This window comes from Choloepus didactylus, chromosome 3 (assembly GCF_015220235.1).
Source record: "Choloepus didactylus isolate mChoDid1 chromosome 3, mChoDid1.pri, whole genome shotgun sequence".
NCBI lineage: Eukaryota > Metazoa > Chordata > Mammalia > Pilosa > Megalonychidae > Choloepus > Choloepus didactylus.
This window is the reverse complement of record NC_051309.1, coordinates 83,975,025-84,119,203: the sequence shown is the minus strand read 5'-3', so window position 1 is coordinate 84,119,203 and position 144,179 is coordinate 83,975,025. Positions and strand designations below refer to the sequence as shown.

At 38.3% G+C, this 144,179-nt stretch overlaps 1 protein-coding gene and 1 pseudogene across 2 annotated transcripts; both read right to left on the bottom strand.

Annotated features, from left to right (window-relative positions):
- Positions 1-51,113: 51,113 nt before the first annotated feature.
- Positions 51,114-63,638, bottom strand: LOC119529559 (annotated as a pseudogene).
- A 2,764-nt stretch (positions 63,639-66,402) lies between these two features.
- On the bottom strand, positions 66,403-139,606 carry ANXA3 (annexin A3). Of its 2 annotated transcripts, XM_037830068.1 has the most exons (14): positions 139,451-139,606; positions 138,633-138,737; positions 135,987-136,039; positions 101,491-101,578; positions 93,659-93,753; positions 90,124-90,237; positions 86,872-86,962; positions 82,976-83,055; positions 81,086-81,142; positions 80,619-80,712; positions 77,929-78,024; positions 74,251-74,309; positions 72,101-72,223; positions 66,403-66,778 (listed from the first exon to the last, which is right to left on the bottom strand). In XM_037830068.1, the coding sequence occupies exons 3-14, from the start codon at positions 135,999-136,001 to the stop codon at positions 66,719-66,721; spliced, it is 972 nt and encodes a 323-aa protein (XP_037685996.1). In that variant the 5' UTR covers positions 136,002-136,039; positions 138,633-138,737; positions 139,451-139,606; the 3' UTR covers positions 66,403-66,718. The 2 variants fall into 2 exon arrangements, with proteins under 2 accessions (XP_037685996.1, XP_037685997.1); XM_037830069.1 differs by lacking the exon at positions 138,633-138,737 and having other exon boundaries at positions 139,451-139,599.
- Positions 139,607-144,179: the final 4,573 nt, after the last annotated feature.

The window sequence follows — 144,179 nt, the reverse complement described above, 5'->3', positions numbered from 1 at the left end:
AGGGAACTCAACACCATCATTGGAAATATTCAAATTCATCAGGGCTCAAAATTCATGATTGACTTCTTAGGCAAGAGAGTTTCCTACTTGTAAAATTCATAATAATGATACTTTGCATTTATATAGTACTTTGCAGTTGTGTAGGGCTTTTCTAGATATCATGTGATCCTCAAACATTCTATGGACTATGTATGTGTGGTCTTTGGCCTCTGTATGGTACAAGCTGTAGAGTGGTTGCAGCTGATAATGACTAGTTATCAACAGAAAAGCCAACACATTTTGGCCACAATCCAAAACTATGAAAACGGTGCTTACAGTTAATCTGTCATGAAAATTCCGAGCTCTTAAAGAAGTAACAAATCCCTCAAATAAATGACTAGGCAGATGCATTTAATGGGCCCTGAAAAGTTAAATGCAGTAATACAATCAATAAGTTGGTTCCAAAGCACCAAGAGCTTTTGAAGAAAACATCTTTGTACCCCACCCCTTTCTTCCTTTCAGAAATAAGTCTGATGGTGTTTCTTAATTACATTTATCATTTCAGAAAACACATTCGTCATTTCAGAAAATCTCCTAAAATTAAGGGAACACATGAGGTGTCAGTATTCACACACCAAATCTCACTCACTCCTGGTTAATATAGAAAAAAATACATACATATACTCATAGACAGTGAGTTTTCAGTTTGTGTTGGCTGCCATTTTATACAGGTTTAAGTAAAACCTTAACTACCTTAGAGATGTCCTTGCAAGCTTATCACATTGCTGATCAGTCTTAATATCAGAGTTTCTCCGTGTGTTAGGGCAGTGTTTTTGGTGGAAAAAACACATCCATGGAATCAATTTAGTGAGTGGAGACAAACAGTTTTAAAAATGAAGTAGAATAGAATAAAAAATTTCAGAATGCATCACAGGTAGTAGGGGTAAGGAAGTTTCATGAAACTTCTGTTTCAGTGTTTTAAGTGCATATTATGTGTATACTGGTATTGATACTTAATGTGAGTTGTACCAAAAAAAAGATGAGAAAGCCACTAGGTAAATGCATTATCTACAAAAGACATTTTCATGAAAATGTTTAGTGAAAACATAGTCTTGGGGTATAATGTCTCAGAACACACAAGACTCTTACATGTGGTGGTGCAGAGGAGGTAATCGATGGGAGGTGATGGGTGTTAATATCCAAAGGAAAGGAGCTCAAGGGAGCAAAACTCCATTTAATCCCTAGTGGTGATCATACACTTTGATCTTGGAGGTGACTAATGATACTAAGATAGATCTAAGGGAATCAATGATAGGAAGGGCAAAGGGAAGATGTTTAGTTTCTTAGGCTGCTCAAACAAATATTATGAAATGGCTCAGCTTAAATATAAATAATGGCAACTTATTTGCTCATGGTTTTGAGGCCAGGAAAATGTGCAAATCAAGGCATCATCAACGCAAAGCTTTTTCCCCAAAGACTGTGGTGTTCTGGGGATGGCTGCCAGTGAACCTTGGTTCCTCTGTCACATGACAAGACACATGGTGGCATCTCTTGGTCTCTTCCTTCTCTTCAGAATTCTGTTTCTGCTTCTTGCTTCCTGTGGCTTTCTCTCTGTGTGTCTGAATTTTATTCTCCTATAAAAGACTCCAGTAATAGAATTAAGACCTATCCTGACAAAGGTTAGGACACACCTTAACTGAAGTAACCTCATCAAAAGGTCCTACTTACAGTGGGTTCACACATACAGGAATGGAATAAATTTAAGAACATGTTTTTTGGGGGTACATACAGCTTCAAACCACCACAAGAGAGTAACACAAAGAAGACAGGGGTAAGGAGAGAAAGAAAGGAAGTGTAAGAATGTGGACAGTGTAACTCAGAGCAAAGATTGTGGTTCATAAGTGAAAGGAGAGGAAAATAGGGGAGAAAGCAAAAAAAAAAAAAAAAAAAGACAAATAGGATAAAGATTGATAGATAGACTTATCCTATGTTAAAAATATACTAGTCAACCAAGATGGCAGTGTAAGATGCTCCAGGGTGCCATCCTCCCACAGAATCTCTGAACAACCAGCAAAGACTGACAAAGCCATCTTCCAAAAAACTCCAGAAAAAAGTTAAAGAGTTGCAGTTACTGGGTGAGTGCCTAATCAAGAAAATGTAGCTTTAAAATGGTAGGAGAAGCTCGTGGAGCCTTGCTGGCTCCTCCAACATACCCTCTCCAGTGTGGTGTGGAACCAGCTTGTGCTCCATTGTGGGTCCCTGGCCTTGTTCTGGAAGGAACAGAGTGGCCCTATGCACATACTACGTGCCTGTTATGTTGGTGCCAATCTATTGGGTAGCAGCCCGAAAGACTATACACATACTTATCTCTAGCTTGCCCTCCCAGAACTTGCCTGCAGACAGAAGCAGCTTGCAGACAGCTAAAGCAGTGTAAGAAACAATTAAGTCAAAGCAGATTGGGACAAAGGATTACCTGATTTAAGTCATAAAATAGAGCACCCAGAAGGGGAAGAAAGTCTATTTCATAGGGGTAGACAGAGTATTAGGATTCCTGTAAATGGGGGAATTTCTAAGGTCATGAGCAAGAAGAAACCCAGGACAAGACACTTCCGGCTGAACTTCTTGATAGGAGGACTAACCTCTGAAGGACAGCACTAGCCAATGCAAAGCCATTTTGCAAGAATTGTGAAAGGTGTGTTTTGTTCTCTTTTGCATTGTGTTGTTTGTTTTTGTTAGATCCTGGCACTTGAGGAAATCTCTATCATATCACTAGATGGATACAAACTTAAGGAACAGACAACTCAAGGACTAAATCCCAGAGTTAACATTTAAAAACATTAAAATGTACAGTGTGCATCAAAAGATTACAAGACAAACAAGAAATAGGAAATGTTTGTCCATTCAAAGGAAAAAGATAAAAATCCAGAAACCATCAACAAAGAAAATAAAGGTTTGGACAATCAGACAAAGTCTTAAAAAAAAAAATACTCAAAAACTTAAGGAGATATAGAAAAGCACAGAGAAAGAAATAAAAGATTTAGGATAATAATGTATGAACAATATGAAAATCTCAATAAGCATATACAAACTTTAAAAAGTAACCAATAAAAAATACTAGAGTTGAAGACCATAATAACTGAAATAATAAATTCCCTAGAGAGTTTCAATAGCAGATTGGAGCTGGCAGAAGAAAGAATCAGTAAACGCAAAGAAAAACCATTGAAATGATTCAGGCTGAGGAGCAGAAAGAAAAAAGAATGGAAAAAAAGTGAAAGAACCTAAAACATACCAATTATGTATTATTGGTGTCTCAAAAGAAGAAAGGGAAGGGGGCAGATGGAATATTCAAAGAAATAATGAGAGAAAACTTCTCAAATTTAATTAAAGATGTGAATATGTACATTCAAGAAGTTCAATGAACCCCAAACAGGATAAACTCAAAGAGAACATGTCCAGACGCATAGTAATCAAACTGCCAAATGCCAAGGACAAGGAGAGAGTTCTGAAACCTAGAAAAGAAAAGCAACATGTTATGTACAAGGGAATCCCAGTAAGATTAAGTCCAGATTTCTCATCAGAAACCATGAAGCCAAGAAAGCAGCGGAACAAATTATTTAAATGCTAAAAGAAAAGAATTGTCAGCCAAGAATTTTATATCCAGGGTGACTGTATTTAAAAAATGAGGGACAGATTAAGACATGCCAGATAAATAAAAGCTGGGGGAGTTAATCACCACTAGACTTACCTACAAGCAATGCTAAAAGGAGTTCCTTAGACTGAAAAGAAAGGACACTAGACAGTGGATTGAAGTGGCATAAAGAAATAAAGACTGTGTGTAAATGTAATCATACAGGTAATTATACATGACAGTACAATTGTATTGCTTTTTTTTCAGGTATGTAACTCCACTTTTTATTTCTTACAGGTTTTAAAAGCAGATGCTTAAAAAATAATGATAAATTGATGGTTTTAGATATACAATGCATAAAGATATAATTGTTTAACTGTGAGGTTTTTTGACTCGGAAGAGAAGAGACCAAAACTTGACTGGAGGAAGTTTTATTTATGCACAGGTGGGCTGAAGCCAAAAAATGGTGACAGCCCTGAAAAAAGTGGGGGGGGGGGGGGGGGAGGAGTATAATTTTATAGCTTTTGGGAGGGGGGTTGGGGTCAGATAGAGAAGTACGGGGTTAACGTCAGGGGATTGGTTTGCTCAGGGTAAGATAAAGAGTTGATGTCAGGGCAAGATAAGGAGCTGATGTCAGGGAGGTTATTATGTCATGGAAAATTTTTGTTTTTGTTCCTGCTCAGACTGCTACATTAGCTAAGAGTAGGTTTTACATAAAAAGTCATGTCCATTGTGGGAGAGCTTCCCAGAAAATTTGCCAAGGGTGGTTTGTGGGTGTGTTGGGGGTAGGGAGTTTCACTTAACAAAAATTATGATAAAAATAATGATATTTTTATTTTATGACTTTTTATTTCTTTCAGGTTTTAAAGTCAGGTGCATAAAAATAATAAGTTGATGGTTTTAGATATACAATACATAAAAATATAATTTTAACAAGTGCAACAAAAAAGGTAGGGGCATAGAGCTATATGAACAATGTTTGTGTATGCTACTGAAGTTAAGTTGGTATCAAATCAAATATGATTGTTACTGATTTAGGAACTTAAATTTAAACCCCATGGTAACCCCATGGAACTTAAATTTAACCCCCATGAGAAACCACAAAGAAATGAGAATGGACTCCAAATGGTACCATACATAAAAGCAAATAAATATGAAAGTAGGCATTAACAAGAAGAAGTAAGGGACAAAAAAAAAAAAGGTATAAAACTTACAAGGGCCAAATATCAAAATGGCAGAAAAAATCCTGCATTAATAGTAATTACGTGAAATATAAATGGATTAAACTCTCCACTCAAAAGGCAAAGATTGGCAGAATGGATAAAAACGCGTGACCCAGCTATATGCTGTGGGTAAGAGGCTTAGCTTAAATTTAAAGACACAAGTAGGTTGAAAGTGAAAAGATAGAAAAAATACACCATGTAAATAGTAGGCAAAAGAGAGCTGGACTATATATATTAACATCAGATAAAGTAGACTTTAAGTCAAAAACTGTTATGAGACACAAAGAAGGTCACTAGGTACTGCTATAGGGATCAATTCAACAAGAAGTCATAACAAGCATGGTACAGGCCTGAGGAAGATATAAACCAATGGACTTGAACTGAAAGTTCAGAAATAAACCCTCACATCTTGTTTCAGCTTCCTTGGCTGCTCAAGAAAATACCATGCAATAGGTTGGTGTAAACAATAGGAATTTACTAGCCCATGGTTTTGAGGCTATGAGAAATCCAAATCAAAGCATCATCAAGGTAATGCTTTCTGTTCAGAGAGTGGCATTCTGGGGCTGGCTGCCAGTGATCCTTGGTCCTTGGCTCCTCTATCACATAGCAATGCACATGGCAGCTTCTCCTGGCCTTTCCTGTCTCTTTGTCTGAATTCCATTCTGCTTATAAAGGACTGCAGTGATAGGATTAAGACCCATCCTGATTGAGTTGGACCACACCTCAATGGAAGAAACCTCATCAAAAGTTCCTACGTGTGATGGGTTAATGCAAAGAGGAACACATTAAGCTTAAGAATGTGTTGTTCTGGGATACATTGCTCCAATCAACCACATATCTATAGCCAAGTGATTTTTGACAAGTGTGCAAACTCCACTCAATGGGGAAGGAATAGTCTCTTCAACAAATAGTGTTAGGAAAACTGGATATCTATATGCAAAAGAATGAAGGGGGGTCCACATACAAAAATTAACTCAAAATGGATCAGAGACCTAACAAAAGAAGCAAAACCATAAAACTCCTGGAAGAAAACACAGGGAAGCATCTTCCGGACCTTTCATTAGGCAATGGTTTCTTAGATGTTACATCCAGAAGCACAAGCAATGAAAGAAAAATTAGATAAATGGTACTTTGTCAAAATTAAAAACTTTTGTTCATCAAAGGACTTTATTCTCAAAGTAAAAAGGTAACTTACACATTGGGAGATAATATTTGGAGACCACATATCCAATAAGAACATCCAGAATATATTTTTTAAAAAACCTGCAGTCCAACAAGACAAACACCCCAATTAAGAAACAGACAAAAGACTTGAATAGACTTTTCTCCAAGGAAGACATATGCATGACCAAAAAGCACATGAAAAGATGCTGAACATCATTACCCGTTAAGTAAATACAAATCAAAACCATGAGATACCATTTAATGCACATTAGAATGGCTACTATTAAGTAAATGGAAAATAACAACTGTTGGAGAGGATGTGGAGAAATAAGAACACTCATTCATTGTTGGTGGGTGCAGCTCCTTTGGAAAACAGTTTGACAGTTTCCCAAATAATTATGTATAGAATTACCATATGACCTAGCAATCCCACTTCCAGGTATATGAACCACCCCCCCTCAAAAAAAAAATTGAAAGCAGGGACATGAATAGATACTTGTACACCGATGTTCATAGAGGTCTTATTCACAATTGTCAAAAGATGGAAGCAATCCAAGTGTCCATCAGGTGATGAATGGATTAAAAAAAATTGGGTTTGTACATACAATGGAGTATTATTTGTCTGTAAAAAGGAATAAAATTTTAATACATGTGACAACATATATGAACTTCGAGGACATCATGTTGTATGCAATAAGCCAGACCCAAAAGGAAAAATATTTCAGTGACATGATATATTTAGAATATCCAAATTCATGGAGTCAGAAACTAGAATACAAGTTACCAGGGTTTGGGGTAGGGGTAAGAAATGAGGATTAATTCTTAATTAACTCTTCTCAGTAATGAAAAGTTACGGTAAGTGATGGTGGTTAATTACATTGTGAACGTAATTAATAGCACTGAATTATAAATTTGGATGTGATTATAAGGGGATATTTTAGGTTGTATATATGTTACTATTAAAAAAAAATTAAAAACCACCATAGGGCTGTACAACACAGTGAACCCTAAAGTATACTGTGGACTATACTATAGTCAATAGTATAATTATAATAATATTGTTTCATCAATTGTAACAAAGACCTGACACTAATGCACAGTGATAATAACAGGGAAAAATGTGCATGAAGTACATGGGAACTCTGTGTTTCCTGTATGATTTTTCTGTAGACCTACAATTTCTCTAATAAAAAAAAAAAAATGATGGCTTCAGCTGCCAGTAGCGTAAGTTTGAATTAAATGGCTTAAATAACAAAGAAATGCATTTACTGATCCATGGGCCCAGTGATGTCACAAGGAGCATCCACAGCATTGGGGTCAATTTCGTTCCTCTTGTGGTTAAAGGATGACTACAAGAACAAGTAGGACCATGTACTTCCTTATTCCCATATAAGGAGAGAAAGGCTGGATTCCTGGGTTCTCTGAATGGCAAGGACTAACTTCCCAGAATCCTCCAGCAAACTCCTGCTTACACCTTTTTTAACTGAATTGAATCACATGATCATTCCTGAACTATGACTGGTAGGTCATGGGATGTGATGGGATTGCCCAGACCAATCAGACTCATCTCTGGAGATGAGATTAACCTCTCCTGGGCACATGGCTACATAGGATGAGGGCAAAATTCAGGTTCCATTAGGAAGAAGGGGGAGATATTTGCTGGATATGCAATTGTTTTGCTTTGCTAAAGCTGACAAAATGCAATATACCAGAAATGGATTGGCTTTTACATGGGGGGTTTATTAACTTACAATTTACAGTTCTTAGGCTGTAAAAATGTCCAACACAGGGCATCAACAGGATGATACCCAAACTCTGAAGACAGGCTGTCAGCATTCAGGACACCTCTGTCACATGGGAAGGCACATGGCCAGCGTACGCTGGTCTTTCATTCCTGGGTTTTTTAACACCTTGGTAACATATCCTAGTAGTTCTAGTGACTCAATATTGACCATTTCTATCATTGAAATGGCTTCATCTTGAGAGATTATTACATTATTTTCCTTCTTATAGAAGAATGTCTTTGGAGACGTTTAAATAAAAGCAAAGAAATCAAGTACAGACAGCTTCTATTTTCTGTATACTTCGCCACCAAAAAGAAATCTCAAATTTTGCCCAAAAAATAATATGCTGTATTCACTCCTGCAGAGACAATGCACAATGATTGACCTCTGTTGAAACAAGCATTATTAGAGAGAACCATTACCCATTGTACCGAGCCTTTCTTCTCCCTCTGATTCCCGCCCCCTCCCAGAAGTTTTACTTCGGCACTATCCTCATGTGTACTTGCCAGTTCTCTGCATCATGACACAAAGACATTGCTAGTTAGGATCATTTTAGCCTGAAGAAAGGCAAGGGTAAAGCCAGCCAGGCTGAGATGAAATGCATTCTGTTTGCTGAATGGCCAGTGTGTTTTGAGGGTTCCCTTTATGAAAAGCCAGCAAAAAGTCAACAGCCCACAGTTGCTGAAATCTGTGCTTTGGTTTTATTGCCACCACACACCACTTCCCCACCCAGGAGAATTACAGCTAAGTGGTGTTTTAACTATGTCCCAGGGGAGGGTTGAGGAAGAAGGAAAGCATGCTAGATCACCAATAAATCATTTCTTGAAAAAGGGACATTTCAGGAAAATTAAACAAAGTGTAGAAAAACCTTAGCTTGCAATCTGTTGTTGCAGAGTTTGAATGATGGCTTTCCTCCCTGCTTAGACAAACACCAAGCAGGAAGCTCTGAACAGGAAAAAAAAAAAATCTTTCCAGGGACATAGAAAAGAATAGCTAACAATGACTGTTACTTCATTGCCCATTTGAGCAAAATTAAGGCAGCTATTTCATTAACCCTTCCACTGATTATTTTCAGAAGTTCTACAGTGGGGAGCTGACAACTTTAGAAATCCTGCAAGCCTGGAACATGGCTTTTCAGTTATTTCAAAACTCAACTAAATTCCAAAATAATTCAACTAGTCTCCCCTTGTGTCCTCCTAAATGTGCAAGCAAATTGCTCTCCTTGCGATGTCTACCTATTGGTGGTAGTGCATATAGGAAAGCAAAGTTCATATCTTGTTTACTGGTGATTGTAAATACCCTCTAAAGTTTGACAAACATATCTTTGACTTCGTGATTTTCTATTTGGCAAACTTTGTTACTGTTCTTCTGCCTTAATTTTCTTATGCTGTACAAATCCAGCACACAGTTGTCTATTGACTGCCACTGTATTATTCTCCCACCTCAATGTCAGCCCAAATTTATTAGCTGATCTTGCTATTGGCTGCCTCCAAAGCAACCAACTGAAAACATGTAGTGCTTTCTTCATGTGTCTATACTGAACAAAGGCACATCACCACTTGTTTCTGTTTTAACATTTTTCTCCCTCTAGAGGAGCTGGACATAATTCAGAAAATATTTTTCAGCTGGAAACAGAATTAATCAACAAAAATAATCACCCATCAGAATACAGATGGGAGGCCTTATTTCTTTAGATGCCCTACTGATTGTCATCTCACTCTGACGAATGATTCATGCCATTCACCTTGAAGAAGTCATTTATGTTATCTGAACTTCTATTCTGTACTTCCTAAAATTAACAATGCTAGGATGCATAAATTCTTATAATAGGCTGGGATTCAGGGAACATTGTTATATTTGACTAAGTAATTTCCTTTATGTCTTTAGAAAATAATATTTTAAAATTTCAAAAGCTCTTGAGGATAATAGCGTTTTGAAGAAAGCCCAGGATACTGATTTTCATTCTCCTCTAAGAGTCCTCCCAACTTTAAAATGCTATGAAATTATGAATATATGCTATTGTAGTTTCAGTCTATAATTTGCATGGTTTTAGGAGATTCTAGATTACTGTTTATTATTAAGGTCGAAGGGGTTAGTTAGGCATTGACTAGGCAAAGCAAGCTATGTATAAACAACAAATAACATTATTCTATCATTTTATAATATGTGGCATACAATAGGTACTCAATAACTATTTCTTGATTCTATACAACTTTGCATTTTCCAAGTACCCATTAGGTAATTATACAAACTATATGTAGTGGGATTTTCAAATAGATGGGTTGTTTTACAGAAACACCTTTTATAGCTTATAAAACTGTAACATGTTTAGAAGGGAATTTATTACCTCTGTGCTTTGGTAGGATGGGGTCTCTCATTTCTGTCATCCTACACAGGGATTCTCCTTGTTAAATTACATATGTGTATGACCTTATAGAGAGTTATTTTTAGAGTGCAATTTTTTCCTCCATTACAAGAAGTCAGATATTAGAAAAATTAAGACTATAAAATTACACTCCAGAAATATTCCAAACCAGACAAACAGCAAACAAAAATGCTTGGCCCCATCTGACTTTAACCATAACTAGTTGGGTTCAACACCTTCTCTGCTGAAGTCCAGACCAGTTACCTGCTGGACCCTGACCAGGTGATGTCCTCTTAAATGCAACAGGAGACAAAAGGGCTCTCTTGCTCCTCCTGGTTTTACAGGCATTATCCCATATCCGTCTTAATAACCCCTGCCAACGTGCCCTGTCAGTTTGCAAACTTCATTCTGAGGTTGATGTCTGGTTCATGTGTCTGAGTCTTGACTTCCAGTAACCTTCTGAGTCACCCCAGGTGAATTCAGCCTGGTCTCTCCCTGGACACCCATCATCATCATCTCATTAATAGCACCCACATTATTACTATGTGCCAGCAACATGCTTCATGTGAGTTATCTCATTTAAGTCTCATCAGCACTATGAGGAAAGTTAGTGCTCTAGGTTGTAAAGAAAACACATAGCAACTAAGTGATAGAGACAACATTTGAACTCAGGGAGTCTCTTCACTGGTACTCTCCATGTCCTCCTCACTCCTGGGTTAATGGAGGATTGCATCCAAGTCACTTGGAGAAGTGCCAGGCTCCCTAACCATATGCTGTTGCTTCCAATCTGGGAAAGGGCTTAGGTCCAACTGCATGGAATGATTCTGCCTTCCAATAGTCTTCCCTTAATTCCCTTAGTGGCAAGAGGCTTTATTCATTTCCTTTGTGTTCAAAATTAGCCCTTTGCTTTTTATCCCCATAAAATACCACAGACAGCCCAGATTGCATTCATTGTGGGCTATCATGTCCCTTGTCCCTTGTTTACGACAAGGACTCTGGTTTGGCCTTGGCTACTTTTAGGTGAAGTCATGATAGAAACAGTCAAGAGCTTCAGAAACAGAGTTTAAAAAATGACAAACATTGCAAGCATTCATTTTATGCCTCCACAATCTGTATTTTCCAATTTCTGTTTGTTGAAAACAAAAACAGTAAGAGAGCTCAGAAAATAGTGGATCTTTTGAAATACTCACAACTACTTATAAAAGAACCTTGAACATACTCATTCCTACACACTTACAAACAAGATAATATTAAAAGACTTGGAAAGTGTTTTATATTTGTATATATACTACAAAAATCTAATCACATACAATTGAGTGGAAGAAGTAAATAGCAAATACTTGGCTTCTGTTTTTTCTTTACCATATAATCAATGACATATAACTCGAAAGGATAAAGGGACCAAAGAGGGGATCCCATTAAGCACTTAGTGGTGGCTTTTAAGAGATGGCATTTTCCAGTAAAGATCTTGGGGCATCTAAACAGTAAGATTACAGAGCAAGGGAAGGCCCTCAGAGAACTATCTTCCTTCCCATAGAAGATCAAGGCAAGATAAGAGACAGAAGTATACTTGGAGTTCCCAGGGCACAGGGTAGAAATATTCTTAAGTCAGAGGAATGACCCTCTTACTTGATCACAGTAATAAGAAGCAAAGAAAAATCTTAGCTTGGTAGGAAATGAAATATCTAGCTCCTGAACTGTTGCTGTGAGTTCTGAGTGACAGAAACAGGAAGGAAGGGTGAGAAATACCCACTCTGTGTTGCATGTGGTCTGTTAGGAAACCATGCAATGGGGCATATGATAAACTCAGTTTGTGCCCCTGCCTCAATGTTTTCCTCCTGGAATCTTGAACAACATTGTTTTTTCTTTGTTTGTTTTGTTTTTTTTTCAAATGAGAAGACTATCTGATATTGAAGGATGATCACTCATTAAAATGTAAAGTTCTGGATGGCCAGGATCTGGTCTATTTCATTCACAGCTCTATTGTTAGTGCCTGAAGCTTAGTAGATATTCAGTAAGTATTTGCTGAATGAATGAATGTACACCTCAGGGTCCAATAATTTGAGAGCAGCCTGAGAAATATTTTTGGCTCTTTTTCTCTTTATCTAAACAACAGTGGCAAAAAAATTTTTTTTTTTAATTTAAAAAAGCAAAAGAGGTCATTTGGTATGGCAACTGAGTTATTTTGTTCATATTTAATTTTTATTCCTGACTTCCATGCAGAAAAGATGCCAGAAGATTGCAACAGAATAATCATGTGTTTGTGGGTATGTGTATGCACATGTATATATGTGTGTGTGACTGTTCTTATTGATATGTGTATCCAATGACGTAGGTATATCCATGTCTGTGGTTGACATTAACTAACCCTTAATCGACTCTGGTGAAACGATAGACTTTCTTAATTCTCCTGATTCAGCAGTAATTATTTAGAATTATAAAAAATAAGCTTGGCTTATAAACAACATAGCCCACGCCTGCTCTGCTAATAACAGATTTCAGTGGTAACAGAGAAAGGTAATCTGGGAGGGTCACTTCTCCACCTCAGAAATCTTACGAAGTCTAAAGCAGGAGCGGTTGGCCATGTAAACAAATTCAAACTGCCTTCCAGCAAAACCTCAAACTACTTGTTTGAGACGGTTTCAGCCAGAAGACATGGATGCAGATCAAACTCAAAAGCCACAGGAATACCAAAATAGCTGAAACAGAGACATAGTCATTACAGGAAGCCTGTGAAGGTTCAAAGGGGGTTAAAAAAAGAAAAAGAAAAAAGAGGAAAAGCTGCAGCAAGAGAAGCTGGTGACATTGCCCATCCCTACTGGAAATGATGATGATATCCTCTGAAGAGGAAGAGGAAGGAGCTAGAGATGCAAAACAAGCAGCCTACACAGGGAGAAAACAGGAAACAGGAGTGCTGATGAAACTGAACTGTAAATTGGGAAGACAGCAGAGCCTCAAAGCCACAGAGCTATTAAAGACACTCCAAGAAGACAAAATGAAGTACTGAGGGACTCACCTTTAATTTAGAGTGAACTAAAAATTAAATAAGCATTTGAAGATAGATAATGCAATTTCAATTTTCCTACTGAAAGGGCTTAGAAACAGGTTAAATCCTATGATCATTTCAAAACTCTTGTATTAGAATTGCATTGAATCCAATTTTGATTGAAATAAATGGACCTTAAAATTGGGGGAAATTCTGTCATTGTTAATATACAGAGAAATCTCTTAAAATGATATCGGCTGCTAGTAATAGATAGCATGTTTTCTACCCACCAAGCACTATACTACGTGTTTTCTACCCACCAAGCACTATACTTCATGGGTAATATTTAACTCTCACAAGTCCTCCAAGATATGTGCTATTACAAACCCCAGTTCTAGATGAAGTCTCTGAGACTTAAAGAGGTCATATCATTTGCTGAGGATCAAATGGTCAGTACAGAATAGTCTTAGGACCTGACTCAGTCACTCTTTGACTCCAGAACTTATGTTCTAACCACCATTCCATCTTTCCTCCCAAGTTATAGAACCATTTACCAATACATGATATTCTACTGAACATGTCTCTAGTTCATTTCTATTTACTTTTGCGTTATTTACCAGATTGCTGATATTTTCCTTCACCAAACCTTTAAAGGAAGGACAATAGGCAGCAAAATGCCCAGAAATAAGCAGCAATCCAAGGAAGAAAATGGGAATTCAGCTATAATAAGGCCTAGAATGGTAGAACATAATTGCCTCATGAGAGTGAGTAAACTGCTGAACCAAGTCAGTGATAAAGTCCTTTGACAGATGTGGGATGATCCGCTATTTTTCTTACATTTGTATAATAGTATAGCAGTACTTTTTTGTGACTGCTGAGTTAATAATCTAATATAACATTATTATTTATAAAATAACAACAGCCTAGTGTGGTTAAATGATTTGTCCAAGGTCACATGACATATTTGCATTTTCAAATTACTCCAAGTTACTCCAAACCTTATTTCATCCAGGAATTATACTTTCTGCCAATTGAACCCAAGATGTATTGAAGTTAAGCTTTTGACACTTAGATGTAGTTGTTTTTAAAGAAATAAAAACTTTGCTTTGGAGTTTAGAGCCTAAGTTTCTCATTTGATTGCCATCCCATATTGCGGCTTGCAGAGGATAGTCTAACCATGCCACCCGATCCCCACCAAACAATCAGGCATTTTGGGGAGATCCATTGCTCTTTCATGACTCGGTTGGTTTGCCATGCTCTCAGGATTAGGAAATGAGCCCCTCAGATACTGTTGTTCAGAATTGTGTAAGGTCCTTAGAAGACAAATTCTAAATGAACAGAGAGGACTGCAATTACACACATGGATAAAGTGCACTACTATTCAGCCATAAAAAGAAATAAGTTCTGATACATGCTATAACATGGATGAACCTTGAAAACATTATGCTCAGTGAAATGTCAGTCACAAAAGAACTGATATCATATGATTCCACTTATATGAAATAACGATAATAAGCAAATTCATACAGACAGAAAGTAGATGAAAAGGTACCAGGGTTTGGGAGGCAAGCGGAATTGGGAGTTACTGCTTAATGGGTACAGAGTTTCTATTTGGGGTGACGAAAAAGTTTTTTGTAATGGATAGTGGTAATGATTGTACAATATTGTAAATGTAATTAATCTACTAAATTGTACAACTAAAGTGATTAAAATGCAAGTTTTATCTTACATATATGTTACTACAATAAAAAGGGGGGGTGGATTTCAGTCTGAGCACGGTCCTATTGCTCGGATTGAGGACAGATGTAGAAAGTGTGAGGACTTTCTTCTTTGTTGAGAAAAATTCAGGGATGCCTTGTTTTATGCTGATGTTCAAATCAATTCGCTTTCTATTAAGCACTTCTGGACTAAGGCTGTTGGAGGACCAAGAAGGTGGTAGTTCAGTTCCATATCGAGTGTGTTTCTAGACTAGACTTCTGTGATTTTATTTGGTTTGGATTAATAGGGCTCAAATGTAATGCAACACCTGAAAATCATGCTGCTCTTTGTAGAATAAAATGAAACACAAATATTTGCATTCTAAAAACAAGTGTATAAGTGTGTGTTGAAATCAGATACTAATGTATGCTATTGTAAGAGAACAGCAATCTTCTTAAAACCAAAGGAATATGAAGTATATATGGAGAAAAACCTAAAATAGGGAAAATTCTATCCATTAATTTATCTTTTTTTCTGAATATTATGTGTGGAAGTGAATGCTAGTTGCCTATCCTCACATCCATTCTCCCTCCCTCTTTAGCAGAGCCCCAATTTTTAGCTGGGCACAGCATTTCCCAGGATAAAAATTATGTTTCCCAACCTCTGTCTTAGATAAATGTGGCCACAAGATTAGTTTCTCTCAAAGAGATGAAAGCATAATTCCTAGATGGAATATACAGGAAGGCGGCTTAAAGGGATTCTGTTCAACTGGGAGGGGTCTTTTCTTCTTTTGGCCTGCAATGCAGATGTGATAACTGGAGTAGCCCTAAAATGGCCTTAATAATAAAACCCGCATGTTAAGATAATGGAGAAAAAAGATAGCCCAGGCCCAGGTAACATCATGGAATAGCCATAGCTAGATTTTATCTCTCTAGACTTCTTTTATTTGAGGAGGGAAAGAAAAAACAAACAAATTAAAAACAAAAAACAAAACAAAACAAAACCTTAGAGCTTGCTTTAGACACTGGCATTATAGCTTTTTCTTTTATGTGCAACTAAACCTAATCCTAATTGATTTAGAGCCTGAACATCTAAAACTGCTAATAATAAGTATAATATGAGAGTATAGTTTGAGAACCACAGGTTTGGCTTTTATCTGTGGATTTTCTTTGAAGATAGAAAAAAAAAAGATAGTCATTTAAACTAACCTCTCTTTTTAGTTTTGGAAGTCTTGCTTTTGAAACAAAATGAGAAAAGAAAAATTGTTCTATGGTTCTAAATCTCATTGGTTTCTGGGTATTCTTTCTCTCTCAATCTTTCTCCAAGTTATACCCTACAACAGTGTAAGTTTCAGTTGACTTTAAATAGTTACAGTAGCAATTTTTCTACATATTTATATAATGCTTTAAATTCATAAAGCATAACCACATAATTATCTCAACTGGCTCTTATAATAGACTCATGAAGTAAGCAAGACAAGCATAATTATTTCCACTTTATTCATATAAAAACTGGGTTTTTATCCTCTGTTACATCACTTTGAGGTAAATGAGACTATTATTATTTCTAATACACACAAAGCAGAATCATGAAATGCCCACATCATCTAACCTAAAGCCTCAAAAGTAAGTCAATATTCAATAAATACTTGCTGGATGTCTGAATGGATGCATAAAAAATTGCCAGGGTGAGTACATGGGTGAGCAAGAGAATAAGGAAAGCAACTTCCATGGAGGCTAAAGGAGGTAGCAGTCTCACAACATTGGAATTAAAATTAGGGTTCCTCACTCCCACTCTCATTCTTTTTCCATTACACCATGTTGCCTCACCCTAGAAATCCATTCTCCAATTTGCTGAGTTGTCAAGGGGGTGTACTGTTGGTGAAAGGCAGTTGTCAGATGGTCATCGACAGTGAACTTCAGCTGATGCCCAGCACAACATTGCACACACCAGAAAAGGGTTTGCTTTCATTGGCAGCTCTCCCAATCCTCACGTATTAACACTGTGCCAACAACCATTGTTCTTGACAAGTGACTGTGCTGACTGCATAGGAGCCCCTAAAACAAAGTCCTTCACATGGATAGCCAGCAAGGGATTCCATTTCTAGCTTTGCCTGACCCCCACACAATGCTAGGATATTTGTTTTACTTGGGAAAATGTTCCATGAGGCTTTGTGTTACTGTTATTGCTGTGAGTTAACCTGAGGATTTAAAGATCTGAACTAGAAAACATAAACACTTATGATGGACTTGAACATTTAGGACATTTCTTGCTAAATGAGCTGAGAATTGAACCTGAAATGAAACCCCAAATCATCTGCCTGATTCACTCTAAGGTATGTATCTGAAGTAAATGTACAGTTTTTGTGTGTGTGCAGACAACTGTGACACAGAAAAATTAAATGATTTCTTTTAAGTCATCTAATTATTCATGATATTAACTGTAAATGCTTAGTCCTATATTAGTAAACAATGAGAAGAAATGCTAAGCCTGTCACTTCCTATCTGTGTAAATTTGGAGAAATTACTTTTTCTCTTGGAAACTCAATTTTAATATGTTGATAATTAGAATAAAACTTGATGGTTGACTCTCAGAGTTGTTGAAGGTTTAAATGAGATACTGTAAGGTGCCTAATAATTTAGAAGCCATTCAATTCCATGTTACTTCTTTCCTTCTTCTTTTGATACCTATTTCCTTTATAGAACCCTTTGCCACATTTTGTGACCAAGTAGTAGCACTGAGAACACCAACATAATGTTTATCAAATTTTAGCATACAGAAATTTTAAAATTCTCATAATGTATAAAATTTACAAAAATACCTAAAAGGGTCTAGAAGACACATTTCACTTGACCGGCAATAGTTTTGGCTCTTTTTTGTACTTTTGGCCCAGATTCTGTAATAGGAATCAGAATAGTGAGTGGAAACATTTTGGTACTTATCACTTTCTCATGACCTTGACCCAAAGTCCTTACCTACACTTTCTCATAGCTCACCCATTCAGCAAGTACTTTTAAAGCACCAATTGGGACCTAGGTCCTGTAGATACAGCAATGAACAAAACAGATGAAAGTCCTTTCTGTTAGTGGTGGGAGAGAGATAGTAAACTAAACTAATATGGTCTTTTAGTGAATGATAAGCCTCATAGAGAAAAACAGGGTAGAAAGGGAGTTATAGAGTGTTGGGGGTAAGGGTTTACAATTAAATATGGTTGTCAGGAACAGTCTCATAAGAAGATGAAGCAGTAAAGACCTGAAGGAGTTAAGAGAGTGAGGAAGACAGAAATCTGCAGAAGAGCAGCAGGCACAGGAACCACATAAACCCTGAGGCAGGAAACTGTCTGGCATGTTTATACAATAGCAAGAAGGCCAGTGTGGCTAGAGCAGAGACAACAAAGGAGAAAATAATAGGACATAACATGAAATGGGCAAAGGGGCAGGGAGGAAGCAGATTGTGTACGGCCATTATAAGGGCTTTGTCTTTTGCTCTTAATGAAATGGAATTCTTTTTTTTAATTTATATTTATGTATTTATTAATTTATTTTTATTGAGATTGTTCACAAACCATACAATTACCCACAGATTCAAAGTTGACAAATCAATTGCCCATGGTACCATCATACAGCTGTACATCCATCACCGCAAATAATTTTTTTTCAATTTTTAGAACATTTTCATTACTCCAGAAAAGAAATAAAGACAAAAAAAGGAAACTCAAATCCTCCCATACCCCTAACCACTCCTTCTCCATTATTGATTGATAGTTTTGGTATAGTACATTTGTTACTGTTGATGAAAGAATGTTAAAATACTAACTGTAGTATATAGTTTGCAATAGGAGTATATCTTTTCCTATATGCCCCTCTATTATTAACTTCTAGTTATAGTGTCATATATTTGTTCTAGTTCATGAAAGAGATTTCTAATATTTGTACAGTTAGTCATGGACATTGTCCGCCACAAGGTTCACTGTTTTATCCATTCCCATCTTTTAACGTCCAACTTTCCTTCTGGTGACATATGTGACTCCGAGCTTACCCTCTCCACCACCTTCACACACCATTCAGCACTGTTAGTTATTCTCACAACATGCTACCATCATCTCTGTCCATTTCCAAATACTTAAGTTCACCCTAGTTGAACATTCTGCTCATAATAAGCAAACGCTTCCCATTCTTTAGCCTTGTTCTATATCCTGGTAACTTATATTTCATGTCTATGAGTGTTTTAGTTTGCTAATGCTGCGGAATGCAAAACACCAGAGATGGATTGGCTTTTATAAAAACGGGGTTTATTTGGCTACACAGTTACAGTCTTAAGGCCATAAAGTGTCCAAGGTAACACATCAGTAATCGGGTACCTTCATTGGAGGATGGCCAATGGTGTCCAGAAAACCTCTGTTAGCTGGGAAGGCATGTGGCTGGCATCTGCTCCAAAGTTCTGGTTTCAAAATGGGTTTCTCCCAGGATGTTCCTCTCTAGCAAGCTTGCTCCTCTTCAAAACGTCACTCACAGTTGCACTGAGTTCCTTCTCTTCGAGTCAGCTTATTTATATGGCTCCACTGATCAAGGCCCACCCTGAATGAGTGGGGCCATGCCTCCATGGGAATATCTCATCAGAGTCATCACCCACAGCTGGGTGGGGCACATTCCAAGCAAATCTAATCAGCACCAAAATGTCTGCCCCACAAGACTACATCAAAGATAATGGCGTTTGGGGGACACAATACATTCAAACTGGCACAATGAGTTTGCATATCATAATTAGTTCATATCAGTGAGACCCTGCAACATTTACCTTTATGTGTCTGTATTATTTCACTCAATATAGTGCCCTCAAGGTTTCTTTATCAACTCATTTCTTTTTTTAAGATGGTTTTGTTCACACACTATACATCCCATCCTAAGTAAACAATCATTGGTTACCTGTATAGTCACATATTTATGTATTCAGCACCATTGCCACTATCTATATAAGGACACCTCCATTTCTTCCACAAAGAAGGAGGAAGAGTCAAAGAAGGTAGAGGGACAAAAGTAAAAGAAAGAAGAAAGAGAGAGAAAAAAAGCCAAACAACATGACAGCTAGAAAGCAACAAAAGGAAACATAATATTAAACTAAAGTAGAATAAAGAGTCAAAAAACATCACCAATGCCAGGAGTCCCATACCCTTCCCCATTCCCCCTCCCCCACCATATGTATTTAGCTTTGGTATATTGCCTTTGTTATATTAAAGGAAGCATAGTGCAATGTTTCTGTTAATTATAGTCTCTAGTTTGCATTGATTGTATTTTCCCCCCAATCCCACCCTATTTTTAACACCTTGCAGTGTTGACATTCATTTGTTCTACCTTACGTAAAAACATATTTGTACCTTTTATTACAATCGTTGAGCACCCTAGGTTTCACTGAGTTATACAGTCCAAGCCTTTATCTTTTGTCTTTCATTCTGGTGTCCCACATGGTCCTAACCTTCCTCTTTCAACCATGCTCACAGTCATCTTTGCTCAGTGTACTTACATTGCTGTGCTACTATCTCCCAAAATTGTTTTCCAAACCTCTCACGCCTGTCTTTTCCTTTCTGTCTGCAGTGCTCCCTTTAGTGTTTCCTGTAGAGCAGGTATCTTGTTCACAAGCTCTGTCATTGTGTATTTGTCAGAGAATATTTTACGCTCTCCCTCATATTCGAAGGACAGTTTTGCTGGACATAGGATTCTTTGTTGGTCGTTTTTCTCTTTCAGTATCTTAAATATATCACCCCACTTCCTTCTTGCCTTCATGGTTTCTATTGAGAAATCCATACATAGTCTTATCAAGCTTCCTTTGTATGTGATGGATTGATTTTCTCTTGCTGCTTTCAGGATTCTCCTTATCTTTGATGTCTGATAATCTGATTATTAAGTGTCTTAGTGTAGGCCTATTCAGATCTATTCTGTTTGGGGTATGCTGTGCTTCTTGGACCCATAATTTTATGTCTTTGATAAGTGATGGGAAATTTTCGTTGATTATTTCCTCTATTATTGCTTCTGCCCCTTTTCCCTTCTCTTCTCCTTCTGGGACACCTTGACACATACATTCATGTGCTTCATTTTGTCATTCAATTCCCTGAGACATTGCTCATATCTTTCCATTCTTTTCTCTATCTGTTCTTTTGTGTGTAGGCTTTCAGGTTTCTTGTTCTCCAGTTCCTGAGTGTTTTCTTCTGCCTCTTGAGATCTGTGCTGTATGTCTCCATCGTGTCTTTCATCTCTGGTGTTGTGCCTTTCATTTCCATAGATTCTGCCAGTTGTTTTTTCGAACTTTCAATTTCTAACTTATGTACGCCCAGTGTTTTCATTATACATTTCATTTCTTTTGCCATATCTTCCCTAAACTTTTTGAATTGATTTAGCATTAGTTATTTAAATTTCTTTATCTCAGTTGAAGTGTAAGTTTGTCCCTTTGACTGGGCCATAACTTCATTTTTCTTTGTGTAGGTTGTAGTTTTCTGTTGTCTAGGCACCTGGTTCCCTTGGTTACCCCAGTCAGGTTTTCCCAGACCAGAATGGGCTGAGGTCTTGGAAGGAGGTAATAGCATCTGGTTTCCCTGAGGGTGTGTCTTAGAATATTGATACACCCTGTGAGGCCCCAAGTTACTGTGCTTTTCTGCCCAGCAGGTGGAACCTGTCAGCCTGTAGCTCCAGACTGGTGTAAGGAGAGGTGGGCCCCTTAGTCCTTAGTTTCTGTTTTGGCTGTTTTCTCCCAGGCTCTGGGGTCTGGTTCTGAATGGAAGGTGGGTAGTAGAGCTGGGCCCCACCTTTTTCCTCTCAGGGAAGATATCCCCCTAGGGAGAGGTCATTACCATTTGAATAGTTTCTCTGCCTGTGCTATCTCCACCCTTGTCTGGGTCAGAGCACTGGGAACTGAAAATGGCTGAGGCTTTCCTCACTGAGCCAAAAAAACAGACAGAAAGCCCCCTTCAGGGCCAGTCCATGGCCACTCTCCAGCTCTCCAAGTTCAGTCATCACCAAAAGCCTCTGTCTCTTTGTTGGGGATTCATAGCTTGTACTGGGCAGTCCATGTTTGTTAATTAAAACCCCAGTTGGCGCTCAGCTGAGCGAGAGTGCTGCTCTCTAGCGCCACGAGGCTTTGCAGTTTGGGCTGTGGGGGGAGGGGGCTCCCAGCTTGGATCTGCAGTTTTTACTTACAGATTTTATGCTGCGATATCAGGCATTCCTACCAATTCAGGCTGGTGTATGATGAGTGGACAGTCATGTTTGTCCCCCTGCAGTTATTTCAGATTATTTACTAGTTATTCCTGGTTTTTTATTAGTTGTTCCAGCTTCCACTGAGCTTCCACTCCTCTCTATGTTGCCATCTTCTTCTGTCCTGGAAGCCTTTTTGAACAGAGGAGTGAGATGGCCTGACTTATGCTTTAATGAGACCAATTTGACTACTGTGTTGGGAAATAGGCAGAACAAAAGGGACACCAGTAAGGAGACTATTGCAGTAATCTGGTGAGAAATGATGCAAATATTTGCTGATGGATTTGATTAGGGATGTGAGAATCAGAGAGGAGACAAAAATGACTTCAAGTTTTCTGACATGAGAAATTGGGAGGATGGTATTACCATTAATTTATGCTACAGGAAGAGCAGGAAAAAGATCAGGAGTTTGGTGTTTTGCATACTAAGTCCGAGATGCTTATCAGATATCTAAATAAAGATGTCACATAGGCAACTGGACACAAGTCAGAGTAAGAGGAGAAATCTAGGTTGGAGTGATATAAAGAGAAGAGAGCTATATATGTGCATATAGGCAAACAGGTGCATAAGATGTGATGGGGGCGGGGCTTGTGGAAGGTCTCTTCTGAGGGTTTCCAGCTTCCTAGTGAAACGGAAAAGTTATCAGGTGAGAGTTTCTATTTAAGGGTTGGAAGGAATGGCAAATGCCCAGTTGCAGAGAGTAAGGGTAATTTCAAATAGCAGTTATTACAGGCCTAGTCTCTATCTACTCCAAGATCCCCAGACTTTGAAAATCTATAGTCCAGTAGCTACTGCCCTCTCTTTACATTTGGGCTACCACCCAGGGTCTCATTTTTCCCACTTCCACCTTTGTGGTATGGTGTCCATACCATGTGGCTCTACCTAAACAGAGAATTGAGTCTCATGGCTCTGAGAACCTGTTCCTTCAAATCATTCAGATATAGAGGGCCAGGAAAGAGTAAGAAGGAACCATTGAGTTCAACAACTTCAAGACCTTCAGGTAGAAAAGAAGGTCAGCTATGCGAGAACACTGGCTGAATTAGGGCCTGTGGGTGAACGCAGGGAAGCACAGGGGACCACAGGGGAAATATACTAGGCAAGGCTACTGACTCACACCCACAAAGTGAGTCAAAGAGTTTTGCTGGATATTCAGTCTTCATAATTTGTAGCTCATATGGCATGATTTATCTGCTCAAAACTTTATACAATTTACAGAGTACTCTTTGACTCAGTAATTTCACTTCCTGACATGAATACTAAGGAAATAAATTTAGTTGTGTAAAATATTTATACTTAAGGATATTCACCACAGTGTTATTTATAATAATAATAAAAAAACTGAAATCAATCTACATGCCTCAAAAAGGGAATGGTTAAATAAATTATGCATATGTGTAGGATGAACTATTATATAGCTATTAAAAGCAATTTTTATAATAACATAGGAAATGACCATAGGTTAATGTCAAATAAAAATTAATATAAAACTTTATATATAATATGATCCCAATGCTATACATCTGTATGTTCAGAGAACAAAGAATGAACATAAAGATACCTAATAATTATCTCTCAGTGGTGGACTTGCATTTTTTCTGTTATATATTTCTGTATTGTCCAAAATTTCCAGCATGAGCATGTATTATTCTCATAATCACATTTTTAAAATTTCACAGAGACTGATAAATGAAGGAATTCCTGGGTAGACTCAGTCCTCTTTGGGTTGCTTTGTCTGGTTGCTGATACCTCTGCTCATTGCAATTATAGGCTTTACGAGATTACCCAAATATTAGTTACCTTGTTCCTAGAGCAAGCAGTCAAACATGAGTAATGGGGCAAAAGGCCTCAGGACGTTGACTAAGAGTTGAGCTGCTGCAAAACCAGTGACACAGGCCAGACTGGGATTTCACTGCTTTGAACTGGCAAGGGGCCTTGTTGTTCCCAGGACATCTAGAACCCATCATTTGTGCCTGGATTGTTTATTCATTTATGCTCCTAAGTTATTTACAACAGCATCATTTCCTGCTTCCTTTTCAACTTTCCCTCTTTGGCCAGGAGTGACGGAGAATTAGCTCTGTTTTACGGTGCATGAAAAAGCCTTCACAAACATTAGCCATAGTGTCATGTTATTCTGTTGTGCAAAAAGGCAAAATAATTGAGATCTACAGTTAGTTATTCTAATTTGGGCATAACTGATAGCCATGGCAGGCTGTGTACCTACCTGCATTGGATCCGAATGTAGTTTTATCTGTACTGATAAGTTGTCCAGACATTTCTTGTGGAGGATGGCTTTAATATCCTCTGCCTCTTAAAAATTGGCAAGCCACCCAGGCCTTCTAGCTCTTGCCAAGTAATAGCTTGACTTCATATTGTTACTCAGCATTTTGTTTCCTATTGAAATGCCTGACTCTGCACAACCGGTTTGTAAAGTTTGACGATCCCCTAGGCGTGCACAAAAGCATAGCAACCTCAGGAAGAGAGGACCAAAAAGGACACAAAGTGAGAACAGGAGAAGGGTTTCATAGCTCTGAAAAGCTTGAGTCAAACCTACGTCAACAGCCCAGACTCTTGCTGTTTCCTGGAGCTCTTCCTCCCAATGCCACCTACTCTTCAAGGACCAACTCAAATGCTAGCTTTTCCAGCCTAATTTAATCTGTTCCTCCTCTGTGTTTCTTTTAACACATTTATTTATTTTGTCATACTTCTATGTGCTCCTTGAATTATGGTTATTTCTGTATGTCTCGCTCCACTGCTAGGTTGTGAGTGACCTCAATTATTAGAGTGATGCAGTTTAGTTTGCATTTCTCCCTTAGTACAATGCCTTGCACTGATTAAGTAAATAATGTATGAATTGAATGGAATTGAATTCCAATACAAGAAAGTGATTTGATTTAGAGTAGATCTCAGAGTACTGAGTCATGCACAACTTCTGCCTTCCTTGGATGGCCCTGAAATAATCCTTGGATGGCTCCTCCTCAGTTACTCCTGGGTTTGTGAAAGCTGTAGCAAAGGTAGTATTATCTCCCAGAGTTGCTATGGCTTGTGGGAGTCTCAGTCTTTGGTGTTAGTGCCTGTCTTTAAGTACTGAGATACACTAGTATTCTCAGTTCCTTTGCAATTTAGTATTGTATGTCAGTATATGAACGAACATTGGAAAGGTGCTGAGAATACTAGTGTGGCCACTGCTTAATGAAGAAACGCAGAGTCTTAAGATGCTAATCATTTTTTTTAAACAAACTAAATATCCATGCATAGGGGATTTGTTAAACCGTTATGGTAGACCAATAAAGTAGAATTTGATTAACTAAAATAATAATGTAGATCTGTATTTATTATTGGTTGAGTTTCACAAGACCTTGTTGGCTGAACAAAAACAGCTTTCAATTTATTAATCCCATTTTTGGTAAAACAAAACAAAACAAAAATAGCCTCTTCGTAAAATATATGTGTACATGTACATAGAGAAAACATTTGGCAAAGTATGCAGGTATTTCTCCTATAGCTAAAAGGTCCATGAGAAGAATTGGATATAACACAATTATCTAATGAGGGAACATAATTTTTATGAACCAGTCTTAACAATAACTGGAACTAATTAGGAATCAGCATCACTGGAATAGAAAAAAAAAAAGCTATTGTTTACCCTGGTTGTTAGAGTCTGAGCTGCAAACAGAACTGCAAAGCCAAACTTAAAGGTGATAGGGGAGCCTCAGGGCACTGAATCGTGGATTAAAGGGCAAAGAAGGAAAAGTTTGCATTTGTCTTGTAGGTTTTGATGCAAAATTTTTAAAAAAGCTGACAATAACCAAATACACTTATGGATATGAAAACACATCTATTAATGAAGTTAAAATAGAAAAAAATCTACTCTCTTGTGAGTCTTGAAAGACTTTTTGTTATCTTGGCTTTAAATTTAAACTTGATTTATTTCTTAATTGGAGAAACATTCATATAGGATAAAATTTGAAACGTACGTAATAGTATTTATACACTGAAAATTTTCCCCCCACCCTCTGTTCTCTAGCTACCTCTCCACAGCTTCAACAAGTTTCTTTATATTTTTCTATATAAATCTTTTTCTTTAAAAAATATTTTCTGATATTTTGAGATTTCTTAGGACCAAGTATATTGTGCTAAAATAAAATAGACTACACATTAAAAGATTAACTGTAGTTATTTTCAAATGATGGCATTACAGGAAATATTTATCTCTTCATAGCTTTTCTATACTAATTTAAGTAATTAAGTAATTTAAGTAAGTAAAAGCATTAAAGATAATTTCCCAGACCATTTTGCTGGACTCTGTGTGACAGCATGCCTAAATCTTGCATTGTCATCACTTTAAAAAATATAAATTACATATATATTTTTGAGAAGTTGTACATTTACAGAAAAATCATGCAGAAAATACAAAGTTCCCATATATCCCTCTTATTAACAATTTGCATTAGTGTGGTACCTTTGTTACAATTAATGAAAGAATATTATAATTGTACTATTAACTATAGTCCACAGTTTACATTAGAGTGTGTTTTCTCCCTATAAATCACCCTATTATTAACACCTTGCATTAGTGTGAAACATTCGTTATAACATTTTCATACTTGTACTATTAACTATAGTCATTGTTTACAAAAGGGTACACTGTATTGTGCAGTCCTATGTGTTATTGACTAATTTTTATTCTAGTAACCTATGTACGACAAAACTTCCCCTTTTAACCACATTCACATACATAATTCAGTGTTGTCAATTACACTCACAATGTTGTGCTACCATCACCATCCTCCATTTCCAAAACTTTACAATCAATCCAAATAGAAATTCTGTAAAATTTAAGCATTAACTCCTGTTTCCCTACCCCTAACCCTGATAATCTATACTTCAGATTCTGACTCTGTAAGTTTGCCCATTCTAATTATTTCATATCAGTGAGATCATACAATATCTGTCCTTTCGTGCTTATATCACTCACCATGAAGTCTTCAAGATTCATGCATGCTGTCTTATGAATCAGAACTTCATTCCTTTTTAATGCTGGATAATTTTCCATGGTATGTATATACCACGTTTTGTTTAACCATTAATTGGTTGATAGGCACGTGGGTTGTTTTCACCTTTTGGCAATTGTGTCATCGCTTGTTAATTGCTCTATTTCTCTGCTTTTGGTTTAAGAACTTTAGTCTTAGTCAACAGTCCAGCTAATGCAAAGAAATTTCCTCTTAACATGTTTCTCTTCCCTATCCTCCCTCAGTCCACACCTCATTAAAAAATATACAACTAAGTCTTATATTGAAAAAAATTTTCTTACTAAAATTTAAACTGGGGTTCCTGAGTATAATTTGACCTGTACTGATTAAATCAAAGCTTACTAATATATAATGTGCTTGATTCATTTAAGATATTTAAAGTAAAAACAACACAACCATAACAAATTCTTAGGGGAGCTTTATCTTGCTTGAATGGGTAGGAAAAGATATTTATTTTTCAAATGAGGTACAAAAAAGGAAACCTGAAAATTGGAAACAGGTAAGTGGTAAACAGCTGCATTTAAATTTTAGAAATAGGCATTCTGAGCTACTTTCAATATTCCTGAAGTCAAGTATTTTTCCAGGCCTCTACCAGGGATGAGAATTTGGGCACTGGTACCATTTATCCATGAGCACAATTTATCTATCTTGGAGCAGACCACTCAGACCCAGGAAAACATCAGCCTTGCTTTTGCTGTTATACCACCCACACATTCAAACCCAAGTTTTACTCAATTATCATGCTTTTTCTTCATCCTTTCCCCTTTCCATTGTTGTTTTTCATCTAACATAAGTTTTCTTTCTTCAGGCGGCTAATGTACCCATACGGTGGTAGAGTTGGATGAGCACTGACAAAGGACTAAAGGAGGCAGGATTCTAGTCTTGTTTCTACTAACCAGGTATCTTGGGCAAGCCACTTCAGTATTCTGGTACTCCATTCATGTTATGGGTTGAATTGTTTCCAACACCCAAAAGACATGTTCAAACCCTAACCTTCTGTTCTAATATGGTCTTATTTGGAGATAGGATCTTGGAAGATGTTATTAGGTAAGATGAGGTCAAACTGCATTAGGGTGGGCTTTAATCCAATATGAGTGGTGTCCTTATAAGAAGGGGAGAATTGGACAGAGCCAGACACAGAAGAGAGTACCATGTGACTACTAAGGCAGAGAACACCATGGATTGCTGGCAAGCCACTGCCAGAAGCCAGGAGAGACATAAGAACAGATTCTTCCCTACAGACCTCAGAGGAGGCACGATCTTGCTGACACTTTGATTTCAGCCTTCTTACCTCCAGCGGAAGGAGGTAATAAAATTTCTCTTGCTGTAAGCCACCCAGCTTCTCTGTTATAGCAGCCCTAAGAAACGAAGACAAGTCATTAATTCCTTCATTCAACAAATATTTGCTGAGTTCCTACTGTGTGCTAGGGACTGTTCTAGGTGTTAAGCTACAAAGATGAGTAAGACACGACCTCTGCACTTTGGGACTGGGCCACCTGGCCTCTCCGGCTGTCTCTGAGGATGACGGATGCCAAGACGGCAGCTGAAGCCGTGCATGGGAGCAAGCCTGTGACGCTCCCCACCTGCATTCTGGCCAGTGAGGCATTGTGCCAAGAGTGGGTGGTGCTGGGGGTGTTCTATTGCTTAATTTTCGTGGTGACTGCATGCATATGTTCAATTTGTAAAAATTCATCAAAGTGTACACTTACGATGTGAATTTTTATTCATGTGCTTAATTCTTCAATAAAAAGTTAAAAACTTTTGCCCATATGACAAATCAACAAAATTTTGAAAACCCTTTTGTTTACTTACAGAAGGCATAGTTGAAAAGAGGTGTCATGGCACAGCAGACTGAAGACAGGAACTACAGTTCTGCTTATTGTCAGCTTTATGTTAGTGCAGATGATTTAAAATCACAGTTTCCATATTTAAAAAGTTTGGCTAAAAAGTGCTGCTTGATAGTCGATAATATAGGTAAAAGAACTTTGAAAATGGGGAAATACTATACAAGTTATTAGGGAAAGAAGGCTTCATCCCCACTCCTGATGTTTCGTTTTTATTAGCACAGCAGCCCTGGCCTCCCCCTACCTACTGCTGACTCCATCCCCTTGGGGGTGAAACACTGATTGAGGAGTTGGGCAGGTACAGTGCATCCCTCTTCTCTCTTTCCCTCTTGGAAGACAGTCTGCCCAGTACAAAATGTTATTTAACCTTAGGGAGGTTGAGACTATTCCCCAAATTTAGACAGATAATAAGTGACAGAGAGAGAATTTGAACTCAGGTCTCTCTGATTACAAAGACCAGGCTTTTAACAATTCTACTGTAGTATCTCCCTAATAAGTTATAATTATTATATGATGCAATATATATAATACTATATTATATAATTATGATGTGTGTGTGTATATATATATATATATATATATATATATATACTGTCTTATACAATACACCTGATATACAATATAATTATTGTATATTTATGATAGGATACATTATGATATATATAAAATAAAAGACTGAATTGTATGGTACAGATAAGACTGCAACAGGAATTCAGGAAAGGGAGTGATCCATACTAGGCTTGGTACATCCATACAGGATGACCACACAGAAGACTTTTGTGTCCCCACACCAATAGGGTCAACTATTAGCTGCTAAGTTCAGGGTAAACTCTAGGAGCCAGCATGGCTAGAATTAACACTTACTTCCTTCTAGGCCACACTAAAGGGGTTTCTGTTGTTGGTGAAAACATGTCTAACAGTTTGACCCTAGTGCCACTTGGCTGGACCCCAATACTTAGCCAGTTTCTCCCTTCATTTGGCTCCAGTTTGTCATTAACCTCCATTGGTATTTGCCATTGAAGGCTTCTGGGTTTTGCTGCATAAGCCACTCTAAAATATGAGATGGAGATAAAGCAAGTTTTCAAGCACATGAAGTGTGAGAGTATGTAAGGAATATATTTACAGAATTTCATGAAAAAAGATGATTTTTATTGAGGTATTATTTACATTCAATAAAAAGCATCAATCCTGGGTATTCGGTTGGAAGAGTTTTGAGAACATTATACAACCACCACCCAAAACAAGATATAGAAAATTTTCATCACCCTAAAATCATCCTGTATGATTTTGTGTGTGTGAATCTGACTTTTTTCACTCAACATATTTTTGAGGTTTATCCATGTTTTTGTATTTATCAGTAATCCATTTCTTTTTACTGCCAAGTAGTATTCCATTGTATGAATATGCCATGATTTGTTTATCCATTCTCTGGTTAGTAGACATTAAGGTTGCTTCTGTTTGGGGGGTATTATGAATAAGGATGCTCTGAACATTCTTGTAAAAGTCTTTGTGTTTTCACACACATATTTTCATTGTTCTTGGGCAAATACCTAGGAGAGGAACTGTTGGGTCATACAGTAGATACATGGTTATTGTTATGAGAAATGCCAAACCATTCTCCAAAGGGGTTGAACCATTTTACATTCCAATATCAATGCTGTTCTCTGTCATTAAAAGAAGTTTATTTTACAACAAAACCAAACTATGGGTTGACGAGCATTGAGACCAAGAACTAAAGCTGGGAGACTGAAGAAATGCAAACCACAAGGCACTACTCATTCTTCTGGCTCTGATTTACTCAGGCCTGTGTCTGCCTTGTTCCTGAATAGACTAGAGATCCCAGCTTTCAGCAGCTCCCAGCTCCAGGTGGCCAGATCAGAGTTCCAGACCAGTATCGTCTCCTGGAGTACTGACATGGAGGCCAAGTTTATTGGTGCCGAGGCTGCCATGGTCAGTGTGGCTGGTTCAGGGGCCAGCATTGGGCCAGCATCACCAATTATGCCAGGAACCAGTCTCTCTGTTAAGCAACATCTCTTCTCTGATGCTATTCTAGGCTTTGCCCTTTCTGAGACCATCGGGAACTTCTGTTTGATGGTCACCTTCCTCATCACTTCTGCCATTTGGGGCTCCATGGGGGTCACCTATCCATCTCTTTTGCTTCAACTTCACCGTGTCCTATGTTGGAGTATATTAAGCCTCACCATTTGTTTTAGTTTCCTAGGCTGCTTAAAGCAAATACCATGAAATGGTTCAACTTGAACAATAGATATTTATTAACTTACAGTTTTAAGGCCAAGAAAATGTCTAAATCAAGACATCATCAAGGCACTGATTTCTTCTCAAAGACCAGCTGCCTGCTATCCTTGGTTCCTCTGTCACATGACAAGGCACATGGCAGTGTTTGCTGGTCTCTCCATTTTCTTCCAGGTTTTCATGCTTTCAGTTTCTTGCTTCCATGGCTTTCTTCTCTCTGTGTCTGAATTTCATTCCCTCATAAAGGACTCCAATAACAGGATTAAGACCCATTCTGATTGAGGTGAGTCACACCTTAACTGAAATAGCCTCATCAAAAGGTCCTACTGACAATGGGTCCACACCCACAGGAATGGATTCAATTTAAGAACTTGTTTTTCTGGAGTACATACAGCTTCAAACCACTACACCATTAAACACAGTGTTTCTCTAAACAAACAAACAGAAAACCAAAACAATAAGAACAACAACAACAAAAAACTATGATGAAATCTTAGCAAAGAATACTTATCCTAGGTACCTAGGGTGGGAAGGACTTCTGTGGGAATCATTTAAGAGAGGATAAAACAGCAAACAGAAGTGGAGCAGATTGGCACCCATCAAATAGTGTTCACGGAAGCCAGCCCAAGGGGACCACGTGGGCAGCAGGCGCCACAGCTGTCAATCAAAGCTCTGTTCTCAGCTGATGAAATTCACTCTTCATGCCGGACTCCTCCGTCCTGCTCCAAGGAATCTGGGTAACTTATTGTTTTTGCTCAAGTTGTACTTCATTGAAATTCTTTTTGGAGTGTCCCTTTTGATCACAAGTTCTCTTTCTTGTCTGAGAGCCAAGACAAGGAAACTTGGGACAGAAAGGCTTTTTAAATTTGTGCTGCTGACTTCTCCTCCAGTTGCAGTATCAAAACTCATTAACCCGACCCAACTTGTGATTGGCTTCTACAAGATTGGGAGCAAGTTATTTATCTTTTGGCTACCTCCCCAGGTTACTTTTAGCAAAGGTTTTCAGTTTGTTTTTATGCTATTATTTTCAAGAGAGGGCTAGGCCTTTGGCACTGCTTTACGATGATTTCATTTTAAGATGAAACGTCAGTCTATCTGAGTTTTTCTTTCAGATTAACAAGACAGAAGCCAGAAATAATATGAAGTAGCACCCAAAGGAATTAATCTTAATTTTCCTCAAGCATGGTTGATCCCGGCTATATCTTTCTATTGCTTCTATCCTTTTAATAAAAATTCTTGCCGAAGTGGGTGACCAAGTAGTCCTTATTTCTCAGCCAAATTCTGAGTTGTGACCAGGTTTCAATTTTAATTATCCTTCTTCTCTTCCTCTAATTGGCACTCCTGTAAGTGCTTGTTGATAAAAATACAAGTCCCCATTTTCTTTTTCTTTCTTCCCTTACATTGGAGGATTTGTCCCTCTTCCTATCAAAGGTGAAGTCTTCCACATAGGCTCTGGACCTCTTTCAGTCCTGCCTTCTCAGAGAATGTGTTCAATTTGTTATTAACTGTAGCAGATACAATTGTCCTAAATTCAGGCTTCTCCTTCCATACTGAGTAAGTTGTTGCTGGGAAGTAGCTGCCCAGCAAGACACTACATTTCACAATCTCCCTTGCATTTAGTTGGAGCCATGTGACTAGTTCTTGCCAGTATAATGCAATTGGCAGTGATATGGGTTACTTCTTGACCAACTAGCTTAAAAAGGAGGTGTGCCTCTTCTCCCTTCTGCTTAGTTGATGGAGAGCAGCAAAAACTTGGAAATCGGGTATTAAAGATGGTAGATCCACAAGATAGACTGAGTCTTGGTTTCTGAATCATCACTTGAAGGTGATCTATCTGTTAGTAAGAACATCTCTTTTGAAATTTATGAGTGAGAAATAAACTTCTATTGTGTTTGGCCTATTATATATTTTCGGGTCCTTTTGTTATAGCAGTTATCATTATCCTCACTAGTACATTATTTTTCTTTTCTCTGTATCTTCCTCATTTCTCTCTACTGGAATCTATCTGTCTGAGTTTAGACATGGTCAAGTGTCTCCCATCTTAAAAGCCCTTCCCTGACTCCACCTTCCTGCCCAATTGAAAAAAAAAAAAAAATCTCTTTACTTCTTTTGATGTCTTATTAATAAAGTTGCTTATGTATCCTTTCTTAATTACCTTATCTCCCATTCACTCTTTTTGGCTTCTTTGCCACCACTTTATTAAAATTGCTCTTGCTGAAGTACTTAATAACTACTACATTTCCAAATCCAGCAGGCACTTTTCAGTTCTCATCATAACTCTCAGAAGAATTTGATACAGTCAGCCACCCTCTCCTTTGTGATATACCTTCTTCCCTTGGTTCCTTGAAATCAATCTCTTACTTGAATGACTCCCGGCCATTTCAAATTTATCGTATCCAAAACTGATCTCTTGGCCTTTTCCAACCACTAACTCCTCTATTTTTCCATCTCAGTAAATGCTACTTCCATCCACCCATGCTTTATCCCAGAAATCTGAGGATAATTTTTGGCAACTCCTTCTTCCGTAGCTGTACATAGCCAATTAATCATCATGTCCTTTCAATTTCATTTTCTAATTTTTCTCCAGTGTGGATACTCTTTTCCATGTCCTCTTTTCCTTACCCTCTTCATTTTCTACATATCTGATTAAAAATATAAATCAGATAATTTCACTTCCATCTTCAGATCCTTCAGAAGATTCCTGCTGCACTTAGGGTAAATTCCTAAATCCTTAATATAGTATTTGATCCCTGTATGATCTTGCCTGTGCCAATGTCTAGCCTTATCTAGTACCCACTCCCCACTTGCTCACTTTATTCTACCAAATTTCTTTCAAATTTTTGAAATCAACAAGCTCTTTCCTTTCAAGGACAAAAACAAACTCAAACAAACTTAAGGAAAACAGAGACTATATCAGCTCATGTAAATGAGAAGCCTACTATGCAACTGACCTCAGTCATGGCTGGTTCCACAAACTCAACTTATGGCCCTACTGCTACATTGCTTCATTTATTGGCTCTGCTTCTCTTTGATTTGATTTCCTTTTAACACTGACTGTCATCATAGAGGCAAAATATCTACTGGCAGAGATGTTTATTACACATTCTTAGCTTAATGACTGCTGCTAAATGATTCATTTTTTCCTGATACTCTAACAGCAAGTTTCCAGGGAATACCTTTGCTGGCTAGACCGAAACAAGTGCCCATCCCTGAACTGATCACCATAGCCTGAGGGAAAGAGTGCTCTGGTCAGGTCTAGGTCAGATATCCACCTAAACTACAGGAAATGAGTTTCCTACAGGAACAGGAAAGATGGCTTAGATAACCAAAAAAAAAAGGGGGGTGGTGGTCAGGGATGCTGATGTACAAAAATGGCAGACATCTAATATGGGACATTTGTAACAGCAGTTCCTTCTGTCTGGCACATCCTTGCTTCCTATTCCTCACCACCCCACCCCACCCCCATCACCACAATTTTTTAATGATTATCTCTACTTATCATTTGGGTTTTAAGTTAAATGTTACTTCATGAGACAGGGTTCTCTGACCCTCAATCTAAATTCATGCCCTCATTAGATTCTCTGATAGCTCCTATCATTTTGTGATTATATATTCATTTGTGTGATTTTTTAGTTTAATATCTTAATTCTTCCTTGACCTGAAGCACTATGAATTCAGGGACCCTGTCCATACTGTTCATCGCATAGAAGATAGTAAACAATATTTGTTGAAAGAATGAGTAAGAATGAAAGAAAATCTGTCAATGGATTGCCTTCATTTCAGGTCTTACATTAGCTCCTAAATGTTTTCAGTAAAAGTTCAATAAATGGATATCTGGTTAAACTTTGGACTCAGTTGTTGGACCCAATAAAATAAATTTGTCATCAGTCAGAAATGTGAGAGGTGCATAACCCTTAGAGATGAAAATTCTTGGGTGCATTAGCCTCATCATCCCAGTAAATTGTGTACTTTAAAGAAGTAAAATGTATGGTATCTGTATGGAAATATCTCTAATGATAAACTAGCAAAAACTATGTGCCTCACTTTGCATAGTGCTTTTATCTGATTTCAGGCACATGGTAACCCTGTGAGGTAAGATAGGCAATTCCGTTTAACAGATGGGGAAAAAAAAATGCCTGAGAACCAGAAAGCTAAAATGCATTACACAGAATCACGTGGGAAAGGAGGCAGTCATAGCAAGATTCTTATTCAGCTCTCCTGAGCCCTAGTTCTATACAACCTAGTATTGTCTGTCCTTAGTGTCAAAATACACACTATATCCTTTAGTGGTGGGATGTGTCAAAAGTCACACAATATTCAAAATAGTAAATTTGAAGATGAACAGACTTCAGATCGTCACTGTTGTGCAGATATTTCTTGTTATTTGGATTTTCAGCATTCCTTGTAACACTTCCTCATGTTTATCTGGGGATTTACTCCATCCCCATTCTTTATCCCAGTGGTGATGGTGGTTTCTCCATCTCCAATCCAGAAGTTCTCTGGTCACTCAGATCCTGGCATTCTCCAGGCTGAAGCATTTAATTTAGGGATGACACATGACCCATAAGGGTCATTAAGATGCAATAAAATCTTTAAGTCTTCTGGAACAGAGGCAGGCACTCAGCCTCCGACCCCCACCCCCATGGACTTAAACTTGAGACCATATAAAGCAAAATTTCTGTTGGCTCTCATGCGGAACCTGAGGCTGGACCCAATCATTGGAAGGCAGAGTTGCGAGATGAAGAGACACCATATCCCAACAACACAATTTGAACCCTTAATTCAGTTGTGCTTAAAGTCCATACTACCCTGGGATTTTTTATTTCACAATCCAATAAATTCCCTCTATTGAGCAAGTCAGTTTGAGTTGGATTTTGTGTGTCTAACATCCAGAAGGATTCTAATTGAAACATCTAATAATGTCACTGTCATTCACTTGCATTCCCATATATTTTCTTGGGAGGGAGAGAAAGGAGTGGATTTATAGCTAGTTCCTGGAGAATTGGATTGCATATGACAATGGACTTGGCTATACTCACCCCCCCTCCCCACACACAAAGACAAGAATGAAAACTGAGATTCTCTTCACTAGAATTTAGTTGCCATTCTTTTTGTCTGAAATGCTTTATTTGGCACCATTCTCTTTCAGATTACTGAAGGACTTAATCTCTCTTTAATCCCTATTCTTATCTCTTACCTCGCTAGCTGGTAGGCCTTCCAGAATTTCCCTCAATGAAGTTTGATGCTCTAGATGGCCCTAATACAGATGAAATACCCTCTAGCTATCTAGGCTCGCCTCCTCCTCCTTTCTATCAAGCGTCCCTGCAAATCCATCCCAGGAAAAACATGTTGCAAGTTTTTCAGATCTCAGAATAGAACAAGTAGCATCCATTTACAGATACTTGTAAATTACCTGTCCAAAAATTGAACTTAACTAATGAATCACTTTTCTGATTAGCAGTCACATAAAAACAAGAACAAGGGGGATTGCTATAGGAACTTCTTTTAAGGTCAGAAGAATCTAGTATTCAGAACCATTTACTTGGCATTAATGGTTTTAAGCACAAGATGTTTTCATCAAAAAAGTTAAAGCATTTGATATATCTCAGGGCAAGATGAATTTATTCTGGGTCCTGGTTAGTGAATTCAGCAATTATCTTTCATTTGCCAAAGTGATGAATGTTTCAGTCCTTCAGGAACTAATGTTGCTTAATTGGATGTCATACTCTCAATGGATGATAGCAACATGGTGAATGATAATTTGTAAAACTTTTTTTGTAGCCAGTACATATAAGAATTTAATTAACAAGTTGCTAGGGTCTAGTACTAAGTTGTTAGGTACAAGTACTCAGCCCATCTGTGACCCAAGATGGAGATCATGTCATTTCTAAGCTCAACAGAAATTAAAGGGAGGAATGTGTATGCTTGTCAATTGCCATATGGTTTTTCTCAAATATTCCTGGAATATACATGAAAATAAGAATACCAAAAGAATAGAAGTTATTATAGTATTTAGTGGAAGGTATTTTGGGCTTGAATCTAGGAGACCTAAACATTGGTGCTGTGTGGCCTTAAACCAGTCACTTCTCTTTGGATCTGTTTCCTCACATATGAAATGAGCTACTGAATACATTCTAAGGACAACTAAAACAGAGCACTTGCTGATGTAATTCTTCTTGGTTACATGACCGAAACACAAAAAGTGTATCTCAAAGAGCTTTGAAGGTGATCATAGCAGCTAAAATGAATTAAGCTTGGGGAAAGGAGAGCCACAGTGATACCATTCATCATGCATTCATTCATTTACAAGTAATTTTGAGCACTTAATAAGCATCAGGTACTACCCTAGGTACTGAGGATACAGCAATGAACAAATCAGACAAAAGTGCTTGTCTTCAGGCTAAACCTGCTTACAATTGTGCCTAAGAGCCTTCCCCTGAGTGCCTCTTTGTTGCTCAGATGTGGCCCTCTCTCTCTCTCTCTAACTAAGCCACCTTGGCAGGTCAACTCACTGCCCTCCTCCCTATGTAGGACCTGACTCCCAGGGGTGTAAATCTCCCTGGCAACGCAGGATGTGACTCCCGGGGATGAATCTGGACCCAGCATCGTGGGATTGAGAACATCTTCTTGACCAAAAGGGGATTGCGAAATGAAACAAAATAAAGTTTCAGTAGCTGAGAGATTTCAAATGGAATCAAGAGGTCACTCTGGTGGACATTCTTACACACTATATAGATAACACTTTTTAGGTTTTAATGTATTGGAATAACTAGAACTAAATACCTGAAACTACCAAACTCCAAACCAATAGCCTTGATTCTTGAAGATGACTGTATAACAATGTAGCTTACAAGGGGTGACAGTGTGATTGTGAAAACCTTGTGGATCACACTCCCTTTATCTAGCGTATGGATGAATGAGTAAAAAAATGGGGACAAAAACTAAATGAAAAATAGGGTGGGATGGGGGGATAATTTTTACTTTTATTTTTTATTCTTATCCTGATTCTTTCTGGTATAAGGAAAATGTTCAAAAATAGATTGGGATAATGAATGCACAACTATATGATGGTACTGTGAACGGTTGATTGTACCCCATGGATGATTACATGGTATGTGAATATAGCTCAATAAAACTGAATTTAATTTTTTAAAAAGTGCTTGTCTTCATAGAACTTTTATTTTAAAGGGGGGAGATACATCATAATCAAATAAAACTGTAAAACATAGAATGAATCAGAAGTGATAAGTGCTATATAAAAAAGTAGAACAGAGAAAGGGAGCAGAGAGTGCTTGAGGTTGCTGTGTAATATAGGATGACAATGGATAGGGTGGCAGTTGAAGAGAGACCTCTAGAGAAGAGAGAGTAAGTCAGTTTATTCCCCACTTGGGAATAGCAAGAGCAAAGGCCCTGAGAGGGGAGTGTGCTTGAAATGTTTTAGGAGTGGCAACGAGCACAGTGAGCAAAGGGAAGAGTGGTAGAAGATGAGATCAGAGGAAAGGAAAAATTCCAAAAGAAGCTAGAAGCTGCTGTTTACTTGACTACGAATGTTCTAGATTCCTGGGCTGCTCAAGAAAATACCATGAAATGGTTCAGCTTAAACAATGGCAATTTATTTGCTCATGGTTTTGAAGCAGGGAAAATATCCAAATCAAGGCATCACCAAGTCAATGTTTTCTCCACAAACACTGTGGGGTTCTGGGGCTGGCTGCTGGCAATCTTTGGTTCCTCTGTCACATGACAAGGCACATGGTGGCATCTCCTGGTCTCTTTCTTCTCTTCAGGGTTCCGTTTCAGCTTTATGCTTCCTGTGGCTTTCTCTCTGTGTCTCTGAATTTCATCCTCTTATAAAGGTCTCTAGTAATAGAATTAAGACCCATCCTGTTTGAAGTGATCACACCTTAACTGAAGTAGCCTTATCAGATGGTCCCACTTAAAATGGGTTCACATCCACAGGAATGGATTAACTTTAAGAAAATGTTTTTCTGGGGTACATACAGCTCCAAACCACCACAATGAATTTTGCCCCAACCTCTTATTTGTGGGTCTTTTGCTACTAAAATTGGGTAGGGAAAATACACTGGCTCACCAGTCTGATTGCGATGTCTGTTGTGAGGCTGGGCAGATCAAGACCTGAGATTTGCCATCACTAGTGGCCAGGAACACAAGTTGCTCCTTGGAGAGTAAAGCACCATTTCTTTCATTTTCAGCAAAGTTGAACTTATTTTACGTTAAGGCCCTCTCTCCCATGTTTCTTCCTGCTAACTAACATTAGTATGGTGGGTGTGATGGGACTGGCACTCAGCAACCATTCCAGCCTCCCTCACCTGTGTCTTCCAGTACTGCAGAGGCTGCAAACCTGAAAACCATGTTTTCCAGACTCCTCTGCAGCCAGAAATTCAGGATATGAAACCAATTCAACCAGTTGGGTGCACTCACATGGTTAGGAAAGCAGAAGTGAGGCAGAGGCCAATTTTCTGCTTCTTTCACTGTCTCTGTGGTCCCACATACTTTTTCTGTAGCACATTGCAGTCAAGTCAATAATTTCATGGACATCAAAAAGCAGAGCCAAAGAGGGGCAGCAGCAATGGTTTTCTGGCTGCTTCATGACTCTCATGGGCCCTAGGCACTCTTGGGATGGGCCCCTTCCTCCCTCCATTAAAATCATACACACACATACACACACACAAACACATGCACATATATAACTGTCATTATAATATAACATAGCAAAACATTTTCTTCGACCTAAAAGTTCATTTTTTTCCTGATTTTAATAGAAAGTAAAATATTATTGTGGTCCCCTGAAAGTATTGTGGGCCAAAAAAAGAAAAAGAAAAAAAAGTATTGTGGGCCTTAGGCACTGTGCCACTTGTGCCTGATGGATGTTGGCCCTAATAGCATAAATTCCCTGGATTAACGCTAAAGCAATGTATTCTTGGAGTCAAAATTTCCAACTGCACTCCTGGCTTCCTGTCTGTTGCAAGGGGATCAGCTCACCTGGAAGACCTCATTGCTGTGTAAGAATCATTTCCGGAAACAGACTAGCACCCACACTTTCAGCCCTTCCTAAAGTGCTGTAAGCACCCAATTCCCTATGTGAAATCCTAAACATGTTAAAATACCTAGCATGATTTCTGCTTTATGCAATTAAACCTAATTGATGGAAGAAGAGTTTATTCCATTATTCTCATGAGTCCTTCAAATCTGGTCCTTATCCTCAGATTCCCAAATTCAGTCAGTCTTGACCTGCTCACCCCATCCCTGTTCTCCCTCACTGCTTCACCATTTTACTTGTCCCTACAATCTTTTGAACCTCCACTCCATTATGGGGAAAGTCCCTGTTATGGGTTGAATCATGTCCCCCCAAAAGATGTGTTCAAGCTCTAAACTCTGGTACCTGTGAATGGTAAACCTCAGTATCTGTGAATGTGACCTTATTTGGAAACAGGGTGATGGTAGATGGAATTAGTTAATTTAAAATGAGGTCATACTGGAATAGGGTGGCCCTTAACACAATACGACTTGTGTCTTTATAAGAAGGGAAGAAGAGACACAGACAAAGAGAGAAGATGGTCATGTGATGAGGGAGGTGCAGATGGAAGTGCTGCGACTGCAAGCTAAGGAACGCTGAGGTTGGCAGGCAAACCAGCACAAGCCAAGGGCAAAGAAGGATTCTCCCCTACGGTTTTCAGAGGAGACATTATCTACCAACACCTTCATTTTAGACACCTAGGCTCCAGAACTGTGAGAAAATAAATTTCTGTGTTTTTTAAAATAATATTTTGTTAAATTAGAAAAGTTGTAGGTTTATAGAAATATCCTGCAGAAAATACAGCATTCCCCTATACACCCCCTATTATTTCCACTTTACATTAGTGTGGTACCTTTGTTACAATTGATAAAAGAATTATATATTATAATTGTTCGATTAACTATAATCCATAGTTTACATTAGAGTTCACTATTTCTGTCACACAGTACTATGTTGTTTTTTAAAAAAAGTTATTCTAGTAACATATGTACAATCTAAAATTTCCCCTTTTAACCACATAATTCATTGGTGTTAATTACATTTAAAATGTTCTATACTGTCACCACCATCCATTACCAAAACTTTTCCATCACTGTAAACAGAAACTCTGCACCAAGTATTCCTTAAATTCTCACTCCCAACCTCCCACCCTGGCCCCTGCTAACCTATACTCTAGTTCCTGACTTTATGAATTTGGCTATTCAAATTATTTCATGTCTGTGAGATCATACAATTTTTGTCCTTTTGCATCTGGCTTGTTTCACTCAAAATGCTATCTTCAAGCTTCATGCATTTTGTCACATGTATCAAGAACTTCATTCCTTGTTATGGCTAAATAACATTCCATTGTATGTATATATCAATTTTGTTTATCCATTCATCTGTTGAGGGATACTTGTCTTGCTACCATCTTTTGGCAATTGTCAATAATACTGCTACGAACATCGGAGGTCAAATAGCTGTTTGTGTCCCTGCTTTCAATTCTTTGGGGTATAGATTTAGAAGTGGGATTCCAGGGTCATATGGGTAATTTTATACTTAACTTCCTGAGGACTCACCAAACTATTTTCCATAGTAGCTGCCCATTTTATATTGCCACTAAAAATGAATGTATTCCAATTTCTCTGCATCCTCTCCAATTTTTGTTTTTTTTTTCTTTTTTTTTTTCAATAGTAGCCATTCTGTTGGGTGTGAAATGGTATCTCTTTGTGGTTCTGCTTTGCAATTTCCTAAGGGATCCACATTCAATGTAGGTCTAACCTCCTGCTGTGGTTGCTGACCACAGAGCCATCCACTGTAGCAGCTTAGGGTCCCACACATACTCAGGCACAGTGAACCAAGGCCACATAGACCCACGGTGAGGCCCTAGTGGTCAGCATCCACGTACCTTCAAAGTGGCCCTCCTACAAACCAGAGCAGCCCATGGTGGAACTTTTGGCAAGCCATGCACACTCCCAGCCTGGGCCTAATTGCTGATGTACCTAAATGAAAAAATTGGTTGTCTTTGAATATGGACATGGTCAGGCTCCCCCAGTGTAGTAATTACCAGAGCAGAAAAGCTGCATGGAAAGGGGAAACTGAGCTGCTGTGTGGACAGCTGCTATTGTAGACATTGGTGTGTCTACAGGAGTGTCGACTCAGGGTGGAAAGCTGGTGTGAATGGAGAGCCAAGTGTGGGAGAGGAATTGAGTAAATGATAGCTACTGGGGATGAAAATTTGAATAAAAACAAGGATCACAGCCCAGGTCTCCCAGAGGAAGAACAGAGGAAAGGAAATCCTCTCCCAGAAGGGAAACAGTTGCATATACTAGGGTAATCATGAACATTACAGCAGGCGCAGAAAGACCTGAGAAAAACCAAAGCACCAGTCATGGGTTACTCTAAAGATCCAATATAAACTAGATCAAGTGCTGAAGAAGAGCCTTAACACATAGCCAATCTACACTAAAACCTTAGGTAAGAGGGAGAAAGTGACTTCCAGAGTAAGCACCTCAAAATAATCAAATGCTTAGACATTAATAAAAGATCGTAAGTCATACAAAGAAACAGGAAGAAATGGCTCATGCAAAGGAACAAATTAAAACAACAGAGGAAGCATAGACAATGGAACAACTAATCAAAAGATGTTCTGTCAAATCTCCTAAATCAGTTCAATGTGCTAAAGCAAAAAAAAAAAAAAAATTGGATACAGAGGGTATCAAGGAAACTATTCTTGAACAAAAAGAAATTTAATGGAACATAACAGAACTTATGAGGATGAAAAGTACCATAATGGAGATTAAAAATACACTAGAGATATTCAACAGCAGACTTGAATAGGCAGAAGAAAGAATCATAGAGCTACACAAAGGACAATTAAAATCATACAGTCTGAAGAGTAATAAAGAAAAGAATGAGGAAAAAATGAGCAAAGCCTAAGGAGCCTGTGGAACAGCATAAAATATACCAACATACACACCATGGGAGTCCAGAGGGAGAAAAGAAGAATAGAGGAGCAGAAAGAATATTTGAGAAAATAATTGCTGGAAATTTCCCATATCTGACAAAGACATGAATATATAGGTCCAAGAAACACAACAGACTCCAAACAGGATAAACCCTAATAGGCCTACTCTAAGGCACATACTAATCAAAATGTTGAATGCCAAAGATAAAGAGAGAATTCTGAAAGCAGCAAGAGAAAAACAATCTGTCACATATAAGGGATCCTCAATAAGACTAAATGAAGAGTCTTATCAGAAATCATGGAGGCAAGAAGCCAGTGGTATGACATATTTAAGGTACTGAAAGAGAAAAACTGTCAGCCAAGGATTCTATATAAATAAAACAAAACTGTCCTTCAAAAATGAGGGAGAGTTGGAAACATTCACAGATAAAAAAATACTGAGACAGTTTGTCCCCAAGAGACCTGGTCTACAAGAAATGCTGAAGGGAGTTCTTCAGGTTAAAAGGAAATAACAGGAGACAGTAGCTTGGAGCAATATGAAGAAATGAAGATCTCTAGTAAAGGTAATTACGTGGGTAAATGCAAAACCCAGTATTAGGTCTCCTCAGCATGTAACTCTACTCTTTCTCTCTCCTTTTTATTTTTTTTTATTTCAAGTTCATTGAGATATATTTACATGCCATACAATCATTCAAAGTGTACAACTGTTCGCAGTACCATTATATAGTTGTGCATTCATAATCACAATTTTGTACATTTTCATTACCACAACAAAAAAATAAGAATACAAATAAATAAAAGCAAAAAAGAAAACCCAAAACATACCATCTCCCATCCCTCCCTATTATTCATTTAATTTTTGTCCCCATTTTTTTACTCATCTCTCCATACACTGAATAAAAGGAGTGTGAGCCACAAGGTTTTCACAATTACATGGTCACACAGTGTAAGCTATATAGTTATACAATCATCATCACGAATCAAGGCTACTGGGTTGCAGTTCAACAGTTTCAAGTATTTCCTTCTAGCTATTCCAATACACTAAAAACTAAAAAGGGATATCTATATAACACATAAGAATAACTTGCAGAATGACCTCTCAACTCCATTTGAAATGTCTCAGCCACTGAAACTTTTATTCCCCTTTTGGTCAAGAAAGCTTTCTCAATCTCTTGATGCTGGGTCCAAGTTCATCCCTGGAGTCCTGTTCCATGTTGTCAGGAGAATTTACATCCCTGGGAGTCATGTCCTACACAATGGGGAGGGCGGGTAGAGGGAGGGAGGGCAGTGAGTTTACCTGCAGAGTTGACTTAGAGAAAGAGGCAACATCTGAGCAACAGAAGATCTCTGGGGGTTACTCTTAGGCAAAATTATAAGTAAGCTTAGCCTCTCCTTTGCAGGAACAAACTTCATAAGGGTAAGCCCCAAGATTGGGGGCTCAGCCTTCTAAATTTGTGGTCCTCAATGCTTGTGAGAATATCAGTAATTCCCCAGGGGTGGGGAATGTTTAATATTTCCACATTTCCCCCCAGTCCCTCAAGGGGGCTATGCAAGTACATTTTTATTCTCTGCTCAAATTACTCTGGGATGTATCAGGGCCTCACACTAACCTATACAAACCAAGCAGCTCTCACTCCCTATTCAAAGTTTCATGTAATTATGGTGTTTGAATAAACTGACCATACAAGTTCAATTATATAGTGTGCTACAAAGAATATAGAGTTTTCATCAGATAAACATCTCTTCCTTTGGTCTCACACAGAATTTGAAGTTTTAAAACACCATTCCCAGTATAATCACACAGTTATGCATTCACCACCACAATCTATATGAGGACATTACCATTTCTTCTGCAAAGAAAGAGGAAGAGGGGAAAAAAGAAAAAAGAAAATGATGACTAAAAAAAAAAAAAAAGAAAAGAAAAAGAAAAGAAAAAATAAAATAAAATGAAAATAAAATAAAATACAATAAAAACTTCAGACAACAACATCAATGCCAAGAGTCCCATACTTCTCCCTTATATCTCCCTCTTACGAACACTTAGCTTTGTTATATGGCATTTGTTACAATTAATGGAAGCATATTACAATGTTACTGTTAACTATAGACTCTGTTCTGCATTGTTAGTTGATACCATCCCATTTTCAACACCTTGCAAACTTGACATTCATTTGTTCTCCCTCATGTAAAAACATCCTTGTATTTCTACATTTAATCACAATCATTGACCACTCTAGATTTCACTAACTTATCGAGTTCCAGTCTCTATCTTCTGTCTTTCCTTCTGGTGTCATACCTACCCCAACCTTCCTTTTTCAACCATATTTGCAGTCATCTTTGTTCAGTGTACTTACAATATTGTGCTACCATCACACAGTATTGTGCTATCCATTTCTGGATCTATATAATCAGTCCTCTTGAACATTCTATACTCCTTCAGCATGAAATGCCCAATCTCTACCCTCTTTCTATCTCCTGACATCTTCATTTCTACACTCTTCTCCAAACCTCTCTCTCCCGTCTTTTCCTATTTGTCTGTAGCACTCCTTTTAATATTTCTTGTAGAGGAGGTCTCCTGTCCATGAACTCTTTCAGTGTCTGTTTATTTGTGAATATTTTAAACTCTCCCTCATTTTTAAAGAACAGTTTTGCCAGATATACGATTCTTCTTTGGCAGTTTTTCTCTTTCAGTATCTTGAATATATCATACCACTGTCTTTTTGCCTCCGTGGTTTCTGCTGAGAGATCTACACTTAGTCTTATTGAGCTTCCCTTATATGTGATGGATTGCTTTTCTCTTGCTGCTTTCAGAATTCTTTGCCTTTAACATTTGAAAATCTGATTAGTAAGTGTCTTGGAGGCAGTCTATTTGGATCAATTCTGTTTGGGGTAGGCTGTTCTTCTTGGACCTGTAATTTTATATCTTTCATAAGAGTTGGGAAATTTTCATTGATTATTTCCTCTACTATTCTTTCTGCCCCCTTTCCATTCTCTTCTCCTTCTGGGACACCTATAACACATATATTCATTCACTTCTTATTGTCATTTAGTCCCCTAAGATCCTGCCCATTTTTTTCCCTATCTGTTCTTTTGTGTGTAGGATTTCAGATGTTCTGTCTTCTAGTTCACCAATCCTTTCTTCTGCCTCTCTAAGTCTGCTGTTGTATGTCTCCTTTGTGTTTTTCATCTCTTCTATTGTGCCTTTCATTCCCATAAGTTCTGCCATTTATTTTTTCAAGCTTATGAATTCTTTCTTATGGTCACCCAGTGTCTTCTTCATACACTTCATCTCTTTTTTTCACATTTTCTTTCAACACATTGATTTGACTTAGATTTGTTTGAACCTGTTTAATTAGTTGTTTCAACTCTTGAATCTCAGTTGAGGTATTAGTTTGTTCCTTTGACTGAGCCATATCTTTGTGTTTCCTGGTATGGCTCATGATTTTTGGATGTCTAGGCATGTGATTTTCTTGATTAGTTTATTCTGGAGGTTGTTTTCTCTCTTTTTAAAGGGTTTTCTTGTTAGTTGTCTTTGTTCACCATCTTTTCTTTGTTGCTCTTGCTGGCCAGTTGTCAGATTGGCTCTGCCCCTCAGTATTCCCCCCAAAATCATGTGCCCACAATGGCCTGCCACAGGGAAGGGAGGGAGGCACTGGGCACCCTAGAAAGGTCACTGTGCATCATAATACAAATCTGTTGGCTTCCAGTGGTGCTCTGTTTTCTGCTGGCCAGCAAGACCTGGGTTTGTTTTAGACCCCTAGTTTAACAGTTGGGTCTTTTGTATTTCTCAGCCAAAACAGGGCCAGCTTTCTGTACAGGACATGTACACCCCAGCTCCCGTTATCTTAAGAAAGGGTCATGAGCATCTTTTTGAAAGTTTTTCAATTTCCTTCCACCTTCCAGACTGTCCAGCAGATAGTGGTGTTCAGTAACTTAACTGACCTCAGAAGCTGCTTTGCTTCTGAGCACAGGCTGCATCTACACAGGTGAGCTGAAACTGTGGGATTCCTATGCTCTCACTTTGCCAACCAAAATTTGGCTTGATGTGGGACTCCACCTGTGGCAAATTACTCCCTCGGCCGTCCCAGTACTGCAGCCACCCCCAGGCAAGAAAACAGCTGCTGGCTGCTGCTTCCCTCAAGGGTGGAAGAAGGGCTTTCAGACCTCGGGCTGGAAAAACAGTGTCTGTCGATGTTTCCCCAGTCTCTTTGTTCCACACTGACCTGATCCTTGAAATACCTCTATGTCCCCCAGTTCTTCAGACAGTGGGGGTATGTCTCACTGCTGCGAGAGATTTTGTAGTCTGTGTCTGTGGTGGGAGGGGTCCCATGTGCTGATTCTGTGCCTTTCCCAAGTGAAACTGAGTCAGGGGGAGGGGAGAGGACCTGCTGGTCCAGGACAGAAGATTCCTATCTGATATTCACTTTCTCCAATTTGGCATTTGCAGGGTCCTTCTCCAGTCTATATCCTCTTCCAGAATTTAAAACAATTCAGAATTGTCCTTTTATGCATTGAATTTCTGGAGAAAACTTTTCAGTAGCTGTTTATGTTGCCATGTTGGTGACATCACCACTTCTACTCTTTATTTCTGATGAGATTTAGAATACAACTGAATAAGAAATAATTGTTGTGGTGGGTTGAATTGCATAACCTCATCTGGACATGTTTTTGGTCTTGGTCTGCATTGTGGTGAGTGTGGGCCCATTGTAAATAAGATCTCTTCAAGATGTTACTTCAGTTAAGGTGTGGCCCCACTGAATCAGATTGGGCTTCAGTCTAATTCCTTTATAGGCAGAGTGAAAGTCAGATGAAGAAAGAAGCCAGGAGAGGCCACCAGGTGCATTGTCATGTGACAAGCCAAGGACCAAGGATCTGGCAGCCAGCCCCAGGATGCCACAGTCTTCAGGAAGAAAGTATTGCCTTGCTGATGCCTCAATTCTTCTCCTAGCCTCAAAACTGTGAGCCAATAAATTCCCATTGGTTAAGTCAACCTATTGTGTGGTATTTGTTTTAGCATCTGGGAAAGTAAAGCATTTTTGGTACTGGAGAGTGGGGTACTGCTATGACAAATACATAAAAATGCGGAAATAGCTTTGGAATTGGGTAATGAGTTGAGGCTGGAAAAAATGTGATGTACTTCATAGAAAAGGCCTAGATTGCTTTGAAGAGACTGTTGGTGGAGATATGGATGTTAACAGTACTTCTGATGAGGTCTTTTAAGGAAATGAATGTGCTGTTGGAAACTGGAAGAAAGGCAATCTTTGTTATAAAGTGGCAGAGAACTTGGCAAAATTATGTTCTGGTATTGGATTCAAAGTGAAACTTGCAAGCAATGAACTTGGATTTTGAGATTTCCAAGCTATGCATGGAAAGTGCAGCCTGGCTTCTCCATGCAATTTTTAGTAAAATACAAGAGGAAAGGGATAAGCTGAGAACTGAACTCTTGAGCACAAAGAAATCAGAAACTGATGGTTTGGAAAATTCTCAGCCTGTCCAGATAGCATACTCTAGACTAGGGCCAGATACAGGCCTATCAGGGTTCTCCCTGAGTTTTGGGGAGGTGAGTCCCCAAAGGCAGAGCTCCACATGAGTGTTTAACTGAACAACCCTTTGCTAAAGAGGGTGGGTGTGGCTGAACATGGATTCACTCAGCCATTTCAGTGGAAGTCAGGAGTGGAAATGTAGTTATCCAGGAAGGATCTATGGAAAGTCCTTCTGTCTGATCATTTGGACCCCTATGTACTGCATGCAGAGCTGGTAAGTTTTTTTGTGAAATTTGTAAGAGCAGAACTGCTGCCAGCCTGGATTGAAAAGGACAGAGAACGGATGAACTAAAGAAAGAATGGCTTCAAAGGAAGAACCATGGAGACTGTGTTCTGGACTGAAGAGATCTCCTTGGGCCAAGAGACTGGTGTATATCTTACCAGGAAAACAAAAACAAAAACAAACATTGAACTGTACAACACAAATAGTGAACCCTAATGTAGACTATGGGCTATAGTTAATAATATTGTTTCATCAATTGTAACAAAGTTACCACACTAGTGCAAAATGTTAATAATAGGGAAAACTGTGTGTGTGAGCGGGATATATAGGAACTCTGTACTTTCTGCATGATTTTTCTGTAAACCTACAAATGCTCCAATTAAAAAATTAATGAATGACACAGTCTGTTTTTAAATATGAAATAAGATGCATTCCGAAATCCATTTTAATTATGCAGAACACCAATTACTGTGGCCATTTAACTCTTGTAATTAAGATGAACCTAGTGCTCAATGCTTTCTTCTCAGTCTATATCTGCCTAGGCTTCTTTTCAACATTTAATGGTAGATGATGTTGAAGTGAAAAGTGCACATTGGATATGGGATTTCTGTGAGTATTAAATGCAAAAAATAACTGCTAAATCCCAGGCATTTTACATAATTTATCACACTTGTCTGTATCCATAGACTGTAAGTTCCATGAAAGCAGCCATTTTTTCCTCTAGCTTTTAGAATAATGCTTAGCACATGATAGGTCTTCAATTAATAGTGACAGGTTGAATGAATAACATGGACATTGTTACCCCAAGTTTACAGATGAAATAAATCCTCGTATTAATTCTCCCAATTTCTCAAAGCTAATTAGCAGAAGAGCTAGGATAAATGAGGTCTTTCTAACTCCATTGTGCCTGAGGCCCTCTGTAAAGCATGCAATAGGCCAACAAAATGTGTTATTAGTTCACCACTGCCACCTTAAAAACTTCTGTATTGGCTTTCAGGTATAAGGAAGGAAATTGTGGCTTCTCTTCCAGAGCTCAGCATGATTTTCCTCATCTTCCTTCCCACTCCTCAGTTGGCTCCTATTTCCTTCCCACTCCAGAACTGTGCATTCTCCCAAAACCCAGGTCTGGCTCCTCGGCTCTTCTGCATTTTTGCCCACATGTCTATAGCTACTTCAACTCAACTGCACCCGTCAGTGACATGAATTTTTTAGATGCTGCCATGTCCTCTCTGCTGCATGCTTTTAAGTACTGAAGGTCCTGCATGGCACAAGAAAATAAAGACACAAAGTTGCAGAGTGCCTTATCAAAAAGTATGAGAGAAACACAGAATCAGGTAAATTACATAAGCTATGGTGAACAGTTTATTCATTGTTCCAATTTTGCCCTTTCACCCGTGTCCTGCCTTGACACATTTGATAGTTTTCAACTTTTGCTGTCACAGTGTTCGGCAAGCAGAAGGCATTCAGTCAACTGTCAGCATCTGATCTGAGAGCCTCCTAGCCAATCTCATTAGAAGTAAAGCTATCACCACTGTTTTTCTTAATCAAGGTAGCTTCTGTTCTATGCTGGATGACTTTATATTACTAATACCTAAACTTCTGAAGGACTTATCTGGTTTCAGTATTAATGACTGTTAAATGCCAGTGATGCTTCCTGAAGCTGCCTGGGTTGTAACACCAGAGGGTTCATGAGACACCAAGTGTCCATGACCCCACCGCCCCCTGGTTTGGAAAACAGCCTTCTAAAAGAATGAGCTTTACCACTGCATACCAAGGTACAAGACAGTCCAGAGCATGGATTTTGTAGTCATACTTATCTTGGTTTCACTGTGGCTCCAGCACTGTTGTTAAGTTAGTCTAGGGTGGTTGTCTTAGTTCCTGATTCTGATCACAAATATCACAAAATAAGTTGGCTTAAACAACAGAAATTTATTGGCTAATGGTTTTGAGGCTAGGAGAAGTCCAAAATCAAGATGTCATCAAGGTGAAGCTTTCTTCCTGAAAACTGTGGTGTTCTAGGGCTGGCTGCCAGTGATCCTTGGACCCTGGGCTTTTCTTTCATAAGGCAATGCACATCTTCCTCTTTCTCTTCCAGGTTCTGTTGACCTCCAGCTTCTGGCTCCTCCCCAGAGATTTCCCTTCATAAAGCCTTCAGTAATAGGATTAAGCTCAACCTCATTCAGTTGGCCCACACCTTACCTAAAAACAACATCTTCAAAGGTCCTACTTACAATGGGTTCACATCCATGGGAATGGATTAAGAACATGTTTTTCTGGGTACATAATTCAACCTGCCACAGTGGTGCTTAAAACCTTTCTGACCCTCAGTTTCCTAACTATTAAATGGAGATAATGTTACTGCCTCATGGAGTTTTAAGGCTAAAACAAGATAACCTATAAACTGCTCATGGTGTTAAGAAAATGGTGGCTGATATTATTAAAGCTAATATTGTGTGAACAAACACAAGCCAACACCTATTAGGTCTTCAAGTCTGTTTGCTGAGAAGAGAATGTGAGGTTTTAAAGCCGGAGCCCAAGGGGAGCTGAATTTTCCCTTTCTGTGAGGCAGTCAAGAATGAAGCATAGTTTGTTAAGCTGTGTGGAAATTCCCCATGGTTATTATACAGAATTGGTAGTACTCTGTCAGTTTCTCCATAATTATATTTAGCAAAATCTTTGAAACCCTTTGAAAAAGGGTTTGTATGCATGTACTTGGGATAGCAAAAAAGAACGGGAAATTGGGGATTGTATAAATAATATCCAATTATTACTACATTTCACATATTATCTTAGGTGCTTTACACTTTTTACTTCGTTTGGTTGTTTTACATCTTCCATAACAGATCTAATCAGTCCCTCCTTGGGGCTTTCCTGAGACTATGAATTCGATAAAATTATCACTCCCATCTTATAAATAGGCAGACAATGGTGGATCAACAAGGCTGATTAACTTGCCCAAAGTCACACAGCAAGTGGGGGATAGCTGAACCCAGATTATGTGGCTCCAGAGCCTAGAGTCTTTCCTTTAGACCTAGGAAGGGGAAGGGCAGATAGAGTTTTTCCTGAAGCAAGAAAGAAGACAGAATGACTACACTAAGGAAGCCAAAAGCAGCCCAGGAGAAGCAGGGCAACTACAATATCCCCAGAGGTATTTTTGGAGTTTCCCCACAGGGGCTTTCTCTGGGTAGATTCTGAACCTTGGGAAACCTCAGGCCTCCCACGAAGTTTCTGGCAGCACCTGGTCCAGACAAACTGTATCCAGAAGAAAAAGCAAGGAGAAAATCAAGAAGGGACAGTTTGTTGCCTAGTGGCCAGGGAGGATCCCCATATTGAAATAATTAAAAGTGGACTAAACAGTGGAAAGACTTCTCTTTGTCTTGTCAATATTGCTGTAGTTAGCTAGAAATTAAAGCAAAGGGTTTGGGAAGAGACAAGAGGAAGAGAAAGAAAGGAAGCTGCTTTTCTCCCTGCCACCAAGTCTTCTTTCCAGAAACATGTCTGGAAAAACTGGAGACATTCTCCAGTCATTGCTGTCTTATTTAGCTGTCCAGAGACAGAAGACTATGATGAAGGCTGGCCACCCAGAGGATCTGAAACAACTGTTAGCAGCTCTGGGCTTGCTGACCTTGCATGCAGCACACCCCATCCAGTACCTTCTAGAGTTCTGAAGATTGAGATAAGGCAGAGAGAGAGCCAGAAAAGTCAGCCTATTCCCATATGAATGTCATTCTGCACCACTCACCACCTAGGAAAGAATCAGCTTCAAGTTTACAGAACTTGCAATATCTCTAATCCCTCCATGTCTCTCTGATTACCTGTCAGTATCTGGAAAATGGGCAATATACTTAGCATCTATTCTGTGGGGCCTGTCACAAAGAAGACTTAAACTGGTCTCTTGCTATCATCAACAGACAGTATGACATCATAACATTCTTGAGATCAAAGAGAGAGAGATGGCAAGCCAAACAGCCCACCAGATATGCCAGAAACAAGAGGAAAACAATTGAAAATTAAGGATGGATTCTTGGACTCTTTGATACTCAGTGTCCAGGGAAGGTCTCTTCACTGAGGATTAACGGCTCACTTATCCCATGTACTATTTGTTGAACGATATTCCAGGATAATCAAATAAGTTATAATATCAAGGCAGTTATTGAGAGCTCATTCTTACGTTTGTACCAATTCTTATGTCTTCAGAGCCCCTAAAAATCAATTCCTTTAAGGCCCAGCTCAAAGGTTACTCAAAGGAGACTTTTAATAACCAAATTTTCTTATATTTCATATACAAACATTTTAAAAATTTAGAGAACACAACTTAAAAAAAAGAAGAAAATGAATCACCTGAAATCTCACGACCCAGAGAAAAACCTACCATTGTCATGTATGTCTTCCTAGTCTTTCTGTTTTCTTTTCCCCACTGTTTCATCAACATGGCTTTTTTTCTATTCAGCAAAATATAATGAACAATTCTTTCATGTATGTGTGTGTGCATGTATGTATGTGTGTATACGTATATGTATATGTAAATGTATATTTAATTTTAATGATGCATTGTCCATAGCATTCTTTTTTTCATAGAAGAAAAACTTTAATTTCTGTGCAAAAAAACATCTGTATGAAGTAGAAAATGGTTTCAATAACATTAGTAGAGAATATGTTCTATAAAATGGAGGTAACTGGTTGTAAAATTCAGGCAGCAATTTAATAGAACAGTCCCAGATGGTTAGGCTGAGGATGAAAGCTTTGCCTGTGGAGAATTTTGGATGATCCCTGGAGAAATATTATACTATGCATAAGCCAAATTAAATTGTTGTCACAAGTGTTGTAAAGTTTCATACAGTAAAAGGGTTTTTCTACACACTCCATTTTTACAGCAAGAATGGCAAAGAATACCTAAACACAGAAGAGAGCATTCATGCAAGATACCTAATTCCTTAATATAAAAATGCATACAACAATTTAAAGTGATTGTGCTATGATTATAACTAGGGCTTCCTGAAACTACAAGGTGGTGGTTGTGGAAAGAAAGGCCCCCATTATCAATATCTACAAAGCAGCCACCATCTTCTCCTATGTGTGTCCTCTTTTTTTTGTTTTTTCTTCATTTTTCGTAATCAACTCTGCTATTGTTGCTGAGTCTTAGCAAAGCAGGTAAAAAAGAAGTTGTAATCATTGAACATAGCACTCTGGCAATCAAGATATTTAAAACCTTCAATCTTCTGGGGTGAAGAAAGCACTGTGCAACATTTAGAACCCTGATTCACAAACAAGGTGGTCATGAATTTTCCTGGCTTGAAGACTTCCACAACTTTCCTGATCAGGTCATAATAGTGGGTCTGACTTAAGTTTGTTTCAAAGCTAATATAAGAAAACTCTGGTTCTAGAGTGATGTAACTAGTCTAATAAGTTCCATCCAATTTCATTCCATTCACCAAATACCTACAAGGATTAAACAATGTGGCATCAATGACAGAACCTGGTATCAGGTCATGAATTCCACTCTCACAAGTGACAGACATCCTTTGCAGTAACACCATCTTCTGTGTAGAACTGGTCCATAACTGCTGGGTCAAGCTCACTCATCAGAATTTCCAGGGTTTCACATGGCTGACTGATTACATGACTCTGGGAAATCCAGAGTATACAAATACCAACAGTCAGAATTCATCTGTGCCATATAATATGCTGCTCCATTTGGGAAAATTGCATTAAGAAACTCTATTTCTTCCCAGAAATTTCCAGTGGAAATTCTCACCCTTAGTGAGAAGGCTTCATGAAATTCTTACGAGAATGAAAGAAGCGCTGAACTGAGTCAAACCCTCCATAATCACTAGCAAGCTTCAACAGGAGAAGCAGGGCTTTCAGCAAGAGGATGGCACCGTGTCTTCAAAATGAAATGTCCCTTGGAGACAAGCATGCTACTCTCACTGAGTACATAAGCTTCCTGCTTGTCAGCTTTTGTCACACTTATGATTGAACATCCTTCAAAAGTATGCCCCACTCAGATCTTGGGATAGTGTGAAGATCCCCAGATCCTTGGTTTGCATTGGACTATTGCTGGGAAAACCAAACCTCCAGCAGTTTCTTGGTCCCTTCAAAAAACTGTGCCGCTTCCACCACCATGAGACAAGAGAACAATCAAAAAAACACAGAAAAATCAACTAAATTAAATATTTTCTCTTGCCACTGTGGACTGTTCCAGCTATACTATCAAAGTTCAGGTTCCTTTTTTAAAGTTTTTACTATTATTTTATATTAAGTTGTTTTTCTTTCTTTTTTTTTTTTCCAAAAAGGATTAATAAAATTTTCCCAGCTTTTTTTGTAAGCGAAGATTGAATGTAAGATTGTTGGAAACAAGAGGCAGCTACAGTTCAGTCTCTTTTATAGTCCTCTGTTTCCCTGTTATAGAGTAGAGCAAGCGCTAGCTAATGTTGCCAGCAATACTGTATAAGCCCCATAGCATTGTTTGAATAGCATTACTACAATGCACCTCCTGTCTTACTATATAGATAATGATAATAAGTAGCACTTGCATAGAGCTTACTATGTGTTGGACCATTCTAAGTACTTACATGCATTAATACACTTACTCTTTGTATTCCTAGGTGATTGGTTTAATTGTTCAGATTCCACAGATAAGGAAACTAAAGAACAACGGGTTTACGTAATTTGTCCATGATCACATAGTTCTTAAGTTTAGAGCTGGGATCTGAACCTGAGCTGGGCTGGTTCCAGAATGTGCTAAAGACTTTATAGTCTTTGAATGGGTACCTAATAAGCAACAGGTTTTCACATATCTTATCTTTTAACTCTGCAGAACAATTTAGCAAGTTAGGAACAGCAGTATGAGAATCTCGCCTAAAGTCAAACAGCTGACCTCACTAATTTAGCCAGACACCTGTCTCTTCTCTCCCTTCTTCATTCCCCAGACTATCAAATCCTTGAAGACAAGGAATGTGTAGCTTTATTCATGTTTGTCAGACTAGCACCTGACACGGTTCCTGGACCATAGTTAGCACACAATAAATGTTGAAGGAATCAAGGACTGAAGGAATTTGATTTGACTGGTAGCAACTAAGTAAAACATTTTTGCGTGAAGAAATCAGTTAATATCTATTTAAACAGAATATGCAGTACATGATCTGGGCTTTTCTTTGTGGACTTGCAGTTGGGCTCTCCAAATTAGAACAAAACAAAACAAAACCAAACGTAAATTTTCTGCATTGGAAACCTCTAGACCATATTAGGAGTGTGGCCAGGAGCACCAATGTACTCCAATTGTGCTCTGGATTGCTGTAGTTCTCTAAATTGGAGGTGAGAATTTGAGCTCATTCTAGCAACTTCCCATGCCTGAGGCCCATACTGCCTCCCATCTCCCACCCCATTGTGGCACCTCCTCTGTGTAGGAACTGATTTGATCTTTATGACCCTTTCTGAGTTTACTGCTGACTGTTGGTTGATGTGCTATCAATTTGTAAATCAAGTCTGTAGCTTCAGGTAGGTGCAGGACTCTGCATATCTCCCTAGGCCACTATTTATCACCACATCCAGTTCCACAAAGCTTGTGTCAAAAGAGACCTGCTTTCTCTAATCCATGGCTGTGTTTTAAAACACACATGGGTGAACAGGGCTGTTTTTGGTAGCTTGGGTTTGGGGGTTTGAGATTTCTTTTCACAGTTTACTGCAGCAGCTGTTTAAGGCTACTCCTCCTCTGTAACCTCCTCCTTTGAAATTCCCCTCTCTCCTACTTTTGACTTTGTAAATTCAACAGAAAGAAGCAAACTCTGGTCTCAGAGCAGTGATAACCCTGATGGATAAAACTGACACAAGGCTGTGTTTGTTGTAAACAGAAGAAATATAGCAGCAGTGAAACAATTTAAGCAAAAAGCAACCAATACTTGCTTGACTCTCACAGTCCCATGGGAAATGTACAGAGAGTGGGTGGGAAAGATCTGAGTTTGTCAGTTTGCTGGGGTGGAGGTGAAAAGAAATTTGGGGTACTTTCCACGGTTCATAAAACACAAGGTTTCATAGACAGGAAACTGCCAAGAAGTCTGTTTTATCTTCTTTCCTAATTATAAACTAAGAGACTAGCTTTACAACATTCAAAAATTCCCCCAAGAGACTTGAGTTTAAGTACTTGTAAGTCTTCCAAACAGAGCCCCAGAATAACAGCTAGCATTTATTGAGTGCTTAAAAGGTGCCAGGGACTACGCTAAGTGCTTTACCTAAACTGACTTTCTGAAACCTCACACCTCCTCTGAAAGATAAACGCTATTGCCACCCTGGCTTTACAGATAAGGAAACTAAGGCACAGAAAGGTTAAGTAACTTGCTCACGGGCATGCCATACAGTTAACTGATGGGTGGGAAATAAACTGTAAGCCTGTCTTCAGATCCCACACCTAACCACTGAGGTTCACACCTTGGAGGACACATTTGAAAACATAACACTGATTTCAGTGAGTGTTTTCCTTGAAGACTTCCAAGGCCAGTCTTAGAGTTATTACCACTGTGCAATACTGAAATAACTATCATTTATTTAGTTTACAAATCTGCTATTGTCTGGACAAGGCTATGCCAATACAATTAACAGTAACTAATTTTTATTGAGTTAACTACTGCACATGCTTTATTTCATCTAATCCTCACAACTTTTTGTTCTTTTTTTTTTTTTTAATCCTCAACTTTTTAAGGTCGCTTCTGTTACTATCATCTGAAGAACTGAGGTATAAAGAGGTAGTATTTGTCAAATACTTACTGCTATTTACACTGCAACAATCAGTAGTACAGCCAGGATTTGAGCCCAGTTTGCTCCACACCAAAAGCAATGCTTTAAAGACAAAGTAGAATTGTAACAATTGGAGGTTATCAGTATGTCATAAAATTGGAGAAATGGAAAAGGGAGAGGACACACAGGAAAAAAAGTCTGAGTGATACTTTTTTAAAATTTCCCTTAATTCTTCCTTAGAATTCTCTGTTCAATGTCTTCATTTGCCGTTTTTGCAGTTCCTAATTTACAAACATCCTATCAGTCTAAAACAAAGTGTACAAATCTCCTGCCTTTCGTAGTTCACTGATCACAGAACCCAGGACTCTTTCCCACTTGCTAATTTTCTCCTCTTGCACAGTGTTCAGGGACTAAACTTAGTGCTCAAAAAGTTGACTTGAATGCACTCACTTAGGTTGGTGATCCATGGCAAAAGATATACATGAAATATGCATTTCATTTAAATGCAGCCTGTCCTGGGAATGCTGAGAAACAAGAGGACTAAATTAAATGATCTGCACGTTCCATTAAGAAGGATTTTATAGCAACTATAAGATGCCTAGACCAGGACCAACATTTTCTACAAAATATAATGATAATGCTTCATACATGTTTACACTAGTTATTCTGAAACAAGTAAACTATGATTTACCATTGGGACATAAAGCCATGGGATACACTTTGAACTCGACCTGCCACCTTGTGGAAATTGGAGGCAATAAAATCATGACCCCACCATAGTAACAACATAGGCTGACATTTATTGAGTGTTTACTGTGTGCTATGCATTGTATGAAACATCTTTTAAATGCTTTTCACTCAGTTATCAAAGGAAATCTATGAGGTAAGTACTATCATTGTCCCCATTTTAAAGGTGAGGAATGTGGCTTAAAAAGGTCAAATAAACTTGCTTAAAGTCACATGGCTGGGCAGCCTGACTCCAGGGCCTGTGTACTTAACAATGGCACTACATGCCCCTCTCATTCTACTACACTATTTAAATATTTAAGTATTTAATTATTAAATGCAGTATTTAAATAAAATATTAATTAATAAATATTAAATAATTACCTTTGGAAGGGTCACTAACAGCAACCCTCCACCTTGAGATGGCCATGTTCCATGGCCACCAGAACCATCAGAAATACACTTTTAGCAGCCACTAGCAGGTGCAATGGTTATGGGGCAAGAGGATAAGAGTGGAAGGGTTAGAGTAAGAAAGTTTTCCTTGATCTTCTTTCATTATCTTAGTGTTCTCTTCTTTTTTCAGATTTCTCCTGCATGATCACCAGTCCCTTCATGTCTGTTTCAACTACCTCATACTCATACACAGACAGAGTTTAAGGAACAACTGACTTGCATCCTAAACTTGATTCTTGACTTCCCCACTAAGTAACTTTTGGCTAGTTAATAACTGAGAGCCTCAGTTCCCTCATCTGTAAAATGGGGATAATATATTTATTATATAATATATATAGATTATAATATACATATATATATATGTATGTATATGTATAGGTAACCAAGCTTTGTTCCAGAAATTACATAAGAGAGATAAATTGTATAACAACTGAGATTTAAAATACCTAGTAAGGTACTTGGCACACAGTAAGTCTTCGATTCACATACACAAAAAATTTGATTGTTTTAATATCAATACATCACATTTGAATAATATTTTATAGTTTTCAAGATAGTTCCAATCATTACCTACTGTGCTCCTTACAGCAACTGGCAGGAGAGGTCACTACTCTATTTTACAAATTATTATCGTGAAAATTTATTGTGTACCTACTATGAATAGGGGTTGGGCTGGGAATTGAGAGATCTATAACATGTACTTGACACTCAGAATGTTTTAGTGGCTGTTCTTTTCTATGAAAAGATCACACAGCTAATCCCAGGGGAATAAAATAACTTACGTTCTTCTTTAGTTTGTGCTTTTCCCATTCTACTTTGCCTTCTCATGACTGGATATAAAGATTACTACTTTGGCCACAGTGGACACCATAATTTCAAAGAAGCATAATTGATGGAGAATCAGGTAAAATTATGCTTCCCCTAATGCCTTCAGGGCAGTTTTGTGGCCCCCTAGAAATTCTATTTATGATTTCTAGGTGATGCCTTATAACTCAAAGTAAAGTTTCATGAACAATGTGATAGGAAATAGAATATAGCAAACAATTCAATGACTCAACACTTATCTTCCTGGAAGTATGACTATCTGTGAAATTAAATATTACTTATTGAAAAAGAGGTTGAGTCTTAAACGCAACTCAATGTTCCAAGTTTTAGTATTCTGTTCTGTAAAGAGAAAAACATAGTCACACTCATTTACAGAAAAGTATGTAATGATCCTGAGTTGGAAATGGAGATTTCTGAATGCTACCCCAGAATAACAATGAAAAGCATTTTTCCAAAAGTTTAAATACCTCTTCTCTACCTCCACTGAAGATGGATCAGAGGAAAGCAGCTGTAATTTCAACAGGTGAGAATTGAGTCCAGTGGTAGAGGGCTCCAGGGCATAGGATTCAGTGTAATAGGAAGGGTAGGTGCCTGTAAAATCTGTGGCAGCTGAACTAAGGGAACCCCTTTAGGATAAGGATTCTTGATGGCTCTAACATTATCATTCAAATATTATTATCCAAATTTAGACATTTATAAAGTCCCAATCTGCCATAATCAAAACTAATTAATAATTCAGCAAAAAAGAAACACCAGATAAATTCATAGGTAATAAACACAGACTAAATGATCCTGAATCAACAACTTAGAGATCTAATTGCCTAGGAAAAAAAAAAAGCCTCTCTGACATTAAAAGGTCTGGGGGATATCAAGTTACATACAGTTAGGTCTTGGTGAGGTGGAACACTGCAGGGGACAACAAAGTTCCAAAATAGTCCACCAAAATACATTCTGGAGGGAGCTAAACAAAAGGATGAAAGTGAGTGAGAGTTATTATATTGAGTTGTATCAGTCCTAGCAGTGCAATAAGACAAGAATAAATAATATAGAGGCATAGGGTTTGGAAAGAAGAAAATAAAGCTGCCATTCTTTGAGTTGATAGGAACATTTATAAAGAAAACTCAGAATTATTAGAAATTATTAGAAATAACAGGAGAGTTTAACAAAGTAGCTGAATATAAAAGTCAATTGGATTTCTAAACATCTGCAGCAAAGAACAAGGAAATACCATTTACCTTAGTAGCAGAGAATAGCAAGTTCCTAGAAATAAATCTAATGAAAGACTGTTAAAGAAAAAAAATGTAAAACTTATTAAGCAGCATTAAATAACACACATAAAGAAGATCAATGCATAGGAAAATGGAATCTCAAGGAGATGTCATTGCTCCTCAAACTGGTGTATAGAGTCAATGCAATTCCAGCAAAAGCTCAACAGGCTTTTTTTTTTTTAAATGGAACTTGATAAGCCGATTCTAAAATTTATATGAAAGAATAAAGGGCCAAAAATAAGCCCTAAAGAATAACACCGAGGGAAGACTTGCCCTAAGAGATACCAAAATTTATCATTAAGCTATATTAATTAAGACCAGGTGGAACTGGCTAAGAGAGAGAAATTGACAAATGGACTAGAAAAGAGAGCTCAAATACAGACTCACACAAGGATGGAATTTTGTTATATGATAGAAGTAGCATGTTAACTAACAGGAAAGGGAAGGAATATTCAATAAATGGAGCTAGAAAAGAATGAGTGTCTAAATAGAAAGAAGATGAAATTAGATCCCTGATACTAATAGAAAAAAGAAGGAATTTAAAATCAACAAAAACACGACACAGAACTAACATCCTTAATATTTTATACCTGAGGTGTTCTAGTGATTAATTATTGCCTAACAAACTATCCCAAATTTAGAGGCTTAAAACCATAAAAATTTTATTACATCTCACAATTTTATGGGTCAAGAATTCAGACAGGTCTCGGCTGGGTGATTCTTCAATTCCACATGAAATTCACAGGTCATCTGGTGGTTTTCAGCTGGTGGATGGGCTGGTCTGAAAGATGATGGTGATAAATAAAATCTGGTAAGACCCAAACCAAAAGCCTAAGCTAGTTTCTATTTCCTGTCAATACCTGGCTTGCCCAGAAAACCAAATTTAAATACAGCCAATCAGTTATCCCAAGCTAACTTCCTCATTCTTATGCCAGCTAACTTCCTCATTCTTAAACCAGCTAACTTCCTGCTCCTAAGCAACCATCTGCTCCCCGCTTTGTAAGACTCCCCTAAGAAAAATGGAAACTTAATGTCAGCCAATCAAACATTTCCTCACGTGTTTCTGCATTAGCTTCTCCTTCCACCCCCTCGAGGGAGGTTCCTTCTACTTTCTGGATGGGATGCTGCCCAATACATGTGTCGCCTAATAAAGCTGTGCAATCTGAAATTGCATAAAAAGGCTTTCTTTTATCAATGGTTTTGCTCACATGTCTAGCACCTTGACAGGGATGACTGGAAGGCTGGGTTCAGCCGGGGATGTTGAATAGAGGGACAACAGCTTAGCAGTCTCAGGATAGTCAAAATTCTTGCATGAGCACTTGGGCCTCCCAGAAAGATCATTTCAAGGGACCCAGGCAAAAGCTACAAAGCTCTTTATACCAAGCCTTGGAAGCTCTAGACGGTCACTTCTACCATATACTATTTGTCAAGCAAGTCACTAAGGATGGCTCAGATTCAAGGACAGGGAAATGTAGATCCCGTCTCTTCATGGGAAGATGTCAAGGAATTAGTGATCATCTTTAATCTACCACTTTAGGATAGAGAATGACTTCCCAAAAATGTCATAAAAAGTGCTAACTATAAAATAAAAGAAGGATAAAATTGGCTATATTTAAACATGTAAGATTATTTATCAAAAGAAACCTGAAATAGAATAAAAATATAATTTACAAACTTGGAGAAGACATTTTACTACATACAACCAACAAAGGATTAGAACCCAACCTATATAAAGAGGTTATGCATCTTGAGAATGCATCAGTGAGAAAGTACAAATGAACCAATAGGCCAAGAAAACCACCACCAACAAAAACCAGACCGGCATTTACGGACAAGGAAATACATATGGATAATGAATATAAGAAGAGATGGTCAACTTCATTAATGATCAAGAAAATGGTAATTAAAGATGAAAAGGAGATCCTATTTTATATCTATATGATTGCCAAAAATTAAAATATCTGACAATAACAAGCACTGGAACAGATATAGAATTGCATGATCTCTTTTACATTGCCGGTGGCAGTGTAAATTGATTCGACCACTTTGAAAACAATCTGGCACTATCTCATAAAATTGAGCATTCACATACCACATGACCCAGTAATTCTGCTTCTACATATCAATCCAAGAGAAACTCTTGCTTGTGAACATTGAGTCATGTAAAAAATGTTCATAACAAAAAAATTGTAAGGAACCCAAATGTTCACTGATGGAAGAGTAGATGAATAAACTATGGTATATTTATAACAGATTTCTCAGTCTCAGCACTATTGACATTATGAGTGGAATAATTCTTTATTGTAGGGGCCTGTTCTGTGCATTACAGGATGTTCAACATTATCCAAGGCCTCTACCCACCAGATGCTGGTAGCACCTTCCCTGAATCATGACAGCCCAAAGTATCTTCAGAAATTGCCAAATGTCCCCTGGAAGCAAAATTTAGAACTCAGCTGAAAACCAGTAGGCTCGATGACATTTCCTTCAGTTATATTTACAACACTCAAACTACATAAAATATATGATATGTAACAATATGAATAAAGCTTAACAATATAATATTAAGTAAAAAAGGAAGTCTCAAAGATTACATACAGCATGAGACCTACTTAATATAGGAAAAAAGTTAGATGAAAAACTACATAAAAATGAAGGCAAGAGGGTGATGACCATGGACTTTGGCATGGTGGTTACCCAGGGTGGGGAGAGGCAGAGAGGACAGTGGGGGAAGCACTGTGTGATTGGTAGTAAGCTATTGTCAAGGTCTTAGTTTTATTGTTGGAGGGTGGTTTTACAAGTGCTTATTACATTATAAAAAGAAAGAACAAAGGAAAGGAAGGGAGGATGGAAGGAAGGAAGGAAGGAAGGGGGGTAGGGAGGGAGAGGGAGAAGAATGGAAGGAGGGGAGGAAGGGAAGAAGGATAAAGAGAAGGAAAGGAGGGAGGTAAAAGGAAGGGAAGGATGGAAAAATGAATGGGGGGGAGCCCTACTGGAGGAAATTGTTTTTCCAGAGGAAAAGAGAACTGTTACTATCAAAACCCAAAGAGGGCAGAGATTCCTTCTCTACGACTTTGGAGTATATGACCAGGATTACCATCCTGTAATGCCATTTCAGGAGTTCAACTTAATTTTCAGTAAAGGAAAACCTATATCATTCGAGTTTGTTGCTCCCTCAGAAGTTTGACTACCCCAGCCATAGAATATTTCCCTAAATGGTGGTGGGTAGCTTGGAAAAGTGTTCCAGATGTGGGTAAAATCTCTGAATTTTTCTCCAAAGTTGCCCAGAGTGAAATGATATTATTTTCTTTTCCCAAGCCTGGGAAGCTGATATTCAGGTATTTAAATAGTATTTAAATAGCCACTCAATACATAGTACAAACACATAGACTAAAAAGAACTCAATTCGTTCAACCAAGATTGATTAAGTGTCTTTTATGTGCCAAGCACTCTTCTAGGTGCTAGGGATACAGGAGTGAATGCAACAGACAAAAATCCTTACCTGGGATGAAATAAGTTCTAAGGAAAAATAATGGTTAAGAGCCTGGACGCTGGATTTGGACTGCCTGGGTTTCAATCCTGGCTCTTACAATGGGCAAGTTACCTAATTTTTCTAAACTTTTATTCCTGTAGCTGTGAATTGGTACCTACATTGTAAGGATGTTTGGAGATTAATGATTTAGCATATTCTATACTGTTTAACATAGTATCTGATACATAGAAAGCACTCGATGAGTATTAGCAAGGATTTATTGGTTGGCAATACAGTTATTTACTGATTCATTTAAGTCAAAATCTTAGGGGCATATGTGATGCCTGACTACAACTGATTACCAAGTTCTTTCAATTTTATTTCCGAAATATTTCTTGTTTTTGATTTCTGTCATTCTCTCCTGCCATTATCTTAGTTCATGATGATATTTCTAGCATTGCTTATAGAGATCCCTTGCTAAGGGTTAAGGCTAAGGGCCCTGCCTCTAGTTTTCTTCTCCCATACATTTTTCCTTCCTCCGCAATCAATAAAAATTTGTCGATGTCATTTCCTGGATTGAAATCCTCCTGGACCACGACTTCAATGATTCTGCTTTGTTTGTAGACTCTTTAACATGGTATATGAGACCTTCATCATCTCGCCCCTGCCAGACACCTGTCACCTTCCCTTGTACTTTAAGCCTCAGTAACACTAAACTTTCAGTAGAGCTTTCACACACCATGCCGTTTCATGACTTTGTGACTTTGACAATACCTATTTCTGACTGGTTGAATCTGTGACCTTTGGTAGACTGAATTCCTGACTCCTGCCACTGTATTGCTTCTGCCTCTTACACATCACTTCCCTGAATGCATGAAGTACACACTGTGCTGTATCTGTTTACGTGCCTCTCTTCTTAAACAGATTTTAAGTTCTTTGGCAAAAAGAAATGAGTCATAGTCCTCTTTGTGTACCCAGTACTCACTTAGCACAAGACTTGGCACATGGTAGGTGAACTGAATTCTGCCCAAGAATGGCTGTAATGTTGTTGTGAACATTTTGATATTGTTTGACAATAATAATGAATGCTGGCAGCAATTGAACACTTGCCATGTCCAGACACAGGGCTAAGTGCTTCAAAGGCTTCATCTTATTTGATCCTTAAAAAAACCCCATGTCATAAGTAGGTCTGTAATTATCACCATTTTACAATGAGAAAGCTTAGGCTTAGTAGGGTTTAGTACTTGCAAGGGTCACATAGCTAGTAAATGGTAGGACAGGGAGGCAAAACCAGGTGTGTTGGACTCTAAACACCTGTGCTTTATCCCCTCATGCATTTCGGAAATCCCAGAACAAGAAATAGCTTCTCTTTCTTTGGGAAAGTTATCAGAAGTGCTTACCCAATAAACCGTATTGTTTAAAAGTTCTGGACTTATACAGCATAATTGAAATATGATCATTTTTATTCTAGTCCAGATTAATAACTCCAAGTGAAAAATTTTTCCTCATATATTTCATATAAATCAGAACTTTTCATATCAGGTCCCTTTCAAAGATACTATGAGGCTTTTTTTTAAATACATGGTTGTGCAAACTTATTTTAGGAGAAAAAGAAACCTTAGAGACTTGATTCTAAACATTCATTCTGGGAAAGTAGTATTTAGCATGAAACAACCACAATTCATGCTTACCATTTAGAAAGGAAGTGGTTAGATTAATAGTTTAGCAGATGTTTGCTGAAGGCTGCAATAACTTACCATGCACTGCCACTCTTACAGCTTTATCACAATTTAAAAAGGCAGGCCAGGATCACATATATCTTAATTTTTATTCCTTTCTTAAAGGTGAAAATGATTAATAAGATGGTGGATAAATTTAAGCAGCAACAGCTTTTTATAACAAAAATATGTATTAAAATATTCTTAGTTGTTGGCACCAGGCACCAAACAAGATCGGTAGATGCTAAAAATAAACAGACAAATTATCTGTGGCAAAGGCAACAACTTTTATTAGCCTGCTTTATATTTAATGTGTTAGGACTGTACGAAGATTTTCAATTCCTGGACAAAAATGTTATTTGGCTGCATTAGTAGATCCTTAATACTTGTTTAAAATTTTATTTATAAACTACTACATTATGAATGAGGTACACTAGAATCTTCCTTTTGTTGTTGTTATGGAACAATGAAAATTGCTGTTAGGAAACAGGCTGCTGCTTACATTTGCTTATATTTTTAAATACCATGAGAAAGAAGTGAGCATAGCTACTGGAAAATCCATCCTGGGAGATTATCTTCTCGACTCAGTCATCTTCTCCACAGATCTTCAGGAGAGTGGTTTCATAGTCTCCAGAAGTATCTGACTGCAAAGAACAGGACAGGTAGAGGGAAGAACAGATAGAGCATAAATAATGAGGAGGTCATAAATGAATCAACTCACACCCTACAGCAGTAGGGAGTTCACTTGGGTGTGAGACTCATGACCTCCACCATTGAGTAAAATGCCTTTGTAATTCAATCATTCATTCATACCCGAGTGTAACTGTGTTCCAACCTAGCATCTTTTTTATAATGTGTAATTTTTAAACTCTTCCTGATATAGCTACATTAAATTTCAACTTGGGTGTAAAAACAAGATTATACCAATTACATAATATGAATTTTCTAACAAAATTTTTTAAAATTATAGTTTAATAATAGCTAATATTTATCAAACAGTTGCTTTTCTAAAAGCTCAATGCATATTAATTATTTTAATGCTTATAATAACTCCATGCAACAGGTACTATGCAGACCCCCATTTAACAGTCAGGTAAAAGGTTGTTCAAGATCAGACAGGGAAAAAATGACAGAGGCTGGATTTGAACCCTGGCCTGGCTACTCAACTACAAAGCACAACAAGCATTAGTGTACATTCTTCTGTTTCATACAGATTGTAGTCCTTCCCTTCCTTTAGTGATTTCCCTTAGTTTTGCTCTGTTATATGTAAAATTCTCTCTGAACTGCTGGCAAGTCAACAACTCTCCAGCTTTTTATTAAGAGAGTATGCTCTAGCTATCCCTGGTCAGAAGTGTAAAGAATTACTAAGGGTTTTACAGGTTAGTTGAGAAAATATATCCAAGTAGTCTAACACAGAGCTACAGATAAAATTCTGATCTGCTATAGGCACTAAACAAATGTTCCCCCACCTCTATCCTCTTTTGCCTTCTAATAATATATCTATTTTGTTTTCATGACATTTTAGAAATTCTGTTATCACACAAAAAATTAGTGTATTTTTAAAACCTTAAAACCACGTATGCTTCCTAATGAGGGCAATTTAATTTTTTCATAAGAAACTAAGTGTTTCTATTGGCCTATTTTTAGCAGTGGTATCATGGTTTACTTTTCCTCCCAACACTGACCTCATCTTTGGGGCCGTCTCTTATCCCATTTTTCACCTTCCACATCCATTCGGTCCTGTTGATTCATCCCTTCTCCACTGTGACCACAACAAGCCTGGCCTAGGTTCTCATCCCTAGATACTAGTTTCCTTCACTTTAGGTTCACTGATCCATAATCTTCAAGTGTTCTCTTATTGTTTTGTAAATCAATGATCATCATATCATCAGATAAATCTTTTCACTCTTTATCTTATTCTTCTGTCAATAGGAAACAACATATTGTTGCTCTCTCCTTCCTTGAAGGATTCTCTTCCCTTGGCTTCTGTCCTACCACAAAGGGCTGGTCTTTCCTGCTTCCTCTCTGGCACCACCACCTCTGTCTTCTTTGCAGGCTCCTGCTCTTCCACCCACTAGCTCGTAATTGCTAGTGATCCTTTGAGCTCAGTTCTAAGCTTTTTTTCTCTTTTTGTTCTATATTTTCTCCATAGAGGATCCTCATCCATGTCCAATGACTTGATTACATAATTGACTCTAGAAGTGTACCTCATGCAGCTACCTGCCTAATTGACTTCTCTACTTAGAGGTTTTAAGACATCTCAAAATGTGCAAAACCAAACTCCCAAGAAATGAGAAAATAAAAACCAAACTAAAACCTGACTCTCTTGCAGGGAATGGTGCTACTATCTCTTTCGCAAATTAGAAACCTGGGAATCATCCTTGACACCTTCTCTTTTTCACCCCTCACACTCTACAGTTTGTCTAAACAACAGGCAGAAGGAAGAGACTCAAATGCTGCCATGATATACAACAAAATGGACATCTATCCCCTAAATTATAGAAACTTAACCCTTTGCTCAGTAGCAAAAAATACTATTATTTAATAAGGTAGGTTAGGTGGTAGAAATGAAGAAACCTTATATTTTTTCAAATTATAAACTGACCTCTTCAGTGATGGATTTTTCTTTTCTATCAAAATATACACAGTTCAAATGTTTCCTAATACAGTAAGACTCAATTACTCAGACCACTGGGAGACAGAGAGATGCTGGTTAATTTAGTTTTCTGGTTTACTGAGGGTGAGCCAAAAGCCCTTTTTTTCTTTCAACCTTTTTACTGAGAATCTTTATAAAATGTATTGGTCTACTTTTCTGCTTTAGTAAGTACAACATGGTAAACTTTATTGAATCTTCCTCTGATGACTGAAACTATTGCAATGTGTCAAGATTGATTCAAACAGAATTCAGTGTGAGCAGTTGAGGAAATCTTTGCTAAGCCCCAGGCACAGTCTGAGAGGTGCCTTTTTGTATAAGTTCCCGATTTCAGCTCATTACCTTACATATGCAGCTCTTTCTGGAAAGGCGAAAGGAAAGAAGGGAGGGAGAGAGGGAGTGAGGGACAGAGGGAAAGAGGGAAGGAAGGAGGGAGGGAGGGTAGGAAGGAGGAAGGAAGGATTTGGGTGGACAGATCTAGTTGACCCTTTTATGTTCTCTCCTTCTTCCACTGTTGGTTCATTTCTTTCATTTATTCATTCAAAAACCATTTATGAACCCCCAGATGGCTGCCCAAAGGCACAGGCAAACATTTACACCTAGTGGAAGGTAGCCACTGTGAGGAGGAACGGAGCGAAGTCAGATGGCTGAGGCCTCCAGCTGCTCGTGGTGATGCTGGAACATCATCCAAGCCGAGATGTCCTGGTGGCCATGGCTGGCAGTGGCTTCATTCACAGCTGTAGGGGGGCTGGTAGGAAGTTGGTGCCAGGGGGCTTCCCAGATCCCCACTGTGCATAAATGACCCATAGGAGGGGCCAGCCTGGGACAAGGGGAGGGGTTGGGGTGAGGGTGGGAGTGGGAGTGGGTTGGGGAGGTGGGGTCATCTGAACAGCCTGGATTCCAGGAGGGGTTCTGGACTTTCAAGGCTCACATCCAAGGTTCCAGCCTCTGAGATTCTGCGATGACTTTGATCAACCTTTCTCCGCATCTGGGACTAACATTCTCCAATACTAGTTTTCTTGAGACATTCCATAAGGTGTATGGGGCACTGAGGTATGAAAAGTATATACCACTGCACTGCATGCAGGAAATCTGTGAAACCAGCTGGACTCAACCTTTTCAATGTGGCCATGGCTGCTGGGATGTCGGTCGGCCTCTTGGACAGCCTCACATGACAACCTTTCCTACCACTTCGTTTCAGGGAACCAGCCTGGACTAACAACCTCCATCTCATTTATTGAAGACTTTCATGAGCCATCTCAGGGCTGAGAGAGAAAAACATCTTCAGTGGAAGTCAATTGGGCAGGGCTAGAGGCCAGCCCTTTACCTCCTCATGTCCTATTTGCCGCATTCCATTGTGAACCATGAGTTGTAATATTAAGGAAGCCTCTTGCACATTTTTGCCAGTCTTACTTCTTTATTTATTGTAATAATTTGTCTGTAATTTATTTGAGAGCTTCTATGTATATAATCATGTCAACTGAGATCTGAGAACAATGAAAACTGGTTTCATTCTTTAAAACAGAAAGGAATGAGTGAAATATATTTTATGGAATGATGGAAATTCAAAGAAACAAATTTTTTTAAAAATCCAGAAACTGTAACAGAAAAGATGGATAAAATCAATTAAATAAGATGCAAAACTTCTGCGTGGGAAAAACAAGTTGGGAAAAAATATTTACAACTTATCTCATAGAAAAAAGGCTAATCTACTTTAAATGAAAAGTGGTCCTAGAAATTAGTCAAAAAGAACAAAAACCAATGGAATAATAGGCAAAGGACATAAAAAAAGACAAATTATAGACAAAGAAATAAAAGTGGAACTTAAAACATGAAAATATGCTCAGCTTCACTCATACTAAGAAAAAATGTATACTAAAACTATACTGATACCGTCCCGCCTACATAGGACATGACTCCCAGGGGTATAAGTCTCCCTGGAAATGTGGGGCATGACTCCCAGGAATGAGCCTGGCCCTGGCATCCTGGGATTGAGAAAGCCATCTTGACCAAAAGGGGGAAAAGAAATGGAACAAAATAAAATTTCAGTGGCTACAAGATTTCAAACAGAGTCGAGAGGTCATTCTGGAGGTTATTCTTATGCATTATACAGATATCCCTTTTTAGTTTTGAATGTATTAGAATATATAGAAGGAAATACCTGAAACAGTTGAACTGTAATACAGTAGCCTTGATTCTTGATGATGACTGTATAACTATATAGCTTTTATGGGGTGACTGTTTGATTGTGAAAACCTTGTGACCAACACTCCCTGTATCCAGTGTATGGGCAGATGAGTAATAAAATAAAGACCAATAAATAAATAATGGGGGCGGGGGGTTAAGGGGTATGAGATGCTTTGGGTGTTCTTTTTTATTTTTATTTTTTTCTCTTTTCCTTTTTTTTTTTTTTTTTCTGGAGTAATGAAAATGTTCTAAAATTGATTTTGGTGATGAATGCATGGCTATGTGGTGATACTGTGAGCCACTGATTGTATTCCTTGGATGGATTATACAGTTAGGGAATATATCTCAATAAAATTGCATTTAAAGAAAAACTAGACTTAGAAGCAATTCCTTACCTATAGGATGTAAAAAAAAACAAAAGTTTGTAAACACCTTCTGTGCTAAAGCTATGGAGAAACATGAATTCATACATTCCTCATGGAAGTGAAAGATGGAGGTCAAGCGGTAATATCTACCAAAATTGCAAAAGCATTTACATCTGTCTCAACAATCCTGCTTCTGAGAATTTATCCCTCAGATACACCTGTCCCCTACGAAATGGTGTCTGTATATTGTAGCATTTTTTGTAATAGCAAGAAGCTGAAACAATCTGTTGATGTGGTGGGTACAAGTACACAAATATTGGAACGATGAACAGCTGTTAAAAAGAATGAGAAAACATCCTACAGACTGAAATGGAAAGAACTCCAAGCTGCAGAAGCATGCTCTATTTTTGTAAAAGAAAGAGGAAATAGAAAGTATTTTTTTCTTTCCTTTCATTGTCAGAAACACTCAATAAATGAAAACACTGAAATGTAAAAAAAAAAAAAATAGGTAAACAACTTGCATATGCAATTCATAAAAGAAGAAAAATAAATGGTCAATAAAACTAAAAAAATGTTTATTATCTATTATGTACCTGGGATTTTAGAGCTGAAAAATAGTCACTACCTTTAAGGGACATTTTGTTATTACTATTTTAAACTCAGAAAACACACACTGACAAGGAATATTTTAAGGAATATAAGGGTCAGAGGAGGCTAGAGGAGAACAAAACATGTTTTTCTGTTTTTAAGAGGAGACTTACTTGAATTGCGGAATATAGGGAATAGCCACAGTGCTTCTTGAACTCTGCTCGAATGTCCAAAAGGTCAATTTCTGATCTGGAAACCATTATTCGATTCAGAGTAAACTCATCAGTTCCAGCACCCTGTTTAGAAACGCAGATGTTCACCTACAAATCTCATTGGTCACAAAACAACATAGAGATCTATATTTTATAAGAAATAGCTAATGGTGTACAAAACATTCAACTGCTTGACTCTTTTTCATTCACTTGCCATCAATTTTTATCACTTATTCAAGAAATATTTATTGTGCACCTACTCCATGCCAGCACCATGATAAATGCTGAAAACAGAGATGAGATACTCCTTTCAAGCTTCCAAATTTGTAAAGGATTCAGGCAAGAAAACATCACTATGTAGTCTGACATATGGGAAATACTGGGTGCTATGGGAACATACATTAAGAAGGTCTAAAAGAGATTAAGGGCTAGGAAAGTTCTGGCTGAGAAAGTGACATTTAAACTAAAACCTGAATAATCAGCCATGGAAGAGTGGATGGCATTCATGTAGACAGAAGAGAATGTTCTAATTAGAAGAAATAGCTTGTGTTAAGGTTTAGAGCAAGAGGGAATGAGACATTCAAAGATATGTAAATAATGAGGAAGGATAGCAAGAGATTTTTCTGGAAAGGCCAGACATTGTGAACCATGAAATGAAATTCTGACTCTATACCAAGTGTGGAGAACTATTTCAGTCTTTTAAACATAAGAATGTTGAGATCCAATCAGATTCATGGTTTCAGAAGATCATGCTGACTGCAATATGAAGAATGGACTGCAGGTTAGGAGTGGGATAAAGGTAAGTGAATAAGTCTACAGGCTTTGGGATCCACCCAGAGGCGATTGCAATAATAAAAGAAAGAGATGACGGTTTGAATTAGAAGAGTGGTAGGAAGGATGGGAAAATAAATGGATGGACTTGAGAAATTTTTATGAAGGTAGATTGACAAGATTTAATAATGTATCATTTGAGAAGGAAGGAGAGGGAGAAGTGTAAGATTTCTTACTGTGCAGTTAGGTGGATGTTGACACTTCATTTATTTGACTATTCAACAAATGCTCATCAAGCATCTACTATTTGCCAGGCATTTTTCTGTGCATTGTGGATACGGAGATACTACCTCTGCCCTTGTGGAGTTTACATTCTAGTGGAAGGTGGCAGAAAGGAAAGTAATGACCAGTTGTTTATGTAAATAGCAATAAGAACTATGAGGAAAATGAAACAGGGGAAATGGAATGGAGAGTGGACTGAAGGGAGCCAATTTACCTAATGCTGTTAGGGAAAGCCTGTCTCAGGAGGTTGAGCTGAGACCTGCAAATGAGAAGGATACAGCCGGGCAGGTCTGGAGGAGGTGTGCTCCAGGCAGAGAAGGCAACAAATGCAGACTCTGAGGCGGGAGTAGGTTTGGCATAGTCAAGGGACAGAAACTCAAGCACAGTTAAGAAGGATGGGAAAGGATGGCACTACTTGGGAGAGTTGGGCAAGACCAGTTCTTGTTGGGGCTGTCCAGTGAGATGATTAAATACAGAAGAGGGAGCAGACTTGGGAACTGGAGGTGAGGTGAGGGAAATGATGTGTTTTCTTTGGACATAACTTAAAAGGTGCATGTGGGACCTCCACAGGAAATGTCCAGTAAAGAAACTGAGGGGAGCATCTAATCTCTTCTAAGCACTGTGCTAGGATCTGAAGATGTAAAAGAGTAAGGAAAAAGCCTCTGTACTTACTGAGCTCTCTGCTGAGCAGCAAAAACAGACAAGAAAGCATGCACTTGCAACATCATGCAAAGGTTGCTTGGTTATTTTAAGTGAAGCAGCTTGAGAGGCCACAGGACCTAAAGCTCAAGTTTGAGGTCTGGCATTCTAAAGCAAGTTCTGCTGCCTACATTAACTATGAAGTGGGGGAGATAATTTAGTCAATGCTTCATTGAACTTATCTCTGTATTGATTAGGATACTATCAACCTATGCATGACAATTAGTAGACAAATTAGCTACAAAAGGGTATTTCTCAAAGTAGAAAAGAAATAGGAAATCCCATCAATATTAAGCAAAAGTTTAACATTCTCTTTGAAGGAAGCTAAGTAAGCATGCATACGAAGTTTCCAGACCAACCTTCAAAGCTTGATGGAGTCTTTCAGCTAAAAACGCAGGCGTGTTCCTCACACAATGAACTGTTATAAAAAGCAAAGCAATGTTCATTGAATAGAAACTGGGCTAATCTATAACACTATGTTTAAAAAAAACCAAATTCTCAGGGTTGCCATACCAGTCTATCCCCTCCCTACTGCTGGCTCTTTTAGAATGAAAGAATGAATGCTTGACCTGAATTTCAAAGACTTACAAGGCACATTTGCATGGAACTTCAGCACAGTAATTATCTTTGGCCATAGGGAAAATAAAAGTACCTGCCAAAGGAACTCCCACAGCGTCTGACTCATCAGCAGCTCCAGACACACTGCACACCTACGCTTACACTGATAACTCCCTAGGGTGTGCCACTGCTCCTTTTCTAACATCTCTGCCTACTGACAAATGACTTGGGTCCAAAGATTGCAGAGATGTTGCTCCAAGTAACTCATTAGTTAAGAAGGGGCACTGGAGTTCAATTTAAAACCAAGTTTCCCAGTGGCAATGTTTTTCTCTTAAATGACTGGATTTGAGTTTATAGGCTGGGGAAAGTAATTACATTAGAACCAGTGCCCATAATCTAAATCTCATGCCCCCAAATAGTAACAACTTTCAATTTTTCATATTGAAATAACAAGTAAAGCAGAAATAAAACAAGAAGACAGAAATTGGCAAACATGAAACTAATTATTCTTTAAATAAAGTGAAAATAATCAGGGATAGAAAATTCTGCGGAATGATTCTATTTATCACAACACAATTACTTTTGTACTCTAAATCTGATCTGCAAGGAGGAATGTGACCAAAAGTGACTGGATTTTATGACTATTTCTGGACATTAGGATGAAAATAAGTGGCTTTCTCTTATTGGCTTATAGACTCTCTTAAAGAAAGTTTTAAAGGCTTTGGTTTGCCTAAGTGATTTAAGGGAAATAAGAGAAATATATTAGAAACCCAAACATGGAATCTGGGGACAAACCATGAAAACAGTGTTAAAAGTGAAGTCACCTGAGAGAAACCAGCCATTTGAATAGGCAATAACCTGATTTTCCTGAAAGTCATATTAAACAAGCTGTAAATAATTGGATCATGAATTCTTATGCCCACTTAAATCCTATTAAGCTTTTGAGTCGCCCCACCTCACCCCACCACAAATAGATTTATGGTATCCTTTCTTTTTGTAATCCATTTCCCTCCTTTAGCTTGCACTTTGCTTTATGTTGTTAACTACAAGTTTGTTTCTCATGTCTGAAAAATTTGGAACGTGATGGTATGCTTTAGTGGTAAAGAAGATTGCTTTAGCACCCAACACCAAAGGCAGGGAAACTCAGGTAAATCCTGAATTCATTAAAGTTAATTACTAGTATGTTCCTTCTAGGTATTTTTAAGATAGTCCAGCTCAGAAAATTGCTCATGTCGGTAAGTATGTGTTGACATATTGCATGGTTCCATTTATATGACATGTCCAGGACTGACAAACCCATAGAGAAAGTAGATTAGTGGTTGTTTAGGGCTGCAGAAGGGGAGGAAAGGGGAGTGACTGCTAATGGATACAAGGTTTCTTTGGTGGGTGGAGGGGGATGAAAATGTCCTAAACTTAGATTGTGGTGATGGCTGCACAAGTCTGTGAATACACTAAAAAATCAATGAACTGTATGTACACTTGGAATGGGTGAATTTTGTGGTCTGTAAATTATATCTCAATAAAGATTTTTTTTTAAAAGAAAATCTATGTTGTATATTCCAAAGATAGAATGAAACAGAAAATAGAATGTGTGACATTTCTTCAACTTTAAATTAGTTGAGTTATAAGGTTTCTCTTTTACTTAATAAAATGATATGCATTCTAGCCTAAATTTAGTGCATAATTCAATATATATTTCTAAGAATGCTTCTTAATTCAATGTTGTCTTAAGAGTTCATATACATCAAAGTTTTTCAAATACTACAGTTTAGCAGGAGCAGACAAAGTAAAAAACAAAAATTGATGTAAATATTAACAATATGAAAAGGAAAAAATTCACTGGTTATATCAGTACCATTGGAACATTCTCAGAACTAATCATGGAAACTAATTTCAATTCCATTTTTTTTAATTGTAGTAACATATATACAACATAAAATTTCCCATTTTAACCACTTTCAAGTGGCATTATCAATTCTATTTTTTTTTTTTTTTGTAACTGAAAAGGATTTTTTTTTTTTTAGCTTATCTTTAAGCAATTTAATCACAATGAACAGCATTTTTTTTTTTTTTTCTTTTTTTTGAGCCAGCATTTGGATAAAGAGTGTTTTTCTTGGCACTGAAGAGAGGATTAGAAATTAAATGAAACAACATGTAAAAGAAGCCCTTAGAAACGTGCTTGTTCTCTGGTATATTTTCTGTAATTTATCTTAAAACTTTCGGCACAGACTGTGTGATATGTGGGTGTTTTAGTCCAGGTCTACACTGCAGCACACCAGAGTGGTTGGTCAGTATCACAGACTAGCTGCATGGGCTAGAATCCCAGCTCCACCATGTACTCTCTGTGGAACCTCGACAAGTAACTTAACTTACTCTTTGTGCCTCAGGTTGACCATCACCAACATGGTAACAATAGCACCTACTTCACATGAGGCTTAAATGAGTTGATATTTGTAAAGAGTTCAGCATGGTGTCTAGCATATGGTAAGTGCTGTGAGTGTTTATTTAAAGATAACATTGGAGGTAGCGTAACTGGGAGTTCAACCTCCAGAGGTGGTAATTAACATTGGAGAGATTATTACAAGACGCTGTACTCCAGAGATTCCTCTTTGGCATCGGCTATCTTTATTTCACCAGAGGTGTTTTTAATGATAATTACAGATGTTAGAAATGATTTTTCTAACTGGTGAAATGACAAGATGTGTTGTACTGGTATACCTACCCCAGCATTAATGGAGAATGAGCCTGTAGCAAGACCATTAACCACTCTAAACCTTTAAGAGTGGTTTAGGATTCTGAAAAATCCTGTCTGTGTACAACCCTTAGCAGAAAACTTTGATACCTGACTCTGACTAGAAGGGTCACTGCATCCTGCCTTTGAACAGTGTCTTATCCCTTTGAATGCACCTTTCTTGCAAGGTGCTGTCCAGGTGCCTAAGAAGACTTCCTGCTGAGACTTCATTGAGTACTGATCAGCTTGTATAAATGTATTTTTTGCCTGCTTGCTAATCCACATGTCTATGTAGGGACAGATTCAGTCAGATGTATTTTCATTTTGATATACCATATGCTTGCACAGTAAGGGGGGGACCCATAGCTCCAACCTGGACTTAACTTTGGGAAGCTATTGATATCTTCCAAAAATAATCAAATATTTGGTGAATGACCAAATTGGCTTAGGTCTCATTTTTCAACAAAACTCAATAAAAATGTCAGGAGAAATGTAAAAGTTTGAGTTTTCAAGGACTCTACAATCTAAACGTGGTGACAAGCCAAATACAAATATAAAAGGCAAAGACCTAAGAAAATAGTTTCTTCAAGCATCCATTTAACTATATTTGTTAAGCATATTATGTGTACCATAGCTGGTGCTGGGGACCGTGGGGAACATAAAGATGGGTCAGTCAGGATGCTTCTGGGAAAGAAACTTGCCTTGACATTGACTTAAAATAAATGCAAGTAAATGCTCAAGGGCTTACCTATAGCAAGCAGTAAGTCTTCGAAATGCCCAGATAATTCTCCCTTTATACTGTCCTCAATGTCCTTCTGGCTGATATTTCTGTATTCTTCAAATGCTAAAAAGCAGCACCACAAACATATTTAAAGCAATCCAGTTCACCACACTTGGATATATTCCAGTTTTAGATTTGATATGCAGCAGATCAAGTTAAGTAGCAAGTTCCAGAACTCCTTCCTTAAACCATCAACACTTGAGCACAGACATTTTTGTTTTTTCTTTTTAAAGAAAATCATCCATAATAAAAACAGAACTTCATAGGCCATTTTCACAGATGATCTCTCTCCCTGTCTGTGTCTTGCTAACTTTCTCTCCCTCTCTTCTCCATCAGCACTTAAGATAGCCTGACTCCCCGCTACGTGGGATCAGACATCCAGGGGAGTGAATCTCCCTGGCAATGTGGAATATGACTCCTGGGGAGGAATGTAGACCCGGCATCGTGGGATGGAGAACATCTTCTTGACCAAAAGGGGGATGTGAAAGGAAATGAAATAAGCTTCAGTGGCAGAGAGATTCCAAAAGGAGCCGAGAGGTCACTCTGGTGGGCACTCTTACGCACAATATAGACAACCCTTTTTAGGTTTTAATGAATTGGGGTAGCTGATGGTAGATACCTGAAACTATCAAACTACAACCCAGAACCCATGAATCTCGAAGACAATTGTATAAAAATGTAGCTTATGAGGGGTGACAATGGGATTGGGAAAGCCGTAAGGACCACACTCCCCTTTGTCTAGTTTATGGATGGATGAGTAGAAAAATAGGGGAAGGAAACAAACAAACAAACAAAGGCACCCAGTGTTCTTTTTTACTATAATTGCTCTTTTTCACTTTAATTATTATTCTTGTTATTTTTGTGTGTGTGCTAATGAAGGTGTCAGGGATTGATTTAGGTGATGTATGTACAACTATGTAATGGTACTGTGAACAATCGAATGTACGATTTGTTTTGTATGACTGCGTGGTATGTGAATATATCTCGATAAAATGAAAACTTAAAAAAAAAATTGACTTTAACCTGAAAGGTTAAAGCCAATGATAAATGATTTATCTAGTAATGTGGGCTATTTTTAAATTATAGCAGCACCTGGGAAACAAGAGTGTGGTCATAACATGTTTGATCTGCTAAAGAAATCTTAATTATGAAGATTTCTGTGTGTGTCCCAAGTAAATCATTCTCTAAGGCAGCATGGCCTACTTTACACCTACCAGAAGGCTTTGGAATTTCTTGATCAGTACATGCCCAGAAGCAAAACCTGTCACCAAAGTGTATAGGCATATTTTGTAAGCCAAGTACATTTTTCCCAAGTAAATTTTGAAAAGAGAAATTCTGGAGAGAGATCTAGGGTTGTTTGGTTTTTATTTTTCACATAGGGACTTTAATAAAGCAACTGTCATATACTATTACCATTACTTTACAAAATAAATGAGATTTCAATGGCAAAATCAACTTAGAATTTTACAGTATTGTCCTCATGTATCCTCATCTTTCCATGACCTTGGGATAAGCTTAGTTATGCACTGGGGCTGGACTCTAAACCAGCATCTGGAAGCTACGGTCAGCTGTTCACAGGGAATGGAGTTCTGGGGAGGCTCAGCATCTGTGAGTGAGGGTGTGGGGGATTAGCAGTCCCGTCAAAAAGTAGGTCTGACAAAAAAAGCTGGGTTCCCCCCCCAATTCCCTTCATATCAGAAAGCGCTCGATGTTAATCAGTATTAATACATCAACAGAGACCTACCAGAAATGCCTCATCTTTCTGGTAACTGGTTAACTAGAGAAGAGATGGGTGGGAGGCAATGCAGCCGGGCCCCTTTATCCCACAGGATCGCTTCCTTTCTGCTCTCAGCCTACAGGGGTGTCCCTTTCTTTCTCCCCAGCCGGCTCCCCACCCTCACCCCTCACCCTCCTTTAGCCCTTCTCATTAGGTAATTTACTCAGTTTCCAGGAGAAAACAAAAGTAGTATCAGGAATGCCTTGAGTGAGAAGACAGCTTTCCAATTTTATTTTATGAAGAATTTACACATAGAAATGGAACAGTCTTTGTAATTTTTAACTTAATTTTCCAGAACCTTGTCTATTAAAATAAAAAACAATTTGCAAAAGAAAACCCAATGTGATTATGGTTGAAAGGGAAAGTTTAGGGTCATATATGTCACTAAAAGGAAAGCTAGAGGATAAAACATGGGACTATATAACATAATGGAACCTTTTGTGGATATGACTGTGATTAATTGTACAGATATAAAATGTTCTTACATGAACTAGAACAAATGTACATCACTATTACAAGGTGTTAACAATATGGTGGTATACGGGGAAAAATACAAACTAATGCAATCTATGGACTATAGTTAACATTAATATTGTAATATCCTTTCATCAATTTTAATAAAGGTACTATATCAACGCTAAGTCTCAATAATAGGCAGGCTTACAGGATATGAGATTTTTAATACACATTTTTTTGGAGTAATGAGAATGTTCTCAAATTGATTGTGGTGATGAATGCACAACTCTGTTTATACCAAGAACCAATGATTGCACACTTTGGACGGATTGTACGGTGTGAGAATAAAACTGTTTAAAAAAAACAAAAAGCAAACCCAAACTAAAAGGATTGTAATATGGTCAAAAATGAATCAAGTCCGTACTTAGTTTCAGTTGGGGAAAGCTCCTTAAACACAGGATCTCAGTGAATTTATCTTCATCCGTGCCCCATTTCTTCTCACCAGCATTATAGAGAATCTATTGGACAAGGGGAAGAAGACTTGAATGTTATTATTGACACAATTCTCTCCCTTTTTTTTTTGAAGGAGTGGAATGAGAAGATAGGAGGTTTTCTTTATTGTAGAGGTCAGTGAGATAATCTACTGTCAAAGTCTCTTGCTTTTAGCAGATTAGAAATCTGGGTTGAGGCTGCAGAAGCCAGAGTGAATGAGTGGCAGGAGCCACTGGGGAAGGCAGTTGGGGCTGGGTGACCCCCAAAGTCCAGGTTCTCCTTCAGACAGGAAAGGAGAGGGCAGCCCGAGTCAGCACTGACTTTCTCCCTTTTGGCAGAAATGCAAAGGCAGTCAAGAGAGACGAGTTAAAGGAGACTTTTGTTTGCTCCATTACTAACCTGGGCATCCTCTTTAGCCAGATGTTCATCCACCATGAGACTTTCATCTCTTTGGCCCTAAACAGGAAGGATGAAAATGGCAATCCTATTAAAGACAGAAGATTCTGACACTCATTCACCCCTCCCTAATGCAATTGTTACATGTAGACAACACTGGGCCATTTTAGAGGGTTTTCTCTAATGGAGGCCATAAAGCACAAAGAAAAGACTATCAGCTGAGTGATCAGGCACTTTGGGTTCTAGTTCTGCCTCTGCCACTGAATATCTGTGAAATTTGTAGCAAATCCCACAATTCTCTTGGCCTCAGTTCCTTCTGAAAGCTCCAAGGTCCTGCCAACTCTAATCTTGAAGGCTCTGTGGATCAGCGTGGTTGTGTGTGCGTGTACGACCACTTCAGCACTTTATGGAAAGACAGGAGAGAGGAGAGAGAGAAAACAGGATTGCTTGAATTATTTTGAAAATTATAAGTGAATGAAGCACTTGACTAAAATATTTTAAAAGTAGATTTGTTCCTATTTTAAAATAATAGGTCCTTGTATGCAATAACTGATTTTTACTTTGTTTCTTTTATTTGTTTCTCTTCTGTGCTGCAGCTAGCCTGCTGCTGTTAGTTTGTCTTCTTCTTGTCTTTTATTGTGCACTCCGCTCTAATAATAAATGCAAATAATAATTGGTATTAATAATAACCACCACCACCATTTATTGATTACTTTCTACGCTTTCTCTTCCTAATCTGCACAATAACCTATGAGGTTGGTACTGTTATTATTTAAATTTTACAGTTGTGAAGACTAAGGCTTTAAGTCTTAAAGTAACTTACCGAAGACTAAGGCTTTAAGTCTTAAAGAAACTTATCAAAGTACGTAAAGCTACTAGGCAGAAGAGAAGCATGAGATTCTAGGTTGGTTTGATTGTAAAGCTCTGCTCTGAAGCCCTCTTCTATACTGCCACCTTTTGGGCATATGTTCTTGTGTCCACAGACGAATAGATGTGCATTTACGAATATATACCTCTGGGAGTATAGGTGTGCAGTAACGCCACACAATGTTGATTTTGTAGGTTTAACCTTCATAAGATGTTCATCATTTAAAATGACTGAAACCATAATTAGCATAAATTTTTTCTTTGTGGCCCAGTGCCCCACTCTTGATAAGTGGTGTTTCGACCCTCAGGCTGAGATCTTTGTTGGGACTTTCTCACACATCAGGAGCTGCGTAAATCAGCTGAAAGAGGCTGGTGAGACACGGCTTACATCACTCGCTCTCATAAACATATCTGTAAATACATCTCATCCTTGACCTTGCCACCTTTATTATCAAAGTCATGAGCCTCCAAAAAAGAGGCAGCAAGGTGTTGGCCTCATTTGTTAACATGGTGATTAACGGTTTAGCAACTCTTCCGAGGGGCAAGGATGAAGCTGCAGCAAGTCACTTTTTCTTAAACCTGAGGCTAAGCCACCCATCTCTGAAGATAGTTCTTCTGCCTCATGCTTCCTAGTTCATTTTAATGCTAACAAAAGAAATACATATTCTTTGGCATCTAAAAGAAAACAAATATTCTTAAAAATGAACAGACGGAGTGGAAATGGACAACCAACCATTTTATGCCAGATGATTTATCAGTATGTTTTCTATGGTATTGTGAAGCAAAGTAAAAATATTTTTAATCCATATCCTGACCCAAACAAGATTTTTGTTACATCACGAAGCACATTTTTATGATCTTCGTTAAACATTACTCTGCTTGGTAGCAAGGGGAATGCAGAATGAATAAATAATTCCTTAAGGAAAACTGCAGTTTCACTCTCTCAATCTGGTTATATTTAAACTACCCCCAAATTATTACTGAACATGCAGCTTATCAGGGAGTTTAAAAAATAAAACACCTTACATTTGCCAAAGTCAACAGAGCCTTCCGGAAGTCACCAGATGTTTCAGAACTAATGTCATCTCCAAGACTCTTCTTATATACTGAAAACCAAATAAGAATGAAATTAAGCATTGGCAAGCTGAAAAATATTATTATACAAGAGACAAAATCTTAAATGTCAACACTGGCAAGGAATGAATACCCGACAAAGTAAATCTTGCCTCTTTATTTAATTTCCTGATTAAATTTTGGATCAGATCATGGTCCATTTCATCTGACAGTGGCACCAAGGGAGACATTGTGTGAAAGCTAGGGTGGGATTGCTGCTAGTTTGCCATTCCCTCCTTCTTCCCATAGTAACAGAACCCCAGTCTTAAGCAAGACAGAATACATCCTCACCCTTCCTCTTATTTAGGTACAGCTCCTTGACCAAGTCCTTGCCAATGAAATGCAAGCAGACACATGTGGCATTGCTGGTTGGTCATGCCCACCTTAGTCTCTTCTTCCATCCTGCTATCTGGTATGTGGAGTGATGTGTGGAGCTTGGGCAGCCATCCTGGACTATGAAGATACATACTATCATAGGGATGGCATAAAAGTAAGAAGGGAAGAGCTTGGATCCCTGAAAATATTGAGGAATCATCATGCTAGTCCTGGAATTGCTTATCATCAGACTTCTTTTACAAGTGAGAGAAATAAACTTCTATGTTATTTAAGTCAATGCTATTTTTCTGTTTTATTGAACCTAACCTTAATCTTAACTATCACATCTAGATTTAATATATCTCACAGATGTGAAATGTAGTCCAAATACTCTATTTTCTCTTGACAAATGACAACCATGTGTTTACATATTTTAGTATCGACAGTTGTAGCCCCTTTTGTGTAGCCTATGATAATATGCAGGGTCCATCCACTTTAAATTTCTGCTCTGCTCCATCCCTGGGGAACTGATTCTCTTGGAGACATTTTACCCTTGAACAGTATTAGTAGCTGACACTAATAATGATGCCTGCATCATTCACAAGAAGTCTTATTCTCTTAATTCAATGAAAGACAATTATAGAAAGCAACCTGAATTTAATATAAAGACAAAGACATGGAAAAACAAAAACTGGGTTTAGGAAGAAATTTCCCCAGCATGATTTTGGTAGCTCTCCTTTTAATGAAATCTATAATATACCAAAGTAATTCAATTAAGCAAAATCTACTATAAATGTAAGTTATAGGCATCATTATACCTAATAGTCATGATATCACTACAGCTATCTTTTACTCTAGTAAGTAAAAAATTATCATTTAAACACATTTAGTCGAATAATTAAAGTTCTGTTTGTTAGAATTTGAGGGAGTATATTATCATTTTAGAGTTAACTAGATGAGACTTTATAGTCATAACATGCAGCCTACCCACCCCATACTTTACCCCAGATATTTTGCAGGAAATTAAACTAAAAGAAGAAAAGTATTCCAATCCAAGTTGACAACTACTTCATGCATTCTGAGGCATACAGAGTATAGAAAACTAGATACAGCATTATAATAGTACAAGAGACCAAACTAGAAACTAGAGTTCTTGATCCCTGGTTGAGTATTCTCTCACATACCTTTAATTTTAGAATACTGATAAAAGTTCAGAATTTAGCATTCTATTTATTTAGATTCTATGGTGTCATTGCACTAGACAAGATGCCTGGTCCCTTTATGAGGGCCAAGTTGATGACAGCCTCCTTTGATGCATTTCTTATGCATGGGTTACCATTTAACATTGCATGACATCATCACTCTTGGCACAACTGACTGGAACAGGGTTGGCACCTGACTCTAGCTGTCCAGCAGCCTAAGAGCTGGCCCAGTGGGAGAATTCTACCCAAAAGTAATGCTTTCTACTGGATGGTGACGTCCTGAGCCCATCGGATCTTCTCTCTCAGGGAATGAGATATATAGAAAATGAGACAACAGCAATAGACTAATAGTAAGCGCAGACCCCAGAAAAAGGCAGGAAGCAGAAACCAAGATTAATCCGCAACTATGAGCAAATATTAGCCTTGGGTAGACAATCACTATGTGGTAACAGGAGTTACCTGGTGGTGTCAAGAACAGTAGAAGCAGAGATGGGTATAACAGAGCTCCTCTAAGAGAAGATATCAGCACAGAGAGCAATGGATGTCTGATGCGGAGAGAGTGACAAGATAACTAGGTCCCTAGAGTAGTGCTGTGTCCCCAGTCTCCGTAAAGCTTGGCAATATGTGATTGAGACTATTTCCTTCTTATCTTCTTGTGTATCATTAATCCCCATTAACCAAGGTACCTAGGTGCAATTTATTCCTTATAGCCTTAGAGAGCTTAACTTGTACAGAAATTGGTTGGGGCTTTTGGTAACTTTGAACTATTATCTTTTGTCATGCTTGCAGAACAATTTCTATGTGCTAGGACTTTCACTCAGCTTTTAGGACGCCAAACTTCAGGGTCTAGTTAGGATATTAATTCAACAAATATTTTATTTTATACTCCCTGGTCTTCTTGACATGAGGATACAGCAGGGAACAAAAGATATATAAATCCCCATCCTCAAAGGGCTTATATCCCAGGACTGGTTGTATATAAATGCTGGACTCCAGGAAACAATCATGGGGCAGATCCCATCATGAGGGAGCAAGTCTTCTATGAAACACCAGGAAGTAACAAGCTTCTTTGATAAAGGGTCCTTGGCTCTGTTGATTTTTTTTTAAATATTTAAACATTTTGAACTGAGGAAATCAAATATTTTTAAATGCCTACAATATATCCATCTGTGCCTTTTACTAAGCAGTTGTCTCATCAACTCCAAATTCACCGTTCTCTACCCTGCTTTGTGATGCTGGGGTTGGACCTCTGCAAATTACATCCCCTCTCCCCTCTGTTTAATTCCAACAATGGAGGGGTGGGGCTAGAGGGAGACTAGAAGGCAGGAGGAGAAAAGAAGGATCTGTTCGCCATTCCTGACAGTGTCAGCCCAACAATGGCCTTTCACCCTGACAGCAGTAGTTGGTTCTAGCCTCCAGCTTCTTTTGGCATTCCCAGAAGGTTCTACCACCAGCCAAATGGAGCCCTCCTCTCAGAGGTCTGAACTTCAGCTCTTCCAGGGCTCTGCTTCGAGTCCCTGAGGTACCAACACCAGCCGAGCCCCTCCTCTGAGCTCCTTATTTCTAATAACCCCAACCAAACCCTGGGGCTTGTGGCTCTGGGTTACCCTGTGAGCTCTTTTTGCTTTTCCAGTCCTCCAAAAGGTAAGTTTAAGCAATTCACCATATTGAATTCTCTCTGTTAAAATTCCTAGTGTCGTTTCTGTTTTCCTGACTGGTATATCAACAAGATCTTCCCCATCACTGAGGTATTTACCTTCTAATAAGAATTTCTCAAAATAACCTAACACCCATCTGGGGTCCACTATACTCATATATACCTGAATCTCTCCCACTGCTGAAGGCCCAATTGACCTCCCCTGATATATAAACATAGAAACCATGGCTCACTCAAGGTACTTCGAGAGGGTTATAGGAGGCTTTGTCATTTTTACACAGCTAACAGACTATTAGGCTTTTAGCTAATAATGTTCAATGCACATGCTCAACACATCCTCTAAATGTCTCATCTAATTTCTCACTCAGAAAATCATGAGGCTAATCTAAATGGTTTTAACATATAATAATAATATACAATGATTTGAGTCTGCCACATTGATGAAATTAAGCAGTGATGGCTGAAAGCATAATCCAATGCAACTGTAATAGCATAAATGCAAAACATTAGTGCCAGTGTTATATAGCAATGTCTAGCTTGGATCATATTCAAATATTTTCTGTAAATCCAGTCTTTAATCCATTTCAGAATGTACCTTCCTTTCTCAAAATATATACAGCAGAAACTAAGACTACCTGTGTAGTATGCTTGATAGATCTCCTTCATCTGCTTGCTTGTCCTAGTGGTTAGGATTTCAATCAATGTGTCTTCATTTGTTCCAGTACCCTCAATATGAAAAGGAAAAATAATTTTTAGAACACTTAAAAAACTTAATTTCATGCATTTCAGTCTTAATATTTTCTTTTATACAGATGAACAGGACAGGTTTTTGGTATAATGATATGAGAGCCCATAAGGCCCTAGAATAGTTTTCTAATTTGCCATATGTTTTACTATTAAAATAGCATGAATCATCTGGAAATCACTGACATAAAAATTTTCAAGAAAATGTCCTACCCTAGTACAAAAATAATTCTAGGAAGAAATAGTAGAAATGGAAAACTGTATCATTCAAAACAAAAGTAATAATCTAATGGGATTAACCCTAATGAACATTCATTCAAACCAGTCACTATATTTAGAAAGGGCTCCACAGTTTTATTCATTGTGGCATCCTACATCACAGCACTCAGGTGGTCAGCATTGTGTCATCCTCTTGATACAGAGAGATTTTCAAAACCTCACTACGTGTGTCATAGGCCCAGCTGGTTTGGGGACTGAGCCTTGGTTCATACTGAGGTCACCAAAACACACAATCACTCAAAAAGGAACCATTTACACTAGGATTTAATCAAACAAGGCCAGTGAAAAGTCCAAACAGAGGCTGCATTCTATTGCTCTATGGTACAGATTCCTAGTTGCTCCTAATATTCTTTATTTCCAAATAAAGGCTATACTTTGCAGCTTTTCTTACAGCTTGATTTAGCCATATAATTAATTTTTTTACCCCCTACCTTCCTCTATTATTTATATATTTTTGTCATTATTTTATTACTCATCTGTCCATACACTGGATAAAGGGAGTATCAGTCACAAGGTTTTCACTCTCACACAGTCACACAATAAAAGTTATACAGTTATACAGTTATCATCAAGATCAAGTCTTCTGGATTACTGTTCAACAGATTCAGGTATTTCCTTCTAGCTATTCTAATACACTAGAAACTAAAAAGGGATATCTATATAATATATAAGAATAACCTCCAGATTGACCTCCCAACTCTGTTTGAGATCTCTCAGTCACTGAAGCTTTATTTTGTTTCATTTCTTTCCCTGCTTTTGGTCAAGAGAACATTCTCAATCCCACGATGTCAGGGCCAGGCTCACCCCTGGGAGTTCTGTCCCTCATTGCCAGGGAGACTTATACCCCTGGGAGTCATGCCCCATGTAGTGGGTAGGGTAGTGAGTTTATTTGCAGAGTTGGCTGAGAGAAAGGGACCACATCTGAGCAACAAAAGAGGTTCTCTAGGGGTGACTCTTAGGCATAATTATTGCAGGACTAAGAATATAACTAAATTTTGGCCAAGAGAATATATATAGAATTATCATGTACAACTTTTGGGAATGTCCTTCAAGAGAGAGGTTGGTGTCTTTTTAATGCCTTAGTCTTTCAAGCTGACTTGAATGAAAATATAATGGCTGGAACTTAAGCTAACATCTTTGACCAAGAAGTGGAGACTATAGGCTGAAGATGGTACAACAGCAAGAGTGAAGGAACCTGAGTACCTGATAATGATGGTTCTACCATATCCAGCACTAAACTGTCTACTTTGGGTTTCTTTTGTATAAAAGAGAAGTGTTTCTTTTTGGTGAACATAGTTTTTACAATTATACCTGCTAAACTTTCATCCATTGTGGTGGCCATAGACATACACTGCTCAGATTTCCCTCCAAGACACTCTGCTTCAAAGAATGCATTTGGCTTATGGCCCCCAACTGCCACACCTTGGGATCTGCTACAGTGCTCCCACCAAGGTCAATGACGTACAACAGGGATATTGGAACTAAGCCATTTCACCTAGTATGAGATGCCTCCAAAAGGCAGTCTTTGCCCAGGGGCTCCCCATCAACCTGCCAAGATTTTCTCAGAGCTGCACTATAGACTGAGGCTCTTCGCATTCTTGCCTATTTCCTTCCCTCCCGCTTTCACAGGTGTCAGACCTGCACTGCATTCTAAAGGCTCACCCCATCTACCCTGCTCCCTCTCCCTTTCATACTTCACAGGCACTCCTCCCATAAATCTCTTGCACATCTAATTCCATTTTGCCATATGCTTCTCAGACAATCTGAACTGACACATCTATACCTCTTCCACAGAAAGGAAAAAAAAAAAAAAAAACGCTTATGCCTGTTGGGAAGGCAGACTATAGCATATATCTCAGACCTGGACTCTCTTTTTTCCTTCCTTCTTTTCAACAAATCTGTAACGAGAACCTAATTCATTCCAGGCCCTGCTCTAAGAACAGAAGATACAGACTAGAACTGGTGAAGTTCCCTGCTAGGATGGAGGTTGCCTTTAGTTGGATGGACAAAGATAACAAATAAATGGGCAAAAAGTAAATAAGATAATTTTAGACAGTAATAGGTTTAATTAAGAAAATAAAACTGAGTGAACTGATGGAAATTTATGAGGTAAAAGCATTATAGACTGAAGGAACATCATGTATAAAGATCTCAAGACGGGAATAAGCATAAAATGTTCAAGGAGCAAACAGAAGGCCAGTGTGAATGTAGCATTGAAAAGTAGGGGAAGAGGGTATTAAAAACAGGTCACAGAGATAGGAGGAGCCAGACTGTGTTGATACGAAGTTTGGATTTTAAGGGTTCAAAGTTATTAGAGATTTATGCTGGTGAAGAGCATAATTTGATTTATATTTTATAAAAATAATTTTGACTCTTTTGTGGGGAATAAATTAGAGGTGGGGAAAAATGGAAGAAAAGAGACCAGTTAGTCAAGAAATGATGATGACTGAACTAGGATGATAGCAATGGACTTTTAGAAGTGCGCACATTTGGGATAGTTCTTGTAGTTAGCTAATGGTCTTGCTAGAAATGGAAGCTTTGAAGGATAAAGGAAGCAAGGAGTCAAGGATAATACTTAGGTTTTCAGCCTAAGCAATGGGGTTGATAGTGACGCCATTTACTTTCATGGCAAAAAACAAACAAATAAATTAGGATATGACAGAATCCCTTCAGCCTAAGAGGATTTGCGCTCAAGGTTCTACAATTGCTCCCTATTGTAAAATTGTTCTAATTGGAAAGCACAGAATCAAAATGACACCAAGGCCACCATATTTATACCCACATTTCAAGTGTGTACTGGAAGAAAGTCACTATTTGATGCCACGGTCAAATCTGGAGCAGAAACAGCATGCATAGGGCTATACCTTCATGGATTTCTTCAGCTGCTTTGCATCAAACACTGCCGGTGGAGTCACGAGGGCCACCAGGAGGTGCTCAAAGTTGCCAGAGAGGTCACCCTTCAAGTCGTCTTTCAACTTCTAAAATACAAAAGCCCAACGAGGAACACATGAGATACTTTTCAGTTCTCTTTCTCTAAGGTTGCTTCCTGAAAGATAGACATATGTATCAAAATCAGATGAAAACATGCCCGTCCACAGAGAATAGAGAAATGTCAAAGATATTTCTATGGCATTCATCTCCATTTTATGATTTCTTCCCAAATGTTCTGTTTTATAGAAGGCTTCTGGAAGGAAAGCCAAAGGAAAGGATTACATGAGAGCCACTGTTAGGAACTGGGTACAAAACCGCATTTCCTGGGTCTCGATGCTCTCAGTGCTTGAGGTGGGGAGAGGGAACAGGAAGAGGAGGAGGGACCTCCTCTCACATCCAGCTTCCTCGGTGGGTGATGTGTTCCTGGGTGCCTCCCTTCCCAGTGACTGCCGAAGAGCTCCAAAGAGAAAAGGAAAGGAAGGACAGGGCTTGCTCATTGGCTTCTGGTGAGAGCATGGCTAGGGGGCATCAGAAGCAGTTTTCTGGCAACAGCAGCAGCGGAATCCCTAAGTGTGAAGACGGGGTAGACATTCTTGAATTATATTGTCCTTTGGCATTATTTTCACACAATACATAAGTACAGCCCATCTCCCTTGCTTAAAGGTAGGTGGTATTGTTTTTATTTTCAATATTCAAAGGAGTGTATGGTAAGTTAAATTATGTATTCCAACAAACCCATTGTTCATAATTTTAATAATGTTCCCATGGGTGTGAACCCACTGTAAACAGGACCTTTTGAAGATGTTATTTTTAGTTGAGGTGTGGCCAACTGAAGCCGGGTGGGCATTAATCCAGATTACTGTAGGCCTTATAAAGAGAACCTAAAAGTCACAGAAGGCAGGAAAGGGGAGGACATCGCCACATGACAGGAGACAGAGATATGCCAAGGAACTGCAATGATTGCCGGCAGCCAGCACCAGAATGCTACAGCCTTCCAGAAGGATGCAAACCTTGCTGATATCTTGATTTTGGACTTCTTCTATCCCCAAAACCATTAGCCAATAAACTCCTGTTGTTTAAGCCAATCCATCATGTGGTATTTGTCATAGAAGCCTGGCCAACCAAGACAGAGTATTACTGAATGATCTTTTTGTCCTGACCTGACTATTTTCAGCTCTGAAATAGAGACTGGCAGCCTCCCAGGCTGCTACAACAATGTGGGTACAGACCAACACCTACCATGCTACTGTATGCTCCTGCAGAAACAGGATGGAGCCAAGTGTCACAAGCTCTGCTTTAACTGCTTCAGGATTTTTTCCTCTCTAGATACTAAATTCCACTACTATCTGTCCTCAGCCCAAGACTTTCCAAATGAATCTTTTTTTTAATGCAATGTTGAGATATATTCTCACACCATATAATCCATCCAAAGTATACAATCAATGGTTCACAGTATTATCATATAGTTGGGCATTCATTGCCACAATCAATTTTAGAACATTTTTGTTACTCTAAAATAAAGAAAAAATAAAAATAAAACAACACCCCAAACATCCCATACCCCTCAACACCCCCATTTATACATTATTTATGTATATTTTTGCCTTTATTTTGTTACTCATCTGCCCTTTTACTTGATAAACGGAGTGTCAGTCACAAGGTTTTCACAATCACATGGTCACATGATAAAAGCTATATAGTTAATACAACCATCATCAAGAACCAAGTCTACTGGATTACAGTTCAACAGACTCAGGTAGGTCCTTCTAGCTATTCTAATACACTAGAAACTGAAAAAGAATATCTATTTAATGCATAAAAATAACCTCAAGAATGACCTCTTGACTCTATTTGAAATCTCTTAGCCACTGAAACTTTATTTTATTTCAATTCTTTTCCCCCTTTTGGTCAAGAAATTTTTCTCAATCCCATGAAGCCAGGGCCAGGCTCATCCCTGGGATTCATGTTCCATGTTGCTGGGGAGACTTACACCCCTGGGAGTCATGTCCCATGTAGGGGGGAGTCCAGTTGAATCTTAATTTTGCATGCTTAATTTCATACTGTGGGAAAGGGTTGTCACCCTCAGTATCCATCTTTCCTCCGTATTTTAGAAATATGGAAAAGCCAGTGGGTCATTCACATTTTCTGTACACGAATGTGTTGCCTTGCCCAGAAGTTTGCCAATTCATTTAATTCAACAAACATTTACTGGGCATGTCTTCTGGTGTAGACATTTAAAGATGAGTTAGACACAGTCCTTACCCCTAGGACATTATGCCCTAATGGAAAAAACAGAAATATACAAAGATAATATTTCAATTTAATATGTTAAGTCTCTGAAAGAAGGACCACAGAGAAGGGTGATTTAATGGAGAGTGGGGGCTTGGAGAACACTTTCAGGATGTAATGTCTGAGCTGCCTTGGAGGGTCACTTAACTCTCTCATCTCTTACCTGTACCAACCAATAGCTTGACTGGTCTGTGTTTTCATTCTTTCCACAGTTTATTAATCACAACTACCAAATTAATCTTATTAAACATAAAACCTAAATTGGATTATATTATTTCTCTGCTTATAAACCTCCAGAGGCTCCTTATTGTCCTAAGAATAAAATCTAAACTCTGTACCAAGACTCCAAGGTCTTATGAGTTCTAAACCTCTCTCCAGCCTAATCTCTCCCTCTGCTCCCCTTCACACTCTACACTCTACCATATTGGAATTCTTTCTTTCTTCTCAAATATTCTGAGCTTCTTTCTGCCTCACAGCTTTTGCATTTGGTTTTACCTTTTGCGTGAAATGCTCTTTCTCTTTCTCCAGAAGAAGCATAGCTGAATTCCCAGTATTATTCAGTCTGTCTTGACAGTAAGTTTATGTTTGAACTTTTATGTTTATGTTTGAACATTTCTTCACCATCCTGTCTAATGGAGCCATTCACCAGTCATTCTCTATCACATCTCCCTATTTTAATTATTTATTTTTTCATTGTTTTTCTAATAGAATAGAAAAATTGGTCAGCCTTGGCACTGTTGGCATATTGGGCCAGATAATTCTTTGTTATGTGGGGATGTCTTGTGCATTATAGGATGTTTAGCAGCATCCCTGACCCCCACCCACTAGATGGAAGAAACATCCCCACTGTCCTCCACCCTTCTACCCCTTGCCCCACTGTGACAACCAAAGACATCTTCAGACATTGCCAAATGTTCCCTGGGAGCAAAACTGCACCCGGCTTAGGAAAAACTGATCTGATGCAACCCTCCTTATTTTACAGGTGAAGAAACTGAGGCCCAGAAAGATCAAACAACATGTCCAGAGTCATGCAGCCAGTTCTAAGGGTAAAACCAGGACTCAGATTCCTTCTGTTATACTAGGCTTGAAACAAAAGGACTGTGGGCAAAATCACATGGGAGCATCCCTGGTACGTTAGTGATTATCACTTTACCGTCCACTAGGTTAATTGGATTGTACCTTTCCATATGCTCCTTGGTATTCCTTAGCAATCAGCTGACGCTGTGCATTGGACCTCTCAGCCAGAACACTGATGAGTGTTTTCTCGTCGGTCCCTAAATGAAATGAAATCATTTTATTCACCAAAGATGCTCAATATCAGTCTTGAACAAAAGAAAAATGATTAATGAGTTGAAATAAATGCAGGGTAAGGCCCTTTCATTTTAATTTCCAGGTTCTTACCAGGTTGGACTCTTTTATTTCTTTGTTCTTTTGCCTGGCTCTTAGAAAAGAAAATTAACTTTACTTAGATGGTTTTGGGATAAGAAACCAATCATTGCCTTAGTATTCTTATCTGTAGATCAGGTAGACAGCATAGCACAAAGAACTTACTGCCTTTGAACTAGATTTTTTCACCCTTAGGAGGTGTTCTAGTTTGCTAATGCTGCCGGACTGCAAAACACCAGAAATGTATTGACTTTTATGAAGGGTGTTTATTTGGTTACAAAATTACAGTCTTAAGCCTATAAGGTGTCCAAGGTAAGTCGTCAACAATTGGGCACCTTCACTGGAGGATTGCCAGTGGTATCTGGAAAACCTCTGTTAGCTGGGAAAGCACATGGTTGGTGTCTGCTCCAAGTTCTGGTTTCAAAATGGTTTTCTCCCAGGATTTTCCTCTCTAGACTGCAGTTCCTCAAAAATGTCACTCTTAGTCACTCTTGGGGCATTTTTCCTCTCTTAGCTTCTCTGGAGCAAACGTCTGCTTTTAACAGCCATCTTCAAACTGTCTTTCATCTGCAGCTCCTCTCTCAGCTCCTGTGCATTCTTCAAAGTGTCACTCTCAGCTGTCACATTCTTGCTCCTTCTGTCTGAGCTTATATAGTGCTCCAGTAATTTAATTCAGACCCACCCTGAATGGGTGGGGTAACAACTCCATGGAAATTATTCAATCAGAGTCATCACACACAGTTGGGTGGGACACATCTCTATGGAAACACTCAAAGGATTCCAATCTAATCAGCACTAAAACATCTGCCCCACAAGATTGCATCAAAGAATATGGCTTTTTCTGGGGGACATAATACATTCAAACCAGCACAGGAGGTTCAGTTACAAACTTATCACTTTTTATCTCTCTCTTATCCTCTTACTTGGTATCTAATTCTTTATTCCTCTAGAGAAAAAGAACCAACATTTATTGAGAAGTTACCTTGTATCAGTACCTTTTTATTCACTGCCATGGTTAATATTCACAAGAGCTCTGGGTGGTTCATGTGATTAAGCTGTCCTAAAAATGAAGACACTAATGCTTAGAGATCTTATCTCACTTGCTCAAAATCACCTGGCTTTTAAGTGGCATAGCAAGATTTTGAACCCAAATCTTTTTAACACCAAAATGTGTATTTCTATCTCTGGTTCACACCTCTCTTACGCATTCCAGACCTCCTACTTGTAACTAAAGCATAGCGTCAGGTTAGGGCTGATGCTTGCCTGTCTGAGAATGACTTCAGGGTACTTTTTTTTTTTTCTTTTTATTTCATTCCCTCCCTCCCTATCTATCATCCATCATCTATTGCTCTGTCTTCTGAACATATGAGAGCTAGCTGCACACATCCTTGAACATACACTATAATTCACGTATACACTTCCCATGAACAAGAACAGTCTTTCATGCAATCCCATAATATGCAGTTAAGAAGCACAAGAGATTCAACAATGATACAAAGCTTACATTCTATATTTTCTTTTCCTTATGTCTCAACTGTGTCCCTTTGAACCACCTGTCCTCCATCCTCCAATCCCATCCAAGTGCATCCTTGGCATTCAATTGTCATCTATTTAGATTTTTTTTTTTTTTTCCAATTGTGGAAACATATATACAGCCTAAATCTTCCCATTCCACCCCCTCCCTAGCCTTCCATTAGTGGGATTAACCATGTTTAGAATGTTGTATTGCTCCTTCCCACCATCCATTAAATAGAAATTTCCCTTCACCTCAAACAGCAACCCTACACTCATTTCTTAACTCCCCATTTCCCCTTCCCCCATTTCTCTTAACCCATACTCTACTTTTCATCTCTATGGTTATATTCTCTAATAATTTCCTTGTGTTTACTATGGGGCTTAAAATTAACCTCTTACATCCATAACAATCTTGTTTTTCTTTGATACCACCTTCACTTCAATAGGACACATAAACTATATTCCTATACTCCTCCATTCCCCCACCTTTATATAGTTGTCTAAAATTACATATTTTACATTGAGTTCAAAACCACTGATTTGTCATTAGAGTTTGTGTATTTTACATCATGTAGGAAGTAAATAGTGGAGTTACAGTTCAAAAATTATTGACTTCTATTTGTATTCCATTGTGGTTGGAGAATGTGTTTTGAGTACATTCAATTTTTTTTTTTTTTTAATTTCTTGAGGTTTGTTTTATGTCCCAGCTTATGGTCCCTTCTGGAGAAAGATCCGTGATCACTAGAGAAAAATGAGTGTCCTGGTGATTTGGGATGTAAGGTACTATATATGTCTGTTAAAATTTCTCTATATCTCTTTCTCCTTTCTTTGTTTCTCTGTTGGTAGGGCTCCCTTTAGTATCTGAAGTAGGGCAGGTCTTTTATTGGCAAAGTCTCTCAGCATTTGTTTGTCTGTGAAAAATTGAAGCTCTCCCTCAAATTTGAAGGAGAGTTTTGCTGGATAAAGTATTCTTGGTTGGAAATTTTTCTCTCTCAGAATTTTAAATATGTCATGCCACTGCCTTCTCGCCTCCATGGTGGCTGCTGAGTAGTCACAACTTAGTTTTATGCTGTTTCCTTTGTATGTGGTGAATTGCTTTTCTCTTGCTGCTTTCAGAACTTGCTCCTTCTCTTCAGCATTTGAGAGTCTGATCAGAATATGTCTTGGAGTGGGTTTATTTGGATTTATTCTATTTGGAGTTTGCTGGGCATTTATGCTTTGCGTATTTCTTTGAATACTCTTTCTAGACCTTTACCCTTTTCTTCCCCTTCTGGGACACCAATGAGTCTTAAGTTTGTATGTTTTATTTTATCTATCGTATCCCTGAGATCCTTTTCAATTTTTTTTCGAGTTTTTTCTCCATTCTTTCTTTTGTGCTTTCATTTTCTGTTCTGTGGACTTCTAGGACACTGAGACGTTGTTCAGCTTCCTCTAGTCTTGTATTGTGAACATCCAGAGTCTTTTTAATTTGGCCAACAGTTTCTTTTATTTCCATAAGATCTTCTATTTTTTTATTTACTCTTTCAATGTCTTCTTTACGCTCTTCTAGGGTCTTCTTTATGCTGCTTATATCCTGGGCCATGGTCTTCTTGATGTCCTTTAAATCCTTTGCCATGTTTTTGTTCCTCAATTGTAGTTCTTTGATTAATTTTGCCAGATACTGTGTCTCTTCTGATATCTTGATTTGTGTGTTTGGAGTTGGATTCTCCGTATCGTCTGGTTTTATCATATGCATTAAGATTTTCTGTTGTTTTTGGCCTCCTGGCATTTGCTTTGCTTGATAGGGTTCTTTCAAGTTGTAAAAAAAAATATCAATCTAATTTTTCAGAAACACAGTTTGGTGATGTACAGTTTCTCTAACTAACTAGCAGATGGCATCTGTGAGTCACCTATACCCCTCAAGTCAGTTCTCCACTTTGTCCCCACAGTGTGTGGAGAAATGATTCTTGTGGGGTTCAGTTGGAGAACTCAGTTTGGGTGTGTTGCTGGAGCCGTCCGCCCTGAATGTGGGGCATGTGTAAGGATGACCAGGGAGGAAGGACAGTTTTAATATTTAAATCCCCCAGGTTCTCAGAGATTCAAGGCCGCCGCAAAAGTCTAAGCCTTCACTTCATTTCAGCCCCAGACCCTCTCTCTTGCTGCCCCACAAACCACCAGACTTGGTGTAGCGTCCCTGGGTTCTCCGAGAGGGTCCCCCCACCCAGCCGCGATCCTCCAGGAGCTCAGCTGAGGGAATGCTGTGCTACGTCACCAGTGCACACTGTCTCTCAAGGGAAGCCCCGGGCTGCCGGGCCATGCAGCGGCGCTCTCAGCCTGAAGCAAAAATGGCCAAACGGGGCATCTCAACCCCCCCCCCACAGTTCCTCCTTCCCAGCTCCAGGACAACTGGCGGGGCTCTGGGCTGTGGGCACAGCCCCGCGCAGGAGTTTATCCAGCCCTCCGGGGAGCCAGCTGTGAGCCGCGGGGTTTCTTTCTGCTTCCGGCTCTCCCCTCTTGTTCCTCTGGCCCCAAGGGAATATGCAGCGGGTTATCTTCCAGGCCAGACACTGAGAGGCCGGCCCAGCCCCCTCTTGCTGTGTTTTACTGCGTGGTTCCCACTATTGCAACTGCAGCCGCTCCTGGGTTTTTCCTTTTTTTTTTTTAAAAGAGCCCGTCGGTCTCCAAATGCCAAACCCTGGCTTCCCCAGACCACCATGTGGCTGCAGGTCTTCCAGCCAGCTTACTCCCTCGTTTCAGAATGCAGACTCCCGGTTTCACCAAGTATACGGCCCCTCTGGAACTAGGAGATCTCGTCCAGCTGGAGCATCGCTGTAACCAGTATTCTGGGTCACTTTCTGGTTTTTATCTAGTGTTTTTCACGGAGGTGTTTTTTTGCCCTGTCTCACCTAGTCGCCATCTTAGTTTCTCCCATCCAGGGTATTGTTTACTTGGTAACTGTAGCATTGAAATAATGTGGAAAGTTATGCCTGCCTAATTTTACCCTAGAGGACTGCACTTGGGTTGGGGAGCTGTGAGTTGGCTTTCAGGTCTCAGGCTTACATGACTAGAAGAGTATAAAATATCCATCAGAATGTCGAGGTGACTCCTACATGCCTTGGCTACACAAATCTGTGGCAGTGGTGCAAAGTGCACATCAATGTTGGGGCAAAAGAAGCTATGTACTTGGGTAGCTGAGGGGCCTCCCAATGAAATATGCTGCCTCCCTATATCTCCTGTCTTGTATCCTTCTAAAGCTAAGTAAACATAGAATTAGATTAAAGCCTATTTGTGCTTTGTGAGTATGATTGTCAACTTAGATCAGTAATGACCTCTGTCTTCTCTACTACTAGATAACTCCAACTGTACAAGAATCACAAACTCACATGCTCAAAGTTGTATTCATTGCAATTGTCTCTGAATTTTCTCTTCATTCTATGCTTCCTCATCACTGACACCACTATAGATCTAGTCATCCATGCAAAAATCCTGGGAATCATCCTATATTCCTTTCTATTCCTCATTTTCTATATCCTAGCTATCATTTGCCCAAGTTTTGGTTAAGTACTGACCTACTTGTTACTATGCGGGTATCCTCTAGATAGGATTTGTATCTATAATCAGTTGAATTCACCTACAATCAACAAAGGAGATTGCTCTAGCAATGTGGAGTCTCCTCATCCAATCAGATAGAAATCTTAAAAGCCAGAACCAAAGATTTCAGAGAGCAGAAGAATTTCTGTCTCAACGTCAGCATTGGTTCTTACTGGAATTTCCAACTAGCCAGCTTCCCTGGGAAATTTGGACTAAGGACTTCAGCATCACCTTTATTGGAGTTTCCAGATTGTGAATTGCCCTATGGAGCTTGGACTTCCCAGCCCCCATAGTCATGTGAGCCAATTCCTTATAATAAATCTCTAATATATCTCTTCTGGCTCCTTCTCTCTCTCTATATATATATGTATACATTTCTATCCTGTCAGTTCTGTTTCTCTGAAGACCCTGACTAACACACACCCCTTCTCTGCGTCTGTATACCCTATGCACTGAGACTCCAGACACCTCTAAAGATCTGTAATTATGTGTAGTTTGTATGTCTGGCAGTTTCTCATCTTTTATTTTTGCATATACTCAAGACCAGAACTAAACCAAGCTGCTTGCTGGTTCAGAATCTAGAACTGACAAATCCCAAATTCATTATGAAACCTGGTCTTGGACTGAGAATATGTGGTTGGTGGTGCTCAAACAAAAACCTCCTTCTCAAAGTGTTCTTGCAAGCCAAAATGCAAAAATTCATGAAGAAACAGAAGGCTAAGACAGATAGGCAGCAGAAATCAAAGACCATTAATTCATTCAACATTAATTCATGGAACAGTCTGATAAAGACTATTCAACATTAGGTGTAAATAGAGCAATCAAAGAGATAAATGAAAAAATAACTTTCATTTAAAAAGAAAAATACTAATCCAAATTAGGCAGAAATAAGATATTACATTGATATAAAATCCTAATAGTGCATTTCATGGAATTCGAAAGCTGATCCTAAAATTCATATGGGTGGGCAAAGAGCCAAGAAAAGTCCTACTAGACACTGTGCCATTATAACATTATGATAATTATGACAACACAATATTTGTACAGAGAGAGGCAAATAGAACATAACAGAAAGCAGAAACATAGGGAAAGTTGATATTGGTGTTAAAAATCAGTGTGGAAAGGATGAAGTCTTCAATAAATTATACTGGGACAACTAACTATCCACATGGGGTAAAATAAAATAAGATACCTTTAAATAGCATACTCAAACATTAATTCGAGACAGATTAAAGATCTTAATGTGAAAAATAAAATTTTACAATTTTAGGAAGAAAATACAGGAGAATATCTTTATGAACTTTTTATGGAAAAGAATTAAGAAAACAAGATTCAATGAGCATAAATTATCTTAAAAATTGGTAAACTTGACTTAACTAAAATTTAAAACTTGCACACCACAAATATTATAACAATGTTAAAAGCAAGGCATAGATAAGAAGATATTTTTATGACTTGTAATTAAAAATAAAATTGTATCCAGAATTTATTTTTTAAGAAACTTTCAATCCTGTAGTAAAAGACAATCCAACTGAAAAATGAGAAAGAGATGAGGAAGTCATTCACGGAAGGGAAGCAAATATATAAGCAAAGATGCTTACCCTCATCAGTATGGAAGAGAGAGAAAACAAGCACACATATTCAGTGAGATACAATTTTAGACCTATTTGACTGGAAAAACTGAATAGTACCATAGCAAGTACTGGTGAGACTATGGAGCAAGAGGAAGTATCATACATTGCTGGTAGGAATGCTAATATGTATATTCATTTCAGAGAGTAATTTGGCAAAATTTCTAGTTAATTTGAAGATAAGCATCCCATTCAACATAGAAATTTCAACTCTTATTTTGTTCTAAAGAAATGCTAGCAAATGTGCACAAGGAGACACAAGCAGGCATATTCATTGCAGTATATTTACATTGTAATAGAAAAGAATTGCAGGCAATTTAAATGTCCTATCAACATTCCCGTTTTATGATAAAGCAATAAAATTGACTACTATGCAGTTAAAATTAATGAACTAGAGCTAAACATATCGACATGTATAAATCTCAAAAATATAATGTTAAAGGAGGAAAGCAAGGTGCCAAAGAATTATACAGAATGATTCCATCTTATACTCTTTGAAACCTTGCACAATAATATATACATACATATGTAGTTATGGTATAAAAAGTCCCAAGAGAATAATAAATGTAATTTAGGATCATGTTTATCTCTAGGGAATGGGGCAGAAGTGAGATCCCAGGAAAGTAGACTGGGACTTTCAGCTGTATCTGTAATGACTTATTATTATTATTATTAGGGAGAGTAATAGCAGTGGTAGTGATAATTTTTAATATTATGTTAATAAGGAAAATATTAAGATTTAATAAAATTGGGTTCTCTATACTTTTTCATTATTTAACAATCTTAAAAACTCCCTGAAAGTTTTTCCGATCAAGTAAATCAAGTTGGGCAAACTGAATCTAGGCATTTTTGGCTGTAATTATGCTGATTTGTATCAACATTAAACAGGAATTGTAAAGCATTACTCACCGATTCCTCTGATTGCCTTATGAATGGCTTCAGCATCCACTGATGGGTTAAAGTCTGCATAATCTCTAACTGTCCCTTGGTGTCCAATCTAAATGCAAATATTTTAAAGTCTTTGTTTATATTGCATGAACATATTCAACATATGACAAGCCTGTAATTTGCAGACCTTACTACTAGTTCAGAAGGTTCTCAAGGGAGTCCCCCTCCCTTGACGAGCAGGCAACATATCTATCACATGTGCAATGAGGCCTTTCATTTTTTCCTGTTGGGTAACAAATTACAAATGTAAAACATTGATTATCGAGAGCAATAACTTGTGTTAATCCCAGTGAATCTGAAGAATATTTGCTTTAAATTGGCATCTGCATGAAAGCAACAAGGCGGCTAGAATTTCCTACATCCTCTTTGTGTCAAGCGATAATTTGAAGCTTTTCACTGCTTCTCACACAGAAGTAATTGTGATTTGCAGACTTCAAGATGTTTTAATTAAAATGTTGACCACTGTCCTGGGAAAACCCTATACCAAAGGATCCATAAATGAAAACCCCATTAGGATTGTCTGTTGTTAAACTGTGCTTAATGGATGTGCAATTGTGGCTGGTAAATTCTCTCCTGGAAGCTCCACTGACATCATAGATCTTCAGAAATAACACAGAAGTAAGAAAAAGCCATGCTGCTAATTTTAAGTACATAAATTAGAAACATGTCAGTAAGCTGGGAATGGCCATCCTAAGGAAAGAATAAAACAGCTTAATAGAGAATAACAGCCACAAAAAAAAATTGAGAAAAATTATGTACTTCAATGGCATTTTTAAAATTTTGAATAAAAATGTGTCTTTACAATAAGAATATTTTCTTTCTGAACTGATCTTCCTATCCTGTTGCTAGATAACATTGGCTCTGTTGCCATGTATTAATGTGACTTCATTTAGACGCCCCCGAAGTGCTTAATAGTTTCATGAAAGGATATTATTCTGTCATATTAAAGTGAATGGAAAATTAATGTTCTGGAACAGCAAAAAATATGTTAGTCTGCTGATTTAATAGAGTGGATTGAATAATTTGTTTCAATACAATCAAATAGATTGTTTAATCTTAAAGCATCCACAATGAAGAGTTTTGATTCTAAAATGTAATTATAGTCTACCCAAAAGAAATGAAAATAGGGATTTAGATATTTGGATGCCAATTGTCACAGCACCATTGTTTATAATAGCCAAGAGGTGGAAACAACCCAAGCGTCCATCAATTGATGAATGGATAAACAAAATGTGGTATATACATGCAAGGTAATATTATTCAGTCATAAAAAGGAATGAAGTTCTGATACATGCGACAACATGGATGAACCTTGAAAATATACTAAATGAAATGAGCCAAACATAAAAGGAGAAATATTGTATGATCCTGCTTATATGAGGTATTCAGTAAGCAAATTCATGGAGATAGAAAGTAAAACAGGTTACCAGGGGCTGAGGGCAGGGAGAAAAGGCAAGTTACTGCTTAATGGGCATGGAGTTTATTTTGGGGTGATTAAAACTTCTAAAAACAGACAGTGATGATGGTTACACAACATTGTGAATGTAATTAATGCCACTGAACTCAACACTTAAAAATGATTAAAATGGGAAATTTTATGATATGTATACTATTTTACCATGATAAAACAAGTTTTACTTAGAATAAAAAAGTAATTATAACAAGTAAGAATCTAGTTGTGAATGTGCTTGATATGAAGTCACCTGTAAGAAATCAGTCACTGCAACAAAATCTTTGGAGAATTTTTTTTCCCCAAGGCTTAATCAATATTCTATGGATTCACAGCTCCAATTGGCTGCACTTTAGTTTTATCCACCTACAAACTTTTGTAATTTATCTGTCCACCTTCCATGTCTTTATTTTAGAATAACTGCCACAATATTAGAGCTTTTGAGTGCTTGTTTTATACCAAGCACTGTGCTTGGCACTTCGTATGTTAACTATAACACAGATAACAACACTGATGAATAAGTAAGAGTGATCCATTTCACATAAAAGACACCAAGATTTAAGAAGATTGGAGAATTGGCTCAAGTCCACACAGCTATTTATGCAGTAAAAACTGAACATGAAGTCAGTCTAGACTATTCCAGCCCATTCTCAGTATTTCTTGAAATGTAGCCTCTGCACACAAACCTTTAAAATGCATATCACCAGGGGAACTGCTGGGGAATATGGTGGAGTAGGGAGCTCCAGGACATACTCCTCCTCCAAGACAGCTAGTGGACAGACAGGAACTGTCTTTGGAGGCCAGGGGAGCACTATAAAGCATCCAGGGAAGAGTGTGAGGAAGAGGCTGAGAAAATGCAGTAAAGAACTGTGAGTACTTTGCTCTGTGGCAGCTGCCAATATCCATACCCCACTCTCAAGGTGGGCTGCCTTGGTTCTGGTCCCTGGCTGGCTGCTGTGGGCAGAGAGAGATGTGGAAGTCCTCTTCCTGAAGAAGAGGGGGAGGGCACAGCCAAGTACCGATCACGTTTTTTGATCGGTGAATTTGGATCGCTGGGTCCCAGCTCTGAGCTGCTGTTTCAGCCCACTCTGGACAAGGATGGCTGTGGCCATTGTTTCAACTCCATCCCCAATAGAGTTATAGAAAGTGGAGGTTTAAAGAGACAGTGCTTCCCTAGGGTTGTGGGGAAGAATTTGCTGAAAGGTACTATCTGCTGGGCAAGCCAGGAAAGTGCAACTTTGAGGAATTGTCAAAAAGGCTTTTGATGTCTTTCCTGACCCTCTCTCCAACGCTGTTTGGAGCTGGTGTGCACCTCCCATCATGGGTCCCTAGCCCTGTTTATGATGGGAAATACCGTCTTTGTCCTCCTCATGGAATTTGGCCTCCAGGAAAAAGCAGCTAGAGACAACAAAAGGAGTGCAAAAAAAAAAAAAAAAAAAAAAACTTATAGAGGCAAAACAAAAATAAACAGAAAAGATCAAGAATCCCACAGAATGAAAAGAAGAAAGGAAGCTTGCTACTGGGGGAGAAACAGTTGCATAAATAGTGCAATCTTTAAAAATGTACCACATATCAAGGGCAAGAATCAGATGAAGAAGGGCTGAAAAAACCTGACCAGTTAAACATGGACAATTCTAAAGGTCTAGAATAACTTTAACCAAGTTACAAAAAAGAGCCTTAACACAAAGCCAATCAACAATGAAACCCTAGCAGGACAGAGAAACTGATCTTCAGAGTAAACTCATCAAGATAATCAGATGCTTACTAAGAAACAGGAAGTTATGGTCCAGTCAAAGGAACAAATTAAAACTTCAGAGAAGGCAGAATTTGGAACTACTAATCAAAGATGTTCAAACAAATCTCCTGAATCAATTCAAGGAGATGAAGGAAAATATGGCTAAAGAGATAAAGGATATTCAGAAGACACTGGGTGAGCATAAAGAATTTGAAAGGATAAAAAGAAACAAAACAGAAACTATGGGAATGAAAGGCACAATAAAAGAGATTAAAAATACACAAGAGACATACCACAGTAGATTTGAACAGGCAGAAGAAAGAATCAATGAACTAGAAGACAAGACAATTGAAATCTTATAGACAGAAGAACAGATAGAGAAAAGAATAGAAAAAAAATAAATGGGGCCTCAGTGATTTGAATTACAACTTCAAGTGCACAAGTGTACAAGTCATGGGTGTCCCAAGTGGAGAATAGAAAGGAAAAGGGGCAGAAAGAATATATGAGGAAATAATGGCCAAAAATTTCCCAACTGTTATGAAAGACATGAATATACATGGCCAAGAAGCACAGAGTACTCCAAACAGAATAAATCCTAATAAACCTACTCCAAGACACATACTAATTAGAATGTCAAATGCCAAAGGTGAAGAGAGAATCCTGAAAGCAGCAAGAGAAAAGAGATTCATCACATACAACGGAACAGAAATAAGATTAAATGCCAATTTCTTATTAGAAACTACGAAGGTGAGAAGGCAATGGTATGATATATTTAAGGTACTGAAATAGAAAAACTGCTAACGAAGAATACTTTATTTGGGAAAACTGTCCTTCAAAAATCAGGGAGTTTAAAATATTCATGGGTAAACAGAAACTGAGAGAATTTGCCAACAAGAGACCTGCCGTACCAGAAATACTAATGGGAGTTCTGCAAGCTAAAAGGAAAAGACAGGAAAGAGAAGCTTGGAGTAGAGTGTAGAGACAACAATTATCAGTAAGGGTAACAAAAGGGTAAAAAGAGAGACAAAAATAACATATGAGATATAAAAACCAAAGGATAAAATGGTTGAAGTAAGTACTGCTATTACAGTAATAACATTGAACGTGAATGCATTCAACTCCCCAATCAAAAGACATAGATGGGACAAAACATGATCAAACTATATACTGTCTAAAAGAGACTCACTTTAGACCCAAAGACACAAATAAGTTGAAAGTGAAAGGCTGGAAAGATACTTTACACAAATGGCAACCAAAAAGGATTGGAGTGGTTATATTAATATCAGACAAAATACACTTTAACTGCAATAGTGTTACAAGCAACAAAGAAGGACACTATATATTAATAAAAGGGGCACTCCACCAAGAAGAAATAACAATCATAAATATTTATGCACCTAACCAGGGCACCCCAAAGTACATGAGACAAATACTGGCAAAACTGAATGGAGAAATAGACATCCCTAGAACATAGTTGGAGATTTCAACACAACTCTCATCAATAGATAGAATATATAGACAGAGGATCAATAATGAAACAGAGAACTTGAATAACATGATAAATGAAGTAGGCTAACAGACATATACAGAACACTGCACCCCCAAACAGCAAGACAGATGCTATTCTCAAGTGCTCATGGATCATTCTCCAGGATAGACAATATGTTGGGTCACAAAACAAGTCTCAATAAATTGAAAAACACTTAAATTATACAAAGCATTTTCTCTGACTATAATGCAATGAAGCTGGAAAACAGGCAGAGAACTGGAAAATCCACAAATATATGGAAGTTAAACAACACACTCTTACACAATAAGTAGGTTAAAGAAAAAATTGCAAGAGAAATCAGTAAATATCTTGAGATGAATGAAAACAAGAACACAACATATCAAAACTTATGGGATGCAGTGAAGGCAGTGTTAAGAGGGAAATTTATAGCCCTAAAAGCCTACATTAAAAAAGAAGAAAGAGCTAAATCAAAGACTTAACTGCATACCTGGAGGAAATAGAGAACAGCAAACTGATCCCAAAGGAAGCAGAAGGAATAACGAGGATTAGAGCACAGACAAGTGAAATTGAGAATAAAAAAACATAGAGAGAATAAAGAAAATCAAAAGTTGGTTAATTGAGAAGATCAATACAATTGACAAACCCTTATCTAGACTGACAAAAAAGAGAGAAAATGCAAATAAATAAAATCAGAAATGAGATGGATGTCATTATTACTGACCCCACAGAAATAAAAAGGATCATAAGAGGATACTACGAAAAACTGTATGCCAACAAATTAGACAATTCAGATGAAATGAACAAATTCCTAGAAACACAAGAAAAACCTACACTGACTCTAGAAGAAACAGAAGACCACAATGGACCAATTACTAGAGATTGAATCCGTCATCAAAAACTTCCCAACAAAGAAAAGCCCAGGACCAGATGGCTTCACAGGTGAATCCTACCAATCATTCCAAGAATTAATACCAATCCTGCTCGAACTCTTCCAAATACTGAAGAGGCAGGAACTCTACCTAATCATTCTATTAAGGCAACATTGCCCTAATACCAAAGCCAGATAAAGACACTACAAGAAAAGAAAATTACAGACCAATTTCTCTAATGAATATTGTGATGGTTTGAAGATGTATAGACACCAGAAAAGCATGTTTTTAAAGCTAATCCATTCCCGTGTGAGAAGGATCTTTTGGTGAGTAGGATCTTAACTTGAGATGTGACCCACCTCATTCAAAGTGGGTCTTAATCCACTTACTGGAGTCCTTTATAAGAGAATAAAAGACAGAGAGGACACAGAAAAAAGCCAGAGAAGCTCAGAGAGAAAAAGAAACTCAGAGAGAAAAAGCCAGAGAAGAGAGAGAAGGACACAGAGAAAACAAAGAGAAACCACAGAAACAGAGGCCACTGAAGCCAGAAGCTGGAACAAAACCCAGGAGAGAAGGGAGAGGCCAGCAGAGGTCGCCGTGTGCCTCTAGGATCATCAATAGCAGGTCTTCAGGGAGAAAGCATCACCTGTTGATACCTTGATTTGAACATTTTCATTGCCTTAGACCTGTAAGCTTTTGAGTTAATAAATCCCCATTGTAAAAGCCAAACCATTTCTGGTATATTGCATTTCATCAGCTTTAGCAAACTGAAACAAATATAGATGCAAAAATCCTCAACAAAATGCTTGCAAATTGAATCCAATAGCACATTAAAAGAATTATACACCATAATCAAGTGGGTTTTATCCCAGGTATGCAAAAGTGGTTCATACAAGAAAATCAATTAATGTAATACATCACATTAACAAATAGAAGGAAAAAATCACATGATCATCTTGACTGATGCAGAAAAGGCATCTGACCTAATCCACTACCCTCTCTTGATAAAAACATTTTGAAAGATGGGAATAGAAAGAAATATCCTCAGCATGATAAAGGGCATATATGAAAAACCCACAGCTGACATTGTACTCAATGATTAGGCAAGAAAAAAATTAAAGACATCCAATTTGGAAAGAAAGAAGAAAATTTTTCACTATTTGCAGATGACATGATCCTATATATAGAAAGACCCCAAAAACTTACAACAAAGCTACTAGAGCTAATAAACAAGTTCAGCAAAATGGCAGGATAGAAGTTCAACACACAAAAATCAGTAGTGTTTCTATACACTAGTAATGAGCAACCTGAAGAAGAAATTAAGTTAAAAAATTCCATTTACAATAGCAACCAAAGAGTCAAATATCTAGAAATAAATTAAACAAAGGATGTAAAGGACTTGTACACAGAAACTACAAAACATTGCTAAAAGAAATCAAAGAAGACAGATAAATGGAAGGACATTCCACGTTCATGGATTGGATGACTAAATATCACTAAGATAGCAATTCTGCCCAAATTGATTTACAGATTCAGTGCAATCCCAATGAAAATTCCAACAGCTTACTTTGCAGAAATGGAAAAGCCATTATCAAATTTATGTGGAAGGGTAAGGGGCCCTGAATAGCTGAAAACATCTTGAAAAGGAAGTATGAAGTTGGATTCATACTCTCTGACTTTAAAGGATATTACAAAGCTACAGTGGTCAAAACAGCATAGTACTGACATAAAGATACACTGACCAATGGATTGGAATTGAAAATTCAGAAATAGAACCCTCACATCTATGGCCAGTTGACATTTTACAAACTGCCAAGCCCACTCATCTGGGACAGAACAGCCTCTTCAACAAATGGTGCTGGGAGAACTGGATATCCTGTGCAAAAGCAAGGAAGAGGACTCTTACCTCACACCCTGCACAAAAATTAACTCAAAATTATCAAAGATCTAAATATAAATATTTGTGCTTCAAAGGACTTTGTCAAGAAAGTGAAAAGGCAACCTACAGAATGGGAGAAAATATTTAGAAATCACATATCCGATAAGGGTTTAATATCTAGAATATATAAAGAAATCCTACAACTAAGCAATAAAAAGACAAACAACCCAATTAAAAAATGGGCAAAAGACTAGAATAGACATTTTTCCAAAGAGGAAATACAAATGGCTAAAAAGCACATAAAAAGATGCTCAAAATCATTAGCTATTGGGGAAGTGCAAGTCAAAACCACAATGAGATATCATTTCACACCTACTAGAATGGCCACTATTTAAAAAACTCAGAAAACTGCAAGTGTTGGAGAGGATGTGGAGAAACAGGAACACTCATTCACTGCTGGTGGGAATGTAAAATGATGCAGCTGCTGTGGAAGACAAGTTTGGTGGTTCCTCAGGAAGCTAAGTATAGAATTGCCATATGATCCAGAAATCCCGCTACTAGGTATATCCCTAGAAGATCTGAAAGCAGGGACTCAGACATTTGCACACTGATGTTCATAGCATCATTATTCACAACTGCCAAAAGATAGAGGCAACCCAAGCGTCCATCAACTGATGAACGGGTAAACAAAATGTGGTATATACATACGGCAGAGTATTATTCAGCTGTGTAAGGAAGGAAGTCCTGGATCATGCAACAACAAGGGTGAACTTTGAGGATATTATGCTGAGTGAAATAAGCCAAACATGAAAGAACAAATATTGTATGATCTCACTGAAATGAACTAATTATTACAAGCAAATTCATAGAGTCAAATCTAGAATATAGATTTCCAGGTGATAGAATGGGGGTAGACATGGAGAGCTGATGCTTAATTTACACAAAATTTCTATTTCGCTTGTTAGTAAATGTTTGGAAATGGATAGTAGTGATGGTGGTACATTATCGTGAGGTATTTAACAGTGTTGAATTATGTTTATGAATATGGTTGAAAGGGGTAGTTTGGGGTCATGTATGGGATTGACAACATTATGAACCCTGTTGTGGATGATGGACTCTGGTTAATAGTACACATATAAGAATGTTCTTTCATGAATAACAACAAATGTAAGACACTATTACGAGGTGTTAAAAGTAGGGTGGTATATGGGAAAAAAATATACCCCTTGTGCTGGTTTGAATGTATTATGCCCCCCCAAACGCCATTATCTTTGATGTAATCTTGTGTGGACAGATGTATCAGTTTTGATTAGATTGTGATTCTTTGAGTGTTTCCATGGAGATGTGCCCCACCCAACTGTGGGTGATGACTCTAATAGGATAATTTCCATGGAGGTGTAGCTCCACCCATTCAGGGTGGGCCTTGATCAGTGGAGTCATATAAATGAGCTGACAAACAGAAGGAACTCAGTGCAGCTGAGAGTGACATTTTGAAGAGGAGCTACAGCCAAGAGGGACACTTTGAAGAAAGCACAGGTGCTGCAGATGAGAGACAGTTTGAAGACGGCTGTTGAAAGCAGACTCTTGCTCTGGAGAAGCTGTGTGAGGACAAATATCCCAAGTGCAACTAAGAGTGACATTCCTGAGGAACTGCAGCCTAGAGAGGAACGTCCTGGGAAAAAGCCATTTTGAAACCAGAACTTTGGAGCAGATGCCAGCCATGTGCCTTCCCAGCTAACAGAGGTTTTCCAGACACCATTGGCCATCCTCCAGTGAAGATATCCAACTGCTGATGTGTTACCTTGGACACTGTATGGCCTTAAGACTGTAACTGTGTAACCAAACAAACCCCCTTTTATGAAAGCCAATCCATCTCTGGTGTTTTGCATTCCGGCAGCATTAGCAAACTAGAACACCCCTAATGTAAACCAAGGACTACAGTTATAATATTCTTTCATCTTTTGTAACAAAGGTACCACACTAATGCAAAGTGTTAATAATGGGGGGAGGGAGTATATATGGGAATGCTGTACTTTTTACATGATTTTTTTGTAGACCAAGAACTTCTCTAATTCAAAAAATAAAAAATTAAATTAAATTAAAAAACACAGATTATGAGTTGTGTCCACAATTAAAATCTATGCTCTTTAACCTCCTGGGGTGTTGTCTTTTGGTGTGCCTTCTGGGTATGGGAGAACGTCTAGATGAAGCAGGTATGACTTTAGCAAGAGCTGCCTCTGTTTATTACCAGAAGAAAATAGCTCTAGGTCCCAGCATGAAGTCAGACAGTAATGACATCTAAGGTTTGCAGCGTTCCTTTCCCTTCAAAAAAGTACTTCCATATCCATGTGCCTTATTTATTCAAAAAGAGCCCAGTAACTTGAGGGTGGGCAGAGGCCTTATTGCTGATAGCTGGTGGATGACTGAGGGTGTTCATCAGAGCAGTTAGGGAAGAACAGAAGAACTTGTAGTGGGCCAAAGTTGGAAATAAGGGCCTAGAGAAATTTCTATGTACTAGAAAGTTCTTTCTCAACCAAGAAATGGAAGGAAGGAGAGCTTGAGGTGAGGTAATTGGCCCTTCAGGGGACCTAGGTGTGTGTGTACCGAGAATGCAGATGACTGTACAGATACAGTGAGATATCTCTAGGAACATCTCAGACCCCAGTAAGACAAAGAAATACTCACCATCTCCATTATAGAATTATAGCTGTCCAGGTGTAGTTTGTGTAAGATACATCCTCACAGACTTATTAAAGCAGTTTGCATTACATGCAAAACAGTTTACTAAGATGCTAGTTAGGAGTTGTGGATATGGGGAGGAAGAAAGAGACATGTTTTTTGGAAACCATGGTTTCCTGAGGTGTCCCAAATATTGGTGGTGATGGTCTAAGCCAGGAATTGGCACACTAGGTCCACGGGCTAACCTGGCCTCCTGTTTTTGTATGGTCCACAAACTAAGAATGGTTTTTACCGATGAATATTGTAATTAATTTGATGATAGGGTACATAAGTTTTGAATCCCAATTAAGCAAAATGTTATCCCTCTCCCCCAAATAATTCTTTTCTTCTAAATAAAGTAGACTTGTATAACAAATATATATATTTAACTCTTACAATAAACTTGATGAGGTAGATCTTATTATTTCCACTTAAAAATGGAAAATTTCAATCTCAGAGAGATTATTTGCTTAATCACTCAGCTAATAAGGGCAGCACCAAAATTTGAACCCAGGCCCCTTTGACTAAAATGTTCCAACATCTATACCACATCACAATGCCTCAGAAGAATTCATATTTGTGGTTCTCAAAGTGGGTCTCTGGATAGGCAGCATCAATAGAAACACAAATTCTCTGCCCCCACCTCAGGCTTAATAAATCAGCAACTCTGGGGCTAGGACTCAGAAACCATGTTTTAACAAGCCCTCTGGGTGATTCTGATGCACCTTATAGTTTGAGAACCACTGCTCTATTTCATTTCCAGCTGTCCAGAAAATCAATGCAAAAGTAAGTCAGCAAGTCATAGATTCGTTTTTGGTGTGGAAGAAGAATTTGATGATGAACTCATTGTTTCAGGAATGTTGGCATCTTTACAACCAAACAAGGCTGTTTGCATTTTCTGCTTCTTTGCAGGCTAAATTCCTTGAAAATTAAATTATTGACCAATACTTGTGCCTTGACATAGTACCCATACTAGTGTGGGACACCCATGAATACTTGGCAAAGTCTATTTTTTTTTTTTAATTCAGTTTTATTGAGATATATTCACATACCATACAGTCATCCATGGTGTACAATCAATTGTTCACAGTACCATACTATAGTTGTACATTTATCCCCCCAATCTATTTTTTGAACATTTTCCTTACACCAGAAAGAATCAGAATCAGAATAAAAAATAAAAATAAAAAAGAACACCCAAATCACCCCCCCATCCCACCCTATTTTTCATTTAGGTTTTATCCTCATTTTTCCATACACTGGATAAAGGGAGTGCAGTCCACAGGGTTTTCACAATCACACTGTCACCCCTTGTAAGCTACATTGTTATACAATCATCTTCAAGAGTCAAGGCTACTGGGTTGGAGTTTGGTAGTTTCAGGTATTTACTTCTGGCTATTCCAATATATTAAAACCCAAAAAGTGTTATCTATATAGTGCATAAGAAGGCCCACCAGAGTGACCTCGCAACTCCATGTGAAATCTCTCAGCCACTGAAGCTTTACTTTGTTTCATTTCGTATCCCCCTTTTGGTCAAGAAGATGTTCTCAATCCCATGATGCCGGGTCCAGATTGATCCCCGGGAGTCATATCCTGCATTGCCAGGGAGATTTACACTTAGCGGGGAGGGCAGCAAGATCATCTGCCACGGTGGCTTAGAGAGAGAGGCCACATCTGGGCAACAAAGAGGCACTCGGGGAGACTCTTAGGCACAATTATAAGCAGGTTAAGCCTGTCCTTATAGCAAGGGATTTTAACCTGGTACATATCTTATCCCCAGGAATTTGGAATTGGAAGTTGGTGTTTTTTAACCCAACCACATTCCTCAGCAGCACTTCTTCCCTTCTTCATGCCTATCCATTGTCAAAGAAGTCAGCCTCCCCAACAGATTATTAATTTCTTTGAAAAAAAAAAGGTCAGATTCATCTTCTTGAACAAAGGACAGCATGAACGAGGTGTCAGAGCACAGGATTATAGAGTTTCCAATATGGCCTGGAACTAACTTGTTTCTCTTGGCCTTATTTCAGTTTAATTATTTGCCAAACTGGTCATTTGCAGCAACATCACAATTTTTGTGTCACCTAGAATAGTATTTCTAAATCTTTTAAAGAAAACTTCATATCATTATTGAAAATAGAAAACTGATAGCACATCTCTTAAATATAAGGAAACTATAAAATATATTTAAAACAATAAACTTCTACTTACTGTTGTCTGCTGAAGGGTCCCTACCTGAGGCCTTCCCTCAGTATTAAAAAGAGAAACTTTGAAAGACATAATGTGTTAAAACATACCTGCAAGACTTCATCCTGGATCTTTTCTAATAAAAGCTTTTTATGCTATAAATTTGCCTCTGAGCATTGCATTATCATACCACATGTTTTGATATATATTGTGTTTTCATTTTCATTCTGCTCAAAATATTTTCTAATTTCCCTTGTGGCTTCTTCCTTATTTATTTACTTTTATTTATTTTTAATTTGTTGATGTGGCAACACATATACAACATAAAATTTTCCATTTTAACCACTTTGTGGTTTCTTCTTTGATCCATGAATTTTTTAGAAGTGTGCAATTTAGTTTCCAGATTTGGTGGGATTTTCCAGGCATCTTTCCATTATTGCTTTGCATATAAATTCCATATGGTCAGAGATCATAGTCTGGATTCTTTTTAATTTACTGAGACTTGTTTTATGGGCCAAAATATGAGCAAAGTCTATTTTTAAAAGAAAAATCATGTTTGGTCAGATTTCCATCCATACCCTTTAAACACATTAGTTTCTTTCCTTTTCTCAAACTTGACCTGCAGATACCCCAAAGAGGAAAATTATTCTGAAGTCAGTTGGAAAATAAATTAAACTAAGGAGTATAAAAATAAAAGGGAAAAGTAACTGAAGCCCTTCTAGTAACAATCATTGCTGCTACTTGCTTTGTGCCAAGGATTGTGCTAAGCACACTTACTGCATTAGCTCATTCAATCCTCACAATGACAGCATAAGGCAGATATAATTAATCTCATTTCGCAGGTAATGAAACAGCCTTAAGAAAGCTGACCAAGTTTACAGAGCGATTAAGTGGTCTATCAGTCTTTGATCCTAATTTTTAGGCTGAGGTGCATGTAATTTGAATTATCTTCTTCATGCCAATACAATTTTCCTTGATCTTCCAAAACTATACTTTGGAGGTCAGGCATTAGCACACAATGCCTTGAAACTATGGATGTGTCCCGGCTGGGCCTCGGGAGCTGCCTGCTACTATACCTGAGAGAGGCCAGTCTCTCCTGGGCTCGCTAAAGCCAGCCGTACTTATTTCTTCATGCAAAGTGTGCTGGGTTTGAAGAAGGTAAACATTAACATTCAGAAGAATGAACAAAAGACAAAAACCCAAGATGCCAACCCTATGGACATTAAACATATTTAAAGCCAAATGCTCTGAGCAAGAATAGTGGCTGCAGCCGGTACATTTTGAAGGTGAGACAGAGCCATATTACTCATCACTCTGTAAAGCACTATATAGACCATATTCAATAATTAAGGTTTCAAATCAAAGCCTCAGATAACCCCCCAGGATTCTGTACCTCTTAGAGAGCCAGGAAGAAATGATCACTCTTGGCTCAATGTCAAGACACTTGGCTGGGTCATAAAAGTTTATGATACAAGGGAAAATGGAGCAGACTGTAAAAACTTGGAAAATGTAAGACTTCCTGTTCAATTTTTCAAGTAAAATTTCAAGTAAAAATGGGTATACAAAACCAAAGAAATTTACTGTAAAAGTCTCTGAAATGAAATGAGGGAAAGCGAGGCAGGTAAGATGCCTGAGAAAAAGATTGGTAACCACTCAGTTCTCATAATGCAAATGCTAGGGGCCTTCTACCTCAGGCTGCAGTGATTTGGAGGCCCTTAGAAGATGATGGGCACACAGCAAGGCCCCCACCACTGCTGGGGGCATGCTTTCCAGTCAAGAGGGCAGTAAAGAGAAGCAGGGGGTGGTCTGACAGCAATCAGAGATGCCTGAGAGAAGCAAGGCTGACATTCTGTCTTCTTTTGCAGTGCATGCAAGAAGTCTGAAGGAAATGTTTGCATTTGTTCTTGTGCTTACTCAAATGAAAACATAGCCACACTTGCCAGCTTTTCTGTTTTAAACACAGTGATTTCATCAGAGGTGGCCTCAGAGCAACAGCATTGGAATGTGGCAACAGAGGAGCATGTAGGTTGGAGTAGCAAGATAACTGTGGTTCAGAAATTAGGGGAGACAGGGACAAAGAAGCAATTTGTTTTGGGTTTTGCCTGAAAGTCAGATTATAATGAGGAGGAGCTCTGGCCCTTCAGAAGTATGCATCGCTCACTGTTAACCTACCTGCCCCTGCCTTCTTTTGGCTCCTAGGCCTCATCTTGGGTTTCTTTCTGCCACTCCAGCTTGCATTTATTCTCCTTTGTCTGGTTATCCCATTTGCCTGAACTCTCAAGTAAGCACTTCTAAAATGTCAAGTCCCCTTCTCTTCTCTCTCCCTCTAATTCTGCTGTAGGTTATTTCCTCTACTCCTCTTTCTCTGGTTTACTCTACTCTAGCCCAGACTTCTATTTTGTATATTCAGTGTCAACTAGATGTATCTGTTTTGATATCTCACATATCAACTCATTATTTTCTCCCAAGCTGATTTCTTCTCCTATATAGCACTTACATAGTACTTACTTGTGCTTGACATGCAACTACTCATTTAATCCTCAAATCCACTCAGTGAGGTTGGTGCTATTATTACCCATATTGTACAGGGGAGAAGACTGAGGCACAGGGAGGGGAAGAAATTTGCCCAAGGTCATATAGTTACTTTGTGACAGAACCAGGATTTGAACCCGGCAATCTGGCTCCAGCCTCTGTTCCCTTCCCAGATTTCCTCTGCCTCCTCAATCTGCCCCATCCCTTTAGATAGTACCACCAGCCACCACAACCTGGGAGTCTCCTTTGATTCATTTTTCTCTCTTCCCCTCCAAATTCAGTCCACCAGCAAGGCCCATTAAAATGATCTCAAAATTAGAATCTCATGTTCACTTCTCTCCATGTTCTTTGCCACTGCTGTAGTTGTAGTCCAAGTCCCCACCATCCCTCTCCTGGACATGGACATCTGCAGTAGTCTCCCTCCCTTCCTCCTTCTGTTGCCCACCTCCAATCCCTGCACAACAACTGAGGAATCTGGTAAAAACCTAAGTCTGCTCAAGTCACTCCCCTACTGAACACCCTTCACTGATCTCCTACTGAACATTGAATAAAAGTCCAAGCCCTTACACTGGTCCACAAGGCCCTGCATGACTTTGTGCAACCTCCCTCACCCTCCTCATCTGGAGTCACTCTCCCCTTGCCCACGAAACTCCAGTCCTCTGAAAGTCCAACTGGCATAAGTTGAACTCTTTGCCACCTTAGTGCTTTTGTTCATGCTGTTTTCTACCATATGAATGTCTCCTTCTGAAACGCCCATCCTCAGCTTCAAGGCCATCTTCTCTGAGTCTCCTTCCCTGGCCACTTGATTATCTGAGTGGGTCCTCTCATTATTCACCATCTCAGCAGCCTTTCTCCCTTTAGGCCACTCAGCATTTGGTAATCACATTTTTATTTCACTGTCGTATAATAAAAATTTTGACTAGTCTTTGTCCCCAGCTCCTGGGAGATACCCTCTAAAGTTTTGGACTTTCCCATGCAAGAGTGTCTTTTGTTATTCTTGGTGGGTTCCAGATAAACCTGGTAGTTCATGCTAATAAGATGACTCCAGGTGGGGCTCATGCTAATGAGATGACTCCAGGTGGGGCCAGCCACACTGGTAGTCTTAGAATGGGGACTGGCCATGCAAGAAAGAGGAATGTCAGTCCCACCCTGGGGGAAGGGAGATGATCTGGAGATTTAGTTAAACCATGTGGACAATGATTCATTCATGTCAATGCAATGAAATCCCAATTAAAAATCTGGACATTGAAGCTAGGGTAAGCTTCCATGATTGATAATATATATTAATGTGCTAGAAGGGCAACACATTCTGACTCCTCAGGGAAAGAACACAGAATTTTTGCATTTGAGACCCTCCCAGACCTCACCCTTTGTGTCTCTTCTTATTAGTATCCTTTTCCCTCCAACAAAACTAATCCTTATTATAGAGCTTTCCTGAGTTCTGTGAGTTGTTCTGGGAAACTATCGAATCTATCTGAGGCGGTGGTAGAAATACCCAAATTTGTAGCTAGTTGGTTGCCCTGGGGACCCCGAAGCTTGCGACTGGTGTCTGAAGTGAGAGCAGTAGTGGGCTGTTGCCTTTAACCTGTGGAGTCTGACCTAACACCTGGTAGTTAGAGTCAGAATTGCATGATGGTTGGTATCAGAATTTATTGCACTCACGGTTTATATCTTCCTCCTTACCTCCTCTAAAATAAAGTTCTAGTCATCAAGATGGAGATGTAAGACATCCCTAGGAAAGTTTCCCCTCAGAGACAACTAAATAAAAGGGCAAATTACACTTGCTTGGAATTCTGGAGGATGGTAAAGACTGGAGACAGACTCAACAAATACTGAATTGAAGGAAAAAAAAAAAAAAAAAAAAACACCACAAAAGAAGATTGGAGATCTATGGTTCCGATCTGCCAGTTTGGATGCCTCCATGACACTCAGTCCTGCACGGTGTTATAGTCACACAGCAACAGCACACTGACCAGGCACCTACTGCTGTGATCACAGAGCACAGAGCCACGCACAGCAGCAACTTAGAGCCCCATGCACATCCACGCACCTTCAGGCACAGGGGCCCAAGGTCACATAGAACCAGGGTGGGACCCTAGTGGTCCATGAGTCAGTACATACAAAACAGCCCTCAGGAAACAAAAGAAACCTATAGCAGATCTTGGCAAGTGGTGCACAAACCCAACACAGTCTCTAATAGCTGCTGTACCTTAAAGAAAAAATAAATGGATGTTTTTGAACACTGACCCTACCCAGCTCCCTGGGATGGGATAGCCTCTTGTGGAAGTTACTGGAGGCAGAAAATCCACATGGAAAAGGGGAAAAATGAGCTGCTGTGAGGCAGGGCAGATTCCAGAACTGAAAGCTATAGAGAAAAATGGCACTAAGTATGGGAGAGCAATTAAGCGTATAGTAGCCACAGATGAGGAAAGTTTGCACAAAAACAAACAATAAAACCGTAGGCAAGAGGCAGAAACTAACTTTCAGAGTTAGCACATCAAAATACTCAAATGCCCAGACAACAGAAAAATATCACAAGCCATACTAAGAAACAGAGAGATACAGCTCATTCAAGGGAGCAAATTTAACTTCAGAGGAAATACAGACATTGGAACAATGAGTCAAAGAAGTTCAAACAAATCTAAATCAATTCAAGGGGTTGAAGGAAATAACAGATGGAAATAAACTGAATATGGACATAGAGCTAAAAGATATTAAGACAATTTCTGAACAAAATTTAGAATTAGAAAGTTTAAAAAAGAACATAACAGAATTTATGGGGACGAATGACACAATAATGGGGATTTAAAATACAGTAGACTAGAAGGAAATACCTGAAACTGTCAAACTGCAATCCAGTAGCCTTGATTCTTGAAGACAAAGGTATAACTATATAGCTTATACAGTGTGACTGTGTGATTGTGAAAACCATGTGGCTCACATTCCCTTTATCCAGTGTATGGACAGATGAGTAGAAAAATGGGGACAAAAAGTAAATGAATAACCAGGGGAGATGGAGCAAATGATAATACGGGATGTTTTGGGTGTTCTTTTTTACTTTTATTTTTATTTTGATTCTCATTTTTAGTTTTATTTTTTGTGAATAATGAAAATGTTCAAAAATTGATCGTGGTGATGAATGCACAACTATATGATGATACTGTGAATAACTGATTGTATACTTTGGATGATTGTATGGTATATGAATATATCAATAAAATTGCATAAATAACAAAAATTACAATATCATAGAAAACAAATAAAAACATTAGTTATGATAATAAAACACAGTAGAGGCATTCAACAGCAGATTTGAATAGGTAGAAGAAAGAATTAGTGAACTTCAAGACAGAACAATTGAAATCACATAGAAGAACAGATAGAAAAAGAGAATAGAAAGAAGTGTGCAGAGCCTAGGGGACATATGGGGCAGCAAGGAGTATACCAACATATGCATCATAGGAGTCTCAAAACAAGAAGGGAAAGGAAATGGCGTAGAAAGAAAATTTGAAGAAATAATGACTGAAAATTTTTTGACTCTTATGAAAGACATGACCAAGAAGCTCAACATACTCCAAACACGAGAAACCCGAATAGACCTACTCCAAGACACATATGTATCAAAATGTCAAATGTCAATGATGAAAAAAGAATCCTGAAAGCAGCAAGAGAAAAGTGATTTGTCACAAACAAGGGATCCTCAATAAGACTAGATGCCAATATCTCATAAACCATGGAGGTGAGAAGGCAGTGGTTTGACACACGCAAATGACAGAAATTCTTTATCCAGTAAAACTGTCCTTCAAAAATGAGGGAGAGTTTGAGACATTCATGGATTAAAAAAATGAGAGAGACTGTCATCAAAAGACCTGCTCTACATGAAATGCTAAAGGGAGTTCTTCAGACTGAAAGAAAAGGAAAGGAAAGAGTGGCTTGGAGCAGTACGAAGAAGTGTAGTTATCTTCAGTAAAGGTAAGTACATGGATAAATGCAAAACCTAATGGTGCTGAATCTTCAATAAATAACTCTACTCTTGATTTTTCATAAGTGTTAGAATTTACTATCGAATAAGAAATAATCATATTTCCTCATGACACGTACAAAATATAAAAAAAGTAATGTGTGACAAAAACAACATAAAAAGGGGAAATGAAATATACCAAGTTAAGCTGGTACCTTTCTAAATTATTAGTTATACACTTAGGTTGTTTAATATAAACTCCAGGTTAACCACAAAGAAAGAGTTTTAAAAATATACAAGAATGGAAATAAGAAAGGTATCAGTCAGTTACATCAGAAACATCAGCTATACACAAAAGGAGAGTACAAAAAAGGAAAAGAGAGAGAATAAAGACATGACATAGAAAAACCAAAGGACAAAATGGCTGAAGCCCTGCCTTATTAGTAATAACACTGAATATTAATGGATTTAACTCTCTAATCAAAAGACACAGATTGGCAGAACAGATTTAAAAAACATGATCCAGCTGTATCCTGTTTACAAAAGACTTACCTTAGTTAGACCCAAAGACACAGTCTGAAAGTGTGAGGATGGAAAAAAAATACCCCATTTGAACACTATGATAAAATGAACTGGATCTAACAGACATATACAGAACACTGCACTCCAAAACAGTAGAATACACATTCTCCTCAATTGCACATGGATCATTCTCCAAGATAGACCACATTTTAGATCACAAAACAAATTTCAATAATTTAAAAAAGATTAGGATTATACAAAGCATCTTCTCTAACAACAATGGAATGAAGCAAAAAATCAATAACATACAGAGAACTGGAAAATTCACAATTACATGAAAGATAACACACTCAAACAATCAATGGGTCAAAGAAGAAATTGCAAGAGAAATCAATAAATACCTCAAGACAAATGAAAACAAGAACACAACATATCAAAACTTAGGTAATGCAGTGAAGGCAGTTCTGAGAGGGAAATTCATAGCCCTAAATGCTTACAGTACAAAAGGAGTAAGAACTCAAATTGGAGACTAAATGCTCATCCAGAGGAACTAGAAAAAGAACAGCAACTAAATACAAAGCAAGCAAACTACGGTGGTCAAAACATACTGGCACAAGAACAGACATACAGACCAAAGGAATCAACCTGAGAGTGCAGAAGTAGACCCATACTCCTACGGCCAACTGATTTTTGACAAGGCTGCCAAAGTCCATTCATTTTAGAAAGAATAGTGTCTTCAACAAGTGGGTGTAGGAAAACTGGGTATGAGTACATAAAAGAATGAACGGGGAATCCTACTTCATGCCATATACAAAAATTCACTCAAAATGGATCAAAGACTTGGATATAAGAGGCAGGAATATAAAACTACTGGAAGAAAATGTAGGGAAACATCTTTAGGACCTTGTGTCAGGCAATGCTTTTGTAGACTTTACACTCAAAGCATAAGCAACAAAAGAAAAAACAGATAAAGGGTACTTCATCAAAATAAAAAACTTTTGTGCGTCAAAGGACTTTATTATGAAAGTAAAAAGATAACCCACAGAATGGGAGAAAATATTTGGAAACTACTTATCTCATAAAGGTTTTTTATCCAGAACACAAAGAGAAATTCTACAACTCAACAATAAAAAGACAAACTACCCAATTAGAAAATGAGCAAGAGACTTGAATAGACATATCATCAAATTAGATATATGAATTACTAAAGAGCACATGAAAAGATGCTCAACATCATTAGCCATCAGGGAAATGCACATCAAGACTACAATGAGGTACCATTTCCCTCCCATTAGAAAGGCTAGTATCAAAAAAAAAGTAAAACAGGAAAGAAAAATAAGTGTTAGAGATGATGTGGAGAAATAGGAACACTCATTCATTGTTGGTGGGAATGTAAAATGGTATGGTCACTGTGGAACCAGTTTGGCAGTTCCTCAGAAAGTTAAGTATAGAATTACCATATGACCCGGCAATCTTACTTCTAAGGTATATACCCAAACGAATTGAAAGCAGGGACTCAGATATTTACACACCAATGTTCCATAGTGGCATTATTTACAATTATTTACAATTGCCAAAAGATGGAAACAACCATCAACAGATGAATGGATAAGCAAAATGGAGTATATACCCACAATGGAATATTATGCAGCTATAAAAAATGAACAAAGTTCTGATACATAAGACAATATGGATGAACCTTTAAGAAATGCTGAGTGAAATAAGCCAGGCATAAAAGGACAATTACTATATGATCTTACTGATATGCATAATTAGAATAACCAAATTCATAGAGCCAGAAACAAGAATATAGGTAACCAGGGGCCAGGGAAAGGGTAAGGAATGGGGACTTAATGCTTAATTTGCACAGAATTCCTGTTTGGGGTAACAGAAAATTTTGGTAATGAATGATGGTAATGGTAGCACAACCTTGTGAATGTAATTAACAAATATATATTTGAATGTGGTTTAAAGGGGTTTAGGTTGTATATATGTTCATAAAGTAAACATTAAAAATTAACATTCTAGAGGGCAGAGATATTTTGTTTCACTCACCACCATATATCTAGCTCCTGGCACAGCGCTTAGCCCCCAGATAGGGGCTTAATAAATAACTGTAGAATGAATGAAGGAAGGATTTGCTGAGAGTAGATAGAGTCAAGACATTGACTTTCCAAGGAGTGGCGTTTCTCCAAGGCTTACAGTAGACAATTGGCTGCCTGATAAAGTTGCTTCCTTTAAATATTGATAGGCTAAAAATAAAAGCAACCATTGTATATGGGGAGATTTGGAGAGGGTAGAAATATTTTCATAACCACTTTCAGCACCGCAGGCTATTCCTGGAGTTTCAAAGGTGGTTCCAGAAGCTGGGGTGAAAACCTGATGTACCTGGGAAGAGAAGGGCACTGTTATGCATGGAATAGTGTCCCCCAAAAGGACATGTTGAAGCCCTAACCCCCAGTATCTCAGAAAGTGAAATAGCGCAGTTGCAGATGTAATTAGTTAAGATAAGGTTATACCAGAATAGAGAGGGCCCTTAATCCCATATGGCTGGTGTCTTTATTAGAAGAAGAGAGAGACACAGAGACACAGGGAAGAAGGCCATGTGAAGACAGAGGCTGGAGTTACGCAGCTACAAGACACGAATGCCAAGGAATGCCGGCCACTACTAGAAACTAGGAAGGGACAAAGGATTCTCCTGTAGAGCTATCAGAGGGAGCATGGTCCTGCCAACACCTTGATTTTAAACTTTTAGCTTCCATTATTATAAGAGAATAAAAAATAAAATTCCATTGTTTTAAGTCATCAAGTTTGTGGTAATTTATTATGGCATCCAGAGGAAACTAATACAGGCTCAAATGTTTCCAGTGATCCTATTGTGTCTTCCTTCCTGTCTCCAAGCACTTGGGGCTTCTCTGACAAGACAGCAAACCTAACTATCTGGATTGAGCTTGAAACATAAGGCCACCAGGAAGACTTTACCAACACAGACATCTCTCTCAGAATAATTTTCATTTATTTGTTTGAAGGTGATTATAAATAATTTATATTAATTTTCTTTTGAGTTGTCTAGCATCTGAGAATTATACTTTTACTACAAAGTCAAGTACTTAACTTAAGAGTTCTTGACCAAATTCTCCTCTTTGCCAAGGACCCCAAAGACTTGAAGACTGTGATGGTTTGAAGGCTTATGGACCCCAGAAGATCATGTTCTTAAAGCTGATCCATTCCTGTGGGTGTAGAACTATTGTGGGTGGGACTTTTTGATTAGGTTATTTCAGCTGAGACCCCCAGGTGGGTCTTACTCCTCTTACTGGATTCCTTTATAAGAGATGGAATTCAGAGAAACACAAAAAGCTGAGAAGCAGACAGAAGCTGAGAGAGAATGACACACACAGAAGCTCAGAAAGAAAGCCACAGATGAGCAGCCAGCAGCGGAAAGCAATGAAACCCAGGGGTGAAGGACCAGCAGACCATGTGCCTTGCCATGTGACAGAGGAGCCCAGGATAGCCAGTCTTCGGGGAGAAAGCATAGCCTGTTGATGCCTTGAATTGGTCATTTTCATGGCCTCAGAACTGTACGCTTGTAAGTTAATAAATCCCCATTGTAAAAGCCAACCCATTTAATACATTTCAGCAACTCTAGAAAACTAAAGCAAAGACTAATGGGAGTGGCGTCTCTGGCTACATCCCCAGCTCTGTGCACAGCTAACTTAATCTTCCCGGGGAGACACCTCAGTCGAAGAGAACTGCACCCTAATTGTGAAGATATAGGACACTTTGCTCACTGATTTGGGGAAGCTGGCATCATCCTTATCTTCTTAAATTGGTCCTTGGCTAGAGAACAGGGCCCGGCTTTGCAGGATTTGGGGACTATAGTGGTGACATTCACTCTCCTCCCAGCTCCCTTCTCTGGGAATGTGAATCCACCTGTAAGGGACTCATCAGGGATATCGCTGTTTGTAACACTACCTTGCATTGCTGGCCAAAGTCACTAATCCTACATGACATGATGGCAAAATGCATTATTGTATGGGTTATGTATGGGTTTGTTTGGGAAGTGACAATTTTAACCACAAGTAGCTACAGCTTTATAAGAATGTTTCCTAACATAAACCAAGAAAATGGAAATTCCCTGAACAGTTCATGTGAAAGCTATTGGGACTCTGTAGCCCTTGGAGGATCTTGAAGTACCATAAAACAGAAATATAAAACCTCCCCAGGTTGACTTCTAATCTTGTCCCACTCGTATCACTTTGTGGGAGTTTTCTTGATGCTTTTCAAATACATCAAGACCGTTTTGCCTTAGAGCTTTACATCTGCTGTTCCCTCTGCCTGGATGCTCTTCCCCAGGATATTTTCATAGCTCAGCCTCTTACTTCATGTGGACTTCTACTCACATATCTGAGTGGAAAATAACACTTCTCCTCACTCTAATTATCTACCTCTGCTTTTTCAGAGCTCTCTTCTAAATTTATTTCATTGTTTATTGTCTCTCACCCCTTATGTAATATAAGCTCCATGCTTTTGTACTACTCTTTCTCCACTGTATCCCCAGAACCTAAAGCAGTGTCTGGCACATAGTAAATGTTTAGTAAATACTTGATGAATGAATAAGTAAGTGAAAAATACTTGCTTGTTACGGATCTTCCTTCCTCTAGTAATTTTCAAATACCACTCCCAGACTTTTCAGAGCTTCATGCCATATGTCAAAAATCTTAAAAATGCATCTTCACCTTTTCTAAACCCTATTCACAAGGCTCTCACTGCTCCTATTTAAACATTCCTCCAGTACCTAGGTGTGATATTTAAACAAACACAAAAAGTTGAAAAATGAAAGAAGCAGAGATCTGATATTGGAAGAAGAGGCAGACTTGAAACTTTTCTGCCCTTTGACTTATTCTAATTCATGTGAGACCTCCATATTGATGTTATTGCTCAATAACCTAAAATACTTTTATGTTTTTTCTATATAACTGCTTTGCAGCCACCAAAAAATAGACTTTCACAAGAGAATTAAATCATACCTTCTCCCTCTCGCATTCCTTGCTCTATGATCTAAAGCTTTTTCCTCCTCTTTGCTTCTGATCTGCCAGATTTATTCAATGACTACTCATTAGATTAGCAAATTGCACCTTTATCATGATTAAATATGAGGGAGTGACACTCCCTCCTCTTTAGCTGGGCTTGGGTCAGGAGTGCCAAAGAACAGCTCTTTAAATTCATTCCATTCATTCTCAGGAAGCTTTTCTCTTTCTACTCAGATTATACAGTATTTTTTTCCAGGTTTTGTGGTGAGCCAAAGCTCTAATGTTTTGATTTGAAATACAGGTCTAACCTGTTTTTCATTAACTTCCCGCAGAGGACCTTTTGTGTAACTGTCTGAGTGCCAAACATTTACCTAAAGCAGCTTCAGGGAACGTGGCTTCAAGCACATGCCGGACAGGAAGCTGCAATTGTGCTGAAGAGTACCTAGCCAGGCACCCTGCCTGTCCTGCTTGGAATGTGGAAATACCATTTCAGTGAAAATAGTTCAAAGCCAGATCTTCCAGTGCTGAGAAGTGGTAGACAGGAGGGAGACCAGAGAAAGAGATCAGTACATACGTGTGCATATAATGCAGGGTGTAACGTACGTGTTTTCAATTTGTTTGGTCAGGAAAAGCAAACACACCAAGAAAGGATGACCTAGTAGGATGTCCCTACTAAAACAAGAAACATGACACCTCTCAGGGCTTTTACAAACTCCTGTGCCCAAGGTGAGTAGCACCCAAATGCCCAGGACTGAATCGCCTTCCCCAAATTATCTCTCACATTTGCACATTGCCCCATTCCTGGGTTACACAGCAGAAATGGGAGCACTATGCCTTCATGTGCCAAACCATAGCAGTCTTGTTCCAAGGAAAGATGGAAAGGGGAGGGGGAAGAAAAGGAGCAATGCTTTCTAACTCTCACCATGAACACATGATCATGGATTCTTTTTCCTGTTGGTAAATTATAATCTCACACCAGTCTTCCCCAACCATTCCACCATCAAGGATCTCTTTTTTAATTCATTCTGCATAGATCCCATGTTTTGAATGATTCTCTCTTCCAATCTATATTTATTACAAAGCATTAACTCATTTTCCCCAATTTTACTTATTATGAAAGATGTGACTTCTAATCAGAGCCTCTGAATAGAATAAAATTACCAGTGCCATAATGTAGACAAAATTTTAGTCAAAAATAAAGGATATGCACCCAATCAAGGTGCCACAAAATACATGAGACAAACACTGGCAAAACTAAAGGAAGCAATTGATGTTTCCACAATAATTGTGGGAGACTTCAACACATCACTCTCTCCTATAGATAGATCAACCAGACAGAAGACCAATAAGGAAACTGAAAACCTAAACAATCTGATAAATGAATTGGATTTAACAGACATATATAGAACATTACATCCCAAATCACCAAGATACAATTCTTCTCTAGTGCTCATGGAACTTTCTCCAGAATAGATCACATGCTGGGACATAAAACAAGCCTCAATAAATTAAAAAAAATTGAAGTTATTGAAAGCACATTCTCTGACCACAATGGAATACAATTAGAAGTCAATAGCCATCAGAGACATAGAAAATTCACAAATACCTGGAGGTTAAAAAACATGCACCTAAACAATCCATGGGTTAAAGAAGAAATAGCAAGAGAAACTGCTAAATATAGAGAGACAAATGAAAATGAAAACACAATATACTAAAACCTATGGGATGTGGCAAAAGCAGTACTGAGGGGGAAATTTATAGCACTAAATGCATATATTAAACAGGAAGAAAGAGCCAAAATCAAAGAACTAATGGATCAACTGAAGAAGCTAGGAAATGAACAGAAAACCAATCCTAAACCAAGTAGAAGAAAAGAAATAACAAGGATTAAAGCAGAAATAAATGACACAGAGAACAAAAAAATAATAGAGTATAAATAACACCAAAAGTTGGTTCATTGAGAAGATCAACAAGATTGACAAGCCACTAGCTAGACTGACAAAATCAAAATGAGAGAAGACCCATATAAACAAAACAATGAATGAGAAAGGTGACATTACTGCGGATCCCGAGGAAATTAAAAAAATTATAAGAGGATACTATGAACAACTGTATGCCAACAAACTGGATAATGTGGAGGAAATGGACAATTTCCTGGAAACATGAACAACCTAGACTGACCAGAGAAGAAACAGAAGACCTCAACCAACCAATCACAAGCAAAGAGACGCAATCAGTCATCAAGAAGCTTCCCACAAATAAATGCCCAGGGCCAGATGGCTTCACAGGGGAATTCTACCAAACTTTCCAAAAAGAATTTACACCAATCTTACTTAAAATCTTTCAAAACATCGAAGAAAATGGAACACTACCTAATTCATTTTATGAAGCTAACATCAATCTACTACCAAAACCAGGCAAAGATGCTACAAAAAAGGAAAACTACAGGCCTATCTCCCTAATGAATATAGATGCAAAAATTCTCAACAAAATACTTGCAAATCGAATCCAAAGGCACATTAAAAAAATCATACACCATGACCAAGTGGGGTTCATTCCAGGCATGCAACGACGGTTCAACATACGAAAATCAATCAATGTATTACAACACGTTAACAAATCAAAAGAGAAAAATCCAATGATCATCTCAATAGATGCTGAAAAAGCATTTGACAAAATCCAACATCCGTTTTTGATAAAAACACTTCAAAAGGTAGGAACTGAAGGAAACTTCCTCAATATGATAAAGAGCATATATGAAAAACCCACAGCCAGCATAGTACTCAATGGTGAGAGACTGAAAGCCTTCCCTCTAAGATCAGGAACAAGACAAGGATGCCCGCTGTCACCACTGTTATTCAACATTGTGCTGGAAGTGCTAGCCAGGGCAATCCGGCAAGACAAAGAAATAAAAGGCATCCAAATTGGCAAGGAAGAAGTAAAACTGTCATTGTTTGCAGATGATATGATCTGGAAAACCATGAGAAATCAATGATACAGCTACTAGAGCTAATAAATTTAGCAAAGTAGCGGGATACAAGATTAATGCACATAAGTCAGTAATGTTTCTATATGCTAGAAATGAACAAACTGAAGAGACACTCAAGAAAAAGATACATTTTAATAGCAACTAAAAAAATCAAGTACCTAGGAACAAACTTAACAGAAGACGGAAAAGACCTATATGAAGAAAGCTACATAACTCTACTAAAAGAGATAGAAGGGGACCTTAAAAGATGAATAAATTTTCCATGTTCATGGATAGGAAGGCTAAATGTCATTAAGATGTCAATTCTACCCAAACTCATCTACAGATTCAATGCAATCCCAATCAAAATTCCAACAACCTACTTTGCAGACTTGGAAAAGCTAGTAATCAAAGTTATTTGGAAAGGAAAGATGCCTCAAATTGCTAAAGACACTCAAGGAAAACCAAGTGGGAGGACTTACACTCCCCGACTCTGAAGTTTATTATAAAGCCACAGTTGTCAAAACAGCATGATACTGGCACAAAGACAGACATATTGATCAATGGAATCAAATTGAGAATTCGGAGATAGACCCCCAGATCTACAGCTGACTGATCTTTGATAAGACCCCCAAAGCCACTGAACTGGGACATAACAGTCTTTTCAACAAATGGGGCTGGGAGAATTGGATATCCATATCCAAAAGAATGAAAGAGGACCCCTACTTCACACCCTACACAAAAATTAACTCAAAGTGGATCAAAGATCTCAATATAAAAGACAGTACCATAAAACTCCTAGAAGATAATGTAGGGAAACATCTTCAAGATCTTGTGTTAGGCAGCCACTTCCTAGACCTTACACCCAAAGCACAAGCAACAAAAGAAAAAATAGATAAGTGGGAACTCCTCAAGCTTAGAAGTTTCTGCACCTCAAAGAAATTTCTCAAAAAGGTGAAGAGGCAGCCAACTCAACGGGAAAAAATTTTTGGAAACCATGTATCTGACAAAAGACTGATATCTTGCATATATAAAGAAATCCTATAACTCAATGGGCACAAGATACGAAATGACAGTTCTCTGAAGAGGAAATACAAATGTCCAAGTAATACATGAAAAAATGTTCAGCTTCACTAGCTATTACAGAGATGCAAATTAAGACCACAATGAGATATCATCTCACACCAATTAGAATGGCTGCCATTAAACAAACAGGAAACTACAAATGCTGGAGGGGATGTGGAGAAATTGGAACTCTTATTCATTGTTGGTGGGACTGCATAATGGTTCAGCCACTTTGGAAGTCAGTCTGGCAGTTCATTAGAAAACTAGATACAGAGTTACCCTTCGATCCAGTGATTGCACTTCTCAGTATATACCCGGAAGATCTGAAAGCAGTGACACGAACAGATATCTGCACACCAACGTTCATAGCAGCATTATTCACAATTGCCAAGAGATGGAAACAACCCAAATGTTCTTCAACAGATGAGTGGATAAATAAAATGTGGTATATACACACAATGGAATACTATGCAGCTGTTAAGAAGGAACGATGTCGTGAAACATATGACAACATGGATGAACCTTGAAGACAGAATGCTGAGCGAAATAAGCCAGGCACAAAAAGAGAAATATTATATGCTACCACTAATGTGAAATTTGAAAAATGCAAAACAAATGGTTTATAATGTAGAATGTAGGGGAACTAGTGACAGAGATCAATTAAGGAAGGGGGAATGATAATCCAGTAAGAACTGATAAGCTATCATGGGTAAATTTAACGTTCTGGGAATGCCCAGGAATGACCATGGTCCATTAATTTCTGACGGGTATGCTAGGAACAAGTTCACGGAAATGTTGCTATATTAGGTTATTTTCTTGGGGTAGAGTAGGAACATGTTGGAAGTAAAGCAGTTATCTTAGGTCAGTTGTCTTTTCCTTACTCCCTTGTTATAGTTTGTTTGAAATATTTTTTATTATGTTTTTTTTATTTTTTATTTTTTTGATATAGTTGACTTAAAAAAAAAAGTTAATTAAAAAAAAAGAAAAAAAAAAAAAACAGTGAAAAAAAAATAGGCAGAGCCCCCTTGAGGAGCTGGTGGAGAATGCAGGGATGTTGGGCTTCCCCACCTCGATGGTTGCTGATGTGCTCACAGACATAGGGGACTGGTGGTTTGATGGGCTGAGCCCTCTACCACAGGACTTGCCCTTGGGAAGACTGTTGCTGCAAAGGAGAGGCTAGGCCCCCCTATAATTGTGCCTAAGAGCCTCCTCCTGAATGCCTCTTTGTTGCTCAGATGTGGCCCTCTCTCTCTAGCTAAGCGAACTGGGCAGGTGAAATCACTACCCTCCCCCCTACATGGGATCAGACACCCAGGGGAGTGAATCTCCCTGGCAATGTGGAATATGACTCCCTGGGAGGAATCTAGACCTGGCATCATGGGATGGAGAACAACTTCTTGACCAAAAGAGGGATGTGAAAGGAAATGAAATAAGCTTCAGAAGCAGAGAGATTCCAAAAGGAGCCGAGAGGTCACTCTGGTGGGCACTCTTACGCACAATATAGACAACCCTTTTCAGGTTCTAATGAATTGGGGTAGCTAGCAGTAGATACCTGAAACTATCAAACTACAGCCCAGAACCCATGAATCTTGAAGATGATTGTATAAAAATGTAGCTTATGAGGAATGACAATGGGATTGGGAAAGCCATATGGACCACACTCCCCTTTGTCTAGTTTATGGATGGATAAGTAGAAAAATGGGGGAAGGAAACAAACAAACAAACAAACAAACAAAAAGGAACCCAGTGTTCTTTTTTACTTTAATTGCTCTTTTTTCACTTTAATTTTTATTCTTGTTATTTTTGTGTGTGTGGTAATGAAGGTGTCAGGGATTGATTTGGGTGATGAATGCACAATTATGTGGTGGTATTGTGATCAGTTGAATGTAAGCTTTGTTTTGTATGATTGCATGGTATCTAAATATACTGCAATAAAATGAGTAAAAAAAATAAAGGAATGTGATGCTTTGGAAAATCTGTGCAACTTTAATGTGATTTATAGATGTTTTAAAAATATTTAAATACTGAAAACACCAGAAGATATTGAAAATGGGAGTGTTCAGATAGAATCTATTTGGAGACAATCCATCTGTTTAAATAGCACAGAGAGAATTATTCCAATGCAGAGGGGGATGTAGTGGTTTGTAAAAAAATCAAGGCAGAAGCTCCTTTATTCAAACAGTTGCAAGGATATATTTAGCAAGGAATATGCTTTTAGAATAAAATCAATATATTAAAGAGATAATGATTACAACTAACGTCTACTGAATTCTCACCCTGGTAAACTGCCAATTTTACACAGAAGGAAACTGAGGTTGAGAAAGAGACTAATTAGCTTGCCTCTAGAGTCGCCTTTTAACCAATTAGAGAGTTAGGAAAAGGAGAATTTGGAGTGGGGATCAAAGGCTGGACTGTCTTCATTCTGCTTCTAAGAGTCCATTGCACTAGATACTTGCTTCTTCATTTAACTGCCTTTGAATGAACTTCTTCAAGAAAAAGTCAAAAGGCATCATGGTTATGTGAGGTTATAATTTTATAAAACTTTTTCCCTTGGTTCCAGAGTGACTTTATGTTCCCTATGCTCAATTTGGAAATTGGAGTTCGGAGCAGGGAAGGAGAACATATAGCAAGTTAGGATGTTAATAACAACGGTTCATGAAAATTACAATAGTTAAGAGTTAATTTTAAAAAATTTTAGTAGCATAATAAAAATATTAATTTGACAGTTCAAGCAAATAGTGATTGCATTTATTATTATTCATTCATATTATTATGAAAGAGGAAAGAACTTGTAGTATTTGCATCAGAAAGTCAACACTTTTAGAAGGCACCTATAGGAAAACCACTGCTAAAGTATCTTAATAAAAATCCATATTCCAAGGCATTTTAATTTGTGGACTGACTAAGTGTGTATTTGACTGTGAGGCAAACAATGACAAGGAACTCTGAATCTAAAGATTACAAACTGGTAAGCTACCAGGCCCTTTCATCAGGGGTGAAGTAGTAGAACATATGTCCACACAGAGATTTTCAAAATTACTATTAGGAAATACTAATGCAACAGAGATGTTCCTCTTCTAAAACAGTGGGAGGGGTAGGTTGGGAGGGTTCAAACGAATATAAAAGACCTAAGAAACCAGTCATTCTTTCATTTTCAGGGTTATGTACTAAAGCTGCAACTGAAGTCTTCTCCCTTGCTCAAGTCACTGGGATAAACTCACCCAACACTGGTAACCTCACACTGATCTACAGCTTCATAGAAAAGGGAAGACTTCATTGCTTCTTTGTGTTTAGGTATGTATGTGCTTGTGAGTATAAGAGAGAAAGATAGAACCGAAAAGAATGCAATATGAAGGTTTACAATTGAAAATCTGAGTTCTTAATCTTTTCTGTCCAAGATCTCGCTTATAAGTGGCGAGAACTGTTTAATTAGAGGAGAGGAAAATAGGAAAGGAAAAAAGAGGCAGTTCAAGCTCATTGCTGGCTAGGATCTCCTTTTCTTCAGTGAGGGCCCGGCTCTGCACAGATCCCCCTTTCTTGTCTGCTTCCGTTTTTTTCTATCTCCTACACAATGCCAAATGCTACCGTTCCCCTCATGCTGCAGAACTCCCAGCCCTCTGTGGTAAGCCGAACAATGCTCCCCTCACCCTCCACCGCCGCCCAGGGATGCCCACTCACACCCTAATCCTCAGAACCTGTGAATATGGGACTTTGCAGATGTAATTAAAATAGGGAGATTCTCCGGACAGGCCCAATCTAATATGTTAGCCCTTAAAAGCAGAGAACTGTCTCCAGCTGGAGGAAGAGGGAGGCAGAAGGGAGATGTGGTAGCAGGGGATGCCAGAGAGAGTCCAAATGTGACAAGGATTTGATGCACACAATCATACTGCTGGTTCTGAGACTGGATTGGAGAGAGGTCTCTGGGAGCTAAGGGCAGCCCCCTATGACAGCCAGCGAAGAAAAGGGGACCCCAGTCCTACAACTGCAAGGAACCGAATTCTGCCAACAACCTGAACAAGCTTGGAGGGGGATTCTTCCCCAAGAATCCAGAAATAACACAGCCCTGCCAACACCTTGCTTTTAGCCAGGGAAGATCTGCTTTGGACTCTGACCATGCAGAACTGTGAGGAGATAAATGAGTGCTGTTTTAAAATGCTAAATGTGTGGTAACTTGTTATGGAAGCAATAGAAAATGAATACACTCCCACTCCACCCTACCCTGTTAACACTAATCTGGGTCTCTCTTGGCCCTTCAAAACTGCCATGACTTGAAGGTATCAGCTGAAAAGCCTGATCAACTAAGTTCAGGTTAATTTACCAATGAACAAGGGCTAGAAGGAGACTAGTAATTACTAGAAGGGCTAGTAATTTCTTTTAACTCCAGGATTTTGGGGGTGTGCTTTGTCATCTGATTTTATTAGATTTCCATAATAGCAGCAGGAATTTCAGACTTGGAAAGAGGGGAGATTAGACTCCTAGGCAGTGGTAAGGGAACAAATTAGGAGAAGCAAAACACTGTAGCATGCCTCCCACCCACACTGCCCACCCCAAGGGCTGGCATATCTATGAATATGCTTTTCCCGCTTACTTATAAAATACCATGCATGTTCACAGTAAAAAAGGAAATAAAAAAGTACAAGGAGGTGATGTGTTAAAAAGACAAATGCCCTTGCTCACAGTTCCTTCCACCTGTCTAGACAGTTTTCACGTAATGACCATCTTTATGGATATATTTTCTCTTTATTTCAAACAAGCAGGATTATTCTGGGCATACTATTCTGTAATTTGATTTTTTAAAAAATTTCATTCATAAATATATCTTGGGACATTTTCTTAATTTCAATACATATAGAGCTGACCCATTTTTACCATTCTTTTGAATGATCACACACTATTTCTTCTTATGAGTAACTTCCTAATTTCATACTCTATGGATGGTCTTTTAGACTGTCTTCGTATTTTTATTAATACAGATGAATATTCTTATAGACGTATTTTCCCAATCTTATGCAAGTATATCCATTTGATACATACCTAGAAGTGGAATTATAGGGATAAAGGGCTTGTGCTTTGAAACATTGAAAGATACTGCCAAAATGCACCTGAAAGTACCAAATTTACTCTCCAAAGAACAAAGTACGAAAGTGCCTGTCACCCTCTCTACAATATTCGTCTTGCTACATTTTTCACCTTCTCAGGTTGAAAATAGTTACTTATTATGTTATTTACATTTCTTTAATTCTCAGGGAGGTACAGTATATTTTCATATGTCTATTGAATGTTTATAATTCTTTTCATGTCCTATTCAAGTCCTTTACTATTTTTTTTGAGTTCATTTCTCTTGATTTATTCTAGTTATTTGTATGTTAAGGAAATAAATCTTTTGTCTGATGTGCTGTAAATATTTCTTCCCCTAGGAGTTGTATTCTGACTCTACTAATAGTATCATTTGCTGTCATAAAATACAAATTCATATGTAGTTAAAGAGATCAATATTTTCCTTTTAGGCTTTGGCTTTGTGTCATAGTTGGAAGTGCCTTCCCCATCCTAAGATTATTTTTTAAAATTCACCCATATTTCATCTCTTTCATTTATGTATTTGATCCCCTTGAAATTTATGTTAAGCAAGACAGAAGGGAGGATGAATACAAATTTCCTTTTTTCCAAATGGCTAGAAAACTTCTAGAAAACTTGCTATCATTATGATTGAATAAGTCACCTTTTCCTCTCTGATATGAAATGTCATCTTGATCATAAAATAACTTTCCAAATCATATACTAAATAAATTATTAGTTATTGACCTCTCTCTTTTATAAAATAGTATTACAAATTATTTAAACCATGTAGCTTTATAATACATTTTTATATTTTATTATTATTTTTAGACATTCTCTAGCTTCTTTTGCAATGTTAATCTTTTTCAGATGAACTTTTAAATCAACTTTCAAGAAAATTCTCTTTATATTTTTATTTTCTGTATTTTGATTTGATTCAGACAAGTTATTGTGTTATGAAGGCTTGATTTTTACTTACCCAGATAGATGCCATGATATCCCACCTTTGCCTTGGATGGAGATAAAACTAATCTGTTAAAAGAAAAAAAAAATTACTATAAGGTATAAATTTGTTAATTAGAACACATTAATCTCAGCTTGATCCTTATCTGTGCCCTTTCGCTTTTTAACCCATATGAATGTAGTTTTAAAAGTTTATAGTTTTCCTATAGCTGTAACTGTTCCATGCATACAATAACATATCCAATTTTTTCCACCCCATCTCACACCTGACACAACTCCTCTAATCAGCCCATTGTTCATTGGGGGTGTCTGGCAGGCCAGCAATCTTTGGGGTTCCTTGGCTTTTCCAACACATGGCAATACACATGGCAGCATCTTCTTTCTCTTCAGGGTTCCCTTGACTTCCAGCCTCTGGCTGTTCCCTGTGGCTTCTCTTTCTGTGCCCGATTTCCTTTGCTGATAAAGACTTCAGCCATATTGGATTAAGGCCCACCCTCATACTGTTTGGGTGCACCTTAACTAATCACGTCTTCAAAGGTACATTTACAAATGGATTCCAGGGGTTGGGACCTGAACAGGCCTTTTTGGGGGGATACGATTCAATCTGCGACACAGCTATTAAGCCCATATAGTGATGGGGGGGTTCAATACTAAAGCTGAAACATATATATATATAATTTTCTGTTATGTTCCCACAAAGTTTATATTTATCGATTATAAAGTAGCCTTTGGATATTTTGATTATTATTGCATTGATAAATTAATAAGGAAGAATAACATTGTTACATTAAATCTTAGCATGTAGGAATATGATATTGCCCCTTATTTATTCAAGCTTCTGTATCAATCAATAAAGTTTTGTAGTTTTCCTCTCATTAAAAAAAAAAAAATCTTAGTCCAGAAATCAAAAGTCAATCTTCAAAGAAAAACCTCAGAAAGTTGTATCTCTAAAATTAGGTTCTTTGTTCACTAAACAAATATTTATTGAGCACCTACCATATACCAAGGATTGTTCTAGACTTGTGAGGCCTCAAAGACAAGGGAGAAAAAAAAACTCCCTGCATCTAAGGAGTCTAATAATTGGCTTCATGGAAAACAATTTCCAGTTTATTTAAAAATCCAGTAGAACTACGTTGGTTGCTGACTTCTTTTCACCAGGCAGACTACCACCATAAGGAACAACAACAAAAATACAAGAAATTGCACACCCCTGTCTCCCCAGCCCTTAAACCAACACACATTTTAGCTGGCTTCAATTAAATTCCTCACGTTTTGATTATGAAATCTCCATTTATATATTACAGGGCTCCAAACCAACGGCCTGGTATAAACAGACATTTCTGCTCTTTGAGGAGGCAGTCTAGTCCTTGCTAGGACACAGAGAGGAAAAGGACAGTTCCTACATGGAACCCGGATTGGGAATGAGGCATACTTTCCCTGAGTAGACATTATACAAACTTGCTGGCTTATCTCCAGGGTTAATTTAGAAACATGACTGCTCCCACCCATCCTGGGAACAAAATATTTTAAAAATTCAATCATAGCCTCAGAGCCTCAACTTCAACAGGAAATTACACCATTGTTCCCTAAAAATATTTAGCCCTGATACTCACAGGCTCTCTGCAGCCTAACACAGTTGTCTCTCTAAGTACAAAGTCTAACACTACATTTATCCCTCTCTTTATACAGGAGATAAAGGTCTTACTAGCTCTGGTTTTGCCTCTTAAAGCTAGACACGATTTCTTTGAGTCTCAGTTTTCTCCTCTGTAGAAAGGTGGTGAGGAGTGTTGTTGTTAGCATTGAATGAGATAATATGTATAACAAAATCAGCTAAAGTTTTAACTTTTTTCTCTGTGCCATGGAAAATAAAAGGCCCTAGAAGATCAACTCCATAAGGCTAAGGATTCCCATCATGCGTGTTCACTGGGGTGTAGTAGATGCTGAAAAAAATACCTATTGAATGAATTATTTAAGATAAGTCAAAATAATCTAATGAGCTAGGTATTACTAATAGCATCTTCATTTTGCATATGAAGAAGCTAGTGCACAGAGAGGCACTATGGTGTTCAGTGTCACACAGCTAGTGGGCAGACCCCTACTGAACCTAGGCTGTCAGACTCCAAAGGTGTGAAATTAACCCCAGTGCTTCTGCCTTCCCAAGCACTAGGTCCTATACATAGACAAAGCTGACAGCATGTGGTCAAGTATAACTTGTAAATTAACAATTATCATTGATTTATCGTTTAAATTTTAAGAAGGATTTACCCCACAGTGGATGCCAAATGACCTAAACAATAAAACTTTGAATTTTTTTTTTTAATTGTGGTAACCTATAACCAATAGAACTTTAAGTTACTCATTTTCTGAAAGGGATTAGAGCATACATCATTTCCTTTTACCTCTTCCTCCATTTGTATTTCTAAACAGATTTCTCTATACAGCCTGGGAGCAAGATTCTGGTTTTCTTTAAATTCCCTTCCTGGTCAGTTTGAAGTTTCCTGCCTTCATGAAAGCAAAAGATGATATCTATGTAGAATAATATTTTAATGGGTTATACTTTTTATGATGTTGATGAAAAAAAGTTGTAAATGTGGTTCTCCAAGAGGCCAGGGTCTTGCTGTCCCTGTTACACACAAACCCTCGGAAAGAATTTAGACTCTACCTGTGCAACTTCTTAGCAGCAGAGGGGCCTCCAATATTCCAGAACCTCTCACCAGAGCGGAAACCACAATTTCCTATATATGGTTATTTGGAACCAAATTACCTGCTGACTCAAAAGCCAGAATGATTCATTTAGTGAATAGGATTCTGTTGCAAAGAAAAAGGTAAGTCTTCAAGAAAAAGCAAATGTCCAAGACTCCTATATCTAAATCCGATATGTAAATCCAATATGCAAATCCACCCTTCTACCTTCTAAAATAAAGTAAAATAAAATGAATAGATTGCTAAGTGGAGAGGTGAACGCGCTCATAGAATGGGGTGGGGTTCCAAGTCCTGAGAACTGAGCTCGGAGCTAGTCTTGCCAGAGATGCCCCAGGGACCCCAAGAGCGTTTTTTCGTTCTGACCCCAAGAATTTAGGATTGGGTGCGCCAAAATGGCCAACTGGAGTCCCTATGCTGCTAGCTGTGATGAAAAGTGAAGGGTACAGGGAGTCCAAACAGCGGGCAGCCAGCTCGGCCCCCCCACTGACCATAGCTGGGTGACCCTCCCTGGACACGGCACTTTGCTCCCCTCGCCCTTAGTTTCCTCAACTCTGAAATGGAGCACGCGGGCCCAGTGTCCACTGAGGTCCCTCCGGCCCTGCACCCGGGCAGCGGGGCCGGTCGCTAAGGGCGCGGCCGCCAGCCCTGTCGTACCCCAGGAACCCGCTGCGTTCGCGGGGGAAGCGGAAGAGGCGCGCCGAGCGCTCCAAGCCGCGGGGCAGCCCGGGGAGCGGCGGGCGGAGGCTCCGGCTGCTCCCAGGGTGTGGCTGAACTTACCCTTAAGCGCGGCTTTGGGGAACCGATTTGCGGGGCTTTGGGGAACCGATTTGCTTGAGTACCGGAGCGAAGGTGTGCGACCCCGGCGCTGGTGCTGCGCTTCCACCGGCCTACGACCGCGACCACACCCCTTCCTCCTGCCCCTCCGCTGGCCTCAGCTCCTGGCGGGTGGCCCGGGCAAGGAGAAGCCGCGCCCCTTTAGCTGTGCAAACACATGCGTCCGCCGCCTTCCCACCATCATCACAATGAAACAGTTTTCTCGGTCTACATTTCTCCCTCGCTTACATTAAGTTTTTCAAATTTATTTTAACATTTATTTTGTTCTAGGCTCTGTAGACTCACAGAATAGACAGTCCCCACCCACCCTCATGAAGCTCCCTCTGGGTACAGGTGGCAGACACCTAATACTAATAACTAATGTACCCATTAGGCAATAACTCCACACTCCTCTCACCTCCCCCCAGCCGCTAGTAACCTCTAACTTGCTTTATGTTTCTATGAATTTGCTTATTCTACATGTCTTTTTAAATTAACTTTATCAAAAAAATAATTTAAAAAAACATTTCCAAAGCAAAGAAATAGGAAAAACGAGTATCTTGAAATAACGTCATTGCTTCCAATATACTCCTACCATACCACAAGAAAATTAACGAATCAGTCATTGCTGAGCATTCCCATATCGTTACGATTACCCTCAAAATCTTATCTGTTCTTATCAGATTATCGTTCCCCCTTCACTAACTGCTCTCATATCTGTAGGTCCCCTATGTTCTACAATATAAGACACTTGTTTTACATTTTTCACAGAGTTCACATTAGTGGTAACATACAATGTCTCTCCTTTTGTATCTGACTTATTTTACTCAACATTATGTCCTCAAGTTTCTTCTATGTTGTCATATGCTTCACTACCTTGTTCCTTTTCTGCTGCATAGTATTCCATTCTACGTATCTACCACATTTTGGACATCATCTGATATAAGGCATTTAGGTTTTTGCCATTTCTTGGCAATTGTGAACAATGCCACTATGAACGTCAGTGTTACTGCTTTCATCTCCTCTGGGTAAATGCTGAGAAGTGAAATTGCTGGATCATAGGGTAACTTAATACCTAGTTTTCTGAGAAACTGCCAAACTGTCTTTCAGAGTGGCTGAACTATTATACAGTCCCAGCAGCCATGAATAAGAGTTCCAATTTCTCCACATCTTTTCCAGCATTTGTAGTTTCCTGTTTGTCTAATGGCAGCCATTCTTACTGGTGTGAGATGATATCCCATTGTGGTCTTGATTTGCATCTCCCTAATAGTGAGGATGAACATTTCTTCATGTGTTTTTTAGCCATTTGTATTTCCTCTTTAGAGAAATGTCTTTTCATATCTTTTACCCTTTTTATAATTGAGCTAGTTGTACTATGGTCGATGAGTTGTAAGATTTCTTTATATGTACAAGATATCATTCTCTTATTAGATAGTGTGCTGGTTTGGATGCATTGTGTCCCCCAAAATGCCATTATCTTTGATGCAGTGTTGTGTGGACAGGAAACATTGGTGTTGATTGGGTTGGAGACTTTTGTTTGGATGTTTCCATGGAGATGTGCTCACTCAACTGTGGGCGAGATCTTTCACTGGATAATTTCCATGGAGCTGTGGCCCCGCATGGGCCTTGATTAGTTTACTAGAGCACTGTATAAGCTCGGACAGAAGGAGGGAGCTTGCTACAGCCAAGAGGGACACTTCAAAGGACGCACAGGAGCTGAGAGAAGAGCTGCAGATGAGAGTTTGAAGACAGCCATTGAAAGCAGACTTTTGCTCTGGAGAAGCTAAGAGAGGACAACCACCCCAGGATCAACTAAGAGCAACAATTTTTGAGGAGCTGAAGCCTAGGGAGAACATCCCGGGAGAAAGCCATTTTGAAACCAGAACTCTGGAGCAGATGCCAGCCACATGCCTTCCCAGCTGACAGAGGTTTTCTGGACACCATTGGCCATCCTCCAGTGAAGGTACCCAACTGTTGATGACTTACTTTGGACACTTTATGGCCTTAAGACTGTAACTTTGTAACCAAATAGACCCCCTTTATAAAAGCCAATCCATTTCTGGTATTTTGCTTAACAGCAGCATTAGCAACCCAGAACAGATAGTTTCAAAATATTTTCTCCCATTAAGTTGGCTGTCTCTTTACCTTTCTGACAAATTCCTTTGAGGTTCAGAAGCCTTTAATTCTGAGGCATTCCCATTGATCTATTTTTTCTTTTGTTGCTTATGCTTTAGGTGTAAAGTGTAAAAAGCTAATACTAGGTCTTGAAGATGTTTCCCTACATTTTCTTCTAGAAGTTTAATGGTGCAGTCTCTTATATTGAGATTTTTAATCCATGCTGAATTAATTTTTGTATAGGGTGTGAGGGAGGGGTCGTCTTTCATTCTTTTAGATAGATCCAATTCTCTACTACATAAGTCTTATAAGTGGAATCATACAATATTTGTCCTTTTGTGTCTGGCTTATTTCATTTAGAATAATGTTTTCAAGGTCCATTGATCTTATAGTGTGTAGCAGAGTTTAATTCCTTTTTATGGCTGAATAATGTTCCAACGTATGTACATAGTACATTTTGTTTATCCATTCATCCACTGATGACACTTGGGCTATTTCCACATTTTGGTTATTATAAATATGCTATTATGAATATCTTATGACTATTCATTTACAAATTTTTTTATGGTCTTTTGAGAATATACCTAGGAGTGGAACTGCTGGATCATATGGAAATTCTATGTTTACCTTTTTGAGGAACTGCCAAACTGTTTTCCACAGTGACTGCACCATTTTACATTCTCATCAGCAAAGCACTAAGATTCCAATTTCTTTGTACCTTTGTCAACGCCTGTTAATTAGCTTTTCTTTTTTCGGTAGCTACCATCCCAGTGGGTGTGAAGTCATATATCATAGTGGTTTTGATTTGCATTTCCCTAAAGACTAATGATGTTGAGCATCTTTCCATATGCTTATTGGCCATTTGTATGTCTTCTTTGGAAACATGTCTATTCAAGTCCTTAGGCCATTTTTACGTTGGGTTATCTGTCTGATCCACCTTTTAAAAAGATATCCCTGCAGGTTAAAAAAAAAAAAAATGAATCAAAAGAGAGAAGAAAAAATTAAAATCCTGCACAGAGACTCAGTAGAAAGCCATTTGAACTCTCACATGAGAGATAATTAGAAACTGATTTGAGGCATTTTTGGCCCATTCCAAGTCAGGTTTCACTATTCCAAGTCAGGTTTCACAGCCCCATGTTTCACCCTAACACATTATTTCTGTAATTGATGGTTCTCCAGACTCAGCTGAAAGGGCAGGATGCTACATAGCAGACTTGAGGACAAAAGCAAAGGAAGGAAGCCAGGATGGAACAGGCACCTTTTCCCAAGGAGGAAAAGGTGTAGCTTTACAGTGGAACAAATCCTAAGATTTACTCAGGGGGCCAAATTAAATAAGAAAACTCCAAGAGGGATGGGAGCAATGTGGCAAAGAAACAATCCAAAAGAGTGGTCTGTACAGTCCCCCCATCTGTCCTTGAAAACATTGCTATTAAAAATTTTTAATTATAAAATAATTTAAAGATACTGAAAAGAATAATAATATTATAACATTATGACTACTTATATACCTACCACCCAGCTTTATCAAATGTTATACATTATTCTGTATTCATTTAGAATGTATTAATATTTTTTATTAGAGAAGTTTTATTATACAGAGAAATCATGCCAAAAATAGAGTTCCCATATATCCCCTTCAAGCATGCAGTTTTCCCTTTTATTAACATTTTGCGTTAGTGTGGTACCTTTGTTACAATTGACTAAGCAATATATTATAGCTATACCATTAACTATAGTCCATAGGTTACATTCTTTTAGTTGCTATTATAAATGGAATTGTTTCCTCTATTTCATCTTCAGATTGTTCCTTTCTTGTTGTGATGGTTTGGAACTGTGTGTACCCCAGAAAAGCATACTTTTAAATTTATTCCATTCCTGTGGGTGTAGACTTATTGTAAGTAGAACCTTTTGATGAGGTTACTTCATTTAAGGTGTGACCAGTCTCATTCAGGATGGGTCTTAATCCTATTACTGGAGTCCTCTATAAACTGAATGAACACAGAGAAAGACAAGGAAGCAATATGCTGAAAGTAGCAAAACTCAGAAGAGAGAGGAGAGACCAGTAGATACCCCCATGTGCCTTGCCATGTGGCAGAGGAGCCAAGGATAGCCAGAAGCTGGTGTTTGGGAAGAAAGCATCACCTTGATGATGCCTTGGTTCAGACATTTTCTCTACCTTAACTGTGAGCAAATAAATTCCCACTGTTTAAGCCAATCCATTTCATGGTTGTGCTGGTTTGGATGTATTATGTCCCCCAAAATGCCATTATCTTTGATGCAGTCTTGTTGGGGGCTGATGTATTAGTGTTGATTGGGTTGGAACCTTTTGATTGGATGTTTCCATGGAGATATGACCCACCCAACTGGGTAATGACTCTGATTGGATAATTTCCATGGAGGTGTCCACCCATTCAGGGTGGGTCTGAATTAAATCACTGGAGCCATATAAATGAGCTGAGAAACAAAAGGAGCAGAGCAACTGAGAGTGACATTTTGAAGAGGAGCTGCAGCTAAGAGAGGACAAAACGCCCCAAGAGCAACATTTTGGAGAGTGCCGTTTTGAATGGCAACATGGGAG

Coding starts and splice junctions, on each gene's coding strand:
- ANXA3 (XM_037830068.1), bottom strand. Junction 81,143..82,975: donor CTCTGTTGACTTTGGCAAAT/GTAAGGTGTTTT, acceptor CTTCCTGTTTAG/GGCCAAAGAGATGAAAGTCT. Junction 72,224..74,250: donor GACTCCATCAAGCTTTGAAG/GTTGGTCTGGAA, acceptor GTTTCTAAACAG/GGTGCTGGAACTGATGAGTT.